The 144,179-nt window shown below is 43.0% G+C and overlaps 1 protein-coding gene and 1 long non-coding RNA gene across 2 annotated transcripts; one reads left to right on the top strand and one right to left on the bottom strand.

Moving 5' to 3' along the window:
* Positions 1-47,206: 47,206 nt before the first annotated feature.
* On the bottom strand, positions 47,207-96,829 carry N4BP1 (NEDD4 binding protein 1). The gene is made up of 7 exons (XM_015084016.3): positions 96,377-96,829; positions 67,710-69,400; positions 60,356-60,486; positions 58,729-58,825; positions 55,706-55,813; positions 53,593-53,700; positions 47,207-51,945 (listed from the first exon to the last, which is right to left on the bottom strand). Exons 1-7 carry the CDS (start codon positions 96,572-96,574, stop codon positions 51,588-51,590), a joined length of 2,691 nt encoding a protein of 896 aa, XP_014939502.2. The 5' UTR covers positions 96,575-96,829; the 3' UTR covers positions 47,207-51,587.
* Positions 96,830-97,824: 995 nt separating this feature from the next.
* Positions 97,825-99,280, top strand: LOC113595261 (uncharacterized). Its single transcript, XR_008293894.1, has 2 exons — positions 97,825-98,239; positions 99,103-99,280. It is a non-coding gene; the product is annotated as an uncharacterized LOC113595261 (long non-coding RNA).
* The last annotated feature ends 44,899 nt before the right edge of the window (positions 99,281-144,179 follow it).

The raw sequence follows: 144,179 nt of genomic DNA, 5'->3' as shown, positions 1-144,179 counted from the left end.
TGCACACGTGGGATCTCTGACCATTTGGAGGAGTCCTGGCAAAAGAGGTCAAGTTGGAAAATAGTATTATAAGAAAGGATTCTGGGGAGGGGCCATACCTCTTGATCTGGGAGTTTGTACTGAGGCCAGGAAACACTACATAAAAAGAGGCATTTTTCCTCAGGACTTGGGAGTCAAATTTGTTCCAGTTTTTTAAGAATACAGCCCAATGGTGAGTCAAAGGAATAGAGGAGGTTTGTCCCATAGTGGGAAAGACCAACTGCCAGTTCCCAAAGGGGCGTCCAACCAAGGGGAATGGAGCTTTGACTAGTGGTCAGAATTTCAGTCAGGTTGTCCGACAGATCTCAAAAAGGCCAGACCTTATGTGGGGTGACTGACTCTACTGGGGTGTCCCACCAAAGAGAAGAGAAAGCCCAACACTGGGTGGTCAAACCAGGTGAGAGAAAGCAGAGGGGAAGACTTACCACTCAGATGTCTGTAGATCAAGGTGGTGGCTGGATCTAGGGGAACAAAGGAACAAAGGCGAGGCCCAAAAGAAGCAAGGTGACTGAGAGTCAGCCAGTGTCAGGAAAGGGTCTCAACTGAGTCCAAAATGTGTACAGCTTCTCCCTGGACTAGCTGCTGCTGCCAACTGCCACATTGGGAACAGAGACCTCAGAGGAGATGGATTGGGAGAGGCGAGGAAAGGAGACCATCACACTCACAGGTATGGACAGTCCAACCTGTTCACCCTCAGACTTTCAGACCACACCTGGAAGCTGCCCTGGCCAGGGACCTTCATTGTGAGGAGTACTAAAGTGAGGCCACCAAGGGCCTAAAAGAGAAAGGAGAGGGAGGGAAGCTCCCTCCAAAGGGCAAGGGGGGAAATCCCCCACCCTTTCAGGCAACTGTCTGGATGAAGCAATGGTGAGGGGCTATAGTTATAGGCTGGAGTGAGGAAGTCTGGGATTGTATGGAATTTCTCCTTTTTTGGGTAACTGCCTGGTTGTAAGTAGCCCATTGGTCAGTTGGGGCCTATGGCCAATTTGAGATGGGTCACTTAATGAGTCTGCTTGCACTCAGCTGGGTGGTCGCTGTGGGCCCTTTTGCCTTGCTCAAGTTTCCATTGCTCAAGCGTGTTACTAAAAGCAGCCTCTACACACAGTCTGTGGTATTTTGTTATAGCAACCCAAACAGACAGACTGTGCACAATGTCAACATGACTTACACCAGCGATGTTACCCTTGATCACTTCAAGCAGTGTCTGTCAGAACTATGTTAAAAGTTACTGTTTTTCTCTTGCAGCACTATATTTTTTGGAAGTGAGTCTCTGAGAACAGCCCACACTCATGGAGAATTAAGCTCCACCCACAGCAGGGGAGACAAGTATCTACTTATCTAATTTGAGATTCTGTTGTATGGATGATTTGTCCCTCAAATGGTTTTGTTTTTAAAATTAATTAATTAATTAATTAGGTTTATTTATTTATTTTGACAGAGTAGGGGAGGGGCAGAGACAGAGGGAGAGAGGGAATCCCAAGCAGGCTCCTCGCTGTCAGCATAGGGACTGATGTGGGGTTCGAACCCACCAACCATGAGACCATGACCTGAGCTGAAACCAAGAGTCGGAAGCTTAACTGACTGAATCACTCAGGTGCCTGCCACCCCCAAACATGTTTTTACTTTTGTTTTTCATAAACCGTGTGTCTACTTGTTCTCATTGCAAGCTAGTTTGTTGTGGCTGGAAACAGAAGTCTGCAGTATTTATTCTTGAAATATCCATGTTCAGAAAAAATTATTAATAGTGATTATCTCTGCCATCTGTGGCAAATGGGATTATATATGGCTATGTGTATGGGGGGGTTCACTTTCTACAGTCCTATATCATTTGCATATTTTCCAATAAGCATGTATTTTATTTTACAGCTGGTAAAAACAATGATGCTTTATCTGTTTTGTAAAAATAACAGAATGAAACAGGGGCCTTCATCTCTGCTCCAGTGATCTATGATTATGTCTCTCAGTGAAGGAAAAAACTGAGTTCACCCTAGATTATTTAGCCTCCCAAATACATCTTTTCCTGTGAACTGCACTGTTTGGATGTTTGAGGCACAAGGAACTGCACTCTGCAGTCAGTATGCGTAATGGGTAAAACCCAAGGGTCTGGAGTTCAAATTCTGATATTGCCCCATACTGGCTGAATGACTTTGATACTCATCTCTCTATTCCTTTGTTTTCTTGTGAGGAAAAGGAGGTAATCCTTATATCTACCTCTAGGGTTGCTATGAGGAATAAATGTGAGAGTGAAAGTATATAACACTTTGCATAGTGCCTCACTCACAAAGTGCTCCATTCCTGTTAACTGTGATTATTAAGGACCCAGTACAGGTTCAGAGGGGAGTCAGCCTTGAGCTTAGTCATTCTGGACACTTCTCTTTACTGTATCTCCCTTTAGAATCCTGCTTATTGTCATGAATCTTTCAGATCTAATTTTCTCTATAATTTAGGTTGCTAAGCAGTAGAGCAATGTTCCATATTGACTAAGCATTATAAAACATGTAAGTAAAATACTGGAGTCAGGAACAGGTCCAGGCCCAGGGGCTTGCTTTTGACTCTTTGTTTTGTAACAGTGGAGCTTTTTCTTTTTTAAATTAAATAAACAAGCCAGCCGGCATTCTTCAGGCCCACCGTGATCTCTCCTAGTCTGGAAACAGGTCTGACCTCCACCCGATCCCGGCCCCGATTTAAGGGCCTGGAGCCGAGCCCAGTACCTGGAGGGTGTCAGGCTGTGGTGACTGAGGATGCTGACGCATCTGAAATCAGCAGGTGCTGGGACAGATGACGCCCCACGTGGCATTAGCACAAGGCATCAGGGGACCAACTGAACACCACATTTGTTGTGGAAAAGCACTGAACACCCTCTGCAACGTGATTAGCTGATTAGTTCACTGGGAGCCTGTTTCGTTCCTATTATGGAGACTAATCATGTGTTGTTTGGATGTGTTAGACGTTCCAGCTCCAATAAAGACATCAGTGGCCGTGAATAAATGAAATGTGTTTGCATTTCCAAGTAGTGGGTTGAAATTTGATAATTTTCGATTTCCTCAGCAGCATCTCATTATCATGAAACATCTTTTTCCCTTTTTGCTGGATTCTAGACCCAGGGTTTTATCCAAACAAACAAGTTTTCAGGCTACAAAATTTAAGGAAAACTGAATGTTGACTGGAAGTCAGGAAGCCTGGGTTTTTTTTCTCTCTGCCTGTGATGACTGTAGACAAATCTGTTGTGTTCTAGGCATTGTGCTAAGAGTTTTATATCCACGACCTCATTTCCTTCCCCTCCAAATCGGCAAGGTCACCATTATTTTGTACCAGTCCTCAGCCTGGCTACTCAGTGATTGTGACATGTATCCAATTATAGACTCCTCCTGAAGGCATGGGTTTGCTTTTTCTCTTGTGACGTTATAGAAAGTAAAAGTAGTAATCAACAACATCTGTCCCTTAAATATGAGGTTTTTAAACCAAAAGATTGCTTGTTGAGCATGAACACACTGCTAGCCCACAGCATGGATCCTGCTCCTCCCCTCCTCTCCCCCCTCCTCTCCTCCCCTTGCTGCAGCGCTCTGTGGTTGGTGAGGCTGTTTTTACTCACAACGACGCTTCTGATGCCAAATGAGCAGTGTCTTGTCCAACATCACTTCTCCACCTGTGTGTCCTACGATTCAGTTCAGCTCTGATACTGTCTACCTGGAGTCAGTGTCAGATCCAACAAGTTAAGGGGTCAGCCCCACGAGAGTGCCCCCACTTCAGATGTCACTTGTAAATCCTAGGTTGTCGCCAGTACTTCTGACTGCTTGGCTATAAATTCAGGGGGTTCCCACACCCTCCTCCCCAGTTTAATAATTCACTAAAACAACTCATGGAACTTAGGAAAGCACTTTACTTATGGTTACCAGTTTGTTATAAACGATTCAACTCAGAAACAGCCAGTTGGAAGAGATGCACAGGGCAAGGTATGGTGCACGGTTAGCTAGGATGCAAGAGAAAGTTATTCAAATAAGAGAGCAGAAAGCTATCTGCACAAGGGAGGAGGGGAAGGGGCAAAAGCAGGGAAGGAATGGGTTTTGTTTTGCAGAACCAACAGTTCCATCCAAGGAGACACTCAACTAGGTGTTTCACCTGATGGTTCCTGACGTGAGCCAGTTTGAGCTGGATTGGAACTAAGGACCTATGCTGAAGCGCCCCTGAGCGGATCTGAAGTTGTCTTTAGCTCATTATAATACTAAGGTCTCCTTTTATGGATGGAGTCTTCTCCTGTTTTTGGAATACACAATGTACACACTAGCATGTTGATATGCTAGGCCTGTGCCATTGAATCAAAAGTGCCTGTGTAACCTCCCTGTGCCTGTCCTCTAATACACTAAATAAAAGATTCCTGTATGCCCCCCACAAGGAGACAGTGCTTTGAGAGATATCTCCCTGTCTCCTTTCTTGTAACAAATAATCAAACGTTTTTTGCTTTTAACACTTCCTTGGGTTGTGTTTATCTGATGCATTCCAAGTGGCAAACCCCTTGAATGTGGTTACGGTGTCACCCTCCCAGCACCTCAGGGTGCTCACCAATCTGGCAGCTTTCCAAACTGATGGAAGTTCCATTACAGAGGCACAATTATTTAAATCATTGACTTTTGGTGATATCCAACCCATCCCCCTTCCCAGAGGACTGGGTTTGGGGCTGAAAATTCCCTACCTCTAATCATGCCTTGGCCTTTCTGGTGACCAGCCCCATGCCCTCAGCCACTAGTCATGTTGTTATCATACAAAAGGCTCTTATCACTCTGGAAATTCCAAGGGTTTTAGGAGCTGAAAGCCAGGAAACGGGGACAGAAATCAAATATGTAGTTTTTATGATATCACGGTTGGGTTCTCCCAGTCAGCCAGAAAGGGTGGCAGAGACTGGGGCTCTGAAGATGAGGAAACCTAGGCAGTTTAGGTCCCTGATTTTATGCTTCTTTATTTGTGCCCATTTTCTAGTTTCTCCAGAAATGTTCCCTGAGTTTTTTTTTTTTTTTAAATAGGCTCCATGCCCAACATTGGGCTTGAACTCATGACTCTGAGATCGCAGAGCCAAGTGTCTCAAGCCCCTGGATACTTACTGGTGGGTCAGTCCAAGTGTGAGGGTGATTGTCCCTTTAACTGCAGCGAGTGTGAAGTGGGTGGTAGCAGATTTTGGTGGAATTCAGACAGCAGGAAGAGCTTCTTTAACTTCGTGAGGCCAGAAGCGGCCACAGGGAGCAGGTGATAAAATGAAAGTTTCAAATAAAAAACACAAGCAGGTCAGGAGAACAACACATTTCTGTCCTTGATCTTTGCTTAAAATATTTCCCCAATATTTCTTTAGACTAAGACCAAGGTCTGTCTTCCTTATGACAAAGGCAGACACACATGTCATTCTGGCGATTTATACTGGCAAGTGTGGACATTAAGGGTTTAAAACAGTTCTTTCAGACTATCAACAATACCTTTGGTTTAACACATTGATCAACACTACATTCCAATCAAAACTACCTGGAAGAGACAGAAGCTTTGGAAATTTTGAGTGTCTAATCAAACAACCTGAACAGATCTGAAGGCTTGTAGGGTGTTCGTATCTTCCCAAAATTCATGTGTTGAAACCTAATTCCAATATGATGGTATTAGGAAGTGAGGCTTTTGGGGGTGATTAGGTCATGAGGGTATAACTCTCATGAACAGGTTAGTGCCCTTAAAAAAGGGACCCCAGAGGACCTGCTCACCCCTGCTATCATATGAGGACACAGGGAGAAGACTACCATCCTTAAAAAACGTGAAGCAGGCCTCACCAGACATTGAATCAGCTGGCACCTTGATCTCAGACTTCTCAGCTTCCAGAACAGGGAGAAATAAATTTCTATTGTTTACAAGCCACCCTGTCTGTGGTATTCTTGTTATAACAACCTAAACTGCTGAAGACATAGGGCAAATAAATACATACATTTGTCATTTTGCTTGCTGAACAACATCTTAATAGAATACTCTCATACTTTGGTTTAATTAATATATCGCATTTTCTCTGGAAAACAACACTGAAAATTCACATAAGCATTGTAACAACCTTATAGCATATACCATCTTAACATTCCCTTTTCAGGACTTAAGAATTTTTACAGATTCAGCTTTTTCAAAAAGGCTGAGACTGTAGATTTTCCTTCTCAACTCCTCATTTATTGGCCACCCTTCCAAGTGGGAGTCTTCTCCACGGCTGGCCTCCTACCCCAGCTCCACAGAGCCTTCAAGTCTTTGACGGCATCTTTGCTTCTTCTCCACTAGGTATCTCAGGCCTTTGCTGCTGTCTTGACTCCCCCAGTCCCCCAGCCCCTTGGCCCCATCAGGGAAGCTCTGGGTCCTTTTTGGGAAAGATGGCAGCAGAAACCTGAACTCGGGGGCATGTGTGTGCCCAATGTGTTATGCTTACTGCTGTCACCGGGTGACCCCAGAGAGACCACTCAGTTTCATTCCATTGACAGTCTAAGAGCCTCACTAAAGCCCATCATACTTTATATAAGAATTTTTCAATTTTTACCTCTTCCTTTTGAGTTACCAGCTTTCTTCTTCTCTTCTTGATACTACATTCTGTATCACACCAAACTACACGTATGTGTTCAGTTTACAAGGCTCACTGATGCTTCTGTAACATCAGCTATTAGACACCAATAACCCATATTATTAGGCCCTTGAGTTAACTTGACTCAACATATTGTAAATGGCTTCCAACCTCATGGAGCAGTAGGATCTAGGACAGTTACAATATGGGCTCTGTGCTGAGCATGGATCCTCTTGGGGCTCTCTTGCTTCCTCTCTGTCAGCCCCTTCCTCTCTCTCTCTCTCTTTCTCTCTCTCTCTCTCTCAAAAATAATAAAATAAAATAAAATAAAAAAGACAAACAAGAAAATGCCCTTGACCTCATATTCTCTTCTCTCTCTCCTTTCTTTGTCCTTCTTTATAGAAATAACTTCAAAAGTGATGCCTGTACTTTATGGAAATGAAGAATTCATGCCCTCCTATTATCTTTGAAACATACCCCAAAATGATGTTTGCCTCCTCCATTCCCCAGGACTGCTGCAAGTGATCTTCCTGTGGCCACATTCAACAACCACTTCTCAGTCACTTGACCGATCAGGGTCATTAGACTGTGGACCTTCCCTTTGTTTTGGAAAACTTTCTTCACTCAGCCTCTAAGACTCCATACCCTTCAAGTTGCCCTCCCACCTCTCTGGCAGCCCCTTCCTTGTCTCCTTTGCTTATTCCTGCTCAGATCACAACTCTTAAATGTTGGGGTGCCCCAGGACTCAGGCCTCGGGATGTTTCTCTTCTTCACACTCACTCTCTTGGTGACATCAGTTTCACGACTTTAATTAAATACTAACCATATGCCAGTTACCCCCAGATTTACATCCCCACTCAGACCTGTCCTTTGACCTCCAGACTTGTGTCTCTGAGCTTCTGATCAAGGATCTTCCCTGGAGTGTTTAACAGACATCTCAGAGTTAACATGCATCCAAAAGAAACTCCTGATCTTCTCCCCAGATGTGCTTCTCATTCAAACTCTCCCCAAATAATAATAGCTATCACATACACAGTACATACTCTGTGATTTGCCCTGTTCTGTTTTATGAGATTAGCTCATTAAGAAAAATAAACAATCCAATTAAATTAAAAATGGGCAGAGGAGCTAAGCAGACATTTTTTCCAAAGAAGGCATACAGGTGGTCAACAGGTACATGAAAGATGCTCAACATCACTAATCACCAGGAACATGTAGATTAAAACTACAATGAGATATCACCTCCTAATCACTGAAATGATTATCAAAAAGGCAAGAAATAAAGTGTTGGCAAGGATGTGGAAAAAGGAAACTCTTGTGCACTGGTGGTGGAAATGTAAATTGGTGCATTATGGAACACAATATGAAGCTTCCTTTAAAAATTAAAAATAACATTACCATATGATTCCAAAATTTCACCTCAGGGAAATTATCCAAAGAAAATGAAAACACTGATTCAAAAAGATAAATGCACTCCTGTGTTTATTGCAGTATTATTTACAATAGCCAAGATATGGAAACAACCTAAGTGTCCATTGATGGATATATATATATATATATAGAGAGAGAGAGAGAGAGAGAGTATTATTCAGCCATAGAAAAGAAGGAAATCTTGTCATTTGCAACAACATGAATGGACCCTGAGAACATTATGTTAAATGAAATAAGTCAGAAGAAGAGAAATATTTTATGATCTCACTTCTACGTGGAATCTAAACCATAAAAACAACAAAACACCCACACTCATCATTGCCAGAGGCAGAGGTGGGAGTGGGCACAATGGGAGAAGGGGGTCAAAAGGTACAAAATTCCAGTTATAAAATAAATAAGCTATAGGGATGTAATGTATGGCATGGTGATGATAGCTACTGCATATTTGAAAGTTGTTAACAGAGCAGATCTTAAAAGTTCTTACCACAAGAAAAAATGTATAACTATGGATGGTGATGATGTTAACTAGACCTATTGTGGTCATTTCACAATGTACACAAATATTGAATCATTGTGTTGGGCACCTGGAACAAATACAATGTTATGTCATGTATACCTCAATAAAAACAAAAACCGGGGCACCTGGGTGGCTCAGTTCGTTGAGCACCAGACTCTTGATTCTGGCTCAGGTCATGATTTTGCAGTTCATGAGTGCAGTTCATGAATTCAATCCCTGCATGGAGCTCTGTGTTGACAGTGTGGAGCCTGCTTAGGAGTCTCTCTCTCTCCCTCCCTCTCAGTGCCCCTCCGCTGCTCATGCTCTGTTTCTCAAAAAAAATAAAAATAAACTTAAAAAAATTAAAACAAAAAAACCCCCAAAAAGCATGATAACTTTATGATAAAGGTATTATTATTATCTCCATTTTACAGATTAGAAAATTGAGGCATAGAGAGGTTCAGTAGCAGGAGGTTAAGGACACAGGCATTATGTGGCATAATGCCTCCGGAACAAAAGCTCCATGAGAGCATAAATGCTTATCAACCTTATTTGTTGCTCTATTCCCAGGTTCTAGAACAGTGGCTGGCACAGAGTAAGTAATCAATAGTTATTGAATGAATGATTGTATTAGATAAATTTTTGTATATTTAAATTTTTGAAAATTTAAAAAATTAACATTTTTTGTATATTTAAATTTTTGTATATTTACCGCAGAATTAGTACAATCAAAAGGCTTTTTTTTTGTATTATGTCTACTCACAACAAGGGGCTTGAACTCATGACCCCAAGATCAAGAGTCACATGCTCTACCAACTGAGCCAGCCAGATGCCCCAACAATGGCAAAGCATTTAATCAGCTGAAACACTTACCCAGGCTGAACCACAGGGACTTTTCAGGACAGGCCATAGATGTACAGCTAGGAGCTAAGGTACAGAGACTGGTTTCTCTTGGTAGTGATCCCTGATATTTGGGGAACTGGGTACACGGTTCCTTCTCACCACCTCTCTCCATCTGTGGGCCCTTAGTGGTCACTCAGGTGCTCAGGCAGTTAATGCCATGTCTGTAGTCCTGCTGTGCTCTCCTCACTCTTTCAGCAAAACAGTAATTACACTGACACTCACACTGAGTGCTTTCTACAGAGAAACTCAGTGCTCTTGTTAACCCTAAGCGGTAAGCCATTTATTCACACCATTTTACAGTCAAGGAAACTAAAGCTGAGGTGTGTTAAATAACTTGTCCAAGATCATATAGCTAGTTGCAGAGTGTAAAGGAATTGGTCTATCCCCAGGCAGTGGCAGATAGGTGAAGACAGACTGTTTCTGGTGAGCTGAGTGTTCAGGAGGGAAGGAAATACCTGGCCACATCTGTAACCACATTCCCAGGCCTTTCAACCTTGGGAACACTGGGCTCAAATGCTCCTGCTCCTCAATTAATCCCAGGCTGAAGTTTGTATTGGCCAAACAGGGACATTACACTTCCTGAGTTGTAGAATTGCTTGGATTCCAAGGGTGGGCAGTCACTTTGGGGCGGAAGTCACCAGGAGGGCAGTGGCAACTATGTGGCATTCTCAAGGCTCGCTGGGTAATACAATTACTGGTGGGTCAAGTTTTCATTATAACCCTCTGTCCCTCCTTCTGTTCAGGGTTCGTTAGCCATTGCCAGAACTGCTTGCTGAATATCACTTTTACCATTTTCACATACCTCAACCTGGTTTGCAACTAGTCACTAAGAAGCTACTGTGGGTTAAACAACAGTCTGCTTTGGATATAGACAGGAATCCAAACCTTTCACACAAAACGCTAGAAAAGCTTGTGATTTTGCTAACTAAAAACATACCAGGGGCACCTGGGTGGTTCAGTGGGTTAAGCGTCTGACTCTTGGTTTCAGCTCAGGTCATGATCTTACAGTTCGTGGGTTCAAGCCCCATGTTGGGCTCTGTGCTGACAGCGAGCATCCTGCTTGGAATTCTCTCTCTCTCTCTCTCTCTCTCTCTCTCTCTGCCCCTCCTACTCTCTCTCTCTCTCTCAAAATAAATAAACTTAAAAAAAACCCCAACATATCAGTGCCTCCTTTCTATTCTCCATTTCTGTGATTTTCATATGCCTGCACACTGGCCAAGGGTGTTGTCAAAAATGATGCAAAACAGCATCACCATTGCTGACTTTTTCTTCTTTGGTGGTTTCACCACTGACTTGCTTGTCTTTCTTTAGTTTCTTTTGTTTTAGAGTAAGAGGCAGCAAGGAAACAAAATAGCAGGTCCCAAAGCAACTCTTATTTTGAAGACACAATGATCAGATTTGGACTACTTGGGTGGCAAATTAAAAAAATATCTTTTTTGGAATCGAAAACAAATGTTCAAACAAAACTTGTACATGAATGTCCGTAGCAGCACCATTCATGGTAGCCAAAAGGTGGAAACAGCCCAAATGTCCATCAAGAGATGGATGGATAAACACAGCATGGTAGATACATACAATGGAATATTATTCAGGAATAAACAGAAATGAAGTGCTGATACTTGTTACAAAATGGGTGAACCTTGAAAACATTATGCTAAGGAAAAAAAAAAAAAAGGCCAGACACAAAAAGCCACATGCTGTGTGATTTTATGAAATATCCAGAATAAGTAAATCTATAGGGACAGAAAGCAGATTACTGGTTGCTAGGGGCTGGGGGTGCAGGGTGGGTGGAGAATAGGAAGTGACCACTTAATGGGTACAGAGTTTCCATTTGGGAAACTGTTGAAAAGTTTGATGAAAATGTTTTATTTCTAGGTAGCAGTGATGGTTGCACAACACTGTGAATGGACTAAATGTCACTAATAGTAAATTTTATGTTACATGTATTCTACCACAATTAAAAAAAGCTTTCTTAGAAAGCAAAAAACAAAAAAAATCTTTTTCAGATATCTTTGGGCATTATCTCAAATAAATATGTACCCTAAATTCCTCAAAGAGAAAGTTAACCAATGAAGATGCTGGTTACATGGGTGTATGCATTTGTCAAAACTCCTTGAATTGTTTTTAACATCTGTAAATTTTACCCTAATAAAAATTAGCCAAGCAAGAGTAACAGAAAATACAACTACACTACATACAAAAATAATCTATGGAAACATGATATTGTACTACCTATAGGATATGTTGAATTACAAAACTCCTGGGAATTCTTAGAGTCATCTGTACTGCGGTGTAGAGCTCTAGGAAGCATAGCATAAAGTTACTTGAATTACCACTGAGGTCTTAGAAGGGATTCATGTGTGGAATTGCAATCAGGGCAGGTGTTCAGCAGCCTGAAGGTCACAGCATGTTGCTGTTACAGATGTTCACAACAGTGGGGAACTTGCTTCTTGGTCATGGGAAGTCTGAATATAATTTCACATTAAAGTTAGTTGGCTGTAGAGCAATCAATAATGACAAATATCCATTGCAGGTAAAAATGTTTAGAATTGTTACATGATTGGCTAATCTATCATTATATCTTTACATCACCATTGCCTGGCATATAAAATTATATGTTATCATGTGTATCTGACAAACACATCAATGAAATATTTTTCTCCTATTTAAATTAAAAGCATCCAGTAAGACTATTCTTTTAAAAAAAAAACTTTATTTAAAAAAATTTTTTTTCAATGCTTATCCATTTTTGAGACAGAGAGAGACAGAGCATGAACGGGGGATGGTCAGAGAGAGAGGGAGACACAGAATCTGTAGCAGGCTCCAGGCTCTGAGCTATCAGCACAGAGCCCGACACGGGGCTAGAACCCACAGACCGTGACATCATGACCTGAGCCAAAGTCGGATGCCCAACTGACTGAGCCACCCAAGCACCCCCAATAAGACTATTCTTAAACAGGTGCAGGTATTTAACAACATTCACCAAATATTTATTGAACATAAGATACATAGGATTGAAATATTGGCACTTAATTCTGCATTCCCAACTTTACATTAATTAGATTCCTCAGTTTTTTAAAAATCAGGTTTTTAAAGTCAGATTTTTAAACATCACCTCTTTAGAAAGGTGATTGTGAAAGTTTCTGGTTCACAAGGAACTTGGTCAGGCTTAGTACTTATCTCTTCCTTGTTCATTCTTTCATACCAGATAGAAATGGGATTATATGAACAACTCTTTAAAATGATCTAAGTTAAATAGTGCGAGGGCAAAAAATGAAATTACAAATTCCAGGAAAAACAAAAAGCTGATAAAGAAAAAAGTAATTAAAAGATGTTTCTTGGCTCTGCAGTAAACATTTTTGTGGTCAAAATATAAATCCTGTTTATTAAATTCCAAATTTTAAAATGTATAGTTAGACAATATACAGATATAACTTTGATTATGCGACAGAAAATAAATGCTATTAACTTTGTCAATGTAAACGTTCAAATTATAGAAGTTGAAAGGTAGAAGGGAGAAAAAGAATTCAAAGTGAGGGGACTTATTTCATCTCATAAAGGGAAAGCCAAAAGGTACTGAGCAATTAATGGAATTAGAAGTGAAAGTATCAGTGTATGGCAGTTACTGGGACAGACATACTTCCTAACTGATATCCACTTTGCTGTATGTCCTAGTGACAGAACCCCAGTTGTGTTCAAGGTATCAATGTGTCTAACCACAAGCAATGGATCATTCATTAAACTAGTGCTTCTCAACACTGGCTGCACATTGGAAGTACCTGGTGAAGATTATGATTTAATTGGTCTAGGGCATAGTTTCTGTCTTGACACTATTCTTTTGGACTGGATAAGTCTTTGTTGTGGGGGGCTGTCCTGTGCATTGTAGGATGTTTGGCAGTTTCCCAGCCTGTACCCAGTGGATGCCAGGAACACCCCACCACATTCACTATAAATAATGTCTCCAGATATTGTCAAATGTCCCATGGGGGAACAGAACTACCCCTGGTTGAGAACCACTAAATTAGGGTAAGACCATGTACACATCAGTACGTTTTAATATCTCCAGAAGATTCTAACATGTTCCCAAGGATGAGAACCACCAGTCTAAGCCGATGATGTCAATCCTATTCTTGTAGGTTTCTCCAGCTCCCTGGTAGTTAGGAGTGGCCATGTGACTTAGTTCTGGCCAATGAGATTTAAGTAGAAGTTTGTTGGTAGAAGTTTAAGAAAGCTATGCTTTTTTTTTTTTTTTGATAAAAGACAACCAACATAGTTCCAGTTTCTTGCCATTACAACATGGATGCACCTTAAAAACACTTTGCTAAGAGAAAAAAGCCAGATAACAAAAGGTCACATATTGTGTGTGATTCAATTTATATGAAATGTCCAGAATGGACAAATCCACAGAAACATAAAGTAGATTAGTTGCCAAGAGTCAGGGAGAGGAGCAATGGAGAATAATGGCTATTGACTATGGGGTTTCCTTTTGGGGTGATGGCAATATTCTTGAAGTAGATAGTGGTGATGGTCACACAACTTTATGAATATACAAAAAACCACTGAGTTGCACTTTAGAAGGATGAATTTTGTTCCATTGAATTATACCTCAATAAAAAGCAAAACAACAACAGAAAACAGCTATGTATCCAGAGTATTAGAGATATAGAAGGATCCACCAAAGGGCAGAGTTGAAAGTGATTCCTTTTTAGGAGCAGCAGTAAGAAAAAGAAATAATTGCTTTTCATTATTAGTCCTTCTGTATCCCTTGATTTTCTTAACATATTTGTATTACTTAAAATGGTGAATTTTTAAAGAAAACTTAAAGTGGAAAAAAAAAGTGACATAAGAATATTTCTTTCTTTGTGGCTTTGGCTAAGCTAGCAGCTCTAGTAAGGAAGAACTTATTCTCTCTCATTTCCAGGCAGGTTGCCAATTTAAATCCCCTTCCTTTCCTGCTGGCCTCTACCAGTGTGGTGTCAGACACTGAGAACTGGCTTCTAAGTAATAAAGACTCTAAGAAAAATAAAAAAGCACATTCTTAACTAAAATCACACATTTATAATTATTTGGGCCCATGACTAGCACAATGTTTTTCATGAGAGAGAAAAAATGAGGAGTATCCTAACTCAAAATAAACCCCCAGTACCTTTAAAAGCTTTTTTTTCTTTTCTTTTTCTTTCTCTTTCTTTATTTCTTTCCTTTTTTTTTTTTTTAGTTTATTTATTTATTTTAAGAGAGAGAGCAGAAGGGGCAGAGTGAGACAGAACCCCAAGCAGACTCTTCACTGTCAGCACCGAGCCCGATGTGGAGCTGGAACTCATGAACTGTGAGATCATGACCTGAGCCAAAACCAAGAGTTGGACGCTTAACCAACTGAAACACCCAGGTGCCCCAAGAGCTTTTCAACAAGAATGTGAAAGGAGCATGTTCAATAGCAATAACCTGTCACATCAATCTAGATCTCAGTTCCAAGCTAGTGGGACCCATGTAGTGGTCATTACAGACAGAACTCTGCACATATCACAGCAGAAGTTTATGGCCCCAGGTAGGCAATCTTTTTCTGGGAAAGGCACTTTCCCCTGCAAAAGACTATAAAAAGACTGTAATTCCAGACTTAACCAACAGATCTTTAATGGACCTACAACTCCAACTTCTTATAAGATGGAACTCTTTCTTGGAAGACCCATTTTCATTAGTCGCCCTATGATTTCAGCACCTGGTTGAATGTCTGATGGCTGAGGGTGAATATGGAGGTGGGTGGGAACCTGTTTCTCTCCAAGTCTGCACTTGGCTTCAATCCCCCTGTGATTGCCACCAGATTCATTAGCAGAATTTAAAACAAATGGAATCAGAAGCACAGTTAACTTCTCCTGGCTACTTTGGGAGTTGACCAGCCCCCCAAAATGTTATTTTTGATGTCCTGTTATATTGCACAAAGACTCCTTTGAATCAATTAGTGCATTTTTCAGTCTTCAGATCTTCTCTCATTCAACCTGCCTTTTATAGACCACCAACTCACATTTTCTGTCTACTTTCTTAAAGTGTCCTGATCCACAGGTACCTTAAACCACCCCACCCACCTACCCACGTAAAATTTGCATATGCTCAAAGAGTTACTGGGATGGACAGAAGCACTTGGATGCTGTCCATTGGTGCCTGATCTTGCCAACCTCACTGGATTTTTAACTCCTACCTCAATGTTATTTTCATCAAGCCCCACAGTAAGTGGGCCCAAATGGGAGGATTGGAATTGATTTTAACCATTAACTCATACAATGCATCCCAAAAGGCATTGCCATGTCGAGTCTGGAAGGCCTACATGGGCCAAAGGAACAATCATTGTGGAATTTCAGATGCCGTGGTTGAGGGGCAGGAGGACTTCAGCTTCCACTTCACACAGCATCCCCCATAATGAGGAAGGGTGCACCCCATCCCACCCCCGAGTTGAGGGTCAGGATGGCTGTCAATAAGCTCACCTCCTGGTAGCTTCACAACATCCCCGGAAGAGAGTTCTCAATAGTTCCAATAAAAGTCTCAGAACTGAATCCCATTGGCCTGGTTCGATTCATATGCTCATCCCCAGAACCGATCACTGTGGCTGGGTAGGAGGATTCTGATTGGCCAGGTCTCTGTCACATGTTCACTCTGCCTGGAATAGGTGGACTGATTGTTGGGGAGGAGGACTGGTGTTGTAGTTATCAAAAGGAAGGAAATGAATATTATAGAGACATGGTCGAGGGCTCAGCACAGACGTTTGTACAGTAAGAGTAGGTAAAAAATGTAAACACATTTGAAAAACTCTTAATATAAATGACCAAACCATCCCCAGGAGGATTTCATCTATGTGCCCCATGCACGGTGCTGTGAGCCCTGCTTCCCTATGCCCTACCCAGAAAACTGTCCTCCCACACAAAAGGGGTCTCTTCCCAGGAGGGCATTTTCAGGGGGCTTCAACCTCCAACTCTGGCTTGGAGGCTGACAATTTGGAAAGGCTGGAAAATGTTTCCCTCGTACCCTTTCATCTCCTTGTGGGAGACCCCACACCTCCTTCTGGTGTCTTTCTCTCTTGCTTCCCTCAGTTGTTGGTTGGGGAAGGTTTAAGGCAAGACCTTACCAAAGCCATCTACATTTTTAATGACCGGGCCTGGGATGGCTGAGCCCACCTGCAGTGGATGAAATCCTATCGTTTGATACCAGGCCAACCTGAGTATGATTCCCAGCTTTGCTGCATGTTGAGTATGTGGCTTTGGGCAAAATACTTCACCTTGCCAAGCTTCCACTTATATTGACCACTAATTTCAAAGAACAACTGTATATCAAATACCCATTAGAAGAATCTGGTTTAAATTAGGCACCAGTAGACATGATATTGCTACTATTATCATTAATAAGGTTTATTTGTTTGCAGTGAAATGCACTGGGATCAGAAACTTGCTTTGCTGGCTGACCTCTTTGCCAAGTCCCTGCCCCTCTGGACAAGGAGGGTTGGATTCGATATTCTACTTGCTCTAAGAGCCTGTGGTTTCCAAGCAGAAGGCATGATGGAAGTCTGATGCCAGAGAGTGGCATGGTGTGTGGGCACACACCTGTGTGTGTGTGTGTGTGTGTCTGTGTGTGTGTGTGTGTGTGTGTGTGTGTTTGGGGGGTGGGGAGCATGAATATGTATACACGTGTCCCTTTGCATTAAATGAAACGGAAATGTTACCCCAGAACCCAAATATCACTGCTGACAGAGAGGCTTCAGCCTCCTGCCACCAGGCCCCTGTGGCAATCACTTAATGTTTGGGAGAACCTGAGAGGCAGGCAGAGAGACCAGTCTGCAAGGAACAAAGGTTGGGTTGCCGATGAGTGCTGGTCACTTCCTCTCTCTCCCCAGCTGCTCAGAAGGCACTAGGAGGCTCAAAGAGCCCAGGGAGTCCTTAGCAACTCTATCTCCGTGGAAAAGGGAATGGCAGGCTCAGAGCCTCCTGAGGGGTGCTGGCTGGTGGCCAGAGCTTTCTTTCAATGCTCCACAGCTAAATTGGATCCAGCTGTTGCTGTGGAATCTGATATTAACAAATGTGTTCCTGGGGCAGCCGGTCCTTCCTACTGCGGGAAGCCTCAGACCCCCATCGCTGCCGAGTCGGAGGTTTTGGAGGGGTCCTAGGCTGATGGGATCCCCAATCGTTTCTTCTGTTGGGGGATAAGGGATGTTCCCTAATAGGGCTAAATTATGGCCAGGCTATCCTATTCATGAAGTGTCTGGTCAAGAGGATGGGCTGGATCTCTTACCAAGGTGCTTGAATCTCGCCTCTCCATCTTGGGAGCCAGCTACATGAATGTTCATGTATTAAATGTGCTTTCATCTGCACGAGGTTCTCTTTTCACCAAGCTTGGGAGGATGAGACTGCTTAGAGCCAGGGAGCCGGGAGAGTCTAGGAACTCAGGGACGGTGCTCCGTTGCCCTCCTCCCTTTTGAGCTCTGCTGGACATCACAATTCTTCCTCTCCCCTGCTCCCTTCCTCCTTCCAGGCATACTGTGTGCCAGGCATTCAAAAACAGTACCTAAGCAGATTCTTATGGTAGCCCTGTAAGGTAGGTTGTATTATCTGCGCAGAGCAACAGTGAAATAAGCTGAGGAAGTCCCAACAGCAGAGGCTAGTGGAGCCACAAGTTGAATCCAGGTCTAGCTGTCTCTGGCTGAGTGTCTTCCCCACATGGTGGACTCACCATGCACTGGGCCAGGCACAGAGGGTAAAGAGATGGACCAGAGTCTCTGCTCCAGAGGAGCTGGCAGTTCAGGGAAGAGGAAATAACCACAAGAAGGGGACAAATCAGGGCCGGAAACGGTGGTGCAGCCGCAAACGCCCTAGCCATCCACAGAGAGGTGATGGCCTGAGGTCGGGGGCCCTTGGAAGAGATACCTCCCTGAAGGAGGGGATAATGGCAAGTAAATGCAGTGTGAGATCCCAGGTTGGCTCTTGGATCAGAAAAAAAAAAAACAATGTTTCAAAGGACATTAACTAGGGCAATTGATGAAATTTGAATATGGACTGTATTTTACATAATAGTAGTAGTGTATCAATGTAAAATTTCCTGAATATTTAAACTAGTCATGTAAGAGAATGTTCTGCTCTTGGGAGATACAGCTGAAATACTTCAGGGCGATGGATCATGATGGCTCCAGCTTCCTATCTGATGGGTCAGCAACTAAAATAGTCAGTATATACACACGGAGATAAAGCAACATGGCAAAATGCTAACAATTGGTGAATTTAGATGAAAGATATGACAGTGTTCATTGCACTGTTCTTGCATTTGTTCTGTAGGCTTGAAATTCTTTCCAGTGAAAGGTTGAAGAAAATACGTGGGAGCAAGGGGAGGAGGCAGCAAAGGAGAAGAGGAGGGGAGAGGGCAGGGTCCTGCCAGCCGAGAGGGGACATGAGTCCAGGAAGAAAGCAGAGACTGCAGGAAGGTGAGGGTGGGCAAGGAAATAGGGGTGGCTGAAGAGCAGTTTAGGGGGCGCTGGGGAGAACACTGCTAGTCTCTGAGGTTAGGGGGTGCAGGAGAGCTGAGGAAGGGAAGGGTGGTGGGAAGTCTTTCAAAGGTTTCTCAGGTGATAAAATGGAGGACAGGTGGACAGGCAGGGAGAGCACAGCAGGGCTGGACAAAGACCTTTTTAGGACAGTGGCCTCAGCCCTTGTCTAGGAAGATGGGGGAGGGCTGATGGGGACAGAGAATTGTGGAAGAGTCAAAGGAATCCATGTCTGTTTTCTTCTGAGCTCTTACAACAGTGTGGAGTTCTTTTACCTTCAGGTGTTCATTATTTGCCTTTCTCCCCACAAGTATAAGCCCCAGGAAGGTTCAGTATTTTTGAATGAATGGATGAAGGAGGATGTATTCATTTGCTAGGGCTGCAAGCAAGAGACTGGGCGACTTACACGACAGAAATGTTTTGTCTCACGGTTCTGGAAGCTGAAAGTCCAAGGTCATGCTGTCAGCAGGACTGGTCCCTTCTAAAGTCTGGGAGAAAGGATCAAGCCTCTCTCCTTGGTTTCCAGATGGCCATGTTCTCCCTCTGTCTTTATACTGTCTTCCCTCTGTGTGCGTCTACTTCTGTGTCCAAATTTCCCCTTTTTGATAAGGACACCAGCCATACTCCAGTATACTCCTAATCCATTAGGACCCACCCTACCGACCTCTCCTTAACTCATTACATCTGTGATCACCCTATTTCCAAACAAGGTCGCATTCTGAGGTAGGGGGGTTAGGACTTCTACATAAGAATCTGGGGATGGGACATAATTCAACCCATCACAGGGGGAACAGGAGGGGAAAGAGGGAGGTTGGGAGGGCAGCTGGGATGAGATGGTAGGGCAAGGGCAGGGCCTGGGGGAAGGGGCTGCAGATGTAGCTGCGGTTGTTTGGGGTGTGGTGGGACACCCAGTTGAACATCAGAAGAAGTGAAGAAAGTCCTTCTGTTCTGTGTGTCCCAGAAAGTTGAACTAGAGCCAAAGGGAGGAGGTTAGGGTTCAGTTGAAGGGAAACTTGAATGTTAAGAGATAGGACCATCCAAAAGCAGAAGTGAGGTGCTCCCGGAGTGGGAAGTGAGTGTCCCAGCTCTGGGAGAAAGGCTAGCACATGTCAGATGGCCACACTGGTAGCCCCCCAGGGCCAGTGCAGATGGCATTTCAGCCCCAGGGATGGGGGCGTTGCTCTGGACTAACTTCTTCATTCCTTCACTATCATGTGAGCAACTGCCTTAGGCCAGGCTCAGAGATACACTGAGGGACGGCTGTGGCCTGAAGCCCTCAGGCTGTCCAGTGGCTGGTGAGTGGCCATCCTGGAAGTCCCTTCTGGTGCCTGTCCTCCTGCTAAGGTCTGGGGGTGGGGAGTTGAGGCACTGGACGCCAACCCAGCAGGGCCCCTTCCCTCTGAAATGCCACCTGGCTGGGCTGCTTGCAAAGTGCTCCTCAGGCTGCACCCCAGGGCCCCAATACCAGCCCTGTCCCCAGGCTGGCCCTGGGCAGATAAGGACACGTGGGTCTGTCAGCAACGATGGGCTGGACCTCTGAGCACCGAGGCACTGCTCCTCTATGACCCTCAGTTTCTTCACCTGTGTAAGGAAGAGCAGGGCCATGCATCAATGCAGGTGGACTGCGGGGTAATAGAGGAACACTAGAACTGAGTCAGGACAGATCTGGGGTTACATCTCTATTTTCTCACTTCTCAACCTTGCGATGGGGCCAGTCACTTAACCTCAGTGAACCTGTTTCCCATCTGTGAAATGGGCACGATATCTCCCCCTCCGCAGACTACTAACAATAACTTGGCACTGGGGCAGCTATTCTAGTGATTCATTTTGTTTTTAATAATAGTCTTTTGTAAACTCTGAAGGGCTGCAGACATGCAAGTCATAGTTTGTTAATAATCAACTTCAGGCTCTTAGCTGGAGTCTTTAGGAAGGAAGTCTGGGGGTGGACATTACGTCGGGGGACTCCCAGTCTGGCTGCATCCTCTTTCTTCATCTTTGCCGGCCTGGGAATCAGTCACAGGCCAGGGGGGCCCGTAAGGATCAGACCAGCCCCTCCTAGATGCCACCTCTTCCAGAGGGGCCCAACCCTACCTCATAACCTCAGTCTAATCATGAGGAAAGCATCAGACAAATCCCAAATGAGGGACATTGTATAAAATATATGACCAGTTTTCAAAACTTTCAAGGTCGTCAAAAACAGGGGAACTGATATAGCCAAGAGGAGCCTAAGTAGACATGACAACCAAATGTAAAGCGATATCCTGGGTGGGGTCCTGGGACAGGAACAGGACATTAGGTAAAACTAAGGAAATCTGAGTGGATATAGGCTGCAGCTAACAATAATGTTTCAGTATTGGTTCATTAGCAGTAACGAATGTATCCTACATACCTAAGATGTTAATAACAGGAGAAATTGCTTGTGGGGGTGTTAGAAACTGAATGTTTGTGTCCCATTCCCAAATTCCTATGTTGAAATGCTAACCCCCCTTTTGAGGCATTAAGAGGTGGGGCCTTTGGGGGGCAAGCAGGTCATGAAGGGAGGGCCCTCCCAAATGGGGTTAGTGCCCTTACAAGAGGAGACAAAGCTCTTACATGCTGCCTTACATCTCTGCCTTCTTACATGTGAGGCTACACGGAGAAGGTGGTCATTTGCAAACCAGGAAGCAGATTGTCAGTGGTCACTGGATCTTCTGACCCCTTGATCTGAGACTTCCCAGCCCCCTACACTGTCAGAAGTAAAAGTCTGTTGTTTATGCCCCCAAGGCTGTGGTATTTTTGTTTATAGCAATCCAAACTGACTAAGACAGGGGAGTGTATGGGGACTCTCTGTACTTCCTTTGTACATATTGTGCAAATGCAAATCTATTCTAAAATAAAGAGTTTGCTTTAAAAAATGCCTGTTTCAAAAGAAGAAAATTGTCACTAAAACAGTAATTATCTCAGGGAGTGTGGGAGTTTAGATGTTTTTATTTTCTTCCTTATTCTTTTGGGTAGTTTTTGGTATTTATTATGATAAAACTTTAAAATATTTTTAAGTTTATTTATTTTGAGAAAGACAGAGACAGCACAAGTGAGGGAGGGGCATAGAGAGAAGGAGAGAGAGAGAGAATCCCAAGCAGACTCCGCACTGTCAGCACAGAGCCTAACATGGGGCTTAAACCCACGAAACCATGAGATCATGACCAGAGCTGAAACCAAGAGTCAGATGCTTAACTGACTAAGCCACCCAGCTGCCCTATGATAAAACTTCTAAATTGAAAGAGAGAAAGAGAGAGAGAGAGAGAGAGAGAGAGGGAGGGAACAAAGGAAGCAGAACAAGGAGAGAGAGACAGAGAGGAAGAACAGAAGAAAGGAAGGAAATGAAAAAAGACAAAGAAGAAAAGGTGAAGAGAAAAGACGGAAGGAAAAAAGTCTAACACACATTGGGCAAACAAACACCCAGCAGGGCCGCCATTGGTTGGTTAAGGGTGGGATGCAGGGAGGCCTGCGGCCCTTCTTGCTAAATGAGTCTTCCGGAGGTCAGGGGTGCGTCAGCCTTCCCCCTGTTGCCTGGGTTCTTCTCAGACCCAGTGCAGGTTTGCCCAAGGGCATGATGAGGGGCCTGAACTCCTATTTGCGGTACCATCCTGCACCTCTATGTCACCTGGGAATGCTACAGCCCCGGTAGCCAGAGGGGGTGGTTTGGCTAGGGGCAGGTGGATGACAGAGGCACTGAAAGGACCAAAAACATCCCGTTGCCTTGGCCCGGGACTTTTCAAGTTTCTCCTGAGCCCTCTCCCAACCAGTGACTCACCTCTAATCTCTCAAAGCTGTGTCACCTACTGTGGGGATGGGGCATCTGGTCTCTGAAGTCCAGACAAGGACAAGTTCTTCCCAAGGTTTGGGCCGATTCCCAGAGACCTCACTTTCTCATGGTTGGTCTTGGCCTTGACTCTTTCTTCCTTGTCTGCTGTTTATTCTGTATTTTGGGGATCCCTGGAGAAGCTCAGCACCTTGGTCAGTTTCTTTCTTTCTTTCTTTTTTAAGATTTTATTTTTTTAAGTAATCTTTGCACCTAATGTGGGGCTTGAACTCACAACCCTGAAGTCAAGAGTCATATGCTTTACCAGCTGAGACTGCCAGACTCCCTGGGTTTTTTTTTTTTTTTTAAGCTATTCTCAGGTTCACAAGTGAGGGCTCATCTGCATCATGAAAAAAGGTCACACTGTGGACTGCACACCAGATTTTTCACCAAGCCTGTAAAATAACCAATGGCCTTCCCAGGTCTCCCAGGCCTCCCTGCTCCTCCCCTGCGCTGCCTCCACATCCCTCCTTTCCTTGCCCTGAAACCTGCCATTTCAGAGCTCCCCACCTGCTCCCTTACTCCGCTGGCCAGAGGGCTCTCCTATTTGCCATCTAAACCTCCTGAAATGCTTCACAGCAAACGGCCCAGCTGCTGGTTCAACCAGAGCCACTTTCTGATGGAGGCACCTGCATTTTATTTAACCATTTGTATTGAATGCGACATACAGAGTGAACAGGGCATATGTCATATGTGTATACTTTGATGAATTTATAATTTATAATGAATGTATAATATGATGAATTTATGTTACTAGCACACTAACCAAAACAATAGAGGTCAGCCAGTACCCAGAAACCCTGCTCCTGACTTCATTCCCCAAGGATAGTCACCATCCCGACTTCTCACGGCATAGATTGAATTTGCCTGGTTCTGTCTTCCCATCAGCGGGCTCACAGCACATGTGCTCCTTTGTGTCTGGCCTCTTCACCTCACTGTGTTGTGCAGCTCATCGTGTTGTGTGCAGCTGCATATCTTTGTTCTTGTTGCTCTGTGGCATTCCATTATATGCCTCTATCCTAGTTTATCCATTCTACTCCTAATGGGCATTGGGGTTGTTCCCAGTTTAGGGCTGTTATTTACATATCATGCATATGTCTTTTGGTCTTTTGGTGGCCACATGCATGGATTTCTACTGGGAGTGGAAGAGCCGGGTCAGGGGATCTGGAATAGAGAACCTCTTTCCAGTCTTCCCAAGTGGTTGCAACCATCTATACTCCTGCCATCAGTTTACAGTGGAGAGTTCCAGTTGCTCCACATCCTCACCAACACTTGGTATTTTCTTTTTCATTTTAGCCCCTCTGTTAGATATAGCTGTGGTGTGTTTGAAAAAAAATGTTTTCCTTTTAGCACCTTTTCACCTTCACTCATGTCACCCACCACCTGCCTTTGGCAACCAATAATCTGTTTTCTGTGCCTATGAGTTTGGTTTTTCTTTTTTTAGATTCCACATATAAGTGATATCATGCAGTATTTCTCCTTCCCTGACTTATTTCACTTAGCATAATGTCCTCAACATCCATCCATGTTGTCATATATATGAGCCACATTTTCTTTATCCATCCATCCATAAGTGGGCACTTAGGTTGTTCCCATGTTTTGGCTTTTATGGAAACGCTGATATCTGGGGCTTTAAGCAGCAAATACAATTTTTGGTTTTAAACAACACAATGACAAGAACCCCAGAGTGAGCACTAATCATGAGCAGGCACTGTGCTTGGCACTTTCCATGCATTAGTGTCTCTATATGGACAAGAAGAGCAAGACTGAACTCACCATAGCCTGCATGCTTTGGCCCTGTCTCACCTCCCATGCTGTCCCAGCTCATCCTTCCTGCTTCTCTTCTACTATTCCCTTCTGCCACCATCCATCCTGTCACAGGCTCTTTCCTTATCCTGGAACAGGCTTCACTTGTCCACATTCTTGAAAATCTGCTCATCCTTCAGACTGATGCTCACACATGGCTTCCTTGGGACTCTTCCATGCCCTGAAGAGATCAAGTCCCTGTATTGTCTACCTTCCTGGCATATTTGTAACTTTTCAATCCTGCACATGCTTTTCTAATTGTCTCTTGTCTCCACCAGACCAGAAGCTTTAGGAGGGCAGAGGCTGCCTCTGGTTTTGCTATTTTATCTAGTCTAGAGCCTGGCACAGAAACAGTTCTTGTATCAACTAGGATTTGGTATAGCAGTGAGTGACAAAAAATAACAATGACTAATCAGCCTTCAACAAGTACAAAAAGATTGAGATCATACCTTGCATATTTTCGTACCACAACACTATGAAATTCTAAATCAACCACAAGAAAAAATTTGGAAAGGCCATGAATACTTGGAGGTTAAAGAACATCCTACTAAAGAATGAATGGGTTAACCCAGAAATTAAAGAGGAAGTTAAAAAGTACATGGAAGCCAATAAAAAGGAAAACATGACATCCCAAAACCTCTGGGATGCAGCAAAGGTGGTCATAAGAGGGAAGGATATAGCAATCCAGGTGTTCCTAAAGAGGGAAGAAAGTCTCACATACACAACTTAACCTTACACCTAAAAGAGCTGGAAAAAGAATAGCAACTAGACTCCAAACCAGTAGAAGAAGAAAATACTAAAGATTAGAGAAGAAATCTAATATCTAAATAAAAAAAAATGGTAAAACACACCAATGAAACCATAAGCTGGTTCTTTGAAAGAATTAACAAAATTGATAAACCACTACCTATATTGATCAAAAAGAAAAAGGAAAGGACCCAAATAAATAAAATCATGAATGAAAGAGGAGAGATCACAACCAACACCACAGAAATAAACAATAATAAGAGAATATTATAAGCAATTATATGCCAACAAATTGGGCAATCTGGAATAAATGGACAAATTCTTAGAAACATATAAACTACCAACACTGAAACAGGAAAAAATAGAAAATATAAACAGACCCATAACCAGTAAAGAAATTAAATCAGTAATCAAAAACTTCCCAACGAACAAGAGTCCAGGGCTGGTTGGCTTTCCAGAGGAATTCTACCAAACATGTAAAGTTAACACGTATTATTTTGAACCTGTTCCCAAAAATGCAAATGGAAGGAAAACTTCCAAACTCATTCTACCAGGGCAGCATTACCTTGATTCCAAACCAGACAAAGACCCCACTTAAAAGGAGAACTACAGACCAGTTTTCCTAATGAACATGGATGCAAAAATTCTCAACAAGATACTAGCAAACTGGATCCAACAATACATTAAAAGAATTATTCATCACAGTCAAGTGGGATTTATTCCTGGGATGCAGGGCTCATTCAATATCTCCAAATCAATCAATGTAATACATCACATTAATAAAAGAAAGGAGAAGAACCACATGATACTTTCAATAGATGCAGAGAAAGCATTTAACAAAACGCAGTCTCCTTTCTTGTTAAAAACACCGAAGAAAGAGATAGAAAGATCATTCCTCAAAATCATAAAGGTCATATATAAAAGACCCACTGCTAATATCATCTTCAATGGAGAAAAACTGAGAGCTTTCCAACTAAGGTCAGGAATGGGACAAAGACATCCATTCTCAGCACTGTTATTCAACATGGTGTTGGAAGTCTTACCTCAGCAATCGGACAAGACAAAGAAATAAAAGGTATCCAAATCAAAGAGGAAGTCAAACTTTCACTCTTCACAGAGTACATGAAACTCTATGTGGAAAACCCAAAAGACTCCACCAAAAAAATGCTAGAACTGACAGGATACAAAATCAATGTAAAGAAATCTCTTGCATTTCTATACACCAATAATGAAGCAGCAGAAAGAGAAATCAAGGGATTGATCCATTTACAATTGCACCAAAACCCATAAAAATACCTAGGAATAAACCTAACCAAAGAGGTTTCAGTTTCTATACACTGAAAACTATAGAAAGCTTATGAAAGAAAATGAAGAAGATACAAAAAATGGAAAAACATTCCCTGCTCATGGATTGAAAGAACAAATATTGTTAACATGTCAATACTACCCAAAGCAATCTACATATTCAATGCAATCCATATCAAAATAACACCAGCATTCTTCACAGAGCTAGAACATACAATTCTAAAGTTTGTATGGAAACATAAAAGACCCCGAATAGCCAAAGCAATCCTGAGAAAGAAAACCAAAGCAGGAGGCATCACAATTCCAGGCTTTAAGCTGTATTACAAAGCTGTAATCATCAAGACAATACGATACTGGCACAAAAACAGACACATAGATCAATGGAACAGAATAGAGGACCCAGAATTGGACCCACAAATGTATGGTCAACTAATCTTTGACAAAGCAGGAAAGAATATTCAATGGAAAAAAGACACTCTCTTCAGCAAATGCTGTTGGGAAAACTGACCGCAACATGTAGAAGAATGAACCTGGACCACTTTCTTAAACTATACATAAATATAAACTCAAAATGGATGAAAGACCTAAATGTAAGACAGAAAGCCATCAAAATCCTGGAGGAGAAAACAGGTAACAACCTCTTTGACCTTGCTCCCAGCAACTTCTTATTTGACATGTCTCCAGAGGCAAGGGAAACAAGCAAAAATGAACTATTGGGACATCAATATAAAAAGCTTCTGCATAGTGAAGGAAACAATCAACACAACTAAAAAGCAACCGACAGAATGGGAGAACATATTTGCAAATGACATATCAGATAAGGGTTAGTATTTAAAATCTATAAAAAACTTAGCAAACTCAACACCCAGAAAACAAATAATCCAGTGAGGAAATGGGAAAAAGACACGAATAGACAATTTTCCAAAGAAGACATCCAGATGGCTAACAGACATATGAAAAAATGCTCCACATCACTCATCATCAGGGAAATACAAATCAAAACCACAATGAGATACCACCTCACACCTGTCAGAATGGCTAACATCAACAACTTAGGTAACAACAGATGTTGGCGAGGATGCAGAGAAAGAGGAACTCTTGCACTGCTGGTGGGAATGCAAACTGGTGCAGCCACTCTGGAAAACAGTATGGAGGTTCCTTGAAAAATTAAAAATAGAACTACCCTATGACCCAGCAATTACACTACTAGGTATTTATCCAAAGGATACAGGAGTGCTGATTCAAAGTGGCACATACACCCTAACATTTATAGCAGCAATATTGACAATAATCAAAGTATAAAAAGAGCCCAAATCTCCACCGACTGATGAATGAATAAAGAGGATGTGGTATATATGGAATATTACTTGGCAATCAAAAAGAATTAAATTTTGCCATTTGTAACAATGTGGATGGAATGAGAGTGTATTTTGCTAAGTGAAGTAAGTCAGTCAGAGAAAGACAAATATCATATGGTTTCACTTCTATGTGGAAATTAAGATACAAAAAGATGAACATAGGGAATGGAAGCAAAGATAATATAAAAACAGAGAGGGAGGCAACCCATAAGAAGCTCTTGAATACAGAGAACAAATTGAGGGTTTCTGGTGGGGTGTTGGGTTGGGGGATGGGCTAAATGGGCAAAGGGCATTCATCCCAACACTTGTTGGGATGAGCAATGGGTGATACGTGTGAGTGATGAATCACTAAATTCTATTCCTGAAATTATTATTACACTATATGTGAACTAACTTGGATTTAAATTAAAATAAATAATAAAATAAATAAAATAAAATAAAATAAAATAAAATAAAATAAAATAAAATAAATAACAATGACTTACAGAGGTACACATTTATGTTTGTCTCATATAAACAAGGTTCAGAGGTAAGGAAAACAATTGGTTACCCCATGATTATGGAATGGGGGCCCCATGATGATCAAGATCCCAGGTGTCTTTTACTTTGTTGCTCTGTATGGTCTAGCTTTGGCTTCAATGTCATGGTCCATGATGAGTATTCTAGCCATCACTGCCAAATTCCACAGAACAAGGGGGAGGGAATGCCCATCCTGCTTCCTCATTGTAAGGATGCTTCCCAGGAGATGCATATACCAGTTTACCTTATATTCCCAAGTCCCATCATCACATATGCAAAGGAAATGGGGGGAATGTACTCTATTCTAGGAGTATTCTATTCTGGGTATTCCTAGAATAAAAGTTGGGGTTCTGTTTCCAGAAAAGGGAGAATGGCTAGCAGTATCTGCCATAACCCTCAATAAATATTTATTGAATGGAGGAAAGGTCCTATTTAATCCTCATGACACCACTCTGAGGTAGGTGTTATTATCCCCATTTTATAGATGGGGCTCAGAGGTGAAAGCCACCTATTAAAGATAGTAAATGAGTGGCCCTGGAGCCCTGGGACATCTGGCCCCAGGTTTATATTACCTATTGGCCTCCTATGGCACCCTGGACATTGTCTCACCCACTCTGGGCCCTTTTTCCCATCTGTACAGTAAGCCTGTAGGTCCTTTCAGCTCTGACCTTCTGGGTTCCCATGGCAAATCTGAGGTCCCATGACTGGGAAGAGCCAGAGCCTTCCAGTTGCCAGCATGGGGCTCCATCCAGGGGATGGTGGAAGTCTAAGGTTAGCTCTGTAAGGGCCTGTCCTCCATCCCTCCCATTGAGGGCTCTGACCACCCAGGGAGGACCTGCTCCTGACATCCCCTGCGAGGATCCCATCCTCACCTCACTTAGAGCCCCAGGAGCTTCCATCATCCTGCTTAGCTTCCTACAGTCTGCTCTCTAGGATTCCGCCCTGCCCCATACTCTGGGTTAGAGGGGCTGTTTCTGCCCCCTGCCCAGAGGCTGTTGCATGAGTCAGGAGCTACCAGAAATGCTGACTGGTTTCTGGGTGTCTGATCCCAACAAGCTGGTCAGGACAAGCTGGGCGTCTGGTCCTCCCACTGGGCCTGCCCACTGTCTTCCTGCTTACTTTTGACATGAGCTGCAGACTGCAGCAAAAGCCTCCTTTCCCTGCCACCCCAGTGCACCCACCAAAAAACATGCCTTTGCATAATCCACAAGGAATTTGGCCTCCAGGTGCAAGATTGTTTTGCTGACAGTCTCCCTGGAAGCCCAGTGATTTCATCCTTCTCGGTCAGTTTTTTCCCACCACGGCTGCCACATATGTGACATGGCTTCCTGCACACATCTAAATCCTCTGCTGGCTGAAAGCCCACTCACCCCTCATCATTCTTTCAGTCATCCACTAAACATTTATTGTGCTCCTACTGTATGCCACATTGTGCTAAATGTAAGGGATAGTTATGAAAATACAGGTTCTTGTGACTTAGAAGGTGGATGAGGAGATGGAAATTATATACAGCATCCCAGTGAATATTGGATTACAGCAGGAACTACACACTAAAGGAAGAAGACATGGTTCCATGCACTCATTTCTGCCATGAACATTTATTGAAGACTTTCTATGTGCCAGGCTCTGTTCCATGACAGTGTTTCAGAAAATCCCAAACTAGATTGGGGGTCAGGTTGCTGGAGGCATTCTGGAGAATGGGTCAGAATTAACCAGGAAAGTTAGGAGGGAGCCCGGGAGAGGTGGTGGGTCCGGAGAATGCTTTAGACTGAGCATGTACACATCCTGGAACCTCCAAGTGGTGCCTCTAACAAGAAGGCAGTAGAGCCAAAGGCCAGGAAGTAGAGAGAAGTGGGGGTAGCCGTGGCTCCCTATGCCACCTGCTAGTCCACTTCCCCAGTCAAATGTAACCTCCTGGTGGATACGCCTCACTTCCTGCCTTTGGGGCCCCAGACAGTCACGTGCGTGTCTGTGCGTGCCTGTCTGTGAATGGGGAGAAATTGCTGGTTAGTGGGCATTGGAAGGCAGGGGAAGGGGCTTCTTGTCTTGGGTCCAGCATGTAAGGAGCTTATAAGTCACCACTCCATCAACAACAAACAAACCGTTGAACAAACTAAAAATCAACTCTTCTTACATCTGTCAGAGAGGTAAGGTCACAAAGCAAATTGCTGCCCCCAAACTGGGGAGACAGGTGGGCTGGATACAGGGGAGAGTGAACTGGAGCAGAAACCCAGAGCAGGAGTCAGTGCCAGGGCACTTGAGGAACCACTGGAGGCCTCATGAGCACAAGTCTGGGAATTAAAAACTCAAGGGGGGCATCACTATGGGGGTTCCCAAGGTTTTTCTGAGTCTTACTTCCAGAAGCTCTACCAGGTTCTCACAGTGACTATCAGGGAAAAAATCCCCTCATGCTCCCGGCAGATGAATGGGAAAAGGAACCATTTTGAAATCTGCCAGAACACTGTGTTCTCAAAAGGCCAGCAGAAACTCTTACCAGAGCCTAAACGATTGGGATTTTATCAGAGCCTAACCAACCGGGGGGAAGAGACAAACTCCAATGCCTCCCACCCATCCTGTCCCACCAAGGAGGGGACAAATGAGAAGCCCTGAGGAAGTTCACAATTCAGTGGTGGAGATGGACGTTAGGGGTGTGGTAGAGAGAGTGTGTAGGCTTTGGGTTCAGACAGGCTTGAGTTGAATCCTGACTGTGTATCCTTGGGTAAAATGCTCCACACCCTGAGCCTGGGTTTTGGCCTTGGTGAAATGGGAAATCTGTGAGACATATGTGGCCATTATCTTATTGATCATGAGACACATGTAGGAGCTTGATAAGTGGGGAGCTGTTATTTGGTTCCAAGACAGAGTCTGAGCCTGCAGGCTCCGGAAAGGCCTCAGAGCCCCACAACCTCACAGCCCAGTCCCAGCCACAGGCAACCATGCTAAGGGGAGTGTGTGACCTTTGTGTGAAAATGGAGTAGGAGCACATATAGGAGAAAGTGGTTGACTAGAAGAGGCTACAGTGATGGACGGGAGGTCAGGAGGAGAGAGACACCTCTGGCTCTAAAGGTAGAGGCCACTCAGAACCTCAGAGCAGGCTCAGGGCCCCACGAATCAGTCCCAGCAACAAGGCTTGGCTGGAAGTCAGGAGCAGAATTCTAACTGGGAAGCCCCTACTCCTGCCACCAAAATTCACCCAGCTTTGGTGAAGTCATATGCTGTCCTGGCTCCCACCATGTCAGAGCCAGGTGACATAGAGCACCTAGGGTGTTAAACTCACCCCCTGCACATTCCAGAGCCAAGCAGACCTAAGGTCTGGGATCCTTAAGGTTTCCAGGGAAGACACCCTCATCTGGTGTCTATCAGGTGATTTGCAGCAGTGACCAGGTAACTGTGAAGAGCATGTTGGGTTTTATTTTAGAGGCACACGTGGGGAGGCAAGAAAAGGTGGACTCTGTGGTCTCCCTGGGCCATGGCTGTCTGCTGTTTTGGGAGTAGCTGGTGGGGCTGTCTGTCAGGCCCTGTCAGGAAGGCCTGGGGAAGAGGGGCTCCCTTGATGCTGATGTGATTGCTGCTGAATTTGGCTCTGTTCACCTGGAATCTTGGAGTAGTGGGGCTGCAGGGGCCCTCAGAGGCAAGTTGGGCTGACCCTTCCCTCCACTGGTGGGGAAACCAGGCCTTGATGCACTATTACCTGAGGACAGCACAGCAGACTTGCTTAAACACGTACCTGGGGTCTGCTTTGCATGGCTGTCAACACTGCAGAACGTCCCAACATGCCCCAGAATGTGCAAGTCAGACTTACACCCAGGAGATCTCCTAGCGGCTTTACTTATGAAGACAGGGGCCCGTGGGCAGGACTTCACTGGATAGCTCAGATGGGAAGAGGATGGGCTATGGGCCTTGAGGAAGAGGGAGTGGCCCAACACAAGAAGCTGGGCTCTGGGAAAATAGCAGTTTTGCACATGGTGGAGACTGAGTGCCAAGAAGTGACTGGTCTTTGAGTACCAGGCGTGTTGGGATGTCCTGGTTTGGCAACACCAACCACACTCCTGTGGCGGCTCTGGGCCTAGGGATATCTGTCTTCAAATGGGTCGCTCCATTGTGAACCAGGATCCCCAGCATAGGACACCCCACCTGAAAAGTGGGCCTTGCCTGCTAGATCCTGGGTAGCTGAGTCCTGGAGTCCTCGGGTGACCCCAGGCAGGGGAAGAAGCCATGAACCACAGCTGGTATTGGATCTTTGCAATCTTGGCAAACAGGGTTTCCAAATGGATTGCATTTTATTTAGAAGGATTGAGACATGCCATTTAGAAGTGCCAAGAAACATGACATTTACCTTGAAGGCTTCAGGAGGATTGGTACCTGTTAGAGACAATTTATAAGGTTCCAGCAGCAGGTCAAAAGACTTCTCAAGGCCAGCTTTTTGCTCACTTTGGCTTGAGTCCCCCTCTGGGACACCTCTCTCTCTTTGCCAGTTCACCCTGCCTTCTCCCACCTTGCCTTTTTCATGCCCCCAGAGGCAATCATCCTCTCTCCTTTGTTCCCAGGCACTTGGCTTCTCAGACCCATCTCTCTTCATTCATCCACTCTTACTCCTTCCAAACCATTCTCCACATGGCAGCACATTAAGTGTTTTAGAATACCCACTTGATCAAGTCACTTTGCCATTTCACAAAGGCTCAAAACTTAAACTCACTCATGGCCTTGGGCCTGCCTACCTTTCCAACCTCACTTTCTAGTCCTGGGAACCCTCATTCTAGGAGCACAGGTTTTCTCTCTGGTGATCAAATATGCACTTCCTTCCCCCCTCAGAGCTGACTCCTGTGCTCTTCTCTCTGCCTGGAATGCTCCTTCCCATAACCTGGCTAAGTCCAGTTCATCCTTCAAGACTTAAATAAATTTTGCTTGCTTCTGGGAGGTAGTCACTATTTTCCAAAGATGGTTGCACCAATATCTATATTCCATCTCCTATGCTTTCGCAAGATGGCATCAATGTTCCTCTTCCGAGAGGTAGAGGCTTATGTTTCCTGTATGTGGACCTGCTCAATCTTTATAACTGCCTCGACCAACAGACAATGGCTGAAGTGACTCTGTGATGTCTGAAGCCTAAAGAAAGCAATATGGTTTCCTCCTTGCTCTTTCCTTCTTGGGTTGCTTGTCATTAGAACTCAGCTACCATGTTGTGAGGAAGCCCAGGCCACACAGAGAGGCCACATGAGACTGTCCTGGAGGACCGTCCCAGCTAGATCCCATGGGAGTCAGTGAGCTTCCAGTTGGTTCCAGCATCCAGCCTTCCACTTTCCCAGCTGAGTTCCCATACATCATGGAACAGAGATTAGTCATCCCCGATGGGTCCTTTCTAAATTTGTGACCCTAAGAAACAGAAAGATGGTAAAATATTATTGTTGCTTATGCCACTATTTTAGGGAGTAATTGGTTATTTTAAAATAGATGCCCTGACCAACACCCCTACTCTTGCCTTCTCCTGTTATGTTCACAACACCCTATACATTTCTTCTTTGCATTTATTGCCATCACCATTATGTCTGTCTGTATGTTTATTTGAGTAATGTCTTATTCACTACTGGTAAGAAAGCTCCATGAGAGCCGGGACCCTGTCTGTTGTGTCCACTGTTTTGTCCCTAGTAGTGACTAGAGTACCTGGCTCTGTGTTCAAAACACAAGCCGTGAATGAACCCAATGAGTGGCAGGCGCCTGCCCTAGCAATTTCAAGGCAGAATTCTGACACTTGCAGGAATATCTCATTTGCTCCTGTTGGGGCAAGTCCTCCTGCTGGTTGTGCAGCTGGGCACTGGCAGGTGACACGGAGGGAGGTGGTGCACCGGGACGGCAGGGGGCAGGGTGGGTGGCAGCTGAGAGCAGATACCGATGGTCACTGGAGCAGGATGAACTTCAGACTCTGGTTCTCTGCCTGACTCTGGGCCACTCAGCAACTCTCTCAGCTAGCTGGAGGATCCTTCAGTTTCTTCCCCTTCCATTGGACACGGCCTGCTAATTGCTGCAGGGGCCTTGGTCCCACCACATCAGGAGTGCTCAGTCCTGCCTCACGCCCCATGATCTATGGTCGCTGCATCCTTTCAGATCCCCTCCCATATGTTTCTCCCCTAGGGAGCCTCCCAGGATGAAGCCCCCTCTATCTTGGGTCACCTTTGTCACCTGTCGCATTAGGACTCAGCCATCTGGTGGCCCCTGGTCAGCACTAGGGTGAGGCAGCATGACATCCTCAAAGCACCTCAAATGAATATACATTGACAAAAGCTTGTGGGGTGCACAACAGAACAAGGAAATAGCCCCTCGCAACTTCTTCCTCTCCAAGACATTTTCATGGTCTGCTCAGCTGGATCTTCCCTCCCCATGGTGGCAGCACCTACTTCTGGTGACAAGCAACAGAGGCACCACAGAGGCACGGGACCTCCTTCTGTCCTGGGAGATTTTCACCCTGTCCCTTGCCGCTGTGATCTGCTCCACTTGTGGGCACAAACTGGTCAGCTGCCTGGCACAGCCCTCCTTCTCTTCACAGACCTAGTTTCCTTTACTTTACTTTTCTAGCTTGCTGAAGACCTTGGCATGTTTATAGGATGCAGGACAAAAAGGAACTGAGATTTACATTTCGCAATTCTTGAAACAGCTTTGATGTCCTTTGGACATTCCACAGTCACAGTCCCCACCCTGCCCTGCCCCCACCCACAGTCCCTGGTGGCTCTGTGCACAGATGAAAGAACGCAGGAGGGGGTGCTGGGGGCTGTGCCAGGGACTGATCTGGGGGTCAGCCAAGGCAGCGTAAAACTCAGCTGTCCTTTAATTTGGGTGCCCAACACACTCCATTGAGCTCCGGTTTCGAAGGATCCCTTTGCACCTTCCCCCATAGAGGCTGCTAGGAAGCCCTGCTGACACGTGCTTGGATCACGAGCCATCCTGTTTGTTTACTTGAAAGTCTTCCTGTCTCCTTGTCCCTGTGTGGCTCTGGCATACATAAATGCCTGTGAATTTCCGCCACCCAGAGGCCCCTTGGCGCCAGTTGTCAGCGGTGACTAAGAGCTGCCTATATCCCTGGAGGCCCTTCTTAAAAAGGGTCGGGCCCTGCACTTCTCAGGTAGCTTTCTGCACCCACCCCACACCTGTCTTTGCAGGGCTGCTTTCCGACCTCCCCAGCTAGGGCTTCAGGGCTTCTGCAGCTGGCTTGGGCTTGTGGCCCTAGCAGCCTGGCAGGAGCTGGTGGAGGCAATGAAAGCATGGGAGGCATCAGGGGGCCACAGGGAACCATGCAGTGTGGGCATGGAAGGGGCTGGGCACTTGTGGGCAGCATAGGACATGGAGGCCCAGAGAGACCAACTTTCAGATGTGTCCATCACTGCACCTGTATGATGTCCCTCCCATAGCCCCTCCAGGAGGTGGTGACAGCTGACCATGCACAGGAGTGGGAACTAATGAGACTTGGGGTGGGCACTGACCCAGGACTGGGCACCCATAAGCTGTTCAGCCGCCTACAAAAGGGCTTGGGGCAAAGGACTCTAATCCATGGGGGTGGCATTAGCTAAACCAGTCAGGTTTGGACCAGACTAGAGAAAACAGAGTGACTGGGCTATCAGGAACAAGAGACCAGAGGGGACAGAGAGGCCACCAGAGATCCTGGAGCTGAGGCTCTCTCCCTGCTACTTTAGGCTGCTCTGACCTCAGGTCATAGTGAATCTCAACTGTTCTCTCTCTCCATCACTGTTCCCACCTACCCCATGGCTCCCATCTTGGTCACTCCTTGTCCAAATAGACCCATACTGAGTGGTGTTTTTTTCTTATAAACTTATAAAGTTTTATGGTTTTACATTTAGACCTATGACAATTTTTTATTAAATTTTTAAGTGTTTATTTGTTTTTGAGAGAGACAGAGACAGAGACAGAGTGTGAGCAGGGGAGGGGCAGAGAGAAAGGGAGACACAGAATCCCAAGCAGGTTCTAGGCTTCCAGCAGTCAGTGCAGAGCCCAACACGGGGCTCGGACTCATGAACCGTGAGATCATGACCTGAGCTGAAGTCATATGCTTAGACTGAGCCACCAAGGCACCCCAAGGCCTATGATCATTTTAAGTTAAATGTTGTGTATGGTGTGTGAGGTATAGGTGGCAGCTCATTTTTGGTTTATGGATTTTATTACTTTTCAATGTTGCATCATAAGTTGCCCCAAACATAGTGGCTTAAAACAACACACATTTTATTATCTTATAGTTTCTGTCAGGAGTCTGGGCACAGCTAAGCTGGGCTATCTTTTTAGGGTCTTCCTGGTCTGCAATCTGGGTGTTTGTTGGGCTGTGTTTTCATCTGAAGGCTCGACTAGAAATAATCTGCTTCCAAGTTCATTCAAGTTGTTGGTAGGATTCAATTCCTTGCAGCTGGAGTACTGAGGGACCTGGCTTTTTGCTGACCACCTTCAGCAAACAGAGGCCACCCACAGATCCTTGTCACATGGATTTTCCAAATACAACTGCTTATTCCATCAAGTCAGCAGGGAGAGTCTCTGGAGCAGGTGGCTAGCAGTGTGGAGTCTTATACAACCTAACAGTCACAGGAGAAACATCCCATCACTTTGCCATATTCTGTTGGTTAGAAGCAGGTCATGTGTCCCACCCACACTCAGGGAGAGAGAGTTATGTGACCAGGAGGTGAGGGTCATGGGGCCTGTCACACAGACATAACATTTCTGAAAAGAATATCCTTTCTTCATTGAATTGTCTTTGCACTTTTGCAAAAAATCAATGGATTATACATATGTGAAGCCTATTTCTGCACACTCTCTTCTATTACATTGATCTGTATTCTGTCCTTTCCCCAGTACTGTAATGTCCTAATTCTGTATTTTTTATACTAAATCTGGAAATCGGGTAGTGTGAGTCCTTTTTTTTTTTTTTAAGTTTATTTATTTTGAGAGAGACAGACAGAGACACAGAGATGTGCACATGCACAGGGTACACGCAGAAGAGAGGAAGGGAGAGAATCCCAAGTGGGCTCCACAATGTCAGCACAGAGCCCAATGTGGGGGTTGAACTCACAAACTGTGAAATCATAACCTAAGCTGAAATCAAGAGTCAGATGCCAGGAGCACCTGGGTGGCTTAGTTGGTTAAGTGTCCGATTTCAGCTCAGATCATGATTTCATGGTCCGTGGATTTGAGCCCCATGGGTTTGAGCCCCACGTCAGCCTCTGTGCTGACAGCTCAGAGCCTGGAGCCTGCTTCGGATTCTGTGTCTCCCTCTCTTTCTGACCCACCCCCACTCAAGCTCTGTCTCTCTCTATCTCAAAAATAAATAAATATTAAAAAAAAAAAAGTCAGACACCTAACTGACTGAGCCATCCAGGCACCCTGGTACTGTGAGTCTTCTAACTTTATTGTTCTTTTTCAAAATTGCTTTTGGATATTCTAGGTCCTTTGCTCCTCTGTATGAATATTATAACCAGGTTGCAAAATTTAAAGCTCCTGCTGGGATTTTGAATTTAAATTGCTTTGAATCTATAGAAGTGATAAAAAAAAATTGAATCAGGATTTAAAAACTGATTTGAGTTTGTATTTTAAAAACTCCAGATTTCTAGGTTTTCTTGAAAAGCAAGATGACAGGGCAACACTAGGCCGATAGTCATGCAGGGAGCAATCACCTGCCCTCCCCACACACGGGCCCTGTGTGCTCAGTGTACCTGAGGTCCCCACCCCACAATGACTTGGGTGCCCAATGCTGTTCCTCTCCACCATTGCTGTTGCTCACCTGGCTTTTCCTAGACACTTGATTTTGTGATTCCTGTGTCAACTTCTCTCTGCTCTGGCTTTTGGGGCAGGAGGTTCCCACTTCTACCCTTCACCTGGTTAATATCTTCTGATCATTCATAGCTCAGTTCTGTACTCAGGCCTTCTTGGACCCAAGTGAGGGAGAACATCAGGCATATGATCTTGACACTCCCTGTGCTTCTCCTTCTCAGACCTCGGCCCAGGGGTGAGGTGCCTGTTGGTGTGATTAATTGTTCAATGTCTGCCAGAGAGCTCCATGAGTGCAGGGACAACATCTCTTGGTCATTCCTGTAACTCCAGGGTCTACCACAGTATCAGGGACATAGTAGATGCTCAGTGAATGCTCAAAGAATAAATGAGCCCTTCTCCCAGTCTGTAACAGATGAACCTGTAACCTGCTTCTCATGTCCTCCCTCCCACCTCTTCTCGACCCCACAATCTCCTCCCTTGATGACAGGCTTGTGCAAGTGGCCAAGTAGAACACTAACAAGACAACGGCCTTGGTGGGAAACCCAGGACCAGCTTCCCCGTATGGCCCTTGGGGCTTTGGCTATTTTTTGTTTTCTTTGTTAGTTTAAATTAACTTTTTAAAATTAAGGTATTATTTACATGCATTAAAAAGATCAGATGCTAATTGTTCAGTCAGTGTTTTGACAACTGTATACCCCTATATAACCAGCACTCAAATAAGATGTAGGACATTTTCATCAACCCAGAAAGTTCCCACAAGCCTCTCCCCTTACCCACTGCTTTCTGATTGCTATTCCCATAGAGCAGTTTTGCTTGTTCTAGACCTTCATAGAAATGGAATCATACAGGGTGTACTCATGTCTGGCTCTTTTCACTCATCTGTCTGTGCTGTTGTGTCTGTCTGCACAGTCGGAATAGTGTGGTTTGAGTATCTGCTGAGTAATCCCATTGTGTGAACGCTCCACATTAGTGTATCCATTCACTCTTGGGCACTTGGGTTGGTTCCAGTTTGCTGTTAGGAATAAAGCTGCTGTAAACATTCTTCTACAAGCCTTTTTGTGGGCATATGTGTTCATCTTCTTTGGTAATTACCCAGGAGTGGAATTGCTGGGTCATAGGGTAGATATGTTTCTCACTTTGTAAGAAACTTCTGCTTTGTTTTCTAAGGAAGACTCAGCTTGTTCTCCCTGCTCTTGGCCTCCTCTGCTCTTGATGAGAAAAAGAGGTTCCAGGAATTCAGGAGAGGTTGGAGCCAGAAGAGTTTTCAGAGGTCAGCTCTCCACCCCTCATCCTGATATGAGGCTCCAGCCTGGGCCCAGGGAGGGTGGGGTTCATGCAAGGAACCTCTATGAGACCTGAAAGAGCCAGAACTGGGCCTGGTGTCTAGACTCTGGCCTAGTGTTTGCAAGGCAGAGGCACCGTGTTTTCCCAAGAGGAAAAAGTTGCCCTATTTACTTGGGATACAACCTGGCCCTGGCCCCGTTGGTTTGAACTGTATTCCCAAATATCATGTGTAGCAGAATACCTTATCAGAGGCTAAACCTGGCTTTATTCCTCCTTTCCCCCATTTAAGACATCAAAGAGACTCTCTTCAGGTGGTGTGAGAGGGATCAGACACGGAGAGATTGATGGTCTCGGGTGTCCGCTCCCACGCAGACTGTGCTATGGGAGGTGAGGGTCTGCCTTCCTGCCCACAGGGCCTCAGCTAGCACCACCATCCCAGGGTCAGAGATCTCTCAGTAAAGACTTCCTACAGACCAAGGGACTCACTCGGCAGCAAAGAAGGAGCAGCAGTGGGCACGTGACCATGGCTGCCACTGTCCTGCCACTTCTGCTCCACCAGAAGCTCCATTGACTTGTAAAAGCACAGGTCAGGTGCCAGCTTGGCAATGTCACCCTGCCAGGATGGGGAGCTGTCCTGTAGGATGTGGTATGCTTCTTAAACCAACAGCTGCTCCACAGGTGGAGGAGACGGGTCTGGGAGCCAAGGAATGGAGGTAGTTACATCCCCGTTTCTTCCAATGAGCCACCTGAGGACTTGGTGCTTCCTGTCCCCACAACTTTCTACTCTTGTACCTGGAGATACTGGCTCCCATGGGAGTGGTGCTGCCATCAGGGACGCAGTAAGAGCCCCACCGACTTCAAGCTAGGGCCTCCATCTGGTCACTTTGGGCTGGGTTACCCCAGCAGATGAGCCACCTAGGCCAGCAGAGGGATGAGATAGTCAGCATGGGTCATGCAAGAGTGAGGTGATGAGAACCAGTTATGGCCTCTGGAGGAGCTGCAGCAGTTTGTCCCACCGACCTCCCTTGTAACACCCACCTCCCCCACTCCGACATCAGGACCGCAGAGTTCTGGAGGTGTTGTGCCCACTGGAGTGAACTCAATGCCAGAGGCAGTGGGTGCTGAGAGCTGCTGGAGCTACATTCAAGGGGATGTGGTGGTGCCACAGCCTCGTTCCTGGGCTGGAGTGTCTACCCGTTGATGCAAGTGCTGGCTGATGACCACAGAGGGGATGCCTGTGTGGATGGCTACACTCCATGACTGACTCTTCATGGTGCATGGCTGTCCTCTTATCTCAAGGTGGGACTAACTACTGCATCTCATGCCCCACGGCTTCCTGTGGAGTCAGGTGAAGCCACCTCTGCTGAGACCGTGTCCTTGCTGAGCTTTGTCCCCTGGCCTATCCCACCTCCCTCCCTCTCCTCCTTCTGAGAACCTCCTTCAATAAACCACTGTCCCAAATATCCCTGTGAAGCTTGCTATTAGGCACCTCCTTGGGTTGTCTTGGCCTCACCTGACTCTTGCTCTGGGAGCACTTAGCTGTCACCCCTTGTCATCTCAGTGTCTCACCTCCCTGGGGCCTTGTCATTGCTTGTGGTGCATCCATCGTGCTCAGAGCAGGGACAGCTCTGGTCTCGTGCGGCCCCAGCCAGGTATGGGACTTGGTTCTGGACTCGGAGCTGGGGTAACCTTTGTAACACAGGAGCGTAGTTACTTTGGTTCAGAGAGTCCACTGGTGCATACTGGGTTTCCCACAGTGCTGGGCACATAGCAGGAGCTCAGGGAAGGTGAGTTGTGATTGTTATAATTCTGTGGTTGCCCCTCCACACCTGGGCCATACACTGGTTGGCGAGGAATGGACTGCTTGATACAAGCTGGCTCCTCAGATTCTACCTCCTGTAGGGAGGAAGTGGTGATTTTACTTAGTCCTGGTGCAGAGTTTGGAAGTGTGAGCGAGGCCTGAGTGGTTTGGCACAGACATTTTTGCTACAAGCACAGAGAAGCAGGGAAGCTGGGTCTGCTGCGGAAAGAGGCAAATAAGCAAACCCACTGGGGGAAGGAGACAGGAGAGAGGGAGGGGGGCATGTGGTCCGCAGTGACAAAAGTCCACCTCCTGGTTCCAGACCCCACTCCTGAGAAATCTGCTTGTTTCAGCAGGTTGAGAGGGCGTCTGTTCTTGCAACCAAGTTTCTGGATAGAAACATATAGGAGAAGCGCAACATTTAGCCCTGCTTACTACCCACGCCCCTCGCCTCCAAGGGAGTAATGGGAGATGCTGGCCAGGAAGGGACCCAGGCTGCCCAGGTGACCAGGGCCACAAGCTCCATGAGGATGGAGACCGTGCTGCCTTGTTCACACTGTGCTCCCTGTGCCCGCCCATGCAAGCCATCCAGGGCTGTTGAGCTGGGGGCAGGGGCTCTCCAGGAGGCTTCTTGGAGGAGTGGGCTGGGAGCTGATGCCTGGACAACCACCTCTCCCAAATCTCAGTATTCATACTTCCATGGGTCTCACGGCCGACCAGTCATCAGCGGTGCAATCACTGACCTTGGTGACCTTGCTGCGGCCACAGCAGAGCTGGGACCAGAACAGGGGTGCCTTTGACTTGAGATGAGTTGGGTTTGGGGTGGCAGGGGCGAGGACTTCCACCTTCGTCCCCAATGACAGGCATCCAGAGAGCAGCTGCACGAATCTGGAAGTCAGTTTCTGCTCAGACAGTTGGATGCAATAACTGGGAGAGCACAGGACGGGAGTGCCCCCCCTGCACAGAGGGGGCGAGGGAAGGCAGGGCACCGAGAAAGACCCCGGAGCCCAGGCCAGCTGGACGGCTAGTCTCACGTGTTCCAACTTCAAAAATATGAAACAGCCTTCCTTTTGCTACCTTTCTCTGGCCCACCAAATGGGCATGTTATCCTGAAAACTGCACACAATTTTTAAAGAAAAGAAAAAAAATTTTCTTGAAAAGCCATGCACAAGTGGTTTTTGTAGATTTGCTTTCCAGGGGTCCCACCTGGGTCCCCTTGTCAGGGGCCAGCTGGTGAAGCCCTGGAGGACATTCTGGAAATGCCAATGGCCATGGGCTCCCTGAATCAGGTATCACCTACAGGGGGCCTGCAACCCGGCCTTTCTGCTCTTTCTCTTTTTACGTCCTGGTCTGCCCTGCACAGGAGGAAGAAGGTGAATGGAACCTTCCTACAGCCTGTTCAAAGTCAAGGCTGTGGTTACCTTGGTGGTGGTGGGGAGGTCTCTGGAGGGCTGAAAAGTTCTGTTTCTCCAGCTAGGTACTGGCGATGTGGTGCACTCGGTTCAGTGAGCTGCCTATTTATGATTTGCATATTGTTCTGTACGTCAGCTAGCCCACACTAATTAACACAGGCCTTACCAGATGGAAGCTGATGACAGGTATTGTCTTACAAAATCCAGTTACGATAGGGGAAACTGAGGCTCAGAAAAGTTAAGGAATTCTCTTGAGTGGAGGTATACATTAAGTCATGATTATGGATAAATCTTTGCTTCCCCAAACCCAACCTGACTTTTCCCCAAAGAGGAACAAATGTGTTTTCCTGATACTGGGGAAGTGCATGGAATTCTGGTCCCAGGTGATAGGACTGATTGGTCCCTTGGGTCCTGGCTCAAGTCCAGACCACCACGTCTACAGAGGCCATCTCTGTGGTGGAGGAGAACCTCTTCCTACCAGCTATCCCCAGTGCCTTCTCAGGGCCAGGAATCTGGGATCAAGGAACCACGTGACTCCAGCAGTCACTCTCCACCATCCCTGCCTCAATGGAACGTTCCTGGGTACATGGTGCTCAGGCCGGTCCTCCATGCCAACGTTCCTGGTCTGGGGCTGCACCTGCACATGTCAGACAACTAGAAAGCACTCTTCCAGGGAGGCAGTAGAGAGAACCAGCGCTGGAATAAGATCTAATACTATCTTGCCTCACCTAATGGCTGATGTTTGTGGGAACCCAGGCCAGCGGCCTCTGTACACACTGTGAATAGTTCTCCCGGGTTGGACAAGTCCTGTCCTTGACAGTGTGTGCTGACCCCTCTGGACTGCCAGGCCCTGTCTGGGCTGTGTTGGACAGTGACTTGGGTATTTGGGGGTATGTGTGATGGGCATCGTGAAGGCACTGTGTGTGGGGTATTTGGGGGTATGTGTGATGGGCATCGTGAAGAAACTTGCATGCTCAGTGGGTGCCAGGTGCACCCCTCTCTTCGTTCTCCTTCAAAAGTGTCCTGGGATGTAATCAGAGCCAGCTTCTGCCAGCAAGTGGACATACAGCTGGGCTGAGGGTGGGGGAAAATCAAGGTCAGACCCAGAAACAGGAGGGTCCTGCCTTTGTGGTGTCTTGGGTTTGAAAAACACCAAAGGTAAGATGAGGCCTTGAGGAGGAAGAATTACGGGACCTGTGTACAGTGTAAGGGGCACTGACAGGCCTTCAGCACATGTTCATAACATTGGAGGGGGTGGTGTCAGGAAAGGGAAGAACTCTCCCAGGGGTCAGGCTGTTACTTAGGATTTCATCCTGGTTGCAACAACTCTCTGGTGAGGTGTTGGTTTGCAACGAGGGCACACGGGGGCACTTGGGGAATTATGGAACTTCTTATCTCGGTAGTCTGGGGTGTGGCCTGGGCACAAGACTTTTAGAAGCTCTCCCTACAGGTGATTCGAATGTGCAGCCAGGGCTGCAAACCGGCTCCAGGCATCATCACTTCTATTCAGGTTGAGTAGCCTTGAGGTTGAGTAGCCTTGTGAAGGTCACACAGTAGGAAGTGCCAGAGCAGGCCCCTCGCCCTCAAGGCCAGGGCTGGATCAGAAAGGGGGCCATGTGGGGGTGCGTGGGTGACTCAGTTGGTTAAGCATCTGACTTTGGCTCAGGTCAGTGAGTTTGAGCCCTGAGTCGGGGTCTGTGCTGACAGCTCAGAGCCTGGAGCCTGCTTTGGATTCTGTGCCTCTCTCTCTGTTCCTCCCCCATTCATGCTCTCTCTCAAAAATAGACATTAAAAAACAAATAAACAAACAAAAAAACAAAAGAAAAGGGGCCATCTGGCCGTTCCCTTCCCCCCAGCACTGTGCCCTGCACACAGCAGCCACTCAAGGACCCCTGGTGAACAGGGCAGATTGAGGAATCACACAGGGGTGGGAAGCAGAAGCAGGCAGAGAAGTATGTGGGTGTCAGGGGCTCCTGCTCCACCCCCACCCCATACTGGCTGGGCCGCCGGTCCCTTAGCCCTAGGAGACCTGCGGGGAGGAAGCATGGCTCCCCGCCCATCCTGGAGAGACAGTGGCATGTGCAGGGTTGGCAAGGGGAGGGGCTGGTTAGTGTGGAGAGACTCTGGTCTGGGGAAGGCATGGGAGCCCAGCAGCATCCACAGCTCCTTGCTGGTGACTGACGGAAGGCTTCTTCCTGCGGCCTGTTTTGGTGGATGAAACCCTAGAAGGACACCACAGCCAGACAGGCCAGCAGACAAACGCATTCTCTTCAGGGCGGCCTCCTCTCTGGGAAGGGACTGGGAAGGGCAGGGCCTGCTCAGGCTGACCCCAGACTGGGTTTCAGGCTGAGGCCCAGCAGGGCTCCCTGGGGCCCTGGTGGGGATGAGAAGGAAAGCCCAGTGGGAGGGGACAGAGTCCAGTGGGAGGGGCCAATTCAAGATGTCCCGAGGCCCCTGGGCCAGCACTGGCTGTGGGCACCTTTGCCCTGATCCTGGAAAACTCTGCTTCCCAATGACCGTCACCCATCTGGAGCCACAGACGTCAGAGGACAGGAACTGGAGCTGTGAAAAATGCTGCTGCTTTCAAAAACTATCACAGGTCCTTTTACTGACCTGCATCCCCTAAATGAAATGGAAGGTGGGTAGGATGCACACATGAGCTCACTCTGGACAGTGCTGGTCAGCTTTTCCTTTTTAAAACTCTGCTCTCAGCACCCTCCCTCAGGACCAGCGCTGGACATGGGCCCACTGCGCAGGAAGGCGGGAGGCAGAAGCTTCCTTCCACAGCCTCTCTGCTAGGCAGACTGACAATCTTGACCCAGGTCACAGCCTGATTCTGTTCACTGGGTGGGGGCAGGGCGTCCATCTCAAGAGCCATTCTGGCTGCCACATCACCTCTGGGGAAGGTGCAATGGCCTGTTGTTCAAATCCTGAATCCCGGACACGCTGACCTGGAGAACTGTGAAATCTCTTGCTAGCCCTGTGCTCCAGCTCCCCCCCTCCCCCAGAGGCCCCAGAGGGTCGTGAGGGCCACAAGACAGAACGAGGCATGGTGAGCGCAGGGTCTGCCTTCTCATGCACTCTGTGGCCAGGCACAGTTCTGCCCACTTCCCTCTCTTCCCTCCTCGTGGGGACAGTGGAAGGGTCCTCCTGGGTGCCTTTTAGCAGCAGTGCCCTCTCTAGGTCACAGCTGGGTGTCCATGGCCCTGTGGAGGCTCCAAGGAAGTCCGGTCCACACTCCTAGTGAGTCGGCAGGGACAGAAGAGCATTCAGAATCTGGAAGATGGGCTCTCTGAGCAACTGGAGACAAGCTCTTGGACCTCTCTTAGGAGATGTGGGACAAACTGTAAGGGTGTGAACACTATGGGTGCCCTAGAGGGGTTGCTGCCCATCAGAGCCACAGTCTTAGCAGTCACTGAATGGGGCCGTGTCAGGCACTGTCCTGGACGCTTCCCGGGTCTGAATACACCTATTCTGCACAATGCCCCTGGAGTAGGAAGCATGATTCCATCACGCCTGTTTTACCCAGGGGACATGGAAGGGTACGGGAGGGCCTAACTCTGGACACGCCTAGTCTCTGCCCAGCTGGGGAACTGAGCAAAGAAATTCATGTCAGGGAATTTTTCAGACAGCCTCAAGAGGAAGTGGGGATGCTGAAGAGGAAAAGCAGCAGCAGGAAACAGCCTGCTTGAAGGTGGGGGGTGGAGCTCTCTTGGAGGTTAAAGGAAGGGAAAGTTTCAAGTAAGTCAGGACCTGTCAGCCTCTTACCATTTTCTGATGGGGGTGAACACTCCCAAAGTTCACTTTGCACCAGTCTTCGGGATCTTTCTAAAGGTATGAGAAGCCTCTCCCATTTAATCTGCTCAGTGTAGGGGCAGTGGTAACTATTTTACTCAAGACTCTGGACTTTTAAGGGCCATAAATTCAACTTGAAATTAAGCAAAGGGAGGTGCATTAGAATAATGGGGCATCTCGACATCTGAGGAAGGGCATGGGTGCCACCAGGCATGGGTTGCCTATGACAACAGGAACCTGGCACTCCTGCCCCAGGAATCTTGGGTCTACGAGAGACAGATTCCCCCATGGCAGGAAGTGGCCTCTAACAGATCTGGGCGTGAAATTCCTTGGATCCACCAGCAGAGGGGAGAAGACCAAGGAGTGGCTTTAACTGGACTCGCTTGGGCCAGGTGTCTGCCCCTGGCCAGGCTGCGGGCAGGAAGTCAGAGCACACTGCTTGGCTCGGCTTGTCCACAGCTCAGCCCTGGACTGCATGGTGTGTTGGGGCCTTGAAGAGAAGGGGAAAGCCAGGCAGACACCCCATTTGCAGTAGACCGCAGCATAGTGGTGGGTTCCCGGGTGCAAACGTGGACAATGTGACTTCTTAAGGTTTTATCGGCTGCCAGACACCACAGTCAAGAAGGCAATGTCGTCCAGTTCAGTTGAGCAGACGTTTATTGAGCACCTATTAAGTGCAAGGCACTGTGCTAGGTGCCATGGGAAATACAAAGAGTGAACATAGACGGTCCCTGCCCGCGAGGAGCTCACAGTCTAGAAAGGGAGGTGAGACACAGTACACAATCAGCTGCAATGATACCGGCCAGTGTGGCAGGTGCCAAAAGCGAGACACAAGCGCTGTGGGTCACAGAGTGCCACAGGGTTGTTTCTGGCCAGAAGCACAGGCAAGGGCACAAAGAGAAGGCAGGAGACTGGGTCATTGAGGGGGAAGCCATTTGGGAGAAAGGGCATCTCTAGCAGAGAAAAAGAGGTGCACACAGAGGCAGGAGCCCACAGGAAACTGAGGAAACGTGTGTGGGCTGCAGTGAGCATCTGGGGAAGGGCTATTCAAAGTGGGCAGTCACACGTGGCCACGAGGACAGCACGGATACTACGCTCAGGGAGGGCTGAGCTTGGTGCTCTGGCGAAGAGGCACTGAAGATGACTGAATAGGACGGTTTGTGACCAGCAATGCATTTCTGGAAGATAAATCTGGGAGCATGCTGGGGTCTGGGAGGGTGGGGTGGGCTGACTGATCAGGGGCTGCCTGAGAGCATGAGAGAATGACTGGTGGGCACTGGCAGGACAAGGACAAGGTGGATGAGGGAACGCTGTGGCAGGGTGGGGTGGGAAGGGACAGCAAGGAACAGAAGCAGGCTGAGGGTCTGGGGAGTGAGTCTGAGGATGTCACAGGGTTTCCAGTCATGCTAGAGACGCATTTCTGAATGCGTGGGATTGGAAGTCACTGCCCAGAGGGGACATGTGGAGGCAGGGAAGTTAGGAAGGGAGGAAGGAAGCTGGAGTTAATGACCATTAAGGGTGAGTACAGTTTCTCACAACGCGGTCCCTGGACAGCCTGCGTGGCAAACACCCAAGGAGCTTGCTGATGTCTCCAATTTCTGGGCTTTACTCCAGGGCCACTGAATAAAGAGCCCTGGGGGTTGTGCCTAGTAATCCGCATTTTTAGCAAGAGCCGCCCTCCCCATCACAAGTCCATGGCTGGTCTGAAGTTTGACTACCTGTCAAGAAAGAAAAGGGTCTCGAGGACTGGCCTTTAGGTAAAAGAAAAGAATGAGGAACATTTGGGAGGGAAATCTCAGAAAAGGAGGAAAGCAAGGGCCACAATGTCAAGTATTCTGGTCACTGAGGGTGGACACGAAGATTAACTACTGAGAAAAGGCCTCTAATTCGGCAATTACTGGTCCCTGATGACTTCTCCTAGACTATTTCAGGCAGTGGGTGGGATGAAGGTCAAGTTTGCAAATAAGGAAGTGAAGAGTGGGAAGGTGAGGGAGAGCAGCAATGCATGGAGAGGATTCTTAGGGGAAATCGGGTGATTTTACCACAGGAGCCAAGCTGTAATAATGGAGAATGATGGGGAGGTAGATAATGAAGAAACAAATGGCAGGAGTCAGTGACTGACCAAACAGACCACAGTGAGGAGAGGAGAGGGACATGGGAAGGAAGGACAGGGGAGGACCTGGGAGTGCTGGTGGACAGCTGGAAGCTGAGGGAGAATGGTGCCAAGGCCCAAATTCAGGGGCCCCTGTGCCTGGGGCATCTCCTGTGGTGGGGGAGGGTGCTAGGAGCAATCACAGAGAGCACAGCTTTCTCTGTGACTCATACTCCACATGTGCCACGACAAACCTAAGCAAGACCCCGTCCCTCCTCTCAGAGACCAAAAGCTGCAACAGGCCTGAGTCCCCAGCAACACCTCCACACCATAGCGGAGTCTGCCAGACAAAGCTGACCTGTCATCCGGGATGGCTGAGACGCCTTCCCACTGTTTTCTAGCCAGCAGCCTACTGGGTCTCAAACACAGGGTACTTGACAGAAAGGTCAAACAAGGCTTTCTTCTCCCAGAGCGGGGAGCCGGGGCCTGGGAAGAATGCAGGCCTGGGAATCATCCCGCATCACCATCTACTTATTCTCTGACCCCGGACAACCTCTCTGAGGACCAGATGCCAGTGTACCAAATAAGGTGCATCCTTGCCAGGCCACCTCCTTCACGGGAATGCCGGGAAATACAGGACGCAGACGCACCACACTCTGTAACCCCCTGAGGAGTTACAAAATGATGATGCATTGCTGACACTGCCAAGGTGGCTCAAAAATCCACTGCTGGGGGCAGACCATCGAGAAACATTTGAGTAGCATCAACACTGAGCTTAATATTAAGAGAAGGCTGAAGGACTTTTTTTAATGGTCTGAAAACTGAGTTTTTAAATACTAAATTTAACTAAAGCTGATGATTTTCAGAAAGAACTGTGACTTATGTTTGATGTTGTAATTTATCAAAGGAAGTAATTAACCCACTTAGTCTCCTGCATCCTTCCTTCCCACGCCCAGAAAGAGGAAAGGGGCAGGTAGAGCCCTCAGAAACAATACTAAGAATACAGAGGCTTACATGATACAAAGCTCAAAGGTCAAGTCACATCTAGAGCCTAGGAAACTCTGGAACCCCAGGCCTAGCCAGCCCCACCCGGCATCAGTGGAGGCTTAGTCCCCTTTCAGGAAGACCTGTGTGGCTAAGTCTCAGCCATCAAGGCTTACCCCCGGGTCCTTTTCTCAACATTAGAGAAATACTGGATTGGCAACACTGTCAGACCAAACCTCAACCCAGAAGGTCAGAGTAACTACGAGACAGCCCTAGCCCTCACACGTCTGCCACACTTTTACAAACCACCAGTTCTGAAGATGAGGCACAAGGGCTGTGACTGAGTCACTTCCTGGCCACCTCAAGTCTCCATCCACAACTGGGTGGGTGACTCTGGCAACCTGCCCCCAAAAGGCAGTGGACAACCAGTTCCTCGTCAGGAAGCATCTTAAAGGCATCGGGGAGAAAACATGATTGAAGTGTAAGTCCAGCCACCTGGAGGACTCTGGATTCATCCCTGGAGGGATACAGAGGTCAAACACACCTGGAGGGAGCCTCCTGGGGAGTCATCAGCTCTGCTCATGGCCAAAAAAGTCCCTTCACTATGAAAAACAAACCAGCACTGAGTCCTCAGCAGCTGTTTCTGGGGGCTGGGAGAGACGTGACCCACAGGGCAGATAAAAAACTGACCGTGAGCAGCCTGGGAAGAGAACAGGTATAAAATACAAAGCCCTTTGAAAGTCCAGAGGACAGTAAAGATGTTAAGAATAATTATCCAGGAAAAGAACTTCACTGACACAGAATTTGAACAACACTGAAAACACAATACTAAGATACCAATTCTGAGATAGACTCACTCACAGGAAGGGCAGCTTAGAAGAACACTAAAAAGACAAACACAGGAAAAATAAATAAGGGGCTCTGAGCCCTCATGGCAGCTACTAATGCTATTTATTGGCTTAGGGTCATTCTTGAGAATAGAAAACCACTTTTGGCAAAGCTGTATAAACTTCACATGGGTTGTATCTCCCATGATGTGGACACAAAATTACTGTAACGATGGGGCTCTTTGTTAAATTTCTTCACATCCCACTATTATTTTCAGAGGCTAAGACATGACTTCTAGAGTCAGGTCAGGTATAGCGAGGCCTCAGCCTGGTGAGCATGTCAGAGCACTGGACAAGGAGTCTGGTCCCTGCCCAGCTGCTCTACGGCTGTGGACCTGGGCATGTGCAGACATGAGCACACTGAGCCTCAGTTCCCTCTTCTTCAGGGTGGGAGGGGAAGTAGGGTGGGATTACATGAGTTCTGAAGTTTCTTCTTGCCCTGACATTCTGGGAGTCTAACTGTGCCCTGGTCATTAACAATGGCTAGGCACAGGTGCCATCTAGTGGCACCACCTGCCCACTCTCACAAATGGCTCCAACAAAAGACCCACAGGAGCAAACCCAACTCCTACGACTCTAATTCCAGGGGTGAGGGCAGAGGAGACCGGGAGGGATGAGCACACTTCATGTTAGTGGACGTTACATAGTCATCTCAAGAAAATATACTTTAAGAGGTCTTGCTTTCCCTAAGAAAGCAACTCTTTTTTTTTTTTTTTATTTAGAAAGGCTACTCATATCCATTTGTCAATATTTTCAGCTTTAAGGAAAATAGTTTAAAAAACATAAAAATGTAAATACACTCAAGAGTAACTGCTATTAAACAGTTCTGAACACGCAGAAAATGTACTTTCCTTTTACAGAAAATGTTATATCTGTAATAGCAGCATAATTTATATATAGAAAAAGCTGGTTTTGAAAACCCAGATTTTTTTATACACAAAACATCTGTTTTCTTTTCTATATACTACAATAGCATTTCCACTGGGAAATCGGTCTCTTCACATTATGTCGCTTCCTGCTGCCACGTGCAGACACTAGCTCGAGTGTGGCCTTCAGTCCAACACCATGGCAGACAGTGCGTTCAGGTCTTTCATGTATGGGTGGGCCACCAATATCTGGTCGATTTTCAGTCTCTGCTCGGAGTCAGGGAAGATCTTCAGAAGTGCTTCCCTCAGCTCGCTGGTTTCTGCAGGAGACCTCTGTGCTGGCATGGGCACGTTCTGCTGCATACTGGGAAGGTTCGACAGAACTGGGAAGCGGGGCTGCTGAGGGAGCCAGTGGCTAGGTGGGGCACCCTGAATCCGGGCTGGAGGCTGGTGGCTGGTGCTGGCTGCCTGGGCCCCAGGGACTCTGAAGCTGGCGTCAAATATGCCCACATTTGGCAAGGCATTGAGCAGGGGCTGCATATCTCTGTGAATGGAATGAGTCTGGTGAGTCAGGCTGTAAGATAAATGAGAGACCTGCTGCTGACCTTGGGGCCGTGCTGCTCCATGACTTCTGAAGGCAAGCTGCCTACAGAGGGGTCCACAGGGATGACAACTACACCATCTCCAGACCAGTCATGATGGGAAATGACAGCTCATCATGAGCTACACCACCCTCCTAGGTTTGCAGCTGCAAGAATGGACCCCAGCCAACTGTTGGCTCTAAGCCAGGATGTGCCAGAATCACCTGAGAGTTTTCAAAAGACACAGACAACAGGGTCTTACTCTTCTGGAGACTAATTCTGTGTGGGGCCCTGGTTGATAGGGATTAGAAAAAGGGACTCCTTTGGGCAGAGGCAGCCACTACGGATACCTGTTGCTCCCCCCCTCCGCCCTCACCAGTCTGGGCGAGGTGTTGGTGCCCACAACCTATACACTCATGGGTATGTGAGTGTGTGTAAAGGGCATCTGTCTTTTTAAAGAAGTTTCCCAGGTGACTTGGGCTTGCAGCTGAGAAATGGGGCTGGCCGAACACTTTTTCCAATTTCAAAAGCTCAACTAACTTCAAAAGTTAGTTCCTTGGTGAGTGGAGTTATTATTAACTCCTCGCTCAATTTGTTAACACATTGTAAAGAGTGATTAAGTGCACGGGCAGGACAGACCCTGCTGCCAGGCTGCTGAGGTGAAGAAGGAGCCAGAGAACTCTCTTTCCCATTAAGCCTGACCCGCAGGCCTTGATGCTTGCACACAGGTGCCAGATCTTAAATGCCCAGTGGAGATGCACTGACACCCAGCAGATGTTAAAATGGCTGCCATTCTCTGAGCGTAGGCAGAGAAGCAGAACCTTTGGGAACTAAGCCCTCATTCTATGTAATAAAACCCAAAGGCTCAGAAGAGAAATGATTCCTAAGACCCAGGGAGCTGAAACTGCACTTGTCTCCTCTGTGGAAGATACCTCTGTGTGAACTACCCCAAATCCAAATCTAGAATCCCCAAGGGATCTGGTTATAAATAAAAAAGATCAGCTGTCTGTCACCAGGTTATACTGTCAGTTAGGCACATATGATACTTTAGTTAACAGTGTCCATTACCCAAGAATTCTGAAAACAGATATAACCACCAGCAACTTATCTTTAAAAACCCAACTAAAACAAAGAAAATGTCAACTATCAAATCAATTTCAGATCAATATGAAATACTGGCTTCTCCATTTAGTGGAGACAGAAAGTTCCCCGGGTAGTGATTCCTGAATAGTAAATAAATTAACAGGAACATCACAAATTTAAAGCAAATAAACCTTGGAAAGTGAATATAAGAGGATATTCACGTATACATAATGAACCTAAGTGGCGTTTGCTCATAAGTGGCAGTCAGCAAAATCTGCTTTGTCTTTTTAGACCTATACAAAGCTTGGCTCTCCACCCTCTCCTAGGATTAAAACCAAAGGACCATAAATGAAGACTTGGTCTTTGGGGTGTGTGCTTGATTACCTTTCAAATATACCAGCAATAAATCTAAGGCTAATACAAAATTTAAAAGTGTTGTCTTTAGTTATTCAGAGACATCACTTACACAAAAGCACAAAGAACTGAAACAAGCTTGTAAACAGAAAACAATGTGAAAAAGCAAATACCTAAGGAAGACTTCTTTCCTAAGAAAGTCTTCTAATCGAGGTCCGCTTCTTCCCAGAGGGTCATCAGGAACCATAAATATATCCCCGACGAAGGTATACTGAAGCAATCTATAACACAGAGAATGATTACAATGCTGGAGAAAACATGAAGCTTTTATTGTTGCAGGAGCTGAGAAGAAAGTAGAAGTGTCCACCTAATTCCAAAGCAAGAGTCACCTATAAAATTGTAAGGCTGCTTACATGCCTAATGGAAAAAACAAACACATCCAAGTTAAGCCATCTGAATTTCTCTTTTGGATACAAATACAGTAAAGTAATAAACTTTTATCATTGGCCCTCACAATTCTTATCGAGACTTTCAGATTTTTATCTGGGCTTTGGAGGCAGCTTCTTCTCCTAACTTTGAAAACAAGATTTAAGACTGACTGCTTAGGACACACTGCTTAGGTGCTCAAAAAAGGTTTTACTTTTGAATAGTTGTGTCTATAGGCAAACCACTGAAGATAACTTCTTAAAAAAACAAAACAGTACAGGGCGCCTGGGTGGCTCAGTTGGTTAAAGCATCTGACTCTTGATTTCAGCTCAGGTCACGATCTCGCAGTTCATGGGACTGAGCCCTGCATTGGGCTCTGCACTGACAGCTCAGGGCCTGCTTGGGATTCTCTCTCCCTCTTTTTCTGCCCCTCCCGCCACTCACTCACTTTCTCTCAAAATAAAAAAACTAAAAAAAAAAAAAAAAAAAAAAAAGAGAAAGAAAAGAAAAGAAAAAAACCCCAAAACAATAGGATATCTGAACAAAGAAAATCTGAGATCTCATCATGATTTATCAAGTCTGGGGAAGATGTGATAAAGAAAAAAGGCCAAGTGCTTGTGTTTGCTGTCCAGACCTCGGTTTCTGCCTTGTTTTGTGAGTTTTGAAAGCAATGGGCTGGTGTACAAACATGGAGTCCTGACTGCATTTAGACCTTCTACACACAGAGGAGTGTCCAATAAATACTGACAATGAGTCTAGGGCAAAGGTCCAACAGAAACATGTCCTAGAAGATTAATGGCTTGTTAAGTGTGCCTAGAAGGTCAAAGACCAATTCTCAGTTCAGCTCTCAACAACAGCTTTCCAACACCATGTGGGTCAAAATACATACAGTAATTAACTCACACCTGGGTATTTATAGCAAAGGATTATTTTCTAAAATCCTCTAACGAGTTAGCAAAATAACAAATATCAGACAAGGGGCAACTATGAAACCCCAACAGAAATAAATATCTAATTGTACCTGTTATGTACTAGTTATAACACAGCCTGAGGTATGCTGATTTATGCTTTTAGATTTGTGGCATATAGGACTCATCCCTGGCACCATCACAGACTACTGCCTTTTACAGAACTCAGTCAGATGATGTTTGTTAACAAGAAGTCCTGGAAGCCAGTGTTCACTGATCTTAAGGCAGGTGGACACATTCAGAACATCATCACAACTAAAAAACTTGTATCAGTGAATGCTCAACTCTTGACTCTGTTATTTTGGATGATATTCACACATGTTTTCAATATAGACGATTAAACTATGATGGTAAATGCTCAAGGAAAGCACCAGATATTGAAAAGCAGAAATACTCTTCCCACTCCTAAGAAGTGAAAACTCATCAGTATGTGGATTTTGGTCTCATCCTCTTACTGGAATCACAGCTGTCATTAAATCCAACCTTCGTATTTCATGGTTGAATCAAGTAGGGACACCCACTGAGTTGCCAAAGTCTCCCTTGGCATCAGGGCAAGGCCAAGTTAGGAGGCCATTTCTGCTCGATTACACTGTTAACAAGAGTTAACTGTGCCATAATCATGTGCCTCTTGCCTTCTGCCAGGGAACACTGATCTCTCAAAGACACTCTGCAGCCACCACAGCATGCCCATTATGTCATCCACTGGTTTTGCTGCTTCGTACTGGGAGCCCCACTTACCTAGAGGGGCCAGCCATGGTCTTGGACAGGGAGCACAGTCTTATGATACTTTGGTTTCCTATACTGCCTTCTGCAGGGCCAAGGTGTACACAAAACCAAACCAAACAATAAACAACAAAAAACACTTAACCAAAGACAAAGAAAATATTATTACCTTTTTGTAATAATTTCTCTCCAAGAGACTGACTCAGTCACAAATTCTCTGAAGTTATCATTTGTTACAATTATGCCACCAGTTTTGTCCGCTAAGTGTAGTAGAAACCTATAGTAATATAAGAGGTTAAAATGGGCAAGCAGGCATTCCTGGCTTATAGAAGCTACGCTATAAGAAAACAAAAGGATTTCCTCTTCATATGAAAATCACCAAAGAATTTAACTATGGCTAGGAAGTAGAAAAGTTAAGCCCTTGTCAGCTGAAGATCAGTCTGAAATATCAAATACCTCTGAAATTATTAGTGTGATTATAAATGAAGGTTTGATTTTCATACATTATTATCTCTTTTTAAAAATGTTCTCAACCAGGGATGCCTGGCTGGCTCAGTCAGAAGAGCATGCAACTCTTTTTTGTTTTGTTTTTTTTAAGTTTATTTATTTTGAGAGAGAGTGAGTGCAAGCGGGGAAGGAGGGGGGGAGGGAGGGAGAGGGAGAAAGAGAGAGAAAGAGAGAGAGAAAGAGAAAGAGAAAGAGAAAGAGAAAGAGAGAGAGAGAGAGAGAGAGAGAGAGAGAGAGAATCCCAAGCAGGTTCTGTGCTGTCTGCGCAGAGACTGATGTGGGGCTCGATCCCATGAACTGTGAGATCATGACCTGCGCCAAAATCAAGAGTTGGACACTTAACCAACTGAGCCATCCAGGTGCCCCAAGGCATGAAACTCTTGATCTCGGTGTGTGGAGATTACTTAAAATCTTAAAAAAAAAAAAAAAAAAAAAGATCAACCACAATTTACACATTTTTCTGGAAAAGTTGTATTATCAGAAGACAGTGGTTATCAGATGATGCACGAGGACTAGAGTTGAGAATGAATTTGAGTTGACAAGCCTGTGAAATCACTAAATCACAATTTAAGTTTTAGTTGCTAGGCTAGAGTGCTCTGGTTCTAAGATTAGCTGCTTGGTACAGTCAGCCTTGCATTTTTAAAAAATAAATCCATAGGTTCACACTTGCTGCTTGGACTTTAGATGTCTAGAAGCACCATTCTGTTTAGTTCAAGTTATAGATTCACTCAGATGCCATTTATAAGTTGAAATTGTGATAACAAAGGGTAAGAAATCAGTATTGAGAATTCTGTTTCACTGCTGGAGATTATTCGTGGTCAAATCTCTTAATGAGAGATTTGTGAGGACACTAATGATGAGTTTTATCCCTTAGTCACGGTGATCACATTTGTTTAAGGCAATGCAGACAAAGACAATGCAACAATAAATTAAGAGAATCACTAGAATTGAAGGTGCAAACAAATGCTTTTATTAATGATAGTGAATACTTAAAAGGAATGAAAAAACAAGTCTTGTTAGTTTCAGAGGCTTAGGACATCTTGGAAAGTAGGACTTAAAATCTTGAATTTATTAATGAATATCTTATCAGTTATTCCTAGTGGGCATGAATGGTAAATAAATGGTGATGTCTGCCCAGAGATATTAGTATCAAGAGTAAGGCTTCGGAGTGCATGTACTAAATATATGCTATATATAGACTCATGTCCACTAAAAACCCAGAATCATACAAATTAAGCAAAGGCTTATCGAGTCTGCATACTTGCATATGCCTTCAAATTCTGCAAGCGTGCAGCTGCAGAATGTGAGAGAGGTGAAGGTTCTTCAGGAGCCCAGCAGCCTACGTGCCCCTCCACCCGAGCACTACAGGGTCTGAGCCCAGTATAACGGAGCCGGAGCAGAACATGGTCCCCCAGCACTTCCTCACCCCTACCCTGCCTCAATAAGCTAGTCTCCTTTCGCTTCCTCTCACGCTGTTCCTTCACATCACCTCTGATTCTCCCCATCTGATCTGGTCTCTCATCCCAGCCTGGAGAAGGGCAAGGGGTTGTCAATGAGAAGGCCCTCTAGACCTTTTCCTGAATGAACACCTGCTGTCTTCTCAAGTCCCCTTCCCCCCTGCCGAGCCCCTCTTTTCATCTCTCACCCATCTGACTGTCATTCACTAGTTGGCGTTACAAGCCAAACACGGTCTTCAATGTGAGGAGCTATTCTGGTAGAATTCTGAGGCAAGACCACCAGGGCATTCTAAGTGCTTCAGGCCAGAAGAAAATAAAGGGGGTGTATGCAGGTGGGGAAAGAACAAGCGGCCACTACTTAGGTTTCCACATACTGGTAGGGTTAATAGTACTGACTTCACTCCACAAGAGGACAGTTTGAAAAACTGTTTTTAATGCCACTGGTCATATTTAGGACCTTCTCTTATTCAACCACAACAAAACTCCCCTCTATTACTTATTTGTGTGCCTTCTCTTTAGATCACAAACTCCTTACAGCAGGAAATGTGTCTGAATCACGTGTGTTCCCAAAGCCCCGCTCTGTGCATTGCACTTGGTTGGTGCTCAGTAAAGCTTTTAGAAAAAAATGTAAAAGGTGCAGATTAAAGCCTGTTGTCTCCAATGCATTAACACCTGCTTTCTGACACACCAACCGAAGAAATGGAACATACTCCTGTCACACTTAGGGTCAGCTGAGACCATCTTTCATTATGTGGAAGAAATGCTGAGGGCTCAGGCATAATGACAAAGTAAGTCACTGGCCAAAATTAACCAGGAGGAGATGGATAATGTTTGAAAAGCATCCTTGGGGTCACCACATAAGACAAGACAAACATTACTTTCAGTATGCACCAAAAAAGAGAACTCAATGTCTGCTCGCTCTTATGATTCTCGGTCGTGTTTTATTTAAGAAACATACAAACAAAAAACATTCTAACCGAACAGATTTTATGTAATGCTCTTAAACCTGTATAGCAGAAAAAACAAACAAAAAAAAACAAAACCAAAAAAACCCCACTGAGTATATAACCTTAATGACCATAAATACTAAAATCTTCAAACCCCTTAATCTAGTGAGTCCTCTAGGTATGTGGATCCAGGGGCACCATGAATGGTTGGTTCAGTGGAGCAGGTGGTGGGCTCCTCACCATCCCACACCCACCTCAGTAAGGAAAACAGCCTTTCGTACCTGTCATCATGAGAAGCAATTCTTTCTCCAAAGACCATCCGGGCAGGAGTTAAAGATAATATTCCAAGCTCCTGGAGCTGGGTTAAGAAGTGCTGTTCTGTTCATGGAATAAGTTGAATACACATTCAGAAAAAGGCTATCTTCCCATATGTTTAAATAAATGAAAGCACCCTCAAATGTTTCACTTGGAGAATTATGGAAAACCTTTTTTCTGCTGACTCAACAAGACTCAATTATACTAACTCATTGGGAACAAAAAAAAATTAAGCAACACACATACTAAGGCAAATACAACATAAAAACTGACCTTAGCTATTTTTTAAATATAAAAAAGTTCAACTCATTTGCTCCTAGAATTGAGTAAACCATAATCCTACCATCAAGAACTTTTTCACAGCCATATCACAAGCAGTAGGACAGGGACTGATGACGTAAGTCCCAGAGAGAGGGTGGGGTAGAGCAGGGAACATTGCTGGAGGCAGAGGCAGGGACACAGGGCTCTGCCCTATCCCAAGGTAGGCCTATGTGGTCCCCCTTCCAAGAGGCTGTCAAAATATCTTTCTAGCTGGCATCTTATCCAACCTCTCTCAGTTATCTGCACATTTACTGATATTTCATGGGAGTGGGTCGCGACACAGAAGAAAAGAGGGTCAAAGCCAAATTACAGAAAATCAGTCAATGGGCAAAGAGCAGCTAAAAGCTCAGGGTCTAAGATTCCCACACCCGCATCCCCTACGATGATTACTCACCACTGGCTTAAACTGCAACATGCACACACCGTGTTTTATTGTCCTAGAAATGCACAGCACAGGAAGGCTTGCAAGACCCTTTCAAGGATCCTATTGCAAAAATTAGTGGCTCTGCCTCATTCCTCAAGCACTCTCTGTTAAGACAAATACGCTCTCCGAATGAGGGAAGTTGGGATACTTGAGAAATGTGTGGTCTTACCATTTCCATCTCAACAGTGACTAAGTTTCACTTCCTGTTTAAATGCTGGGTGAGCTCTGTTCCCCCTCCCTTCTCCCATCCACCTCTTGTGTCTAGGCACACCAGTGGGCTAAGCTGCCTGACACCGTGCCACCACTCCCCTATCATGAACTATAAGAATAGGTTTCTCTAGAATACTGCATGATTCACGGTAAGTTTAAACATCCCGTGTGTGGCCTGCAGTCAGCCATGCAGTATCACACAATTAACAGACATAATTTATATTAAACTATTAAAAACAGACTGTTCAGAAAACATTGTCTTTGAGGGTTTCCAAATTTATCAAGTGACCATTTTAGAAAAGACTATTTAATGAGGCAAAAGTCCAGACTAATGGAAAGACATATTTAAACTACTTTTTAGAAAGTCAGGAAAATTTTTGTGATGTATAAGGAACTCTAATATAACTTTCCACGTAAACAACTATGTTAAAACTTTCCATCCTTCCCCTAAGCACTTCTTATGCTGTAACACTCTCTTCAACTGATGTTTCACAGGGTCCAAAAGATTTACAATTTTGTTTTTCAAGCTGCTGCCACTGTAGCATGTGGCTCTGCTCTAAGGAGTATGAGTTGCCACTGTAAGCAAACTCATTAAACATCTAGAAAAGGAAAAATCTGGAAGGATCAGTTTGCCTCACCTGTGACATTAGGATCACGTCTTGTTCTCCACTGTGGGACAAATACAGTGATGTTTCTGTTGCCAAGCTTCCAAAAATATTCAACCGCAATTGCAATTCCACGACAAGAAAAGAACTTTTTCAGACCGTGGCTATAAGAAAACAAAATTTATTTCAGCTTAACGTATGTGAAATTTCACCATGAAAATGTGAAAAGGTAAACTCTATACATAACAAAAACAATGGCAATGAAATTCTCTTTACATTTTACATTCCCTTTTACATTTTTTGGCATTAAGTTCCATAGTCTGTGACCTTGTAAAGCCAAGAAAGAACCTATTGCATGAAATGTGATTCTTAATAGCTTTATGATTTTTCTTGTATTTTGTTTGGTTCATTTAATTGAATGTGATATTGAGATAGAAGGCAGCTTGAGTTTCATGGTAATACTTGTATATTGCACTTTCTATTTTTTACTTTATTTTATTATTATTTTTAGATAAAGAGCCCATTCTAGAGAGCCCTGCCTGGTCAATGGCCTCTAAGAATATTCTACGAATTTTATTAAGAAATTTGTTGCTAAAGGAGAAGTAGACGTGATGACTCTTCCAGGACATGGTCCTTACAACTTCCAAAGGCTGTGGGTAACCCTGGCTCTGGGGCTCCATACCCTTTCTAGGGAACCGTGGAACCTACTCAGTTTGCAGCTTCTAGGAAATAAGATGAGGGCAGGATTCCAGTGACACTAACTAGGGGCCATGGCAGATGATTTTGCTGAAGGAAGCAGAAAGTACTGGGAGTAGATGCAAACGAACAAGGAACTGTACAGAATGTGAGTCAGTATACAATTTTCTGTAAAGGGCCAGATAAGCTTTGTAGGCCATATGGTCTCTGCTGAACTACTCAACTCTGCCAACTGCAAATGAATGAGGGTGGCTGTGTTCCCTATTTGCAAAAAACAGGTGGTGGCCAGATTTGGCCCACAGGGCACAACCCCACATTATAGTGGATTAAAAAGTGACCCCACCCAAAAATGTGGTAACAAATTTCAAAAGAAACCAGAAAAAATATTTAGTTGTGGCCTGCAGTACCTAAGTAAAAGTGGACATTTTTTTAAGTGTATTTTAAAGTCTGAAATTTTGTAGGTGGTAATCCATTTGTCTAGCCATGAATATTAGAAAAAAAATCAAAACCCCTGTGAAGCTGCAGTTTATGAAATGAGCATAACCTATGTTCACTAATCTTAACGGACACTTATATTCCAGTGACAGGAAATCCAGCATCTTCAGTCCTGGCTTCTCTTCATGTCAAGTGTTTCCACGTCAAAACCACTTGGTGGATTAATTCCTGCCACCTCAGGTACAATGTGTTCCAAGTCAACTCCAGACTCCTAATTCCAATCCCTCCTCAAACTCCATTTAGACCCTGAAATGCAGCCACGAGGTCTTTGATCCTGCTCAGGGTTTTCAATGGCACTATCCCTCCAGAAAAACCCAGAGCATGGCTTCAAGATCCCCTCTATACCTGATCAGTCAGAAGTGATCTAGAAACCATCATGCATCACCACACTCGTTTCTGGCTGGGTAGGCTTGCTATCTCCCTCTTCCTGGGCAGTGAGGTTTTTTTTTGTTTTGTTTTTGTTTTTTGTTTTTTTGCTGCTTTCTTTGTAGACCAACTCTTAGACCTTTGCCCATTCCTTTCCTCCAACGCCCTTGGGACTCAATTCCAGACCCTCTTCTAGGAGGCCATCTCTAGAGATAGGTCCTCAATCATCCCTCTTCTTTCCTGTCTTGCTTTCCTGTACTGTACACTGGAATGACAGAATTAGGAGATAGAACAGAGTTAGATTCCTGTTAGAAAAAAGAATGAAACCCCTGAAAGACAGAGCAACTTCCCCAGGCTGCACTGCCACAGGGTCATTGTGCTGGGACTACTCAGGCTTCCTTACTCCTGGGCCAGTGCCTTCCTACCACCCCACAGTGGTACTGTCTCCAACTAAATCTGTATTCTCACAAAAGCAGGAATAGGCTAGACACACAATAAACTTCTAACACCCAGAAGAGCAGCTCAGAAACTCCTTTTAGAGGCTAACACCCACTCTCTTCTCAGTGAACCATAAATAAGAGACTACAATGACATCAGCTTTACCCAAGAAAACATAAACAAGTAAACAAACCCATTCTTGATGAAATAATTCAGTATAGTTTATCTAAAAGCATTTAAAATATGGCAAGAATGTAGCAACAGGACATCTGTTACTGGAGAAAGGCTGGAGACAATTTTTATAGATGTGATCTTTTAAAAAAAATCTTTAAAAATCACTTGAGGGGGACAAAACATAAGAGACTCTTAAATACAGAGAACAAACTGAAGGCTGCTGGAGAGATTTGGGGTAGGGGGATGGGCTAAATGGGCAAGAGGCATTGTTGAGATGAGCATTGGGTATTATATGTAGGGGATAAATCACTGGATTCCACTCCTGAAATCATTATTGCACTATATGCTAACTAACTTGGATGTGAATTAAAAATTTTTTTTAAATATTAAAAAAAATTCAAAGCCCAAAAATAATTATGCATGACAAAAAAAAGAAAAGACAAAAATCATTCTAATTGCTTAACGGCAAGAACAGATATAGAGTTCATGTCAACCACAGCCTCAATATGAAAATCCGAAATACAACACAGCCTACTGGTTCTTAGAAAAACCAAGGGATATGTACGTTAAGTCCTGAAAAAAACAATCCTCGAGAGAAATGCATTAAAAAAGCTTGTAAAGTTTGGCTTATTCATCAGATACAAACATGTACTAATTTTTTCTCTTCCTGAAAAGCTTTTTAAAAATTTTTTTAATGTTTATTCATTTTTGAGACAAAGCCTGGGGGGAGGGGAGGGGCACAGAGAGAGGGAGACCCAGAATCCAAAGCAGGCTCCAGGCTCTGAGCTGTCAGGACAGAGCCCGATGCAGGGTTCAAACTCACAGAATATGAGATCATGACCTGAGCTGAAGTTGGATGCTTAACTGAGCCATCCAGGCACCCCAAAAGCTTCTTTAGATGACAACAGTAGAAAGCAGGTGGACCCCAGTTCTGTTCCACTGCGTCACTGAGGAAATGAATGAAGGGATATACGAGTAGATGTAATGTTGTGGCTCTGTAGTGGGCCCAAGCTTAGAGAAGAAGAAATGGAATTTCCAGAAACATGAGCTCTATAGTAATTCCCAAAGTGTTATCCTCAGTGATAAGATCAAATCACTTTGGATACCCTGAAAAATCTCCGGAGTAGTTTTAGGAATAAAAACAGCAGTTCGAAATTCTGGTGGAAACAGATAAATTCAGCCAGAAAACAGAACTACAGAAGAAAATTAAGTGGAGTCAAATTAGTGTCTTCAAAATAATATGGAAGATCCCTACCACTTCCCACTTCAACTCCTACAGCCCTAGGCAGAAACCACTGAGTCTCCTCACATCCTGCGGTCAAGCCACAGGTGCTTGCTGACATGTAGACCCAGATCAACTGTCTGTTTTGACTCAAAGGGTTTATATACCATTAACTCCTCCTTTACTTCTGAAAAGGTCAAGCTCTGGGGCTCCCAGCTCCAAATGCAGAATGAGCAGATATTAGGGCCAAGAGGCCAGGGTATGCAAGGGAGATGTAAACTCCTGTTCCTTGTAATTGGAAACAAGTCACATCATCCGGTTGTTTTCCCTGTTATAGGAGGCAGTAAACTGGAAGGAAGAGTGTCTCAAGAAGAGAGGAGATGGGTGACAGACACCTGGTAAAAACTCATGGCAGTGATGGAACCAGACCCAGCAGTGTGGGGGAAATAGTAAAAAAACAAAAAACAAAACAAAACAAAAAATCAAAAAAACCCCAAAACACCCTTTTGGAGTTACCCAGGGAAGAATAATTTCCTTCTATAGTTTCCACTTAATAAAAATAGCCATGAGACCCGGATATAGAAGACTACCACATGAAAAAATGGTTAAAATATATAGCTCTGGCAAGTGAAGGGGCAAACCTCACCTACATGGAAAATTAGCTGCCAAGTTAAGTCAGGTGTCCTAATGCCGAAGTTTCAGACTGACCAAGCCTGAGTGTTATCTAGCCACCACTGTGATGTCTAGCCGTGCACCGCAAACAATTTCCATTTACTCATCACATTCGACTCATTGTGACAAAGGGGAAAAACCAAGTAGAGATACGCATAATTAGCAGCATGAGGTCGGTATTTTGGAATTTCTCACAGAGTGTATGAACTGCAGACAGCACACTGGATAAACTAATAAACAAAGTCTTTGCAGAAACCGAGGGACAGCTAGGCCTGAGCTGCCTCAGAGTGGGGATCACACCAACAAATGCTATTAAGGGCTCAAATTTCTTTTTTAACTACTTCCCCAACTAGGTGGGTCAAATAAGTAAGGTTTAGTCAGCACTGCTTAAAGCAACTCAAGACTTAAGTATCCTATGTTGCCAAGGCCTGAAAATTCCAACCTCACTCTCTATGGGAGAAGACAAGGTACACAATGGCTCTGGGAGCCTATGAGCTCACATCTCCAGTATAATCTTGGACAAAATTTTTAAGCCATTTCATGTTATATAAAGAATAGATCATTTTTACCTCACAAAATTGGTGTGAATATTATGTTTTAAAAGATATAGTACCTAACACAGAACAGGTGTTTCAGCCTGAAGATTCCAAATATTTGTTGAAAAATGTCTCAGTTAAAATTTAATCTAAACTGATCACTATAATAACAATCGAATAACAAGTTATAAAAGGATGGTGAAAAATCATTTAAAAAATTCTAATCTTTCCTAAGTCATTAATTCTTTCATTCAACAAAACATTACTGAGTGCTTTCCATGTACTAGCACCATGGACCTGGGAGTATTTTAGTGAACAGGACATACAAATCACTTCCTTCATGGAACGTACAATCTATAATTCACACTTAATACTGAAGCGACTGATTATAAACAAGGGTTAATTTTTTCCCAACTTTTAGAAAATCCTGAGTTGAATTTCACATAACATTTAAAATAGTCATTTTAAAGTGAACAATTCAGTGGCATTTAGTACATTCACAATGTTGCACAATTACCACTTATACTTTGCTCTAAAACATTTCTGTTATTCCAAAATAAAATCCTGTGCGCATTAAGCAATCTACCCCCAGAATAAGAGTTAATTTTAGTTACTGATATTTTCAGATCAATCTTTATCAAGTTAAGTCTGACTTTTTAAGATAATACATCCTTACAAAAATGTTGCTTTTAAACTAAGACATCTGTGAATTCAAAGAAAACTGGAATCCTCCCCAAATAATCAGCTTTCAAAAGAAAAATTAATGAAAGTCTACTCATGGTTTCCCTTAATGCACTAATTCAGTGGTTTTCAAAAGAGATGGCACTGTACCCAAGGGTGTTAGGAAATATGTGGGAGTGTTTCGGGGTGTCACAATGACGGCGGGGGTGGGGGAGCAGTACTATGGGCAAAGTAGGAGGGACTAGATATGCAAAACACCCTATCATGGATGGACTATACACAACTCCAATAGTGACCCCTCTGAGAAATACACTGGTTACTACTCCAAAAAGGTTTTAAAATAATGTCATTATCACTGCTCATTCTACATTAATTTGCATTTCTTAGGTCTCTGAACACCTATTTGGGAAATCTTTCCACTCATAAAAAATGAAAAAGGATTAATATTATTCACAATCATGACCTAAATTTCATATCATAATTTGGCTCAAGAAATCATCACAATGAGGAGGAACTGGTACTGGGCTTGGACTGTGGGTGACTGAAATTGCACTTTACAATTTTACTTAGATAATGCTATGCAGCTGTGGGCCATTTGCTGGGTTTCCCCCAAAAGAACTGGCAAAAAGCAAAGTGAAATAACAACAAACAGTATTATTTAGAAATGAAGACAAGTATATTATGTATTTTTCCAGCCCATCTTCAAACTTTAACATGTGAAATTCTGGGATTTTTTTTTTCTTCTTTTGACAGCAAAATACATCAACAATTCATTCAAAAAATAAAAAGAATCCTTATTTTAGAAAGATATTAAAGTACTTATAGATAAAATAACATATCTGACATTTACTTCAAAATTACATGGGTGAAAGGTAGTAGATGGGGGTACAGACGAAGGGAGCCTGGCCAAGAGCTGAGAACTACTGAAGGTGGGGGAAGGACACATGGGAATCCCAAACATATCCAAAAAGGGAATCATTCTATTACCTTTTTATGTATTTATTTGAAAATTCTAATAAAAAATTAACAAAACAAAAAATAAATACATAACAAACATAGAACTCCTAGGAAAGAGGCCACACACACATTCACCAAAATTCAGAAGAGTATTTCAACATCTTCATTCCAGTCCAGGTGCCCCTTTTCGTGAATGATAGCTACTTAAAGTGCCAAACCTTTGCAGACTTCTTCAAAATCAATGGAGTGACTGACTTTGAAAACTGCAGAGTCTTTACCTAGCAGTTGTTGAAATGGCATGATAAAGATGACCTCAGGACAGGGCAAAAGGCAATAGACTGCAGCAAGTGAAACTCAGCAGGCAGAAACCTGCACAAGGTCAAGCAGCAGATCCACAGTGGGGCAGAGACTCTTACTCGACCTCCCTCCTCTTCTTAGTCACTGTATCAAACTGCCTCTTAGAGAAGAAGCCCAATCCTGTACCGGACATACATATAAAATCAGACTCTTCAAAGCGTTCCAAAACAGGTGAGATAGAAATGATCATTTAACTCTTTTTACTAAAAACAAATACACAAGCTTTTAGTAAGAACAGAAGACCAAAATGAAGCTCAAACTGATGAACTTCCTTAGAAAGGAAGTTGCCATCACTCTATCAACAAATTATAACAGAAGTACACTGCATCCATTATCACTGCATCTTGGCTAGAGCCCTAGCATACTGTAGTACATAAAGTCAGAAAAATCTTTTTGGATTTAAGCTTCATCCTTGTACTCAAAAACTAATGATATTCATGGTGTTAAGAACCTAATGATTAAAAGAGAGAAAAAAAGACACCTAATGATTTAAAAGTCACTATGTTGTTTATCACTGACTAGGCAATGCAAAGTGAAAAGACAAATTTTCTATCTCCTGTCCTCAGAAATACAGGTTCAGCAGGGTGAAGCAAAGTTTACAACTCTAGAAGATGGAATAACCCAGCCTTCCAAACAGTTGTTTCGTGGTTTTTGGTTTTTTTGTTTTTTTCCAGTAAGACTATAGATCAACTAGAAAGATGCACAGGGTAGTGCCTGTAACTGCATGTAATTGTGAGACACTGCATAGGGCCCTATTTACAACTGTAACAGGACTTGCAGAGAGTGGACTTACGTAATTGCGACATTGCTCCCGTCTATAACAATGTGCTTCAAATCCGTTCTCCCTGGCTCATTTTTTAATTCGAGCTTGTAGGGTATTTTCAGAGTATCTCGAAACCTTTGAACGCCCGTAACTGAGGAATCAATATGATCAGACGGTCCCGCCAACCTTGCATCAGTAACTGAAGGTAGGAGCTGGGGCAGTGGCATTGGTGGAGAAAGGGGTGGACAATTTGACTTAGACTGTGGAGAGCTACAACACCCGGAACGGTTTTCACAGGCAGACTTCACATTACTTGGAAGCAAGGGCTCTGCTTGCTGCTGCAAACCATTTTCAGGAAAAACTGGAATTCTGGGCTGGTGACTTGAAGCGCCTCTGGAAACAAAACTAACAACTTCTTTGGGACTTGAAGGGACAACAGAGGGTGAAAGGCCATCAGTTTCAAGGTCCATGTTACACATATAATTCTGGTTTGAACTCCAGATTTCTTGTTTCTGTTCTATCGGCACTGTTTTGAAAGCGTTAATTTTGCAATTTGAGGTACATGGTTTTGATTCTTTGAATGGTAACTGAGGAAATTTTTCTACCATATTTTGCTGTGTGTGAGTTTGTATTTTCTTTGGAGTAGAATCTGTTGTAAGCTCATTTATGCTGCTACAAACACCTTTATTTTTGGTTCTGTTGGTCTCCAGACACATAGTACCAGGTGAAGATTCTCTGTCTTCTTGGAATCTCTTATTTTCTTTTTCAATTTCTTCTAAGAGCAATAATGGTTCAGTAGATGGCCCATACTCCCTAATGACCTTTTCAACAATTTCTTGGGAATAGCCCATGGTTTTAAAAAAGTTCACAAGGATATTGTATTCCATTTCCTCAGTGGTGTCCTTTACATCTGGACTTAAATTTTCAGGATCCGCCGAAGAATCAGATAGGTCAATGATTACATTTCCAGCTAATGTCTTACCATCATGTAAAAGCTCCCCCTCTTGAACATTTTCCAAAGAAAACTGTTTCTTCGTATGCCTTTCTTCAGAATCAGAAAATCTCCTTTTATGACAAATTCTGTCTTTGCAAAGTGCCTCTTCATCTGGGGTTAGACCATTTATTGGAACAAAAAGTACATCTTGTGAACTAGAAAAGATTGTGTCCATTTGTTTTGTAAGCTCAGAAACAGGAGTGCCAGCTTTATTTCTTGCATCTTCCTGCAAAACAATTTCATCTCTGGAAATATTCAGCCCTGTGGCAGCATTCTGTGTAAACTCTGTTCGTTTAGAATCTCCAATTTCAGTAACATCATCATTTCCTGTTTCAAATAAATTCTCCTCACCTTGTGTAAGTGTCAAAAGCTCTTTTTTCAAGGAAGTGGGCAAAATTAACAAGTCCATTGTATACTTGTCTGCACGAGCTTCAACAAATTGTTTAAATTCCCTTTTTACCTCGGATTCTTTCTGACTGTTGGGTAGGTTCTCATTATTCTCAAAGAGCTTTACGAACTGCTGAATGTGACTCCTAGCCATGACCACAGCTTCAGCACTTCCTCTGATGCCAAGAAGACCAATGTCCAGAATGCAGAGATCAGCACATGTGTCCTGAATCAAGCTCTTCAGAAACAGGCTCTGTGCCCCAACAAAAATACAGTGCATGGCCTTGGGATAACATTCTCTTTCTTCTAGTTCAGGTTCACAGATTCCTTTAATATATTCCTGTAAACAGAAGATGAGATCAATTTACAAAAGCTCTTTATAGCACATATCATGTTACACATGTAATTACAAATGTCAAGCTGTACAAAAATCAAAAGCATGGTAATGATGTGGGGAAAACGCCATGTTCTAAAAAAAGATTTAAGATAACAGATACAAGTTGCTTACTCGTTTTCATTGGACTTGAAAACTTTGCTAGTCTAAAAGGCAGGTATCTGTAACATTCTCAATAATGTATCTTGCAATAGGATCTTTGGGGTCTGCCCAGCTGCACAGTGGACAAGACTGGACTTATTTACATCTATAAGTAACAAACATTTTTGCTTGCTACTAGGCATTTATTGGTACTATGACCTAATTAAGAGATAAGAAAATAAAGTCAAACAATTTACTCTAAAACAAACTTTCACTTTTGCTTTGCTACTACTGCCCCTTAGTTTCCAGATAAATTGATTTTTTTGAAGGCATCAAAAAACAAAAAACAAAAAAACCAACATGTTCCAGACAGCTGGAACAATGCATACCCTACATAATTTTATGCCCCCCCCTTTTTTTTTTATTTTTTAAATAGAAAAGCCAAACTGTTTAGTTTTTCAAAAATAAAGAACCAGGGGCACCTGGGTGGCTCAGTCGGTTAAGCGTCTGATTTTGACTCAGGTCCTGATCTCGCGGTTTGTGAGTTTGAGCCCTGTGTTAGGCTCAGAGCCTGGAGCCTGCTTCGGATTCTGTATCTCCCTCTCTCTGTGTCCCTCCCCTGCTTGCACTCTCTCTCTCTCTCTCAAAAATAAAAACGTTAAAAAAATTAAATAAAAATAAATACATAAATAAAAATAAAGAACCAGAGAATGTTGGACAGTATTGCCACTCTCAGAAAACTAAGTTTTTCTAGAGTTTCTAGTAAAGTTGCTATTAAACAAGGCCTCAATAAAGTAAGAAAGGGACTGGGTTCTCTAGCAATTAGGTTGCTACTGGAGGCCTAAAGAACGAAGTAAACTCGCATGCACATGCACAGGAATGGTGGATACACTTGTTAAGAATGTGGGCACTGGAGCCTGTTTCTGGGCTCAAATCCCAGCCATGAGACTGGGGGTCTTCTCTAGTTACACAGCCCCTCTACCTCATGTCCTCAACTGTAAAAGAGAGAGGATAGTGCAATCCCAGGTGTTTTCAGGAAATCTGATTCGATAATAAAGCTCCGACAACACTGTCTTGCATCTAGTTAGTGCTTACTAAATAGTAACAACACTTTAATTATCAGTGAAAATTTTCTGGAAAGACATTTGTAAGAAATGAGCCTGGCAATACCTGACCCGTACTTTACACTAAAATTACAGTAGTGTTATTGAAATGGTGCTATTGAAAAGCTCAGCCTGAGCCACACTGGAGACAATGAGGCTTTGCAAAATGTACCTACTACATACATGTTTTTCTAGTGACCACGGGGCTTCAGTTAAAATTTATATACCAATGGACACACATTCCTTGTTTACATATTTAGAACTACAACATCCCAGAGGCACCTGGGTGGCTCAGTCAGTTAAGTGTCCAACTTTGGCTCAGGTCATGATCTCATGGTTCATGAGTTCAAGCCCCATGTTGGGCTCTGTGCTGACAGCTCAGAGCCTGGAGCCTGCTTAGGATTCTGCGTCTCCCTCTCTCTCTGCCCCTCCCCTGCTTGTGCTGTCTCTCTCTCAAAAATAAGTAAACATTAAAAAAAAAGAACTATGACATCCATGTGAATAGATGAAACTCCAGAAATATGAGGAAAATGTCACAGGAAAAATCTGACCGAAGCAGTATAATGTTCAATCATGAGACCTATGTCCTCTGTACAAACCTGGACTGTCTGTGGACTTAGTGGTAAAGATTAGAGGTAACTGGTGCTGGATAGAGGAGCGCTGTTTATTAGAGCAGTTTGCTAATTTTGTAACACTGTAATTGCGTTAAAACACAAAGCACAGCAACTGAACATCCTTTCTTCCTAGATATGCGAGCAGAGTGCTAAATATTGAAGTCCGCATCCCTGAACCCCTCCAAATGGACATTTTGCTACCACTTGTTTGAACTTATGCTGCATTTAGGTTGTGGCTCAAGGTTGTTTTTTTTAGTATTTTAATTTGAAATAATTATAGGTTTCCAGGAAGCTGCAAAGATAGGACAGAGTTCTGTGTGCTCTCCCAGTTCTCTCCAATCACTTATACTTTACCTAATTACAGCACAGTATCAAAACCAGGGCACTCACACTGATACAGTGTGTATCTAGTTCTATGCCATTTTATCACATGTATAGACTCAAGAAAATACCACTTCAATCAAGATACAGAATTATTCCATCACCACAAAGATTACCTTCATGCTACCCTTTCGCCATATTTACCCCTACTTCCACCCACACCATCCCTAAGCTGCTGACAACTGCTGTTTTTGTCTCTCACAATGTTGTAACTTCAAGAATGCTATATAAATAGGATTAGACAGTTTGTGCCTCTTGAGATTGACCTTTTTCACTCAACAAGATGCTCTTGAAACCCATCCAAGGTGTGAGTGTATCAATAGTTCATTCCTTTTTATTGCTGAGTACTATTCCATGATATGGACAAACTACACATTTTTAATCACTTATCTACTGAATGACATTTTGGTTGTTCCTATTTGGAGCTATTACAAATGAAGCTATGGACAATTACGTACAGGTTTTCATGTGAACTTGTCATTTCTCTGGGATAAATGCCCAGCAGTGTGCAATGTGGGCCATATGGTAAGTGAACGTTTAGATTTCAAGGAACAGCCCAACTGTGTTCCAGAATAGCTGTACCACTTTACATTCCCACCTGCAACATACGAGATCCAGAAGATCCAGTTTCTCCTCATCCTTGTCAGCACTTGACATTGCTACTATTTTTTATTGGAGCTGTTATATTAAGAGTAGAGTGTGGGGCTCCTGGGTGGCTTAGTCAGTTAAGCTTCCGACTCTTGATTTCGGCTCAGGTCATGATCTTGTGGTTCATGAGATTGAGCCCCCCCATTGGGCTCCACACTGACAGCTCAGAGCCTGCTTGGGATTTCTCTCTGCCCACCCCTCCCCCCCTTAAAAAAAAGAAATAAGAACGTAGTGTATCTCCTCATGGTCTTAGTTTACATTTCCCTAATGGCAAGTGATGTTGAACATCTTTTGCATGTGCTGCTTGCCATCTATACTCCCTCTTGGATGAACTGCTCAATTTTTTGGTCCATTTTCTAACTGGATTGTTTGAGTTTTACTGTTGAGTTTTGGGAGCTCTTGACACATTCTAGATAGAAGTCCATTCTCAGATATGTGGCTTACAAGTATTTTTTCCTATAGTTTTTTTCATTCTTGTCTTTTGTGACAGAAGTTTATAATTTTAAGGTTTATTGGCTTTTTTCTTCATCAAGCCACAGGAACCAGAGACTTCTCCTATGTTATCTTCCAAAAGTTTTATGTCTAAATCTACAACCTATTGTGAGTTGGTTTTTATATAAGATGTGAGATTCAGGTTGAGGTTCATGTTTTTGCTTATGGATATCTAATTGCTCTAACACTGCTTCTTGAAAAGACTGTTTTTTCTCTATTTAATTCCTTTTGCAGATGTCAAAAATCAGTTGGCCATACTTATGTGGGGCTATATTTATGAGTTCCCTATTTTGTTGCATTGATTTAGGTATCCAGCCCTTCACCAATGCCACACAGCCTTAACTACATAATGTCTTATAGTAATTGCTCCTATTAAAAATTGCTCTTAGCCATTCTAGTTCCTTTGCCTTTCCATATAAATTTTAGAATAATTTTGTTTAGCAATCTTGTTGAACTTGCACAGACTTGAAGCGAACAGACATCTGCTGAGTCTTCTGCAAGAACAAATTGTCTAGATTTTTGCTTTTTTTCATGAGTGTTTTATAGTTTTGAGCATACAAATCCTGTACACCCAAATATTCTATTTTTTGAGTGACTGAACAGGGCACTCTATTTAAAATTTTACTTCTATGTGTTCACTGCTAAATAAACAGAAATAAATTGACTTTGATCATGTGTCCTGAAACCCTGCTGAGCCTATTTCCAGTTCCAGGATTTTTTTCTCATAGACTCTTTCGGATTTTCTATGCAGACAAGTATGTCATCTACAAATACCTTTTATGCCTTCTATTTTCTTGCTGTATTGAACTAGCTATAACTCCCAGCACTGTGATGAGCAGTGGTGACAGCTGACACTCTTGCCTTGTTCACAATCACAGGCAGAAAACAGTCTTACCTTTGAATATGATGTTAGATTTTTTAATATACTTTTTTTTATCACATTGAGGAAGTTATCCTGCATTCCATTCATCTAGGAACATGAACAGGTATTAAAACTTGTGAAATGCTTTACTGTATCAACTACTTCTTCAGCCTGTTAATATGGTAGGTTGCACTGACTGATTTTTGAATACTGAACAAGCCTTGTATCCCTGGAATAATTGCCGCTTGCTCGTGATGTATACATCTTTTATAATTGATTAATTAATGTTTTATTAACATTTTGCATCTTTTATAACCATATTCATGAGAGACTTCAGTCTGTAGTTTTCCATTTTTGTACTACCTTTGCCTGGTTTTAGCAAGAAGATAGTAATGAATGAGTGAACAAAGTGTTCTCTTGCATTTCCCTTCAAGAGACGTATAGAACTGTTTTTTTTTTTTTTATTAGAGCACGTGGCAGGGAGTCAGAGGGAGAGAATTTTAAGCAGGCTCCAAGCTCAGTGCAGAGTCCAGTGTGGGGCTCCAAATCCCACAACCCTGGGATCATGACCTGAACCAAAATCAAGAGTCGGACACTCAACCAACTGATCTACCTAGGGGCCCCAGATGTTCTTTTCCTTTTTTTTATTTTTTTAAATGTTTTATTTTTGGGGGAGGGAGAGAGAGAAAGAGAAAGAGAAAGAGAAAGAGAAAGAGAAAGAGAAAGAGAAAGAGAAAGAGAAAGAGAGGGGGAAGGGCAGAAAGAAAGGGAGACACAAAATCTGAAGCAGGCTCCAGGCTCTGAGTTCAGTCAGCACAGAGCCCGATGTGGGACTGGAACTCATGAACGGTGAGATCATGACCTGCGCTAAAGTCAGACGCTTAGCCGACTGAACCACCTAGGTGCCTCAATTCTTTTTAAAACATTTTGTAGACCTTCCCAGTTAAGCAGTCTGGACCTGGAGAGTTCTTCTACAAGAATTTTCAAGTCATTAATTTAATTTCCTTAAGAGCTGTTAGGTCCATACAAATTATCTATTTCATGTTGGGTACATTAGGGTAGTTTGTACTTTTTGAGGAATTGGCCAATTTCATCTAAGTTGTCAAGTTTATATGTGTAAAGCTGTTGGTTTTCCCTATCTTTTTGATGTCTGCAGGGTCTACAGCTGATACCCTGTTTCATTCCTGATATTAGTAATTTATGTCTTCTCTCTTCAGGGTTGATAAGAGGGTAATTTTATTGATTTTTTTTTCAAAGAACAAGCTTGTTATTTCCTTGATTTTTCTCTATCATTCTGTGTTTTCAAATTTGTGGACTTCTACTATGCCTCCTGTTGTTTTGCACTTATTTTGCTCTTCTCTGTCGAGTTCCAAGAGGTGGAAGCCTACTGATTAAGACTTCATTCTTTTCTAAAATAATATGTTATAAATTTCTCTTTCAGGGGGTGCCTGGGTGGCTAGGTTGGTTAAGTGTCCAACTTGGGCTCAGCTCATGATCTCATAGTTTATGGGTTCAAGCCCCACGTCTGGCTCAGCACTCACACTGTGGAGCCTGCTTGGGATTCTCTCTCTGCCACTCCCCTGTTTGCGCTTTCTAATAAACATACTTTAAGAAAAAAAAGTTCTCTTTCAGCTCTACATTAAGCTACATCCCACAAATGCTGATGTGTTGTATATTCACTTTTATTTTTATTTTATTTTTTTTTTAATGTTTATTTATTTTTGAGAGAGAGAGAGTGAGACAGAGCATGAGCAGGGGAGAAGCAGAGAGAGAGGGAGACACAGAATTGGAAGCAGGCTCTAGGCTGAGCTGTCAGCACAGAGCCCGATGTGGGGCTCGAACTCACGAACCGCAATATCATGACTTGAGCTGAAGTCAGACACTTAACCAACAGCCACCCAGGTGCCCCAAGTTTTTATTTTATTTTTGAAATTTCTCTTGAAATTATTCAATATCCAAGAGTGTTGTTTACTTTTCAAATATGTGAAGACTTTCTGGTTATCTTTGTTACTGATCTCTATCTAGTTTGATTCCTTTGTAATCAGAGAACACACTTCAAGTTTTTAAAAAAATGTTTATTTTTGAGAGCAAGTGAGCAAGCGCGTGTGTGCGCGAGAGTGGGGTAGGGGCAGAGTGAGAGGGGGACAGAGGATCCAAAGCGAACACTGTGCTGACAGCAGGGAGCCCGATGCAGGGCTTGAACCCACGAATTGTGAGATCATAATCTGAGCAGAGTTGGACACTTAACTGACTGTGCCACCCATGTGCCCCTGACTTCAATTCTTTTAAATTTGTTGAGATTTGTTTTATGGCCTGGGATATGGTCTATCTTGATAGATGTTCTGTGGACACTTGAACATGTATTCTGCTGCTGTATGGGCAGAGTGTTAAAAAAACATCTATTTGAGCCCAGTTGATGATGCTGTTGAGTTTTTCTATATTCTTGATGGTTCTATCAATTGTTGAGAGAGAATGCTGAAGTTTCCAATTATAACTGTGTCCATTTCTTCTGTCAGTTCTCCCAGGTTTTGCTTCACATATACTGCAGCTCCACTGTTAGGAATATACACATTTAAGCACTCTTATGTCTTCTTGGTGAATGGATCCTCTTATCATTATGTACATATTCCTCTCTGCTCTGAAGGTTTTGTCTGACAGTAATATTACCACTCCAGCTTTGTTCTGATTAGTAACTGCACAGTATGTTTTACCCTCCTTTTTACTTACCTGTATCATTATATATAAAATAACTTTCATGAAGATATTATATAGTTTGGTTATATATTTTTTAAATCCATTCTGACAATCTGTCTTTTAATTGGTGTGTTTACACTATTCACATTTCTGTTGTTGTTGTTAAACGTTTGGGACTTTACCTTTTTTAAGTTTATTTATTTTGAGAGAGAGACAGAGACACAAAGAGAATAGGCTGAACAGGCTCTACACTGTCAGCACAGAGCCTTATGTAGGACTTGATCCCATAAACAGTGATATCATAACTTGAGCCAAAAACCAAGAGTCAGATGCTCAACCACTACCCAGGGGCCCTGCACAATTCACTTTTAATGAAATTATTGTTGCTTGGATTTAAGTCCACCATTTACTTGTTTTCTGTTTGTTCCCTATTTTTAATTCCTTTTCCCCCAATCTGGTCTTCTTTTGCATTATACAAACATTTTTTAGTATTACAATTTACTGATTGAAAATTTTTAATGTTTATTTATTTTGAGAGCAAGCACATGTGAATGGGGGAGGGCCAGAGAGGGAGGGAGAGAAAGAATCCCAACCAGGTTCCTTGCTGTCAGCACAGAGCCTGATGTGGGCCTCGATCTAACAAACTGTGAGATCGTGACCTGAGCCAAAATTAAGAGTCAGATGCTTAATGACTGAGCCACCCAGGCACCCCTATTTATTGAAATTTTTTACTGTATCTCTTTATATAGTTTTTAAAGTAGTTATGCTATCAATTATAACATAACTGATCCACTTCAAAGTCAATATTTTATTATTTCGAGAATGCATAAACCTTACCATCTGCACTATTCATGTTTTTTATTTTTTTATATCTTATAATGTTTTGACATCGTAGGAGGACTTTCAGACCTGAATAGAGACTTAATCTCCCGGCGCTAGCTAATTTCTAGCAGTGGTGGACACTTGCTTGGAGCACGCCTTTCCTTTGCAGACTGCCTGATCCAGTGTTGCGCCCCCATGCCCATCTCCTTATCTAACTTACATACTAAGCCAATATTTCCTCTACCTTGTATCAAGCCTGGGCCAGGAACCAGACAACTAAGAGCAGACCCTATATCTGAAAGCCCACTGAAATTATCCAAACAAGCCAATCTTAAACTGTTTATCCTGTCCTGCCTTGCCTTTCTTTCCCCCTTGCTCCTGTTTCTGTCTCCTGACCAAACTCTGAGTGCTTTACCTGTAGCCCAGTGTGGTGATGTATGCCCCCTTCTCTTGGGAAATGTAAATAATCAAAATCTTCTTTCAGTTGCATTGACTTCTCTGGGCCATCAGTCACTTCCCTAACTTAAAATCCTGAGGGTACAAATTTTAGAATACCACCATCATCCTTTACCCTTGGTCTCTAGTCTCTCTGCCTTCCCTTGTATGTTATAGCTATCTCACAAATTATATGAATATACATTTGAAATCCCATCAGACAATACTATAAATTGTTTTCAGCCTATAAATTGTTTTTAACTCATTTTAAAGAACTCAAGAAGAGAAAGTAATCTATTATATTTACCCAGATAGTTATCATTTCTGTCTGAAGAACTTCCTTTACCAATTCTTTTGGCGAAGGCTACTGGCAATGATTTCACAACTTTAGTTTTTCTTCAACCAAGAATTTTTATTATGTTTTATTTCACTTTCATTCTCGAAGAATAACTTCACTGGATAGGGAATTTTTGGTTCTTTTTTTCACCACTTGAAAAATAAGGTGCCACTTTTCTGGCCTCTATCGTTTTTTATGAGAAACCTATACTCATTCTAATTGCTGCTACCCTACATGTGTTTTTTTCTAGATGCTTTCATAGTTTTTGTCTTCAGTTTCAGCACTGTGGTTATCATGTCTAGGTGTGAAATTCTTTGAGCTTATTCTGTTTGTGTTCACTGAGCTTCTTAAGTTTTACGTTTAAAATAAAATTTTGGAAGTCTTCGGCCATTGTTTCTCCAAATTTTTTTTTAGTGCCACACTCTTTTGTCTCCTCTCATTCAAATTAGATAACTTCTGTCTTCTATCTTCAAGTTCACTGACTCTTCTGTCACCTCCATTTTAAAATCAAGCCTATCCAGTGAAATTTTATTTAGGTTATTGTATTTTTCAGCGCTAACCTTTCCAATTTGGTTCTTCTATTTGTATCTTCTATTTCTCTGCTGAATCTATTTTTTAATTAGTTTTAAAAGTATTTGTGATTGTTGGAGCATTTTTATAATAGATGTTTTAAAGTGTTTGTTAGATAATTCTAACATCTTTGCTATCTTGGCATTGGTGTCTGTGGTCTTTTCTCATGAGAGCTGATATTTTCCTTTCTCGTGACAGTTGATATTTTCCTTGTTCTTCACATGCCAAGTAATTTTGTGCTGTATCCATTTTGAATATTATGAGATTCTGAGTCTTATTTAAATCCTATGATGAATGTTGATACTTCTGTTCTAGCAGGTAACTGACCTAGTTAGATTTAGGCTGCAAGCTGTAACCAGTGCTCAGTAAGTTATGATTGTAGCATCAATTCAGTTTGTAAAGTCTTTGCAGTGTTACCTGTTATCAGTCCACTTGAGTGCTACCAGAGGCCAGTCAGGGGCCTAGATGGTGGTTTTTCTGTTAGTTCAGTTATCAAAAGTCCTTGTTATGCTGATAAAAAGTAGATCCACATGCGCTGTTTAGGGATTAAACCCAGGAGGTCATCAACAAATTTTATGGAGTCACTTATCTGAGCTCCTCCCTCTCTGTTCCCTCTTCCCTCTTTCTAGTGCTTTCTGGTTCCCTGAGGTTCTTTTTTCAATCCTCCAGTCAGAAAGCTGGGACTTTGATTACCCCCCTTTGCCCTGTAGTTTTGCAGCTGTGCCTGGGTCATCTGAAGGACACAGAAAGTAAAAGTATTAAGGCTGGCTCCATCCTCTTAGGACCACAACACCACCAATTGAAGAGGAAAGTTCTCCCTTAGAACTTTGGTTCCTACCAGCTCCCACTGCCACCATCACTGGATTGTTTGGAAGCTGGTGTGCCTTAGAATGAAAAAAATGGCCTTTGCTTTCTATTAGGCGCTCCCTCTTTTGCCCCTGGAGTCCAAGCTAGCCGGCTTCTCCTACTGCTCTCTCTAGGCCCTGGTGCTTATTTCCATTTGCAGACTGGGCTGCACTGAATTCAGGCTGGGGGACAAAAGACAGGAAAAAATGGCAACCTCACCACCGATTCTGTGGTGCTCCGAGTTATGGTTTTCTTCCTTAGTCGTATTTTTTACTTTTCAGCATCCTCATATAGCTACTCCATGCATTCTGTCCAGGTTTTATAACTAATTTAGTAGGAGTGACAGGGTAGAGTACACTTGCTCTATCTTACTCAGAATCAGAACCTCCTTGTTGTCTGTTAATATTTAAGTAATGCTGCTTGTTTAGCATAAGTGAGCACATGGCTAAATTCACATGAGTCAAATACCGTTTAGACTTCTGAGCAGCCACTGGTTGAGAAAATGTTGATCATACCCACTCAGTGGAATGCCAGCAACTATTAGCCAACCTGGAAAGAAGAGGTTTCTCCAGGCTTCTAGAACAAATATCCTCTCAAACAAGGGCTAACTCCTGAATTGATCCAAGGTAAAGCCCACCTATCAACAACAAATCCTGCCCACACACAAGGCCCCCAACTGTTTTTTCAGATTCCATATGAAACAAAAAAACACCCACATCAGGATAAAATCTCAAATATGAAAGAAAACAATAAAGTAGAACATAAAATAGAGGCAAACTGGAGGAAACTAGATAACGCAGGGTAGGAAAGAAAACTTCAACAAAATTTTAATTAGTGGTTTCAAAAAGATATGAGATGATAATGAATTCATGTAACAGGAATCAAGATGCTAAAAAAGGAGACAAATAATCAAAATAAGGGTACTAGTAAATTAAGGATATCATGACCAAATTAAAAGTCAACGGAAGAAGTGAAAGACAAAGTGGAAGAAATCTCTCCAAAAGTACCACAATCAAGGAAGTGAAAACTGTGAGGGAAAAGAAACTTTTAAGGGTCCATCCAGGATATCAGAAATCCAAATAACTGACATTCCAAAAAAATCAGAATGGCACTTAATAAAGAAACAACAAAAAATAACTTCTTGGAGCTAAAATACACAAGACCTTATGTATAATTAGTGAAAAGATTACATCAAATCTTGTTTGGGAACTAAAGCACACAGATCCCACCTTGAAGGGTCCACAGAATATCCAAGCATGATTACTTTTTCTGAACAGTTTATTTATCTATTTAGAGAGATTGGGGGGGGGGGGGCGGGAAGACAGTGGGAGAGGGAGGGAGAGAGAATCCCAAGCAGGTTCCATGTTGTCAGCACAGAGCCCAACACAGGGCTTGACTTCATCAACTGTGAGATCATAACCTGAACCAAAGTTGAGAGTCAGATGCTCAACCAACTGAGCCACCAAGGCTCCTCAAGCATGATTACTTTTTAAAGGCCCATAAGAAAAAAATCCTGGGGGCAGGATGAGAACAGGGCATGTATAAAAGAATGACCATCAAAATGTGAGAAATTCTCAACAGGAAATCTGGATGACTGGGGGGAAAAGGATAGCAGTGCATTCAAATTATAAGGGAAAATGATTTTCAATCTATAATTCTGTACCATCCACATTAAAGACATTTCTAGACATGCTAAAAGCTGAGAAAATTAGTCCCATGCATTGCTTTCTTAAAAAATATTTGAAGATGAAGGCCACCAGAAATAAGGGAGATGACGTAATCAGTAAATTCAATCCAAGACTGGCAAATAGAAGTCCAAAGACTATAGCTGTGCAGCAAACAAACTGAGAAACTAGCTGAGTGGAGGAAGAAAAGTGGCTCAAGCGGCGTTCTCCCAGAAAAGGAGGCTCAATGAATAGCAGATATAAAGGAGTATTTGTATAATATTAGGGATGTATTTATTTCACAAGTAGATGAAAAACAGGGCAGATAAATTACAGGAAAAATTATAAGCTGTATCAGAAGGAAAACATAATGTAATACAGTACTGGGCTTTGCAGTAATATTTACATAAGTCATAATTATATAAACGCCATTTCTTGGTTTAGCTAAAAACAAGATGATTGTATTGGTGTCTTAGTCCATTCAGGCTGCTATAACAAAATACCAGACTGGGTGGCTTAGAAACAACAGAAATTTACTTCTCACAGTTCTGGAGGCTAGGAGTCTAAGATCAGAGTGCCAGTGTGGTCCCGTGAGGGCTCTCTTCTAGGGTGCAGACTCCTTGTATTTTCACGTGGTGTAAGAAGCAAAGGAGTTCTCTTGGGCCTCTTTTACAAGGGCATTAATGTCATCATGAGGGCTCTGCCTTCACGACCTAATCATCTCCCAAAGGCCCCACCTCCTAATACCATTATATTGGGCACTGGGATTTCACTACCCAAATTTTGATAGAACACAAATATTCAGACCATAGCAAATGGGAAAATGGGGGTAGTTTCAGCTCATCTATCTTAAAGAAAGTGAATAGTGTCTAAAATAAGAAATAGCAGTATTTTATAATTATTTACATAACCATCAAAACAAACACTTAAAACAGTAAAAAGTAATTGCTTTTAGGAAGTTGGGAAGGGACAGAAGCAAGGGACTGCTATTCTTTCTAATAAAAACCCTCAGTACTTCTTGATTTTTTGTTTTAATCATGTGCATGTATTATTTTGGTATACTCCTTACTTCCTAATTTTAATAAAAAATTTTAAAGTAGATGCATACCATGCTGTGATGCCATTAGTGAGAGCTTTGGTCCTAATTTTTATTTTTTAAATGTTTATATATTTTTGAGAAAGAGAGAGGGTGTGCATGAGCCATAGAAGGGCAGATAGAGAGGGGGACAGAAGATCCAAAGTGGGCTCTGTGCTGACAGCAGAGAACCTGACGCGGGGCTGGAACTCATGAACTGCAAGATCCTGCATGTCCTGAAGCCAAAGTCTGACGCTTAACAGACAGAGCCCCCCAGGTGCCCTGGCCCTAATTTGTAGCTTGATTCTTTTCTGACATATAAGAATGTTAGCAGTTATGAAATATTATGAGTGATTTATCTTTGAAACAAACATTTTCCATTATTTCTGTTACTTTTCTGGAGTGGTATAATCTGCAAGAAGAGCTATAACTAATTAACTGTATGATATAGGATGTTCTCAAACCTATGCAACTAAAAAATTTAAACTGGATGCTGAGACAGACAGGTAGCTGCAAGACTAGTGATAATCCTGATATCAATTTTTTATTTTTTTTATGAAATTTATTGTCAAATTGGTTTCCATACAACACCCAGTGCTCATCCCAAAAAATGCCCTCTTCAATACCCATCACCCACCCTTCCCTCCCTCCCACCCCCCACTGATTTCAATTTTTTAAAACAGACTTTATTTTTTCAAGCAGTTATAGGTTCACAGCAAAATTGAGAAGGTAGAGATTTCCAATATGTAATTTGTTTAATGATAATCATAAAAGCCCATATGTTTCTATAAACTTAATTTTATACATTTGAACCTACACAAAATAAAATTGTGAACCTGATGTGTTATTTACAAACAAATCAATATACTTACACAATCGTTTCACAGCAAGCGATATACTCAGGGATACATCCAGATATTATTTGGATTACTATTTTTCAGAGAAAAAAAATCAAGGAAAAATTGATCTTCTGAGATCATAGAGGGCCTCAGGAGAGTTCCTGTGGCTTTCAGTTTGTAAGCACCAGGAAGACTGGCAGAGAAATGCCCAATACAAGCAGAGCTGACATTATCCCCCAAATAACTAAAACTACTATTGCAAGACTAACTGCACTGTTTTGGGGGAGAATTGTACTAACAGGCACAAAACCTCACAAGCACAAAACTTTGTGCATGTGTGTACTCCCAAAAGAAATGAATAATTATCCCCTGAGATCCAGACTCATTTTTTCATTAATAATTTACTCTTGTGAATTACTAAGTAGCAACAATTGATTTTTATTTTCAAGTTCAGAAGTGAACAATGAAGTATACAAGTGTACAGTATTACTACATTCTAGATGTCTGGCCATCAGTTGCACTGGTAAGCATCTGTGGACTCAAATACCCATCCTTTGCATTTGGCTGTATTCGGTATTGGAACATTTAAATGTTAATCAAAAACTGTCTCCCCTATCCTGCAATGTTCATATTCTGTTTTACTTTATTCAGGCTTTTCAGGGAAAAAAAGGGTGGGGGAAGCATATGATACATACAATAATAACTTCCCTTTCATATAGCAAAATGCTTTCTATTATTCTACCTTCTACAAACTCAGCTCTTCTCAACTCTACTGTAACATTTCAAGAATCCACACAGAAGCTCCTGGCAACCTGTGCCATTGAGAACGTAGATTAAAAAACAAAAACAAAAGAACACAGAAAAGATCAAAGTGGCTATTCAAGAGTCCACAGGTTTGGGGAAAGGTTTCTCGACACCACAGTTCACCACCTACTATCTCTTATTACAGGCACACATGTAAGGGGCTTTGTCAGCTTGTCTCCTGGTCACATATGGTTTGAAGCAGCTGATTCAAAGTGTAGAAGGAATAACATACCTGCAGAGCACGTAACAGCAAATGACAACTGACAGCACAGGTGCAAAAACAAATTTAAGGAAGACGTAATGGCTAAAAGCCATAGCAACTCAAGATCAGCTAGGATGAGCACGGCTCTAACACATTCTGGCAGCTGCCAGGAGCATAACTGCACCCTGGCACAACATAACAGAAGATACTCAAGTGCACCACAAATCATGGAAGAAAAAGAAACCATACAGGCAAGGAAGCTCTTGATACATTATAGAGAGATTTCCAAAACGGTTCAGACTAGTAGTTCTCATCTCTAGTTGCATACTTCTGGATTCTAAAGATTTCTTATATTTAGGAGACTCTTGAATAAATGGTGCTGTATATCATCTCTAAGAGAAAAGAAAGTAGGAGTAATATGATTTTTAGACAATGATACTTGAGTCCTACAGACTATGTATAAGTTAGAAACACCTTACAAGCCTTAGAAAAAACAAGCTTTCTTTTTAAAGCATTTTAAGTATTTATTTATTTTTGAGAGAGAGAGAGAGAGAGAGAGAGAGAGAGGGAGAGAGAGAGAGAGAGAGAGAGAGAGAGAGAATCTGAAACAGGCTCCAAGCTGTCAGCAGAGCCTGACACGGGGCCCAAACCCACAGACCATAAGATCATGACCTGAGCCAAAGTTGGACGCTTAACCGACTGAGCCACCCAGGCACCCTGAAAAAACAAGCGTTTTTAATATCATTAATCTACAAATCTGTAACAAATCCATTTAGGTCTCTATCTGGCTATCTATAGTAACAATATTGCTATAAAATTATTAATAACCATATTAACCATTTTCCCAATGCACTTCTAACATCTGCTTTTTGTTCCATCTTTCTCTTCAACCTCATTTCTAAAATGTCTACCAAGTTCTTTCCCAGGAGGGGTGCCCTAACAACTCCAAAGGGAAGGACTTTCTGCACACTCACTCTGAGTATACTTCTGGAAACAGGACCAGAGGCCACACTCAGTATCTACCCTAGACTTCATCTCCATTACACCTGTAAATCTCTGAAATTCTACAGCTTCCAAACTTTCAGCATTCCTGATGAATTGATTCTTCATTCTTACCCAAATAATGTCTTCAGGTCCCAAAACTTCATTTCTGTCACTCTTCTTACTCTCAGTAAAAGAAATTATTTCATCAGAGCTCAAAGGCCAACATTTGTGAAGCCCTTCAACTGCTTCTCCTTTTTCACCTAAAAAATTCTACCTTTCATGAATTCATTCTCCTTCCTTCTGTTTCAAACCTATGCCCCTTTCCTAGGTCTTCATTCATCACTCCCTTTTTACTCATCCCTGCCCACCTACAAACCTGTGTTGGTTTCCCTGACCCTACAGAATACTTCCTGTAGCCCCACTGCCTATGCTTGGGACTGCTTCATCTCTGTCTTCATCTTCACACTTTTTTGAAAAAAGTAGCTTAAACTCCATTTCACTGCCAACCCCTTGAAATCTGGATTCTGCTCCCATTCAAACTGAAATCATTTTCTCAAATGCCAACAATAACAATTAATGTCAAATGCAAAGGGCCCTTCTCTGCAATCTCCTACTAGGAATCTCTGTAGCACCATATCATTGACCAGCTTCTCCTTGACAAGTTATTTCCTCTCCAAGCTTTGAAGATACCACTAGCTGTCTACTTCTTATCTTTCACTACTTCCCTAAATCCTTTGCTATCTCCTACTGCACCTTAAATGTATGCCTTCCCCAAGGTTCCATCCTGGTACACTCCCCTCAATTATACTCACACACTCTTTAGGTTCCAACCGTAACTTTTACATCTATGGTGATAATTCCAAATTTCCATCTCTAGCCCTTAATACTGGAAAGGCTGCAGACAATCCATCCCCTCCTGGGCACTTCTACTGGACTATCCCACAAGTGTCTCAAACTTAATTATCTGAATCAGAGCCCACAGCTCTCCTCCACTTGTCTTTGGTCCAAGGTCCCTTGAAATTCAAACACAGTTGCCTAGATTCAAAACGTTCTTTTCTTCTCATCACATGCAATTTTTGACAAATCTTGTCTCATATGAATATTACTGCAACCAACTCTAAACCCTTCTTTCTGTTGCCAGTCTTACTTATCACACTACACCCCTTAGGACACCCTCTATCACATAACACCCCAGTGACGTGTGAAAGCACACCGGTTTCACTTCCTTACTCAAAAACTTTCTAAAGGTCCTCACTGCGTACAACTAATCATTCAAGATCCTCATAACCATATCCAAAGTCCTCTGTGGCTTGGATTTTGGTACATTTTCTAATTTTTGCAGCCTTATTTAACATTTCCTTCCTTACACTCATCCAAAAATCACATTCCAAAAACAGGGTGGGGGAGATGTTAATGTTTCCTACACACAACAGTTATCTCATTATTTGAACTACATCATTTATCACAATTCTACTAGACGGTGCAGGGACTGGCCTTGGTTATTTAACATAGCAGTTCTCAACCAGGGATGATTTTGCTCTTCCTGGGGGCACTGGCAATGTCAGGAGACATTCTGGTTTTTAGAACTGATGGGGTGCTCCTGGCATCTTGGGGGCAGAGGTCAGGGATGCTGCTAAACATCCTACAATGCAGAGTACAACCCCCCACAACACAATATTCTCTGCCCAAAATATCAATAGTGCCACTGTTGAGAAACCCAGAACTAATCAATAAATGTCAAAACAAATACACGTTCAAACAAATCACGAAGTCTGAGAACACAGGTTGACATCCAGCCTAGTATCAACGATGTGGGTAACACTGTAAGAGAAAAGTGGCCAAAATGACCAAAAGCGGGGGTAGGGTTCCATTTTAATAGTCTGCATAATGTTAAGAAAAGTTTTAAATACTTAAAAAAAAAATGCTTATTTACTTATTTTGAGAGAGAGAGAGCACGCACGCCAGCCAGCATGGGAGAGGCAGAGAGAAAATCCCAAGCAGGCTGTGAGCCATCAGTGCAGAGCCTGACGTGGGACTCGCAGAAATCAAGAGTCAGATGCTGAACTGATTGAGCCACCAACCACCTAGTTTAAATACTTCTAAATAAGGCAAAAAGGATGGCCTTTTAATCATAATGGAGCACTCTCTTTGGCCCTCCCCAAAGAGTATTTAATCTTCTGGGAAATTCACCTTTGTCTGGCACATTATTCATTGGGGCCCGAACCGTGATGTTACATGTTAAAATGCAGATTTTTGTGGTCTACCAGAGATGTCAATTACCTTCATTTGGTAGAAAAAATATGATTATACTATTCTGAAACATACAAGCCAATTTGTATCTAATCAAACAATTTTACTCCACTATTCTGTTTTTAGTGTAGATAAATACTCAGATCTTCAAATGCTCTCTGAACCAGTTTTACATTCCTGCTGGTTCCTTCATTCATGAGTTACCTGTCTGAAAGTCACATTTATAGTTGTTTTTTTTTGTTTGTTTGTTTGTTTGTTTTGTTAATTTACACTTTGCCAGCTTATAGGACTCATGGAGATATCCAAGTGGACTCACCTGCTTGGAGCCGTGAGTGGCTCAAAAAGAGGACCACATAAGTTGTGTAAAACCAACCATGTCTCATTTTGGGTTCCAGCATGAATCCCAAGCAGGAAGAGAATTTTACCAGTGGTATTTCTTTGTTCTTTAGTCTTCTGATTTTGTTTTTGCTTTACAGTTCTTGGCCACATGTCCCTTTTTACACCTGCACCGGTGGGTACACACTACCAGGTCAGTTTCAACTATACCCTTAGTATATATGTACCTAGACTACAGGAATCTGATTTTACACTGTGACCATGTGGTGATCTGTCAGTAGATAATAGATCTATTTTCTGTTGGATGAGAGGCTAGAAAAAAATCTGGTTTTAGTCTTCTGTTTTTCTGTTTGTGTAAGTACATGTCTCTGCACCACTGAAAGAACAGCCTTTTTGAAATCTGGACCAGTTTTGTGTTTTTGGATTACTTTTGACCTGTAGCTAAGATTACGGAACATAACTGAAAGCTCTCTGAATGTTTGTATCTAGAAAATGAAAAAAGCCTTTATTTCTCATGGTGTGAGTGTGAAATATATTCCTACCTCCAGGGGTAGATAATTAGATTTTAAAGTTTCTTTTTTTAGTTTATTTATTTTGAGAGAGAGAAAGAGTGCATGTGTGCAAGGGGAGGGGCAGAGAGAGGGGAAGAGAATCCCAAGCAGGCTCTGTGCTGTCAGGGCAGAGCCCTATGCAGAGCTCCAACTCATGAACCATGCGATCATGACCTGAGCCCAGATCAAGCAAGAGTCGGGAGTTTAACCAACCCACCCAGGCGCCCCTAGATGAAAAAGATTCTTAAAGAACCTCTGTTCTAATTATAGAGAATTATAATTATAGAGAGTAACAAACTTTTACATAAATCTGTATTCCTAGAATTCCAAGAATGTAATAAAAATAATCCTTAGGTCAGTTTGATTTGATAATTTTAATGCTAATTTAAAAACAAGTGTCCCTTTCCTATTTCATCAGTGTAGTGTACAATGCATGCATATATGGTTTTTAAAAATAAGATTTTTTTTCTATGAAGAGACACATCTGAACTTCCTAAACTTTGCTGGTCAGATAAGGTAATATTACTCATGATTAGTCATATTTATGATTATGAAAAATACAAGCTTACATATTCAACTTGTAATATCAGAAGTTATATGCTGTTCAGTTGTCAGATTAAGCATAATTTCCAATAGCCTTAGTTAACTTTAAGACCTTGATTGAACTAATAGTAAATGGTTAAGTAAGGGATACTCCTTAGATACATCATTAATTTCCAAATGAGTCAGCCACCAAGTGCAGTTTAAACACATACACATATAGGCTTTCTAATATAACCAAGATGTCATTATGGCACCCAACAAAATGAACAGAAATTCCTTAGTATCACTAATTCTCATCTATGTTTAATGTCCCCTTCCAGTTGTTCTGTTCTAATTATTCTGATTTTTTACCATAATTATAAAAATGTTTTACCTTGTCTAGTATTTCACATGTATAGAATCATACAATATATATACTCTTATGGAAGTCTTCTTTCAGCATATCTTTGAGATTCATCCATGGTAGTACATGTATCAATTATGTGTTCTTTTCTATTGCTGTGCAGTACACCACTCTGAAAGCATTTTTCCCATAAACTATCACTGGGGTTTCCCGAAGATCCCTGGGCAATCAGTCACAAAGATTTGTCTTTTATCTTCTAACAAGAAGGATGCTAAAATTAGCTCACTTCTTTGGGGGTACTATGTATATCTTAAGTAGTTTAACACCATTAAGTTGTGTCAAATCATGATCTCAAGGTTTGTGAGATCCAGCCCCGCATCAGGCTCTGTGCTGACAAGACAATGCAGAGCCTGCTTGGGACTCTCTCTCCCCCTCTCTGCCCCCTCCCGCTTGTGCTTTCTCTCATCTCTCACAATAAATAAACTTAAAAATAAGAAAGTAAACCTTGGAAGTTATTTAAGATTACGAAGGACACAACAAAAATTACAGAAACTCAGGAAATAAGGTAAAAGAATGGCTGCATATTTTTTTCATTGTCATACCAGAGAATTGTTTAGGAGACCCAATCAAGGATTATTTCACATCTAGGGCAGTCCAATATAACTTTTAGACAAAATGAAGAAATGTTCTGTAACTGCACTGTCCATGCTGGTAGACACTAGATATATGTGGCCAACAAGTACCTGAAATGCAACTGAGGAAGTGAATATTTAATTTCATTGAACTTTGACTAATCTAAACAGCCACATGTGGTAGTGGCTACATTCTGGACAATGTAAAACCGGCTTCCAAACTATTTTTGTACAGCCTGTAGGGTGAGAATTGTTTTCATCTTCAAAAAGGTTGTAAAAAAGGCAAAAAAAAAAAAAAAAAAAAAGAGAAGAGTATAAGACAGATTCCCTGTATAGTCCACAAGGTCGAAAATATTTACTATGTATCTCCTTATTCATCAACTAAAGTAAATTACTAATTCTCTCAGCACTAAGACTGAACAAAACACCTTCTCTAAGTTGAACCTCTTAAAATAACAAATACAAATAATTCAGTTTCTTTAAACAAAGAAGTTTCCTTAACATAACTTATTTTTTAAAAAACAGTTCTTTAATCAATTACTGTAAGGATTCCCCTCCCCCATAATTTTGTTTTTCAAATGCAAGACTGCATACTTTATGCAATTATATATTAATTTAGTAAAAAGCCAACACAGAACATGATGTTGTCCTGGATTTAATTAAAACCCTACAATACTACTGGTAGAGAGGGAAGAGGAAACTACGGTCATAAGCAGTCACTTTGACCCCAGTAAAACCAGTGTGAGTATCCCTTATTTCGACATTCTGGTATAACCCCAAAATATTAACCATAAAAAGAAACTGAACAAACCACCATTTCTTAAGATGATTTTCACAACCATAGTGAAAAACACCATTTAAAAAAAAAATCATTCTAGGAAATGCAAAGAGGCCACCAACCTCTCCTTTCTGGTAAAATCAAAACAAAAACTCCAAGTCACTACCCAGTATTATTACATCTACAAATTATTTCCTCCATGAACAAATCTACTGTTCAAGAATTCATTCATGAAACCAGGTACCAATCTCTCTTAACAGAAAAGGAAATGAAACCATACAGTGTCCATTTTAACCCTATGAGTCAATATAGGAAGTAATAGGCCACTTCTACTGGATTTCCATTTTCTTTACCCTTTCTCCTCTCTTATGCTACAAATACATTAAGTTAAAACTCAAAGTTGGATAAAGGATAATCACCAACTTTTCATATGACACTCTTACCCCTTCTTTTTCTCTCCCTCATAAATTAAAATGGGTCAGATGTTAGTCTACCTTAGCATAGTTTCTTGGGTGTACTGTAATTTCAATGTGTAAGATTTATCAGTCCTCCAAATTATTCTTCTTAGAAGTCCATCAGATTGGTGTTCTGGCAAAGGCTTGTGGTGGCCACTAACTGCTATGAGGTAATGCCTGAAATCCCACCAACTGATGGGCGTTGTGGTTAGCAAATTTACCACCCTAAACGTTCATGGAGAAACTGTATAAGTAGCCATGCCATTGTCTCCATTACTCTTCTTTTGTTTATTAACCTCCAGGACAGGCTCCTGAATCAACCAACTAACTTTAGCACTCAAATCCCTGCTATGGACCTTGCTGACCGCATCAATGTATTATCTCCCGATGCTTCACACTTCCATCCCCTTTATCTTCTCACTTTTCCAAGCTGAAGGGAATACTTCTACTTCATACACAGACCACTGAGGCACTTCTCCTTGGTTTCTCGGAATTCCTCCGTATCCAAGATTCTGATCTCTGCAATTCCTCCCTAATGACAACTTTTAAAATTTTCCTATACTCCCTGAACTTGCCCTATTTACATGATTCCATGAGTCTAGGAGAGGACAGGGCCTAAGGTCTTATTCCTTACACTGTTCACACAGTTCATTATGCCCCTTCTACCTTCACCTGCCAGAACCTCTCTGGCTGGCAGTTCACTAAAAGTAGAAGGTAAGTCTTGTATTATGTCTGGATTGTCGTAGCTAATGCTGACCATTCAGAAACATTTCGGGGGTCCTATCCTGCCTTGTTCAATTACACCTTAGATTACTTTAGTGCTTGGTGTGTTGGCTTCACCAACACCCAGAGTGGGGAAATCATCACCTGCTGAAGAATTCCTGCACCAAGTGATACTATAAATTCAGGCCATCTAACTTTCCCTGACTCTTACTTCAGTTCCAATCCTTTTTTGTTCTTCTCCAATGCACTTCCAAAAATTCTGCTGCGTCCACCCTAACATACACCACTGTCTTCAAGCTCTCACCCTCTCTCTCGAGGCAGGAATTGGTATTCTACTTTACTGAGACAATTATTAAAGGCCATTAAGGTGTTCAACTACCCTCTTCCCCAAAATGGGGGGGGGGGGGGGTGGAGTGGAGAAAGCGTATCTTCACTCATCCTGTCTCTTGTATCTAAACGAGAGGTCCTAAAAAGTTGAATTTGGTCCACTGACATGTTTTGTTTAGCACACATGGTTGCCTTTTAGAATATATACTTTTAAAAGAATATATTAATGCAAGATTTTTATTGAGATATAATTCACAGCATGCATGGTTTTTAAAACATAAATTAGTTGCCTCATAAAAAACCAAAACAGATTTCACATTATAAAACCCAGACCCCTGGCTTTTCTTGGATAATGAGCTCAGACATCACTGGGCCCATACTATGTAAGTGGCTAATACTAAGCACTGGCAGTTACCCTCTCCCACAGGGCACAAGCACCTTATTCACCAGTTCCTCCCTACCAACCAGCCACTTCCATGTACAGTCTCCCTGCCTGGACTCAGGGAGCATGGAATTTGTAGCTCCTAGAGCTAAAGGAATGTTCTAATTTCTCACTTTCAGGGCTGAGATCTCTTTGGCCTCCATTGCCTGACTCCAAGGATCTCACCAGGCATTGCATCCTTAATCTGTGAATGAGGCAGCATCTAGTCAGTACTTCCACTATCTCTCTGAAATTCAGTCCTCAGCCTTCTTTGATTCCTAACTTCTGCCACCACTTACCTCAACCCCGTCCTGTTGGGCCCCTACGTACAATGACCTCTACTGGTTTTTGTCTCTTTCAGACAATCTGGCCCTACTGGTAATATCACATTGCTACAAAAGTTGCTAACCACCCCCAATCTGTCCTTGTATCATCACAAACCAGCAACGGACCACACTGAGGAGAACAAACCTGGGGGTATAAACACTCTCAGTGAAGACATTTCTTAGAAATGTAAATCTGATGGCATCACTCATGTTCTCACAACCCTTTCAGGAGTCTCTACTACCCGCCTGCTTGGTAAAATCCATGTTCTTCAACAGTTCCCCAAGTGCCTTGTGACTTGGCCCCTTTCCACCTCTGTCCATCTCCCTCCAATTGCCTCCTACACTTGGGAAATCAGTGATAAACTGGCACTATTTTCATATCCCTGTGATTTTATACATGCTCTTCCCTCTGGAAAACTCTTGTTCATCCTTTACACACAATTTAGCAGAGCAACCCTTTCTCTCCTGTATTACTGTTAACACCTGGCACATACTTCAATAGTTAACATGTATCATACTATACTATTTGTTTCCATATTTGTGTCCCCCACTAGGCTGTGAATTACTTGAGGTCTAGAGGCAACTGTTACTGTACTTCTTGGCACATAAGTTTTCTTCAAATGTTGGCTACCTGGCCTCACCAACAGGTCAAACTTTATCCACCATCCTTCCTAACATCAAGGCTTAAAACCTCTCTCTTAATCCCTACATACACTCAGTTGCCAAATCCCAGGGAAAACTTTTGTCACCCATCCATGTCCAGCTTGAAACAAAGTCTCTTCCACAGGTGGGTCTTCCTGCCTCCAAGTAGAGTTTCAGACAAGTCCTTCTCTCAAAAATCCTCACTGACTCTAAGGCCCAATGCCTTAACCTGGCATTTGGGTCCCTTGAGGCTCTGACACTTCCTACCAAGACACTCCACATGTTTTGGGGCTTCTAGCCTTTACTCACAATTACCTCCATCTGGGAATCTTGATGACGCTTCAAAGCCCAGCTCAGGTGCTGCTTCTGCCAACAAATTTCTCCTCTCACAAAAGTGGCCACTTTTACAGAGGATGTGCCTTTTTTTTTTAACCTCCCAGGATGTTGTCACAGTTTCTACCTGTAGTCCCCTTTCTCTCTAGCCAATAGAACCCTAACTAACTAAACCTCATTTTCTCCCCTACTCTCACATGAGCTAAATGTAGTGATTTAACATTTTAAAATATTTATTTTTGAGAGAGAGAGTGCACATGCAGAAGAGGCAGAGAGAAGGGGGGAGAGAGAATCCCAAACAGGCTCCAGACCCAGCATGGAACCCAATGTGGGGCTCAATCTCACGACCATGAAATTGTGACCTGTGCAGAAACTGAGAGTCGGTCGCTTAACCAACTGAGCCACCCATGAGCCCCATGATTTAACATTTTAAAAGCAGGAAAACAAAGTAACCTGCCTGAAGAGACCCAGAATAGTTGTCCTCATCTTAATCAGAAGCTCTACCAGCTAGTTAAAAAAAAAATTCTTATTTACTCTTAATCTTCCTGGGGTGCCTGGATGACTCAGCCAGTAGAGCCTCCTAGACTTTTGATTTCTGCTCAGGTCATGATCTCAGAGTTGTGGGATCAAGTCCCTTGTCAGGCTCTGCGCTTAGTGTGGAGCCTGCTTAAGATTCTTTCTCCCTCTGCCCCTCTCCCCTGCTTGCACTCTTTCTCTTTAAAAAAAAAAAAAAAAAAAAAAATCTTCCTTCCCCCAAACCTTCTCCTCCACAACTTAAAATATTGTTGATGTTGAAGTCTGCTTTCCTATTCTTAAGTTAATGGTTTCCTCTTACTCAAAAGAATGTAACTGTGGCATTCAACTCTTACCCATGAGTCTCAAGGGAAAAGAAAAAGAATTTCTTACAAGTGGGAGGATTGGATTATGAGTAACACACCTAGCAAACATAAAATGGGTGGGTGACACCCACTACCGAGATACTGTAAGACACACCTTTTCCAAATAGCTTATCCTAAACTGTGTCGCAGGACAGGCAACAGAACTGGAGTTGGGAGGGTCTAGCAGAACATGCCAGGTTTTTCTGTACAGCAAAATAAGTACTTTCTACACTTGGGGTGAGTCTTGAGTAAAGCTGAACTGGGAGCAGGTGAAGCACACAGTAAAAGCAGTGAGACTAGTCAGACAACAGTAGTGGTTTAAGCTTGAGGGTTGCTATGGCGGAGAATTGGGAAAATAAGGTGGGACTGGATTAGTAAATGTTTTGTAAATCTCCAGGAGTTTGGAGTGAATGAGATAGGCAACAGGAGGCCCTAGCAGGTCCCAGGGCAGTAAAAGAATTTTCCCTGGACAGTTCAGTCTAATGCAAGGAGGGAGGTGGGGGAGGAGGGACTGGAGTGAGGGCAATGAAGTAAGGGAGGCGCACATACCTAGAATGAAGGTCTTAATAGCAGCAAAGGCAATGAAGAGGAATGAGTGCATGTAAGAGATTTCACAGAAGCATTAATAAGACTTAGTTATGTCACACCTTTTAGCCCTGGGGAGTGTGAAGAAATTTGGCAGCTGGGAGAAAAACAAGAGGGTACTGAGAAGTTAAAAATTACAAGTTAGGAAAAAAATTAAGCACAGGAAAGCAAACTTGATTCAACATCTAGAATGTAGTAATTTATGCTATGGAGAAAGATCACACAGTTAAGTGTCCCCTCTCCTCCAAAGATATTAAAACAAAAAGCATTTAGGTGCTTTTTTTTTTTTTTTAATCTAAGAGGGAATCAGGAGTCACAGCAGATCCAATTCTGAGAGCACTGTGAAATTCCTGAAGTAGGATGCCAGAAAGAGGATCATTTTGTTCCCAGCCAGAGGGCTCATCATTTGGGAGACAGGTAGCAAGAACAAGGGCCCTAAGTCTGAATCCTGGCTCCCCACCTACTGGACAGAAAGACCTGGAGAAACTTGGATACGTGAGAAGGGGGGCTGCGCTTTGCTAGTTTCCTGGCTCAGGGAGGAAGGGGAGTAGTTGAAGGTGTTGCGTAGGTATAAGTCTGAAGTGCTGATTTTGAGAGAAGGTGAGTCACCACTTGCAGAGTTTCAGTTTCTCCAGCTGTTAATTTAGAGAGAGGAAGATAATAAAATCTACCTCACTGGATTTTTTAAGGGCTGCATTAGGTAATCCTTATGAAGTGTTCAGCTTATGCTCGTCCTACGACCTATAACCATTAAATGTGTTCCTCAATACAAGAAACAATACTTTTTAACACTATTGTTAAATATCCCTATCTCTTCTTGATATTCAGCGTATTTTACTACTATTATAGTTTTGTCAGATTCTCAAAAGGGGCTGAAATCCCAAAAAGTTCAGAACCCCTGTACTGGAGGCCTGGGAAGAGAGAGGTGGCTGAAGTGGTGGACAAGGAGGCTGCGGGCCTAGCTACCAGGCCCTGCGCGCACCATCCCGAGGGCCAGGGGGCGGATAACAACTGGCAACATTCGCAGCGCGCTCACTCTGGGCCAGCCACAACACCTACTCCAAACCTCGCGACAGCCCTCCGAGAGAGGTACTTTCGCCCTCGCCACTTTACAAATGGGGAAACTGAGGCGCTCCGGGATTGAACCGCTAGCCCAAGGTCACATGGATCGAGAGCTGAGAACGCGGGTCCATGGACTCTGGAGACTGCGCTCTTAACCACGGCGCTTCGCTGAGTACCCACACGGAGCAGGGAGAAAAGGGGTGGGGGTGCCCTGGGAGCCCGGCCGAGGCGAGGCCCCAGGGGCTGGGCCGCGGAAGGAGGGCGGGGGCGGCAGCGGGACTCACCTTGGCGCTGTGCACCGCCTCCTGCGCCCCGCGGAGTTGCAGCCAGATGCGCGCGGGCAGCGGTTCCTCGGCCCCGAGCGCGCCGAGCACCGCCAGGCTCACGCCGAACAGGCCCTCGATGCGGCCGCGGCTCCGCTCCAGCAGCGCCGCCTTCTCCGCGGGCGCCGTGAATTCGTCCAGCACCGCCCGGGCCGCCATGGCGGGCGCGGCCTCCCGCGGCGGCGCCGGGGGCCGGCGGCGGCGACGCCCCCTCAGCGTGCTGCCGCTACACCCGAGCCAGTCAGGCGGCGTCGGCCCTTGCGGCCGCCTCGCCCCCGCCCGCGGCCCGCCGCCTGCCCGCAGGCCCAGCTACACCATACCGACTCACCGCCGCAGCTTGGCTACTGCGGGTAGTGAACCCCGCCGCCCCTTCGCCACCGCCGCCGCGGGCAGGGCCCCGCTGCCGCGCATGCGCCCTGCCAACCTCCGTCATTGATGGTCGCCGCCCCCCAGTAGAGGGAGGGAAGGCGGAGGCGACGGAACTCTACGTCACGCGCGGTCGCCATGATTATTGAGGGCAGAGCGACGGCTGCGGAGAAGGGCATGGGCGGCCTTCTTTGGTGAGGCCCAACGCTTTCGGGGACTAGGTGGATAGTGAATCTTTGGTTTCATAGATGGGGAAATTGAGGCTCTGAGCTAGTTGTTGGTATTGAATCAGTGTCACAAGGGATTTGGTTTCTCTTTAGACATCTTGAACCCCAAACTAAGGCTCTAGCAATTGAGTTTTCAAGCTTCTCAGTAATTAATAGGCAGATGGTTTTCCTTCTTTAGCTTCCTTCCTCCCTCTCTCCCTTCCTTCCTTTTTTCTTTTCTTCCTTCCTTCCTTCCATCCTTCCTTCCGTCCTTTCTTCATCCTTCTCCCCATTTGTCCCACCCGCCCTTCTTTCTATCTTAATCTTCGTACCCATCTTCTCTCTTCCTTTACATTGCCTTCCATCTTTTTTTTCCTATTTATTGTTCTTTCAGTAAAAATGGTAACAATAAAAAGTATGGAGAATTGAAGAACAAAGAAATGATTTTAAAATTTCAGGAGAGTGATTTCTTCTGGGAGTGAAGGAGGAGAGTGTGTTATAGTAGAGGGGACTAGGGGTTCATCCATTTTACTGTGGGACTTGAACAAACACACCCTAACCCCTCTCCAGCTCTGTTTTCTCATATCATCAGGGGTTGCGCTCAGTTATCTTCAAAGGCTTTTCCAGATCTTACATTCTCTGAGTCCATAAAAACAGATTGTGTAAGATAAAACTTTGGTTTCCTTGCTCTGGGCTAGATGTCCTGAATATAGTAGATAGATAAGGGTCATGGGAATATTACTTAACTTCTCTGTGTCTTAATTCCTTATCTGTGAACTGTGGACAACAATAGTACCTCGTTGTGAAAATTACTACAGTACATGGACATGGTAAGTGATCACTAAGTATTAGCTATTACTATTGATAAATTAGCAACACATTTAAGGTTCCATTTTCATGGAAAAGCTTTGTATGGATTATACAGCCATGTTGAACCTGTGGGCCTGGGAGCCCCCTCCATCTTTGTAGATTTCCCCTTGAGAAAGAAGGGGATCTAAAGATGTTACAGTTGGAAATGCCAAAGGTGAACGGCCTTGGTAAGAGGGATTACCCAAGGTAAAACCTCTTAGGGATCCAGGCTGCTGGGGTTTTCCGTCTGTCTCAGAAATTTAGGCAGGTGTGGTTCCCTGGTGCCCTGATAAGAGATGACTCAGCACAGGGAAGAGAACCACTAGGCTCACAGACCAACAACTTCCTTCTTTCCTGGGCTTTTCCCTTGGTGTCTACACAACCTGCAGCCTTCCTGCATCAGGTAGGTGACCTGAGATTGGCTGAGGCAAATCAGGTGGTGAGGATGGCCTTGCTGATGGACTGCACCCAAAGCTAGAGTCAACACGTGTTATTTCCTGTCTTTTTGTTGCACTCACCTTAAATGGAATTGCTATTGTTCATTGATTGGACAAGGCTTTCCCCAGGGTTGTTCCTGTTTGCTCCCAGTGACTTCCTGGCCAGTGATTCTTAATTGCTTAATTATAAGTGGTGAGGAGAGGCTGCCTGGAGAAGCACACAAAGCTCCTTTTCCTCCCCCAACAAAAACTCGTCCTACACCAGCAAAAGTAGTGCACACGCACACAACCATAAAAGAAAGCTAGGCCATTATACTGTGTTCGTAAGTCACTGGATTGGTGTATTACCAGAGATACAGCTGTTGGGTTTTTCCCCCTGTTTAAAAGACTTGCCAGTTCATATCTGCTCAGCATTTCCCTTTAGGGAACTCTCAAGGTTTCCTGAGTGTAGGGAACTAGGAGAGAGGGAGAGAGAGAAATCCCCTTTTTAAGAAACTCCCTTGCTTCCTGCAATTTCTGAACCACAACTTTCCTCAGTTGATCAGCCTTGCCTATCTTGGCTAGTCTGACCAGCTCAGGACAATTGATGCCAAGGATGAGACCTTTATGGAGTCTATATTCTGAACACTTTACCTATTGTTTTTCTTTAATATCCATAACAATCCCATGAATCCCTCAATAAGTGATTGAGGGAATCACTTATTTCCCCTTCACCTATTTTCTTGGAGGTGGGGGGGGGGGTGAATTCCTACTCTATTCCCTCCCCAGCAGGGCCAAGCATGTAGGAACACATCCAGCTTCCATCTAATTCTCCCTTACTCTTCCCCAGGGCAGGAGGAGGACTTATCTGATGCCACAGACCAGTGGCTTTCAGAGAGGGTACACGTAATTGTCTGTTGTCTGCCGTCTGCGGTTGCTCACTGTGTCAGTGACTGGGTAAAGTGTTTCCACTTCAGCCACATCCTCCAGTCCAGCTTTGTCAGTAATAAAGATGACATTTTGATCTCTACCTGTCTGACGCCTGCTTTTATTTCTCAGTTCTGAATGCAGGAGGGGCAGAAAGTATTTATTGACCTTCTAAAATGCCACCGGTGGTTGCTATTATTATCACTCCTATTTAAAATTTTTTTTAATGTTTATTTTTGAGACAGAGAGAGACAGAGCATGAACGGGGGAGGGCCAGAGAGAGAGGGAGACACAGAATCTGAAGCAGGCTCCAGGCTCTGAGCTGCCAGCACAGAGCCCGACGCGGGGCTCGAACTCACAGACCATGAGATCATGACCTGAACCGAAGTCGGATGCTTAACCGACTGAGCCACCCAGGCGCCCCTATCACTCCTATTTTAAAAGTGAGGACATAGAAGCAATGTAGAGATCTCAAAATGTTTCACAGAGCTGGTAAGTGAGGTGGTGGGAATAGGAATTTGAATCCAGGCAGTCTGACTCTGTGCTGGGGTGCTCATATGTGCTATGCCATAATGACAACAAGCCTTTATCTGCAACCAACACCCGTTTCTGCCCTCCTGCAAAAGTAAGCAAGGGGAGATGACATGTTCTCATGACCAACCTCCTAATGCTTAGGTCCTACTTGCCTTGGGATGCTTTCAAAAACAGACAGACTTGCATATGTAATGTTGCTTAGCATAGCCAACCAGCCAACTAGCCAACCAAGCTGATGCTCAAAATGCCCTCCAACTGGAGGTCTCTGGGTGGTGAGTCTTCCTGGGTTGGTTGGTTGGTTGGTTATTTATTTGTTTGTTTGTTTGTTTATTTATTTATTTATTTATTTATTTATTTATTTATTTATGGTATAATGACATCTAGGGCTATAGAGTAAGAAACAGGAATACAATTGTGTTTCAGACACACGCATTTTAATATGTTTTCAAACTGAACAGTTTTTCCTCTCCCTCATCAATAGTCCAAACTACTATCATCTCTGCCTTTGACAGCTGTTGGGGTGTCCCCCACATTCTTCCTGACCTCTCTTCAAATTTCAGGAGCTACAACTGCTATAAGGTTGGGAGAAATTATTTACAAATATCGATGCTGCAGCCAGAGTAATATTCTCAAATTGCAAATTTCATCAGTCAATCTCTTAAGATCCCTCAAGAGCTTCCCCTTAGGCTCAGAATAAAATTCAAACTCCATATTATAGGTTTCAGGCTTTGTAAGATCTGTCTCCTGCTTACTCCACCTCTACTCCACTCTCCACTTAGCCTAACAGACACTGCCTCAGGGCATTTGCACAAGGATGTTTTCCCCTCCAGCTTTTCAGTTAGTTAACTCCTGCTCTTCCATCAGATCTCAGCTCAAGATCCACTTGTTCAAGAATTCATTCACTGGCTTTTCTGATGGGTCAAATCCTCTTGTCACAAGCTCTTGAGGGCACTGTGGCCCTTTTGCTCATAACACTGGGATCAGTTTTACATATGCTTGTGTGATTTGTTTTTTTTTTTTTTTTTTGAGAGAGGGCACAAATGAGCGAGGGGGAGAGAAAGAGAGGGAGAGAATCCCACAAGAGGCAGAGAGAGAGAGAGAGAGAGAGAGAGAGAAGCGGGGCCCACCCAGGGCTCATGTTTTACCAAAGTGAGGCTTGAGTTCATCCGATGTGGGACTCGAACTCAGGAACTATCAGATGTTTAATGACTGAGCCACCAAGGGGCCCGTGATATGAATGATTCATGTCTATCTTCAAATGTCATCAGACTGTCAGCTCCATGGGGGCTGTCACCTGAGGCTGGAATGAGCTCAAAGTATTTCAGAAATGGAAAACAGGACAGCACGTGGCCCTTTATGGCTGCAGAATGCTGAGGCAGGTGGGAGGGGAGGGCACCCACAGGTAGAATAAGGCTTTATCCTCCAGAACATGGTGGACCAGTTAGATTTTGTGTTTTAAGTATACTGGGAAGCCTTCCTAGGTTTTTAAGCAGCAAATGCACCATTTAACGTGTGCTCTGAGATCTCCCTCTGTCCCTTGGTGGAGAAAGCCTGGAGGCCTAGAGTGGACCTGGAAAGAGCGCTTAAGAGAGAGATAGTGGTGGATTGGACCAGGGAGGTTGGAGTGGACACAGAGAGGAGGAATCTGAGAGGTATTTTGGTGGTAAATCCTCAACATTAAAGTGCAGGGGGCTTGTTATCCTTAGCTGTGGAAAAGCCCTGGTGCTTCTGCTGCTTCCAGTCTTGTGTTTCTTTCCCTTTATAATCCTTCTGTGTCATTATTACTCACATTACTGGAACTCCTCTGACATTAATTCACACTGCTAAGCTGCTACAGCATTGAGAGTTGTTTATAAAACTCAGTCGTCTCAGGTGGGAACACAGTTTCTGGGCCAAGTGTTACTACATGACTGCGTGCAATCTACCAGCTCCCAGATGCCCTGAATCCACAGTATTTTCCCATCACCCTTTATAGCAGGGTTTCTCAATAATAACACAATTGACATTTGGGGCCAGATAATTCTTTGTTGTGGTGGCCTACCCTATGAATTATAGGATGTTGGACAGCATTCCTGGCCTCCCTCTCTAGATGCCAGTAGCACCCTCCTACCCCAGGTGTGAGAACACCCAAAATTCCCCAGAGAGTGTAATGTCTGGTGGGCGGAGGGAGGTGTAAAATACCCACCTGTATTTAGAACCACTGATCTACACAGCAGTTCGGGGAAAGCCCTATCTCTGGGGCTGAGCTTGTGGGAATTCTGTCTCCTCCTCTCTTCTGCATGAAACACACACACACACACACACACACACACACACACACACACACTCAGAACAAATCTAATGAGAGTTCTCTAGGTTCCCTCTGATATGCTGTCCTGTCTAAATTGAGAATGTAACAACATGGATTAAGAGGGTCCTGGTCAGAGTCAGATGTGTGTCCACCAAGCAAGTGACTGGGTAACTGACCACCTATTACCCATTGCTGCTTCTCATCAGCTTATTTATAGAATATGTTCTTGCCAGGCTGCCTACCTGTATTTAAAGCCTAGCTTAAGTCTCACTTTTTCCAAGAAAATGTACTGGCCTGTTCAACTTCCTGTGACTGGTTAGGGCAATTGAATGACTGGTTGTTTAATTCATTCATTCATTCAACAAATATTTACAGAATACTTACTATGTGCCAGGCAGTGAGTAAGTCCTGAAAACATATCAATGAACAAAGCAAAGTGTCTGCTTTCACGATCTTACTAGAAGGGAAGACACAATGAATGAGTGAATGATATAGGCCAGGGAATGGTGGTGGAAATTTAGAGGCCTCAATATTCTACTCCCACCTGTGGTAGGTAGTCTCCAAAAATGGCCCTCAATAATGCTTTTCCTCCTTGTGTGGACATACTGCTCTTTGCATCAGGAATCTGGACTGCTCTGTGACTGCACACTGATAGCATCTGTAGAAATGATATTCCAGGATTTCTAAGATCAATTCTTAAGAAGACTGTTAGCTTCTACTTCCTTCCTCTTGGAATACTTGCTTGTGCAACAGTCCTACTTGGAACCTAATTCCCGTGCCAAGAGGAAGCCCAAACAACTATGTGGAGGCAGGCCAAGGTCCCCATGTTCCCAGCTGACAGCCCCAGATGAGCTCCCAGCAAGAATACCAAATACCAGTCACGTGAGTGAGGCCATTTGGACTTCCAGCTGGTTCAGCATTCCAGACAACAGACAACCTGTGAAACAAAAGTACCATCTAGTCAACCCACAAATGTATGTGCAATAATAAATTGTTAATTCAACTACTGAGTTTTGGGTGATTTGTGATGCAATACTACATAAAAGAAACACATCTAAATTCATAACTGACAGACCAACATAAGAGCTAGACAGATATGCAAACTTATAACTTATAATGTTGAATGGAGGATATGGCTGGTTATTGCCCTACTCATGAACTGGACAGAGTCCAGTGACTGGCACAGCTGGACACTCTCTGGGCTTCTCTTCTTCCCGTACCTGCTGGGCTGGTGGGGAGGCCCGTTTCTGTGAGACAGAGAGCAGACACAAACGTGCTGTCTCTGCAGATAGGCTGGCTCTCCAAGAGAAGAGAGCTGGGATGCATATGCTCAGTATATCCTCCAAAACTCATCAATCAGACAACTCAATCCTCCCATAGAGAGGAGAAGTGATAGGTAGGGACATAGGCCAAGAAAGGTGGTCTGCCTTGTTTCCTTCACATGGAAATATGAAGAATAGAGAAAAAGGGTACGCCAACAGTGATGAGGATTCTGAAATGGAGAAGATGCATTTGTAATCTTTTAGGTGGGCTGGACAAGGAAAGCCTCTCTGAGGAACTGACATTTGAATGGAGTTGAGGAGCCATGGGGATATGTGGAGAAGAGCGTCTAGGCAGACGGTGGTTAGTGTGTCTGCAGAGCAGCAGGGGGACTGTGTGCCTGGAGCATGGAGAGGAGAAGGGGTTGAGGTTGAGACTTGGCCAGAGCATGGAGCCTTATGGTCCTGGGAAAATGTTAGAACTTATTTTACATGTGATGGGAAGTCATTAGAAGGTGATTAATGCTTCTTGATCAATAGATTCTTCAACTCAGGGCTGCAAGGGCTTCAGCACTCTTGCCATCAAGTTTCTTGTTGGTGAAACCATGTTAGAGTCAGTGTGGAAGGGCTATAGGGTTCCCATACTTGGATGAGGTCACCACCCTGGGCATGAGACTCCAGGTGCTCAGCTGCATGTACTGCAATCAGGTCTAAGACCCGGCTGCTTACCGATGCTTCTAGGGCTATCTGGGCAGTAGAACTTCAGACAAACTTGATATGAGTGCCCATAAGTATGGTACATTCTTATTAATTAATTTGTTAATTTATTTATTTTTAAATGTTCATTTTTGAGAGAGAGAGAGAGACCACATAAGAGTTGGGGGGCGGGGCAGAGAGAGAGGAAGACAGAGGATCTGAAGCAGGCTCCAGGCTCTGCGCTGACAGCAGCAAGCCTGACGTGGGGCTCAAACTCATGAGCCATGAGATCATGACCTGAGCCTAAGTCAGAGGCTCAACCAACTGAGCCACCCAGGTGCCCCTGTGTGGGGAATTCTAAAGTCACTGGTGGTGGTGGGAGGTAGGGGTAACAGTGACTAAGGTAGTATGCTTATTTTCCTGGAAGAGCAGGAGAAGGAAAGTAATGGCTACATAATGACAGACAGAATGCTGTCACCACCACATGGGACAGAAATCAAGTGGTGAGGGGCAGTCAGAAGATGCAGAGACCACAAATGAGGAAGGAATTGGATGGAACTGCTATGGCATGGAACACATGCTATCTAAACATATGTATGTGTGAGTGTGTGTGTGTGTGTGTGTGTGTGTGTGTGTGTATTGCTTTTCCGGATGCCCCTTACATGCTTGACCCAATACAAGGAACTGGGCTATGTACCCAGCATTTAGAACAGTATGTGTTCCTCAAATTATTGATTGGCTGATTCTACACAAATGATCTCATTTGTCCACCCCCACAGACAATTCCGTGAAGTAGGTATTATGCCCATCTTATTTTTAATTTTTTTTAAGTTTATTTATTTGTTTTGAGAGAGAGAGAGAAGGGAAGGGGTAGAGAGAGAGGGAGACAGAATGTCCTAAGCAGGCTCTGCACTGTCAGTGCAGAGCCCGACATGGGGTTTGATCTCACAAACCGTGAGATCATGACCTGAGCCCAAATCAAGAGTCAGATGCTTAACCGACTGGGTTACCCAGGCACCCCTATTATGCTCATTTTAAAGATGAGGAAAATGAGACTTAGGAAGGTCAAGTAACTTTTCTGAAGTCTCTACCACTAGGAAGAGGTAGAGACAGAACTGGCATGACAGATCTGTAGTATTGAAGACTTCTCCAGAAGGGTGGAGACGTGCCCTGGTTCCCCTTGAACTCTCCCACACCCAAACAAGTACCAGACTAGTTCAGTGACTGCCCAGAACCGGTAATTGAGTTTTATTGACCTAAAGATCTCCAGGACAAGAGGGTACAAATGACTTTTGCACATTCCAGGACTGCAGGACACAGACAGCAGGAAGATCTTTCTCTTAACTTGACCAGTCTCTCGCAGACATGGAAGACACTTCTGGATGTCCTGTTATAAAACTTCTGCATGCTCTGGGAGTCAGATTTGGCCAGGAGGCATCTCCTCTTCCCAACAGTCCCAAACTGCAGCCTGGAGTGGCGCTTGGAGCTGGCCCTAACTTAAGGCCCCATCTAATCCACCCTCTTTGTTGTACAGATGAGGAAACCAAGATTCAGAGAGGGGAAGCGAATTATCCATACCAATGACTGTCTTTCCCCACAACTCAATCCAGAGTGGACAAACCTCTTCAACAACAAGGCTCACCCTTGTCTACAGGACGGTCTCCTCTTCCTCCAACCGCATCTGCAGATCACAGTCATCTTTCCGGTGGTCCTTGCCCTTGCCCCACAGCAATATGCTGCCTCCACAGCCAGAGGACCCCTGCCGCCCAGGGTGAGGGAGAGGAGATCAGTCCAGCTACAGGGGGCTGGCTGGAAGACCTCTAAGGACCTCCTCACCCTGAGATGCTATTTTATGCATGCTCAAGAGGCCCAAGGTGGGACAGGCTCACAGGAAGCCAGGTCTCCACCCTTCCCCTCCAGCTTTCCAGAGTAAAAAGAATGTACAGTTTCCGGAAGTTTGTGTGTATTGCAGGAAGGTCATGGAATATGTCAGGGTTCCCTTTGTTCTGCAGTGGAGTCAGCAGTGTGGCTGCCTCTCTCTCTGGCTCTCCATCACCACCTCTTGCTACGTCTCATTCCGCATTCCCGCCAGAGGTAGTACTGGAATCCCAGTTTTTCCTAAAGTGTGGAAAACACACCACTGACAGAATGGCAGATGAGTTTCATTGGTAAACAGCCAGACTTCTAAGAAACTGTAATTGTTACATATTTATTTTTACAGTTCTGTTTTTGGCAAGAAATACTGGACTTGCAGCTGTAGCAATGAAACATTTCTCTTGTAATTATATTTAACTTTAGAAGGTGAGTTGATTTCAAAGAATGTATTAACCAGATTCTCAAGTGTGGTGGTGTGTAGAAATGGTCAGAATCACGAAAGGGGATGTAAGGGACCCACGTGTGGGAAATACTCATGGGAGTTGGTGCTTTAGGACCGTGTATTCTGTCTCTTTATGCAGGGACATGTGCTAAGAGTGGCAACCCTTTCGGAAGACCCACGTCTGAGGGTGTAAGAGCTGGCACTAGGCAGACCAAAAAACCGTCAGGGCAGGAGTTTTGACTCTGCCCTTTTCCGTGGTGCCCGGGCGAGCCTCTCTGCTCTGGGCCGTTTCCCATTTCTGCAATGAGGAGGTTGCAGCCCCGCCAGCTGACATATTCTCATTCCTTCCCCCTCCTACCAGCGTTGGAGCTTAGACCAGCAGACACCGTCAGGGGAAACGATTTCACGTTTTAGGCTCGCACTCGCTCGCTTATCACATATTTACTGCGCCCCTCCGTGCAAGGGACCTCTAACTCCCAGAAAGCTTGTTTGCCACAGGCTCCCGGCCTCGACCACCGAAGCCCGGAGCGCCACCTGCTGTCCTGAGTGCAGCTTCCGAGAATGAAGGAGAAGACTTGAAGTCTCCCTCACCGCGAAGCAATCCCCTGAAGAAATTGGGGAGGCAGCTCTTTTGGGAATAGGTGGCAAGGCCAAATGGGGATGCAAGGTAAATGGATCTGTGTGATTGGCAGAAATGCCTCCCACAGATGGAAAGGCCTCAGAGGGAACCCAAAGAAAGTGGGCAAGCAGCAACAACTGCATTTAGCCATGCTTTTCTCGGGCAGAAAGGCTTACAACCAGCACCTCCAGGCAACAAAAAGGGACTGGGTCTGCTCCCCATTGAGATCCTGGGTGTGGAGAGAGCAGCTGAGGAGCTGCATCAGAGGCGCAATAAAATGGATTGATAAATTAATTTTGGGGGCACTTTTCACTCTGTGTTTGTTTTGAGTGGAGAAGAACGTGTTGCAAGGTGTCTGTGTGCAAAGGGCAACATCCTCCATCCAGTCCCACATGTGGGGAAATTGCTCCCCAAAGCTCTCTTTCTTAGCAGTGTCAGTGATGGGGCTGGAATTCCTCTGTGTCCAGAATGCAACTCTGCATGCGGGTCTGCCTGGGATGCTGCCTCTCCAGCGCTCAGCTCTTCCACAAAGTCTATTTAGGTTTTCAGTTGGAGGCCAGGAGGTGTGGTCCAGGAGCATGGAAGCTTTCCACCTGAGTTGTTCCCTAGCTTTGGTCTATCTGTGGAGGGGTGTTTTAGAATAGGAGTGCTCAGGCCCCACTCTAGCAGACTGTGGTGGGGTGGGTTTGATATGTGGGGTGAGATGTGAGATATATATATATACACACACACACACACACACATATATCACATTTTCTTTATCCATTCATCCATTGGTGGACACTTAGGTTGTTTCCACATCTCAGCTATTGTAAATAATGCTGCATCTCCTTCCTTTCTTTAACTGCTATGGCAGCTCATTGCGCGAGACTGTAATTGCTTCCACCACTTCCCAGCTGGTGGGTGCTGAGCTTGTTTCCAGTCTCTTGAAGACACACTGTGAATTCCCACCGAGGAGCCAGCTCACCTTACCCAGAGAGTAAACTATAACTGCAAAGCAAAATGTGTTATTTAGACTCGTCCCCGAGAATAGACAGGCCCACATTCAAGACTGGCCACCTTTTCTCTGTAAACGCCGTGCTGTTTTTCCTCCAGCATTGGGATGGATCACAGTGCCATATGAAGTGGTAGGTGTGCATTTCAGGGCCCTGTGGTACAAATCAAGTGTCTTCACACATTGCAGTCACCCACGTTGTGGTCAGCTCACACTGTGAGAGGCTTTTGGAACAGAGGGCCCAGCAGGTCTACAGTCCCCCATCTCATGCCCTTTTTGGACTTGTTGGGTGGGATGGTGGGTGGCGTCACTCAAGATATTAAGCTTTTTGTTGACAGGGAGGTGCATACAGGTGAATTAATGTGAGTTGCATGTGGAGGGCTGCCTCCTGCTGTACTACATGGTGATAATTACCCCCCATGGGTGCTCTGATGGCCTTCCCATTAGCGTTTTCTCTCCCTCTCCCTCATTAAACTGTGAGTTGCTTAAAGCCCAAAGCGGGGACTCATTTGTCCCTGCAGTTCTCACAGCCTTGGAAGTCTGACCTGGGTGCAGGCAATGCCTGAGTATTTACCACCTACCAGGTGCCCGTAGAGCACTATATTCAATTACCTCACTTAATCCTCCTAACAACTCCCAGAATGAGGTGCTATCATTATTCCCAGTTTTGAGATGAAGAAAAGGAGGCACAGAGAGGTCGAACCACCCATCAAAGTCACACAGCTCCTAATTGGCAACGCTGAGATTGTGAATCTGGGCAGTTTGGCTCCAGAATCTGCCTTCTTCACTGCTCTGCTATGCTGCTTCAGTGATCTTTTCTCTCTGTCTTGGAAAGTTTGGGAGGAAAGGGGATGGTGTTTACTTTAATTCAACCTAAAACAGTAACATTCGGTTTAGCAAAAGTGTATTGTGAGTCCTGGTTCTGTTACTAATTAGCTGTTACAATTTTGGAACAGTTACTTAATGTTTTTGTTTCTCACCCATAACACAGGGACAATAGTACTGATTGCAAGGGGCTATTGTGAGGCTGAGATGAATAAGTCTACAGAGGGGGCTTACGCTAGTCGGTAGTCAGCATGCAGCATGCTGCTTCCATGTACCAAGGCATGGGCCAGATCCTCCATGTTCATGGTGCGTGGATCAGCAGCGTGGGCATCATCTGAACACTTGTGAGAAATGCAGAATCTCAGGCCTCACCGCAGACCAGCTGAACCAGAATCTGCATTTTAGTGAGGTGCCCAGGTGGTTTATGTATGCTGTAAAGGCCTAGAAAGCCCTGCTCTACAGCAGTGGCTTCCAATCACCTGCTTCCATCAGACTCCCAGGTGCAACTTCTGACCCCCGAGGATGGTGTGTGTGTTGGTGGCAGACAACACACTTTTGCTAGCTCATTTAGCCTCTTCTGAAGGTTGGCGATAAGCCAGGCTTGGAGACCCAGCTATGAGAGGCGGTAGAGATGAATGAATGAAGCCGTTTCTGCACTTTTGATGTGACAGAGAGGACATCTTTTTGGTTGGAGTGCCCAACGTTTGGCATCGTTTTCTGGGTCCCCCTTCCATCCTTGCATTTTAACATTTTGAGAAACAGAGCTTTAGTGACTCAGGAAGGGTGGTCAGAGACAAGAGTGCCACCCTGTGGCAAGATCCTGGCATTACCACTCAGAATACTGTTGGTAAAGTTAAGGACACAGTGACTTCCATCTGCGATAATAGGGACAGTAATAGCTAAATTGTATTGAGCTTTTGTTATGTGCCAGATACCATGCCTGGATTCCCCCCCCCCCCCACGGATTCATTTATGTAAAACTTACGATGAGAGAATGAAGTAGGTACGGTTTTCTCCATATTGCAGGGCCAGGGGAGCAGAGGTTGGGATAAATGTACTGACTTGCTCAGGGGCTCTGGGTACTCAACACTGGAGCTGGGAGGGTACTCAGGGCAGCCTGGCTCCAGAGCCCACCATTGTACATTAGTTTTGATATATTTCCTTGGAGCCAAGAGAAGGAGCCCTTTCTGGCGTAGACCCTTTGGGTTTAGACTATATTTAAGCGTGTGCTATTTTGTTTCCGGGAGCAGGCAGCGAGTGCTGGGCCAGGTGTTGGAGACCTGGTGCTAGCATGAACTCCCCTCCCTCCCAAGAAGTCTCAGGCTCATTGGCGTACTTTTTTCTGAGTTTGTAGGAGAGGGGATAATAATATTTGAGCGGTTTACCTTATAGTGTCTTTGCAACAATGCAAGGAAGCCCCTGGGTAACAGAAAATTGGACTGAAAATTACATGGCAGTGGGAAAGGCAAAGTGGTGTCTGATATTCTCAGGGAATAAAAGGTTAAAAATGTATGATTTTTCCCCCCAGTACTTCAAACCAGCTGCATTAGTCAGAACAGACAATTATGCTGGGTTAATAATAAACCCTAACATCTCAGCAGTTGAAAAGAACAGAGTGTCTCTCTCATCAATGATGTAAGCACACAGGGCTCCACTCCTCTTAGTCCCTCAGGACCCAGGCTGGCAGAGGCTGCATCTCAACAGGCAGCAAAAAGAGCCTGGAGACCACCAACTGCCCCTTCAGATCACATGGCCATGCATGAACTCTAGGGCTCAGAAGACAGGTGAATATTTGTGACCCAGTGATTTCCTTCCTTCCTTCTTTCCTCCTTCCCTTTCTTCCTGCCTTCCCTCCCTTCTTGTTTACTGAGTGCCTGCTACCTGCGGTGTTGTTCTTCACAGGGGGGTTATGGATAAGACAACATTCCATCTCAAGGCCCACGTGGTCTCATGGTGAAGTCAGAAAGCTGACAGGGATAATTATGGGGGGATATGTGAGCACAGAGAAGGGGCAGCTCGGTCAGCCTGAGGAGTAGTTAGGGAAGGCTTCCTGGATGAGGCAGTACAAAAGTTCCAAAGGACGAGCCAGAATAAGTCTGGTGAAAGAGGCAGGGAAGAGCATTTTCAACAGAAGATAGGTAGAAGATATTTGGTGCACAGGAGGGCTCTTTGGGCTCAGTGAGGGGTTCTCTAGGTCTGAGGTATGTCGGAGGTGGATGAGTGGATAAGGAGGCATGGTAGGAGTTGGGACCAGATTATATAGGTCTGTGGACAGTTGCAGAGTTTGCACTTTACGTGACGCAATGGAGCCATAAAAAGGTTTTAAGCATGGCAGTGATGTGGGAAGTCCTCTTCAGGGTGGGTAGGAGGAGGAAGAGTTGGGAGTAGAAAGATGGTTAGGGTGCTATTGTAATACATAGAAGGAGGTGATGGGGAGTCCGGGCAGAGGGAGGATGGGCACATCTGAGAGGTTATACACAGGCATAGTCTACAGGACTTGGTTTAAACTGAAAGTGGGGTAATGCCAAACCTTTAAAAATGCCTGAGTTTCAAATTGCATGAAATGGATACGATTTATTCATTCAAGATATGTATTAATGTCTGTCACAGGCCTGTTCTAGGTGCTTCAGATACCCCGTGGGGAAAAAAAAATCACAATTTCCTGACCCTCATGAGGCTTACAGTCTAATGGAAGAGCAGGCAATAAATATGTTTATAAACTAGACAGTATATTAAAAAGTACGTGCCATGTGAGGAAAGGATAGGGAAAGGGTGGTCAGGAGTGTTGGAAGGGAGAGGGCTCAATATTTTAGATAGAATGGTTAGAGAAGTTCTCACTTAGAGGTGGCATTCTCGAAGGGATGTGGAGGTGAGAGAGGACACATTTCATGTTCTACAGGCTGGACCGAGGGAGGAGGAAAGGTTGGCAGTGCACTCGTTTCTAGTGGAGACATTTTCCTTTAAACAGCCTTCCTGGAAGCCCACAACATATTTCTACTTTCATCTCATTTTCCAGGACTTGTGTTTCTGGAACACACATTCTCTTTGGACAAGGACCATTTGATCTGTTGTTTATGCCTTCCTCATTCCAGGCATTGGACTAACTATTGGGTAGTTTTGACTGCATTTGGAATGTTCTAGGAACTCATCGGTCCTTTGGTATATAAACACTTTTTGGGCATGAATAATGTCTTCACATGTTTGGATCTGTTTTTTGTTTTGTTTGTTTTTGTTGTTGTTTGAACCTTTTTTTAAAATTTGTTGCTGTTTTTTTTTCTTTCTCATTTCATTTTCAAAGTTTAACTTTCGTTTTGAAATCCCCTGCAGTATGACTCCCCCTGCCATCTTCCTCAGATCTAAGTCATGATTCTTACCAGCCTACATAAGCCTTGTTATGGGCTGAATTTTATCCCCCCAAATTCATACATTGAAGCCCTAACTCCCAGTACTTCAAAATGTGACTATATTTGGAAATTGGGCCTTTAAAGAGGTAATAAAAGTTACACCACTTACAATCAGGGACATAAAAATCAAAACCTCACACCTGTCAGAATGGCTAAAATCAACAACACAAGAAACAATGATGATGAGTTCTCATCAACAGTGTTGATGAGAATGTGGAGAAAAAGGAACCCTTGTGCCCTATTGGTAGGAATGCAAACTGGTGCAGCCACTCTAGAAAACAGTGTGGCATTTCCTCAAAAAGTTAAAAATAGGACTACCCTATGATCCAGCAATTGAACTACTAGGTATTTACCCAAAGAATACAAAAACACTAATTCAAAGTGATACGCACATCCCTATGTTTAGAGCAGCTTTATTTACAATAGCCAAGGTGCACCTGGGTGGCTCAATCAGTTAAGTGTCTGACTTCAGCTCAGGTCATGATCTCACAGTTTGTGGATTTGGGTCCTGTGTTGGGTTCTATGCTGACAGCTCAGAGCCTGGAGCCTACTTTGAATTCTGTGTCTCCCTCTCTCGCTGCCCCTTCCTTGCTTATACTCTTGTCTGTCTGTAAAAAATAAATAAACATTAAAAAATTACAATAGCCAAGATATGGTAGCAGTCCAAGTGTCCATCAAGTGATGAATGGATAAAGAAGATGTGGTATATACAATGGAATATTATTTAGCCATAAAAAGAATGAAATCTCACCATTTGCAATGATGTGGATGGAGCTAGACAGTATAATGTTAAGCGAGATAAGTCAGAGAAAAACAAGGACCATGTGATTTCACTCATATGTAGAATTTCAGAAACAAAACAAACAAACAAAGGGAAAAAGTAAGAGAGAGAGAGAAACCAAGAAACAGACTCTTATCTATAGAGAACAAACTGATGGTTACAAGAAAGGAGGTGGGTAGGTAATGGGTTAAATTGGTGATGGGGATTAAGTAGTGCACTTGTGATGAACACCAGGTAATGAATGGAAGTGTTGAGTCACTGTGAAGGAGTTTACACCTGAAACTAATATTACACTATATGTTACCTAACTGGAATTAAAATAAAAACTTCAACAAAAAACTAATAAAGAGGTAATACAAGTTAATTCAGGTCATATGGGTGGGCCCTAATCCAGTATGACTGGTGTCCTTATAACAAGAGATTAGGACACAGACTTGCACAGAGGAGAAACCTTAGGAGGACACAGTAACAAAGAAGATTTACAAATTAAGGAGATGAGGCTGCAGAAGAAACTAACACTGCTGACACCTTGATTTTGGACTTCCAGCCAACAGAACCATGAAGAAATAAGTTCCTATTCTTTAAGCCAACCAGTCTGTGGTACTTGGTTATGGCAGTCCTAGGAAACTAAGATAGCCGCCCCCTCAACCCCCTGCAACCTCAATCTAGACTGAACATACACAGCTGAAACTCTTTTTTATTTTATTTTATTTTATTTTATTTTATTTTATTTTAATTATTTTATTATTTCATTATTTATTTATTTATTTATTTATGCATTTTATTTTTTATTTTAGAGAGGGAGGAAAAGAAGGGGAGAGGGGCAGAGGGAGAGAGAGAGAGAGAGAGAGAGAGAGAGAGAGAGAGAGAGAATCCCAAGCAAGCGTCACGCTCAGCGTGGATCCTGGGATCCTGACCTGAGTGGAAGTCAGAAACTCAACCAACTGAGCCACTCAGGTGCCCCATGAAGCTTTGCTTTATGTATGTATGTATGTATGTATGTATGTACGTATTTATAAATGTTTATTTTTGAGACAGAGGGAGACAGAGTGCGAGTGGGGGAGGGGCATAGAGAGAGGGAGACACAGAATCTGAAACAGGCTCTGGGCTCTGAGGTGTCAGCACAGAGCCCTATGCGGGGCTCGAACCCACGAACCGTGAGATCATGACCTGAGCCAAAGTCCGACGCTTAACCGATTGAGCCACCCAAGCGCCCCTCCATGAAGCTTTATTTTAAAAATGGGGTCTGGGGGCACCTGGGGGATCAGTTGGTGGAGCATCCCACTCTTGATTTTGGTTCAGGTCACGATACCAGGGTTGTGGGATGGGGCCCTGTGTCAGTCTCTGCACTGAGCATGGAGCCCCGCTTGAGGTTCCCTCTCTCTCTCCCTCTACCTCTCTCTCCTGCTTGTATGTGCTATCTCTCTCTCTCTCTCTCTCTCTCTCTCTCTCTCTCTCTCTCTCTCTCTCTCTCAAAATATACAATAGAAAAGGATAAGATAGGATAGGATAGAATAGAATAGAATAGAATAGAATAGAATAGAATAGAATAGAATAGAATGGGTCTCGACTGATGAGTGTTATTGCAATGTTGAGGTGTAGACTTGGATTGCAGTGGTGACTTCAGGAGGTGTTACCCAAAGTGATATGTGGAACCCCGGTAGGATGTGAAAGGTTAAGGGATATATGGGTGAACTATACATATGTATATATATATAGTTTAATTATAAAAATGTATTGTTAGCACTCACACCCATTATTTCACAGTTATCATCATTTAGAATGGGCTAAGTTAAAGAATAACAAACTGATTTGAAGTTGATTTAAAGAAAATTAGTTGGGTGATAATAAATACAGCAACCTATTCTGCCAAAATATATTCAAATGACGGCCACTGGGGAAGTGCTAAGCAGGGGACATTTGTCTGGGAAATGAGGGTGTGCTGAGATGGGTCCCTGGCATGTACCCCCACCTCCCACAGAGTGCTACAGTCCTGTTTATGGGAACGAAATCGAATTTGAAAATAATTTGATACAATGTGGTTGTAGCTGAAGCAAAAAGTTCTTGACATCATACCGGAAAGAGGGAGCAGGCCTGGAAGAAAGGAATGGACTTGAAGAAGGCAAATTGCTACTTAATGAGACAGCGCTTGGGCCCTATCTGGTGTGCAGCACAGATATGGGGAGAGAACTGTCTTGTCAAGATCAGGTGAGGAAATGGGAGAAGGGAGAAAATATAGGAGGGGGACACAGTGTCAATCCTTTACAAGTGCTCTGCCCTTAACAATTAATTGTCAATGGGCTCACATGCCTGTTTTCTTAAGTCAAACCATATCCTGTAAGTTAAGGGCTCCAGTCAAGCTGGATGAAACATCAGAAACACTAAGCACTTTATTTTTCAGAAACCCCCTTCAAAATCCCCTTTGGTGTGGCTCCTGCTTCATCATTCCAGCATGCTGCCCTCTCAAAAGTCACCAGGGCTCTCAATGGTTACCCCAGTTTTGTGGATAAGGAGTCCAAGGGTCACCGATGTGAAGACACTTCCTTGACTAAGGCTGCCTGCCTGGTCAGGGGCAACACTGAGGGGCTTTTATTCCTCAGTCTAGGCCTTGTTACAACATAGATTTCCCTTTCTTTACATATTTTAAAGACTGTTGTACAAAAGTGCCATAATTTTGTGTAGGCAGCTCAAGAAAATAAACCAGGGCCTCACTGGGAGAAGATGCTCACAGAGGGTGGGCTTTGGAGTAGATAGTAGGCAATTTTTAGCTCTATTATCTCATGGAGAAAATTATCCTGACTTCCATATTCTAGCAGTGTCATGCCTTAAGTCACCAGACCTGGGATTAAAAAAATTTTTTTAATGTTTATTAATTTTTGAGAGACAGAGAGAGAGAGAGAACATGAGCAGAGGAGGGGCAGAGAGAGAGAGGGAGACACAGAATCTGAAGCAGACTCCAGGCTCAGAGCTGTCAGCACAGAGCCTGACGTGGGGCTTGAACCCACAAACTGTGAGATCATGACCTGCGCCAAAGTCAGACACTTACCTGAGCCACCCAGGCGCCCCAAGAGATTTTTTTCCAAACAACTTTTTTGAAGTATAATATGCATAGAGTGAAATGCATGTTTCTTTCTTTGCAGGTCCATGAGTGTTGACAAATATTTACACCCAGGTGTACATTGCTACCACATTCAAATATAGACAGACCACTTCCATTCCAGATGTTTCCTTGTGCCCACTGATCTCCTTTCTGCCACTACTGATGAGATCTGCCATTTCCAAAGCTTCCTGCAAGTAGAATCATGCACTAAGTGTTCTTTTATGTCTGGCTTTTCTCTCTTAGCGTAATGTTTTTGAGATTTGTCCAGGTCACGTGTATTAATTTCTCTTTCCTGACTAGTTTCCATTGTATGTATATACTCCAACTTGCTTATTCATTTATCTGTTGGTGGACATTTGGGTTGTTTGGCTAAGGTGAGTAAAGCTGTCATGAACATTTCTTATGGCAGATTTTGTGTGGATCTATACCTTCATTTCTCTTAGCTAGAAACCTAAGAGTGTGACTGCTGAGTCATATTATAATAAGTAACCTTTAAAGAAAAGGCCAAATAATTTTTCAAAGTAGTTTTGCCATTTTACATCCCCATTAGCAATTTTTGAGAGTTCCAGTTCCTCCTCATCCATACCAATGCTTGATATTGTCAGTCTTCTTAATATGAGCTATGCTATTGGGTCTGCAATGATACCTCCTCATTTTGATTTCAATTCACACTTTCCTAATGACTGGTGATGATGGCTATCTTTTCATGTACTTATTGTCCATTTTATAAATCTTCTGTGGAGTGTCCACACTTTTTTTTTTTTGCTCATTATTAGATTGTGCATTGTCTGAGTTGTAAGAGTTTTTTTTCTTTAAAAAAATCTATCCATACACAACTTCTTTTTCAAATATATTATTGTAAATATTTTCTCCCATCTTGTGACTTGCCCTTTCATTTTCTTAATTATATTTTTAGAAGAATAGGAGTTTAATTTTCTTTTCTTTGCTAAGTGAAAGTTTAAGATTTTATTTTCACATGTTCTTTTGGTGATGAGAAGTTTATATAACATGCCCTAGACCCCAATCTTCCTCTGACCAAATCCTTTTTACTGTAAGTATTTTGCCACACTGTGTGGGAGGGATCCATCTGTCCCCCTGTCTCAGTTAGTGATGGAAGCTAGGAGATGCCTTGGCCCCAAGTTCCAGCCGGGGGTGCTGCCAGAGAGAGGGTGCAGAGCTGAATCATAGGTGGGTAAGCAGGGTAGGCTTGTGTCCCTCCTGGGGCTCTGTGTTGGCTACATCTGATACTGTGAATCTAAATTAGAAACATCCTTTTTTTTTTTTTTCTCTGTGGCACTTATGATGCTGGTTTGTAATTTTATCTCGGGTTTATATATGGCTTTCCACCTGCCTGTCTCTGAGGGCAGGACCATGTCTGTTTTAATGTTTGGGTATTTGCTGAATTTGACTTTCAGAGCCTTACTTGTCCAGCACTGTGGGAAGAGGGCAGACAGTTCCTAATCCCAGGGTCCACAAGGAGTCCTGACTCTTGGCAGAGAAGACTCCCTCATGGTGCTCACTCCCTGGACCAGAGCAAGCCCAGTAGTTCTCTTCTGGCATGAGGTAGGGAGAGCACTACCTCTTGGCCATGGGCCTGGGGTCCTGGCCTTAGAAAACACTAGTTTTTGTCTTTATCCTCTTCCCTCTTTGGATCCCCTACTGATCTGTCAGGTGATGCCACGAGGGGCTGCATGGTACCCATTTGCCCCTCTCTCCTGTCCTCTGTCCCCTTTCTTTTGTCCATCTTTCCCGTGCTCTGTCTCCTTCCTGCTTTCTTCTTTCTAGCTATAAGATGTGGGACAAGACTTCAAAGACTCTCCAGGAGACAAGTTCAGCTGTTAGGACAATAAATATAAGCCTGGAGACCTACACATATTCCAAAAGAAATCTTCATTCTTTTCAAAGCAATCCCATTAAATAGTAGTTCTTATAGTACATTATACGCTTCCTTAGAATGTACTGCTGTGTATTGTAGCATGTGTGTCAGCCTCAAGTTTCACCTTAAGTGACTGGGGCTGATGCTGAGGCTTTCTGGGCTGGTTAACCTCAAGTAACTCAAAAGAGCTTAAGGTGTGGGACTGGAAGGCACATCTAGTTTTTACAGACTCTTGAAGAGTTTTTAAAATTTTGATAAGGTTCAATTTATCAATTTTTTTCTTTTATGATTTTTACTTTTGTGTCCTATTAAAAACATTTTTGGCCCACTCCAAAATCTTGTTTTCTTTTAGAGCTAACTTTTACATTTAGACCTATGATCCATTTCTTAATTTTTGTGAATGGCATAAGATTGCCTTTTTTATTTATTATTATTATTTTTTGCCTTTATTTTGATTGTTTCCTTTGCTTCTTAGTTTGATATAATCCCACTTGCTTGGTTTTGCTTGGGTTGGCTGTGTTTTTGGTGCCGTATGTAAGAAATCAGTGCCAGAATCAACAACAAGGGGATTTTCTCTTATGTTTTCTTCTAGGAGTTTTATTGTCGCAGGTTTTACATTTAAATATTTAATTCATTTTGAGTTAACTTTTGTGTATGGTGTAATACAAAGGTCGAATTTCCTTCTTTTGCATGTGGATATGCAGTTTCCCCAGCACCACTTATTGAAGAGACTATCCTTCCCTCATTGTATATTCTTGGTGTCCTTGTCAAAGGTGATGACCGTATATGCATGGCCTTATTTCTGGACTCCTCATTCTGTTCCATTAGTCTATGTGCTTGCTTTCATGACAGTACCATACCGTTTTGACTAGAATAGTTTTGCAATATAGTTTGAAATCAGAAAGTGTGATGCCTCTAGCTTTGTTCTTCTTTCTCAACATTGCTCTGGCTATTCAGGGTCTTTTCTGATTCAGTAGAAATCTTAGAATTGTTTTTTCCATTTCTGTGAAAAATGCTGTTGGAATTTTGATAGGGATTGCACTGAATCTGTCAGTGGCTTTGGGTGCTTATTATTTCTTTTCTTATGCTTACTTTGTTTTTTAAATTAAATAAAATAATAATAATAATAATAATAATAATAATAATTATTATTATTATTATGAGAGGGGAGAGGGAGAGGGAGAGAATCATAAGCAGGCTTCACACTCAGTGTGGAGCCCAACACAGGGCTTGATCCCACAACCATGGGATCATGATCTGAGCCTAAATCAAGAGTCAGATGCTCAACCAACTGAGCCACCCAGGTGTCCCCTCATATGCTTACTTTGAATTTACTTCGTTCTTCTTTTTTTAGGTTCCTAAGGCAGAAACTTAGATTATTGATTTTAGATCTTTCTCCTTTTCTAGTACACACATTCATTGCTGCAAATTTTCCTCTAATCACTGCTTTTACTTCATTCCACGAATATAGATAAGTGTGTTTTCATTTTCATTTAATTCAAAATGTTTGAAAATGTCTCTTGAGTTTCTTCTTTAGCTATGAATTATTTTACAAATGTTTTGTTTAATCTCCATGTACTTTGGGGTTTTCTAGTTATCCTTCTTTTTTAGATTTCTAATTTAATTCCATTGTGGCCTGAGAGTAGATAGGCATTGTATGATTTGAATTCTTTTACATTTCTTAAGGTATGTTTCACAGTCCAGAAGGTGGTCTACCTTGGTGAATGTTCCATGTGAGCTTAGGAGAAACATATTTTCTGCTGTTGTTGGATGAAATAGTTTATAGATGTAAATTATAGTAGTTGATTGATGATGTTGTTGAGTTCAACTATGTCCTTACTGAATCTCTGCCTTTTGGATCTGTCCATTCCTGATAGAGGGGTGTTGAAGTCTCAAACTATGATAGTGGATTATCTGTTTCTCCTTGTAGTTCTCAGGTTTTGCCTCAGGTAGTTTGATGGTCTGTTATTAGGTGCATACACAGTAAGGATTGCTTGCCTTCTTGGAAAATTGATGCCCTTATTGTTTCATAATGACCATCTTTATCCCTGATAACTTCCCTTGCTCTCAAGTCTGCTCTATCTGAAATTAATATAGCTACTTCTGCTTTCTTTTGATTAATGTTGGCATGGTATATTTTTCTCCATCCATTTAGTTTTTCATCTATAAGTGTCTTTATATTTAAAGTAGGTTTCTTCAGCAGAATACATATTCTTTTCAAGTGCATATGGAACATTCTCCAGAACAGATCAGTTATTAGGTCACAAATCAGGCCTCAAAAAATACAAAAAGATTGAGACCATGCCATGCATCTTTTTTGGCCACAACACTATGAAACTTGAAGTCAACCACACACACACACACACACACACACACACACACACACACACACACAGTTGAAAAAACCACAAAGACATGGAAGTTAAACAACATGCTACTAAACAATGAATGGGTCAACCAGGAAGTCAAAGAAGATGTAAAAAAGATACATGGAAACAAGTGAAAGTGAAAACACAGTGGTCCAAAACCTTTGAGATACAGCAAAAGCAGTCCTAAGAGAGAAGTGTACAGCAATACAGGCCTTCCTTAAGAAGCAGGAAAACCTCAAATAAACAACCTAATCTTACATCTAAAGGAGCTAGAAAAAAAACAACAAACAAAATCTAAAACCAGCAGAAGGAAGGAAATAATAAAGATTAGAGCAGAAATAAATGATACAGAAACAAAAAAAAAAAAAAAAAAAAAAAGAACAGATTAGTGAAACCATGGGCTGGTTTAATAAAATTGATAATACCTTAGCCAGATTTATCACAAAGAACAGAGAAAGAACCCAAATAAAAAAATCACAAATGAGAGAGGAGAAATAACAACCAACACCACAGAAATACAAACAATTATAAGAGAATATTATGAAACATGATATTCCAACAAATTGGACAACCTAGAAGAAGTGGATAAATTCTTAGAAACACATAAACTATTAAAACTGAGGTATGAAGAAATAGAAAAGTTCACCAGACTGATAACCAGCAAAATAATTGAATTAATAATTTAAAAAATCTTCAAATAAACAACAGTCCAGGTATCCCAGGGATAGATGGCTTCATAGGCAAATTCTACCAAACATTTAAAGATGAGTTAATACCTATTATTCTCAAACTTTTACCAAAAATAGAGAAGGAAGGAAAACTTCCAAATTCACTATGGGGCCAACATTACCCTGATACCAAAACCAGATAAAGATCCACTAAAAAAAAGAGAACTACAGGCCAATATCCCTGATGAACATGGATGTAAAAATTCTCAATAAAATACTAGCAAACTGGATCCAACAATACATTAAAAGAATCATTCACCATGATCAAGTAGTATTTAATTGCACCCTGGGTTGCCAGGGACATTCAATATTTGCAAATCAATTGGGGTGCCTGGGTGGCTCAGTGGGTTAAGCGTCAGACTTCAGCTCAGGTCATGATCTCACGGTTTGGGAGTTCGAGCCCTGTGTTGGGCTCTGTGTTGACAGCTTAGAGCCTGGAGTCTGCTTTGGATTCTGTGTCTCCCCCTCTCTCTGCCCTTTACATGCTCATGCTCTGTCTCCCTCTGTCTCTCAATAATAAATAAGCATTAAAAACACTTAAAAAATATTTGCAAATCAATGTGATACACCACATTAATAAAAGGAAGGGGGAGAACCATATGATCACTTCAATAGATGCAGAAAAAGCATTAGACAAAGTACAACATCCATTCATGATAAAACCCTCAACAAAGTAGGTTTAGAGGGAACATACCTCAACACCATATACAAAAACCCATAGCTAATATCATGCTCAATGGGGAAAAATTGAGAGCTTTTCCTCTAAGGTCAGGAACAAGACAAGGATGTCCACTCTCACCACTGTTATTTAACATAGTACTGGAATTGCTAGCCACAGCAACAGGACAAAAAGAAATAAAAGACATCCAAATTGGCAACGAAGAAGTAAGACTTTCACTATTTGCAGATGACATGATGCTCTATATAGAAAACCTGAAATACTCCACCAAGAAACTTCCAGAACTGAAACATGAGTTTAATAAAATCATGGGATACAAAATCAATGTACAGAAATCTGTTGCATTTCTATACACCAATAATGAAGCAGCAGAAAGAGAAATTAAGGAATCAATTCCATTTATAATTTCATCAAAAACCATAAGATACCTAGGAATAAACCTACTCAAAGAGGTGAAAGACCTGTACTCTGAAAACTATAAAAACTGATGAAAGAAATTGAAGAGGACACAAAGAATGGAACGACATTCCATGCTCATAGATTGAAAGAACAAATATTGTTAAAATGTCTATACTACCCAAAGAAATCCCTATCAAAATTTAATTAAATCTGTATCAAATACCAATAGCATTTTTCATAGAGTTAGAACAAACAATCCTAAAATGTTATGAACCGCAAAAGACCCTGAGTAGCCAAAGCAACCTTGAAAAAGAAAAGTAGAACTGGTGGCATCACAATTCTGGTCTTCAAGTTATGTTACAAAGTTGTACTGATCAAAACAATATGGTCCTGGTACAAAAACAGACACATAGATCAATGGAACAGAATATAAAACCCAGAAATTAACCAACAACTATATGGTCAATTAATCTTCGACAAAGCAGGAAAGCATATCCAATGGGAAAAAGACAGTCTCTTCAAATGATGCTGGGAAAACTGGACAGCAACATGCAAAAGATCACTTTCTTACACCATACATGAAAATCAATTCAAAATGGATTAAAGACCTAAATGTGATACACAAAACCATTCAAATCCTAGAGGAGAACACAGGCAGTAATCTTTTTGACACTGGTCATAGCAACTTCTTACTAGGTATATCTCCTGATGCAAGGGAAATGAGCAAAAATAAGCTATTTGGATGTCATCAAAATAAAAAGCTTCTGGGGCACCTGGGTGGCTCAGTTGGTTAGGCGTCTGACTGTGGCTCAGGTCATGATCTTGTGGTCTGTGGGTTCAAGCCCTGTGCTGGGCTCTGTGCTAACAGCTCAGAGCCTGGAGCCTGCTTCAGATTCTGTGTCTCCCTCGTTCTCTGCTCCTCCCTGGCTCACACTCTGTCTGTCTGTCTCTCTTCCTCAAAAATAAATAAACACCAAAAAAAAAAAAAAAAAAAGCTTCTGCACAGTGAAGGAAACAACCAACACAACTAAAAGGCAACCCATAGAATTGGAGAAGATACTTGCAAATAACATATTTGGTAAAGTGTTAGTATTCAAAATATATAAAGAACTTATAAAACTCAACACTCAAAAAAATGAGAAGACAAGAATAGACATTTTTCCAAGGAAGACATATAGATAGACAACCAAGAAAAGATGCTCAACCTCACTCATCATCAGAGAAATACAAATCAAAACTACAATGAGATATCACCTCACAACTGTCAGAATGGCTAAAATCAACAACACAAGAAGCAACAGGTGTTGGCAAGGATGTGGAGAAAGGGAAACACTCCTGCCCTACTGATGGGAGTGCAAACTGGTGCAGCCACTCTGGGAAACAATATTAAGGTGCCTCAAAAAAGTTAAAAATAGGGGGGCCTGGGTGGCATACAACTCTTGATTTTGGCTCAGGTCATGATCTCATGGTTTGTGAGATGGAGCCCTGGACTGAGGGCTGACAGCATGTAGCCTGATTGGGATTCTCTCTCTCTGTCTCTCTCTCTTTCTCTCAAAATAAATAAATAAATAAACATTAAGAAAAGTTAAAAGTATTAAAAGTAGAACTACACTATGATTTATCAATTGCACTACTAGGTATTTACCCAAAGAATACAAATATTCAAAGGAATACATGCACACCAATGTTTATAGCAGCATTATCTACAATAATCTAACTATGGAAACAGCCCAAGTGTCCATCAACTGATGAATGGATGAAAAAGAGGTGGTATATATATACAATGGAATATTAATCAACCATAAAAAGAACGATATCTTGCCATTTGCAATGACATGGATAGAACTGGAGAGTGAAATAAATCAGTCAGAGAATGTAAATATCATATGATTTCACTCATATGTGGACTTTAACAAATAAAACAATGATCATAGGGGAAAAAAGAGAGGCAAACCAAGAAACAGACTCTTCCTATAGAGAATGAACTGATGGTTATCAGAGGATAGGTGACGTGCCTGTCTGGGCTACTTGCACACTGCCAGGCTTGTGGTGCTGGGGTTCTGGCATATTAGCTGGGGTGCTCAATCTTCTTAAACTTAAAAGAGTTGTTTTGTGGCCTAACATATGATCCAGCCAGGAGAATATTCCATGTGCACTTGAGAAGAATATGTATGCTGTTGGATGGAATGTTCTGCACATGTCTGGTAGGTCTGTCTGGTTGAACATGTCATTTATTTTATTTTTTATTTTCTTTATTTATACTTCATTAATGAGCATATCATTTAAATACATTCTTTTCTTCTTGACTTTCTGTGTGGATGATCAATCCGTTGGTGAAAGTGGGGTGTTAAAGTTCCCTACTCTTATTGTATTGCTGTCTATTTCTCCCCTTAGGTCTGTTAATATTTGCTATATATATTCATTTGTTCTTAGGTTGGGTGCACAAATATTTTCAAATGTAATATCTTCTTGTTGGATTGGCCCTTTTATCGTTATATAATAATATTTGTCTCTTATTACAGTCTTTGTCTTAAATTTTTTGATATAAGTATAGTTACCCCAGTTTTATTGTTTGTTTCCATTTGCATGGAACATCTTTTTCCATCCCCTCACTTTGAGTTTATGTGTGTCTTTATATATGAAGTACATCTCTTGTAGGCAGCATATAGGTGGGTCTTGTGTGTGTGTGTTTGTGTATGTGTGTGTGTGTTCCCATTCAGCCACTGAGTCTTTTGATATGAGAATAGTCCATTTACATTTAAAGTAATTATTGATAGGTGTGTACTTGTCACCATTTTATTGTTTTCTGTATGTTTTGTAATTCCTCTGTTTCATCTTCCCTTGTTCTCTTCCTTTTATGATTTGATGATTTTTTTGTAGTGATATGCTTACATTCCTTTATCTATATTTTTTGTGTATCTTTGATCGATTTTTGCTTTACCATGAGGCCTACATAAAATAATTTATATTTTTAGCAGTCTATTATAGGTTGATAACATATGAAGCTTGAATGCATTTGAAAACTACATTTTTACTCCCTGCCCCTATGTTTTGTTTTTTATGTCGTAGTTTACAACTTTTTATCTGGTGTATACCGTAACAAATCATTGTAGTTATAGTGATATTGACTACTTTTTTTTTCTTTATTTCTGAGAGGCAGAGAGAGACAGAGTGAAAGTGGGGGAGGGAAAGAGAGAGAGGGAGACACAGAATCTGAAGCAGGCTCCAGGCTCTGAGCTGTCCGCACAGAGCACAATGCAGGGCCCGAACTCACAAACAGTGAGATCATGACCTGAGTCGAAGTTGGACGCTCAACTGACTGAGCCACCCAGGCACCCCTGACTACTTTTGTTTTTTTAGCCTTAATGCTAGCTTTATATGTGATTAACCCACAACCTTTATATTAGATTATTATAAATATATATTTTTATAGTTTTACCTTTACCATTGAGATTTACTGTTTAATATATTTTCTTGCTACTAATTAGCACTTTCATTTCAGCTTAAAGAAGTCCCTTTAACATTTCTTGTAAGGATAGTCTAGTGGTGATAAACTTAGCTTTGTTTGTCTGGGAAACTATCTCTCCATTAATTCTGAAGAACAACTTTGCCAGTGAAGTATTCTTGGTTGGAAGGTGTTTTTTCTTTCAGCACTTTGATTATGTCATGTCACTTCTTTCTGGTCTGTAAAGTTTCTACTGAAAAATTTGCTGATAGTCTTACGGGGGTTGTCTTGTATGTGGCAAATTTTCTGTTGCTGCTTTTAAGATTCTCTTCTTATCTTTAAAATTTGTCACTTTAATTATAATATGTCTTAGTGTTGGTCTCTTTGGGTTAATCTTATTTGGAACTTTCTGGGCATCTTGGGTCTGGATGTCTGTTTCCTTTTCTAGGTGAGGGAAGTTTTCAACCATTATTTCTTCAAATAATTTTCTGCCCTTGTTCTCTCTCTCTCATCTTGTTCTGAGATCCCTATAATATGAATGTTGGTCTGCTTGATGTTGTGATACATGTACCTTAAAGTAGTTTACCTCTTTTCCATTCTTTTTTCTTTTTGCTGATGATTGGATGAATTCCATTGTCCTGTATTCAAGTTCACTGATGCCTTCTTCTGCTTCATGTAATCTGGTATTGAACTTCTCTTTGTATTTCTTAGTTCAGTTACTGTATTCTTCATCTCTGTGACTTTATCTGGTACTTTAAAATATTTTCCTATCTCTTTGTTGAAATTCTCACTTTGTTCATCCATTCTTCTTGTGAGCTTGGTGAGAATCTTTATGACTTATTTTGAAATCTTTATCAGGTAAATCACTTATTTTTGTTTCATTGAGGTATTTTTCTAATGTTTTATCTTGTCCTCTAGTTTAGAACATATTCCTCTGTTTCTTAATTTTCCTAGACTCTTGGTTTCCATGCATTACATAAAACAGCCACTTCTTCCACTCTTGATGGAGTGGCCTTATATGGGAGAAGAGCCTTATCATTCAACTCTGCCATAGCTCTTGGTTGTCTCTCAATCCTCTGTGATTGCCTAAGTAGCTTACTTTAATTTTTGTGGTTCCCTATAGTTGAGGGTGCACCAAAACCTGTCAGTGTTCCAAAGGGGAGGATTTCAGTCAGCACCTGTTTAAAGCTGATTGGAGGCCAAACCCTCAGGTAACAGCTTTTAAAATATGTTAAATATGCCTCTTTGAGTAAAATACTGGGAAATGGGTTTTTCTGTTATTCCCTATGTGCTGAGCTCTGCAGTGATAGCCAGTTGAGAACTTTTTTTATTTTTATATTTCTACTATCCCATTAAGCTCACGAACACAAATGCCACTGGCCACCATAGCCAGGTGATCAAGGGACATTCCCTGGTTGGCAGTAACAAAAACCAAGGCACTGGACATAAAAACCAGGCACCAGGTACATGTACAAGCCTCCCTCTGGGATATACAAGCACTCTGGAGTGTGGTAGAAAGGAGTGCAAAGATAGTGTTGGTCCTCTGAGGTCTCAGGGAAAAAATCACAGTTGGCTCTTAGATCTGTGTTTAGTTAGATGTCTGTCCCTCAGGCCAAAGCTCCAGGACAAACAAATAGGCTACTTTCCTAGAAAGACTGAGGGAGTGTTTCAGTCTGCTGTCTGTGCTGTATCTTGTGTCATGAACTGTCTTTACATTTGTTTCAGTTCCTTGGCACCCATGAACACAAAATCCACTGGCCACCAGAGCCAGGAAATCAAGGGGTTCTGGGCCACAGGTACAAGAACTGGGCATCAGATGTAAAAACTGGGGTACCAGATGCATGTACAAGCTCCTGTTTGGGATATACTAGTGTCCTATAGTATTCAGGGGAAGGGTGTAAAGATAGTGCCCACCTTCTGAGGTCTCTGGAGAGGATTATAGTCATCACTTAGATGTGTTTTTTTAAATGTGTATTTATTTTTGAGAGAGAGAGAGAGAGAGAGAGAGAGAGACACTATGAGCATGAGGGGCAGAAAGAGGGAGACACAGAAGCTGAAGCAGGCTCCAGGCTCTGAGCTGTCAGCACAGAGCCTGATGTGGGGCTCAAACTCACAAACTATGAGTTATGACCTGAGCTGAAGTCAGATGCTTAACTGACTGAACAAGCCAGGTGCCCCTTAGATGTATGTTTAATGAGAAGACTGCTCCTCAGGCTGCAGTTATGAAGATAAGGCAATAGGCCTCACTCAGAGAAAGACTGGCACTTCAGTCTCTTGTCTCTCTGCTGTGTCCTGGGGATGGTAGTTGGTTATGAACTCTCTTTTACAGTTTTGCATGCTCCACAAACAAAAACCTATTGGCTATCATAGCTAGGAAATCTAGAGTTGTCCTTTAAGCAGGAGCCACAAAAATTGTACTTTAGGCAGAAGCCACAAAATCCAGACAAGTGTACAAGTACTTTCTGGAGATACCAGTGAGCTGGAGTGAGGCAGAGGGAGAGCACAAAGATGGCACCTGCCAGCCTACATTTATGAGAATATTTTAGGATGCCTCTAGATATGTGTTAAATTGGATGCCTGCCTCTTAGGCTGGTGCTTTTAGGTAAGGAAATAATTCTCTTTCCCCAAAAGTCTGGGAACTTTTCAGTCAACCTATGTGCTGGGCCCTGAGGTAGATGAGTGTGCATGCATGAACCCTTTAAGAACTGTTTTTCAGTCCTCTGTAGTCTTGTAGGTCTCATGGACACAAGCCCCATTGGCATTTATTTATTTATTTATTTATTTATTTATTTATTTATTTATTTATTTTTAAATATGAAATTTATTGTCAAATTGGTTTCCATACAACACCCAGTGCTCATCCCAACAGGTGCCCTTCTCAATACCCATCACCCACCTTCCCCTCCCTCGCACCCCCATCAACCCTCAGTTTGTTCTCAGTTCTTAGGAGTCTCTTATGTTTTGGCTCCCTCCCTCTCTAACCTCTTTTTTTTTCCTTCCCCTCCCCCCTGGTCTTCTGTTAAGTTTCTCAGGATCCACATAAGAGTGAAAACATATGGTATCTGTCTTTCTCTGTATGACTTATTTCACTTAGCATAACACTCTCCATTTCCATCCACATTGCTACAAAAGGCTATATTTCGTTCTTTCTCATTGCCATGTAGTATTCCATTGTGTATATAAACCACACTTTCTTTATCCATTCATCAGTTGATGGACATTTAGGCTCTTTCCATTATTTGGCTATTGTTGAACGTGCTGCTATAAACATTGGGGTACAAGTGCCCCTATGCATCAGCACTCCTGTATCCCTTGGGTAAATTCCTAGCAGTGCTATTGCTGGGCCCATTGGCCTTTAAAGTTAAATGTTTTGGGGCACCTGGGTGTCTCAGTTGGTTAAGAGGCCGACTTCGGCTCAGGTCATGATCTCGCGGTCTGTGAGTTCAAGCCCCACGTCAGGCTCTGTGCTGACAGCTCAGAGCCTGGAGCCTGCTTCAGATTCTGTGTCTCCCTCTCTCTCTGCCCCTCCCCCGTTCATGCTCTGTCTCTCTCTGTCTCAAAAATAAATACATGTTTAAAAAAATTTTAAAGTTAAATGTTTTGCAGGCTCATCTCACAGGTGCAGGTTTTAGAAGTTGATGTATCAGATGTAGAGTTCAAGCCCTTCACCTCTCAGGGAGAAGACGGTCAGGTTTATGAGTTCCCTCCTGATAGTGGGTCACCACACTGAGGGTGGCAAAATTATGTCTCAGCCTTTTCTATCCACTTCAATGTGTTTTTTCCTCATTTGCCCAATGTGTAGGAATTTCTGAGATAGTTTTGGGTTTTATTAAGAAGAAGTTGTTCCATATATACCTGTAGATTCAGTGTGTCCATGAGAGGAGGTGGGTTCAGGATTCTCCTATATTACTATCTTGAACGAGAAACTGCTAGGCCTTTTTACTGACTAATTTTTCTTCCTGTCATGGATCAGGTTTTCATGCATCTACATAGGCTACTAATTTTTTATTGAATGCCTGAAATTGTAAATTTTGCATCATTGTGTGTTGCAATGCTGTTATCTGTTAAAGAGTGTTGGACTTTGTTCTGGAAGGCAATTAAGTTACTTGCAAGCCAGCTTGATTCTTTTAAGGCTTGTTTTTAAACTTTTTAAGGGTGACTCTAAATTAGCCTTTCCTCTAGGATTAGTTTAGAGCCACTACTAAGACCCTATCCTTTTGGCCTTCTTCTAAAGACCCTGTGAATTTGGTGAGGACTCTCTACTTTCAGTGGTGGGAACTTGGATGATGACAGGTCCAGGGTGAACTCTGGGAATTATTGAGTTTACAGATTTTCAGTAATTGTTTTCTTTTTCCCCAGAGTTTTTCCTTTGCCCAACTTTATAAACTTCCACCATGCACAGTTTAGTATCTAGCCTAAGGAATTCCCTGCATAGGGAATGCCTGTGCAGATTTAGAGCTTATTTTATAATTCTTCCTTTTTGATATCTGACCCACAAATTTTAGCTATTTCAGTTCCCCCAAACTCTGATCTCTATCTTCTCGATTTAGCAGTACTGTGATCTAGTCAGGTTTCCTTTTCCTGTACCACAATCCAGAAATTGCCTCCAGGCAGAAAACTGGGATAATCATGGAATTCACTTTGCTTATTTCCCTTCTCTCAGGGATCACAATCTTTTGTTTCTGTTGTAAAATATTTGAAAATATATTTTGTACACTTTTTCAATTGTTTATGGTGGAAAGGCAAGTCTAAACACTTTTGCTCTCTCATGGTTGGAAGTGGAAATGGGGCGAGTACTTTTGACCCCTCCCTTCTTTGTTGTGTACTACTATCCCTCAGGTTAAGACCTTCATCACTCTCCTCTTAACTATTCTAAAAGTTGCCTTCTTTTCCCCATCAACCCATCTTCCCAGTGCTCTATGTTCATTTTTATCTTGTTTCTCCCTTGTTTCACTACATTTCATCTTGTTACTCCCTTACTCAAAAATATTTAGTGACGTCTGGAGTAATTTATGTTGTTTCTCCTGTTCTTCTCTCCTTTGGAAACTATCCTTCCCTCATTTTATTGTAGTAGTAATGCCGATCTCTACCCCCTGACCTAATTTTACACACTCAACCCAGTCTACCTAATCTTGGCACTTTGTTTCATAACAATACTGATTGTTCCAGGGGTATATAGTGCCAATCATAGACTTCTCTGGAACTGATATATAGACACTGAGAAAAAGGGATGCTCTTCTGGTTGAGTGTGTAGGGCTGGGAGAATGTGAATTTGGGACTGTCAAAGACCATATTCCTCTTCTTCGTGGAAAAAGATTTTCCTGCTATAGGAGAGAATGATGTCATCACACTGAGTGAAGAAGGGCAAATATATATATATATATATATATATATATATATATACACACACACACACACACACACACACACACATATATAGCAGCTTTTAAAGGTGTTAAATATATATGTTTATAAATATATATATTTATGTAAATATATATTTGAGAGAGGGGGATGGAGAGAGAGAGATATGAAAGGAAATGAAAGGTAATACTCTTAGCTCCCTGGATCCATATGTGCATGAAGCCAGCAAATCCCCCATACATCTCAGTTCTTTGAACCAATTAATTTCCTTTTTGATTAATCTAGTTTGGGTTGAGATTCTTACTTGCTTCTGAATAAAATTGAGTTAAAAGAGATTTCTCTGTTTATGGAATAAGATGTAGCTGTAGGAAAGCTACTCACTAACACCAAAAGATTTCCCTACTTTTGGTGATTTGTGCTGGCATTCCTATCAGGCGTGCCACTCTAATGCTTATCATAATGCTAGTCCCAGCAGCTCTGTGGTACTGTGGAAGGACCTCAAGTTTCAGAGTCAGAGAGACCTGGTTTGGAACTTTTTTGCTGCCTATTAGCTGTGTGATCTGAAAGGTCAGTGCATATATTTTACTTCCTTCCCCAGTAAAGAGTGGAGGAAGTAGGAAGTCCCATGATACTAGTAAGAATTGGATTTAACCACATACAACTGAAAACCCAAGGTAAGAAAATACTTTGAACGTATAGAAACTTCTTTCTCATATAAATTAAGTCTGGAAGTAAACACTCAGGCTTCACAAAGTCATCAGGCAGCCACTTTTTCTACATTTTTGCTCTATCATCCTAACATATGGCTCAATTCAAAGGGTATTTCTCTTTGTTGAAGTCAACAGGACCTACAATACATAATTAATATGTTCTTTCCACCCAGGTACATGAAGAGTTAATTAGGAGACCTGGATGGTCATTTTTCTGTGTTGGAAATTTTGTCTTCAGACAAATTTTGTCTTTATTTTCTCCTATTGTTCACTGTAGTTAGTAGAATCTGCCTAAACAGAGTTGGATACTCTCTGAGTTTCCAATAAACAGGAAGAGATATGATTAAAAACTATGTGACAGTAGCAGCTGTGATGAGTTGCAAATTTCTTATCAGCTAGTAAAGATGGTGCTTTACTTAAAATAATTAGGCTTAGTTAGGGTTGTGGGGATGACAAGGAAAGGACAGATACAGAAAAGCTAAATGATTTGGGGACTCTAGAAATATGGGCAAATATAAGGTCAAGGTTCTCATAGATGCCTGTAGTCTCCAGGGTCCCCCCTCCCACCATCTACCATGATTCTCAGTATGAATCTAGCATCATTTTGTGGCCTCTCCTTTTCTCTATCTTTATCCTTTCTAGCCTCTGAATTGTTGTCTACCTTTCTAGTCCCTATATCCTCCAATATATCTTCATATCAGAACAAGAAGGATCTTCCAAATATGTGGTTTTCATAGCATTGCTTTTCTGTTTTGGTAGCCTACAGGGTTGTATACTTAATTACTTTTGCAATATAGCTGCTGTGTTTTGATTATTAGGACCTGTCTATTTAGGAGCTATGACACTTAGGATCCTGAAATAATGTAATATAAGAGGTTAAATCAGAGATTAAGTAGCTAGATTCTCATGAAATTTTATTGATATTCAACATACAGCATGTCTTTAGAACTAAGCCATTTCGTAGCTAGAACACAGAGTCAAGATGGTCTGGGTCATGCTTAACATGACTTAACATGACGTAACATCAGGATGCTTAACAAAGCATCCTGAAATCTAGGTGGCTCAACAAAACAAAAGTATTTCTGTTGTTTGTTTGTTTGTTGCTTATTTTAAGTGGGCAACTTGGGTGTGCATACAGACACTCGGGGAACCAGTCATCCCCATTTTGCAGCTGCACCAAATGGACCATGTGGTCTTCTCAATCTCTAAGGCAAAACAGGCCACTACTTAGGAGCTAGATCTGCTCCCCTAATCAGAGTGTAAGTTCCCTGAGGACGGGGACTGTGTATTGTATTTATCTATTTGTTCATTTTGTCAGAAATTTGTGTGAAGATGGTATTGAAGTGAAGTTTGGCCAAGAACACAGAAAGACCCAAATTCTGCTTGTTGTTTCTTACCAGAACCCTGAGGGCAATGAGGAATGGCAAATGGGAAACTGGTGCTTACATCTAAGTGCAGAGAACTCTGGCAAGCTGGACTGGGCAACATGGACCAACTTTTTCACTTAGACTACCATGAAAAGGTAGTACAGTATGGGTCCTGCTCTGCCTATGTGGTCCTTCACTGTCAAGACTCAAGGCTCTATTCTTATTATCAAGAGGAAAGGCTGGTCCATTACACTCCTCCCAGAGCCAGAAAATTCTAATCAGGGACTGAGGTTATATAAAGCTCTGATCTCCAGGGCCTGGTACTGGGCTGACCCAGGCCTGTTTCACGGCTGGTGCCATGTGGGACAGGAAGCAAGAGATGAGAAGGGGTGGCTCAGCCTTGGTCTCCTTACCTCCTCACCCCATGTGCACAAATCTGATGATATAAGGTGTCTCCATTCTTCAACCCAATCCATGTTCACAAATCTTTTTTTTAATATGAAATTTATTGTCAAGTTGGTTTCCATACAACACCCAGTGCTCATCCCAACAGGTGCCCTCCTCAATACCCATCACCCACTTTCCCCTCACTCCCACCCCCCATCAACCCTCAGTTTATTCTCAGTTCTTAAGAGTCTCTTATGGTTTGGTTCCTTCCTTCTCTAACTTTTTTTTCCCCTTCCCCTCCCCCCTGGTCTTCTGTTAAGTTTCTCAGGATCCACATAAGAGTGAAAACATATGGTATCTGTCTTTCTCTGTATGACTTATTTCACTTAGCATAACACTCTCCAGTTCCATCCATGTTGCTATAAAAGGCCATATTTCATTCTTTCTCATTGCCAAGTAGTATTCCATTGAATTAATTAACATTCAAGACTCCTTTCCTCCTTTCCAAGAAGTCTTGAATGTTAATTAATTCAAGGCAACATATTAATTACATTAAAAAATTGTTATTGCACATTTCCTATGGGCCAAACATGCCCATATCAGGACTGGGGGCAAATAGTATATATCTAATGATATAACAGGGAGTAATTTTTATTTTCCTAATAAAATCAGCATATTTGCAAAATTAAATCTGCTTGGATGCCACCTAGTAGAGTTTGCAGAAGACAACAATGATGATGATGACTAGGACAGCAGTAGGTATTGTTTATTCAGTGTATGTACCAAGTCTCAGTATTAAACGCAATGCACCACTCAATTCTCACAACAAACCAGAAGATGTGGATGTTATTATGCTCTATTTTGTAGGTAAGTTGACTGGAGTTCAGAGAAGCAAATAGGCTGATCTAAAGACACACAGCAAGTGACAGCCAGGGCCAGATTTGAATTAAATTCTTCCTGGGATAACAGTTTCAGTTTTTTCTCTTGCCCCCTTGAGAAAAATATTATTATTATTATTATTATTATTATTATTATTATTTTTTAGTGAGAAAGAAAGACAGAGTGTGAGTGGGGGAGGAACAAAGAGAGGGGGAGACACAGAACTGAAGCAGGCTCCAGGCTCTGGGTTGTCACCACAGAGCCCAACACAGGGCATGAACCCATCAACCGCAAGATTATGACCTGAGCCGAAGTTGGATGCTTAACTGACTGAGCCACCCAGTCGCCCGTGAAAAACATTATTTTGAGGAATAACAGTAAGAGTTCAAATTTATGTAAAAGAGGGTAGCATTTTAAGTTTCAATAATAAAATTTTAATAATCATTATCCCAATCATACTAATTCCACTACTAATAAAATATATACTTGTCATGTGTCAGGTGCTGTCCTGGGCACTTTACATGTTCCTTTCATTGAATCTCTATAACAGCACTCTAAGGCAGGCACCATTACTATCCTGATTCTTCAGATGAGGTAACTGTAGCTTGAAGTTTTATATCTAGTAACTGGATCCTGGTTTGAATTGTACAGGCTGTCTGGATAATAATAATGGCATACTCACAATTATAGCACTTAACGTGCATAAATAAATAAAATGGTGTGTGTGTGTGTGTGTGTGTGTGTGTGTGTGTATGTGTTTAATAATCATATACATACCCTGAAGTGCTGAAGCTGCAGAATAATGGGCACACTTCATAATGGGCTTCTAGGATTCACCTTATACCTGTGGTTTTCCTCCCATGAATACACACATGAAGGGAAGCTCTGTGAGGCAGGCATCTTTCTTTTATTCCCTGCTGTTTCTGAGCTGCCAGCAAGGTGCTTTTCACATGGAGGGTACTCAGTGGCTCAGAGCCTCCCCCACAGTTCTTCTGTGTATACAATATACAGTGTAGTAGTAGTTATATGATGACAAGGGGAAGAGCACTGGGCTGGGAAGGAGAACTGGATGTGGTAAGTCTGACTTGACTTACCTTGCTAGTTGGGTGAACTTGGCCATTTCCTTTCATCTCTACTGCCCCTCCCTCTCTGGTGCCTTATTTGCACTTTAGAGTTACTTGCATTATTTGTATTGTTACAAGCCCTGGCTCCTTTGGTTGCTTTATTTGTAAGAAACAGAACCTTGTAAAGATTACTGCAGCAGTGAGGTTTTTCTAAGAGGATACATAAGCCAAACAGGGAGATGAAACTCAGACTTGCCCCAGGAGCTATCAGAAAGTCAGAATGATGTGTAGTTCAGGGACTAGAAGAGTTTCAAGATCTTTCTACTGATTGGGCTATTTTGGTCCTTACGCTGGAATTTCCAGATATGCCATCTTAGGTAATATAACATTTCCTCATATTTGCCTTTACCATTCCTGCTATTACTGATATTCTTCCTCTGTCTGTTTCCTGAGTGCCACTACCCACCTTCATGTCTTTCTTGTACTGATGGCTCCTGCTTCTGAAAACTTCAACTCATTGATAGTCCCTGCTACATCAGGGAACCCCTCTGTGTGTATGCTTAGGACTTAGGCTTTGGCCACAAAAGATACCAGATCAAATTTCTGAGGGTTAGAATCTGACAGGATTCTTTATCTTTATTTTCTCTCTCTCTCTCTCTCTCTCTTTCTCTCTCCCTCCCTCCCCACCTCTCTTTTTTAGCAGAGCATTTCCCCTCAGGATACCTCATGGGTCAGTGTCTATCCATGGTCCAATCACCTGTACATAGCTAAGGGATGGTGCTGTGGCTTCATTGAACTCTGTCTTGGACCACTCATGCTTGGAAAAGCCAGCCACCATGTTGTGAGGACACTCAAGCAGCCTTGTGGAGAGGTCCATGTGATGAGGAACAGAGGCCTCCTGCCAACAGCCAGCACTAATTTGCCAGCCATGAGGGTGCACCTTCTTAGAAGAAGATCTGCCAGTGCATAGCCAAGACTTCAGTTGATTTACCCTTAGTTAACATCTTGACTGTGATTTCATAAGAATTGCTCAGTTAAGCTGCTCCTGAATTTCCGACTCACAGAAACTGTGAGACGTGATAAGTTTATTATTTCCTTAGGCCAGTAAGTTTCATAGAAATTTACTGTGCTGCAATAGTTAGCTAATACTGAGTGAGTCTTGAGGAAAATAGGCACACCCTTGCAGCACAGCAGGTGAAATTATTGCAAGGTCTTCAAGCAAGGAATATTAGTCTTCTAGATACAGGAGGAGGTGCTGGCCCTTAAATGAAAAAGAGCTTCAGAAACACCTTAGGCTTAGTATCCTCTGCTTCATCTAGATCCACCCATATAGCCCTATTTTAACTCCATGGTCCCACTCCTTCCCAATAAGTGCCTTAACTTTTATGTGAGACTTGGTGAAACTGAGAATTAAACCTAAGTTGTAATTCTGCAATTCACATAGTTAAGTTTTGGGTTTGTTTTTTTGTTGAGGTGGGACCTGCAGTACAAGAAATAAGAATTAATTTTAGGGCTACCATCAAAGCACTCTGGTTCTCTGACCACGACTTAAGGTCAGCATTTAAAGCCCTTAGTTTGTCATTTTCTTTCTTAACCTCTTCAGGGCAATTAGAAGCAACCATCTCACAATATGATCTTTGAAGTGATTGTCACTTCTCTAAGAGGCAAGTGCAGCAACCACTTGGTCCCCAAGGCACTTGCTTCAGTAGGCACCCCATCGCAATTAATTACAGGTTATAATTTGATTCATCATGATGTCACTGCCTACTATAGATTACTATTACTAACATCTCATTTCTCAATGAGACCTCAGGATGGCATTTAAGTCCAAGGACATGACAACCAATCCCAGAATCCCATTGCTGAGTATCAGTTTCCTAGGATCAGTCCTGATATCAAATATTGGATCAGTCGAAGTCAAGTCAGGGAAAAAAGCTCACTAATTTTCTTTACATTAAATTATCTCTTTAAAAGGACTTACAAGACAAAAGGGGAACACTGAGGTGTCAAAAGGTAGTAACTGCAGAAAGCATAGATTACTCTTAGGGCTTCAGAAACAAAGTGAAGATGATGGGGTCATTGAAACCTAGATTCTTGGAGGAGGGGCCCTCTAGGACTGGGACTCTGAGAGGGGTGTGCTGCTAGCTGGTGCTGGTACATCTGGAAGATGCAGTGCGGTTATTTCTGGGAGTGCTGGGAGAAGCAGGAAGATGGGACCAACTGTTGCCGTTGGGATGAGGGCCATGGCTGGGGTGATGCCAACAGGAAACAGCTAAACAGCAAGGAGTCAGTTTCTTTTCCCTTTTCCAGCTTTTCAGTCCCTCTCTCATGCCCTGTCTCAGCAGCACCAAGCAGGAAGCCACCTGGCAAAGGAGAGGTTAGGTTGGAGAGTCCTAGCCCCACATCACAGAGTATAGAAGGGTGGGTATGTGGTTGAGAATAATAGTGTAATAACCTGAATACTGGCTCCTAGAGACTGTGGCATCTGTGAGACCTGATTGGGATGCTGAAGTCCTAGGATAACCCCCCAACTAGGGGAATTTTACTTAAGACTAGGGATCCCCAGAACAGTGCCTGGAACCCAAAGACAAGAGTATAGGAGAGATTCCATACTATTTTGTCTCCTTCCTCCTGCTCCCAACTCTGCCCCTGCAGACAGTGTGAGCTCAGTTAAGGGCGGGGGGACTCATTTGTGGTTACCCCAACCACTGTGCCCCCTAATTAGAGCTCTGAAGAGTGTACTGCAGGGGAACATTTTTGTGCTTTTGAGTAGCGTAAGCAGGCTTCCTTTCTTTTTTTAGCACGTAAACTTTCTTTTCTCATTAGCACAGTCTTCTGGAGGGAGAGGAAGGGGCAGAAGAGCTAATTAGTGAACCTGGGTGACGGCCTCATACCTCCAGCCTTTCCCAAACATCTGCCCCCTACCCCTCCCCGCTAGAGGAAGCCAGAACCTGCTGCTAGCCGACTTTCTCTTTTGAGAAACTATCAAAAAACATTTGCAAATAACTATGATTGCCTTAAAATGGAGGAAAGAAGCACATTTTCCAATTACAGCCTGGGTGATTGCTCCGGCTTGTTTAATTAATGGAGTGTGCATCTGTTTGCTGAGGCCCTTTTGAATGTGTTTTCTGGAGTTCCTTAATTAGTTACAAAAAGCTGCAGGTGTACTGGCAGGGGAGAACAGTAGATCTGGGATGTCTTCCAGAAGAGAGAATCTTTTTTAATGTAAATATTTAGTCGTATGATGATGAGGTTCATTTTAAAGTTCTCTTCCCTATTTGGTCTGCGTGCACTGGTGTTGGAAGATATATTCGGGCTCCATTTGGATTGTTGACAAAATAAATTGAAATGGAAGACACCAATTTTCATTATGACAGACACTTATATGCAGTTAGACCATTACCAGGATGACAAGTTATTCTCGTGCTGTCACTATGAGGCTGCCGCCTGGTTTTTCAGGCAAAGATGCTTGCAAGGGGAGATGAGATGTTGCATACTAATTCTGTGGATTGAGTTGTAATGTTATATATGTTATATATGGGGGGACAGGAGGGACCTTTGTCTTCTTCGTAACTAAGGATTGTCTTGGCAATGTAAACATGGCTTTCTGCCTGCTATTGTTCATAAAAAACTGGGGACGTTGCCTCCTACCCTGGATCTGACAGATGATGTTACTGTTTGAAAGGTGTTCAAGGCTGAGTTTAAAGAGTCTGTGATGATAGAATGTGTGTGTGTTGGAGGTTGCACTCTGATCAACTATAGCAGTGGTCTGCAAACTATGGCTCATATGCCAAACTTTGCCCAGTGTTTTTTAAAGTGTTTATGTATTTATTTTGAGAGAGAGGGAGAGAAAGGGTGAGTGGGGGAGGAGCAGAGAGAGAGAGAGAGAGAGAGAGAGAGAGAGAATCCAAAGCATCTGTCAGTGCAGAGTCTGGCACAGGGCTCGATCGATCTCATGAACTGAACCGTGAGATCATGAACTGAGCTGAAATGAAGGGTTGGACACTTAACTGACTGAGTCACTCAGGTGCCCCAGGCCTACTCTTTTTTAAATAAAGTTTTTATTGGAACACATCCATTCCCATGTGTTCACATTTGTGGCTGTTTTTGTCACATTGGCAGAGTTGAATAGTTGTGACTGTATGGCCTGCACAGCCTAAAATATTTACCCTCTGGCCCTTTATAGAAAAAGTTTGCTGACCTCTGAATCATTGGGACATTGTGGTCTACTGGATAAAGCTCAGGGAGAGGGACTGTGCCTTCTGTAGTCTTCTTTTCAGGCCTCTGTTTCCAGATGTCTAAATTGGGGCCAAAGTTCCTACCCTTTGTGTCTTAGATGCTGTGTGAGATAAATAGTTCAAAAATTTCCCAATGAATTTTTGTATTTTATCACTGAGAAGCACGTACTCAGTAATGGAGAACATGGAAGATACCTTTTTATTCTTTCCTTGATGTTCTCTATTCTGTGAACCAAGATTAAGACAAGTGAGACACTGAAACAAAACATTACTTGCATCAGCCCCTCTGTTTGCCATTACTGCTCCTCTCCCACATCTTTTGTAGCATTTACAGGACAAAGAGACTCTTCTTAGGAGAAAAGATGCACACACACGACTGTCCCGAGGGCAGTCGTTCATTGCTTCTTCCAGGTACCTCCAATTCTACCTTCAGGGTCCTTATTGTTATATTACAGGAAATACAAGTGGAGGCATCTTTATACTGTAAGTCTTAATTTTTAATTTTTTTAATGTAGGCTTCATGCCCAGCACAGAACCCAACGTGAGGCTTGAACTCATGACCTTGAGATCAAGACCTGAGTTGAGATCAAGAGTTGGATGTTCAACTGACTGAGCCAGCCAGGCACCCCTGTAAATCTTAATTTTTTAATGTTCAAAACATCTCACAACATTGTTCTTAAGACTTCATAAATCAGAGTTCTGCTTCTGGGCCAGGATTAAAGTTTGAAGGCAAATTGATTTTAGCAAAGCATTTTCTGAGCGTTTAGGCACAGTGTGGTGAGCAGAATTGATGCCCTTCTTTGTTTAACTCCAGCCACATCACGGTGCCCACATAAATAATTCAATTAAGCAGCTGAGATAGAGAGGCTTATAGAAACTGCTCTTAACTAGCTAGGTGACCTTCAACAACTCACCTGCCTCCTCTGGATTTTGCCTGCCAAATGAAGGGCTTGGGATAGATGCTAACATGCCTGTCTGTTTAAAAAATTCACTATATGGGGGCGCCTGGGTGGCTCAGTCAGTTAAGCGTTCGACTTCAGCTCAGGTCACGATCTTGTGGTCCGTGAGTTCGAGCCCCGCATCGGGCTCTGGGCTGATGGCTCAGAGCCTGGAGCCTGCTTCCGATTATGTGTCTCCCTCTCTCTCTGACCCTCCCCCGTTCATGCTCTGTCTCTCTCTGTCTCAAAAATAAATAAACTTAAAAAAAATTAAAAAAAATTCACTATATGGACACTGATTCTTATTATCTGGGTAGTCTCTTCCAACATGTTTTTTCCTTTCTAATTCTGCATATCCTTGTAAGTCTGGCCTTTGCCAGTGGCCCTTATGTGACAAAGCAAGGTGGGATAAGCTGGCAAGAAGGGGTGTGTGGTCAGGGCTCTGCTGGACAGACACAGATGTGCAAACAACAGAAACTGACTCCTTCAAACTTAAGCAGAAAAATGACACTTTGAGAGGTAAGGAGCCCACAGCATTGACAAGAAGGCTGGAGAACAGGGACAGAGAGAGACTGGGTAGCTGAGGATACAGCCAGCATCATGCCCTGGAATAGATGGCTGGTGCCCCTACCTGAATCCCCACTAAGGACAACCGCTATTAATTTGTGTGGATTAGAAAAAGGGTGCTTTGCCAATGCATGCTTGGAGGATCACCTTGGTGAGTAGAGTGGACTGGACTCAGCCCTCCACATGTTCTTACCCAGGCACCTTAGAGCAGTGGTCAGTGGCGCCCTGTCCTGCCCCAACACTCCCTGACCCTCAACCCCACTACTGCTGTTTCTGATGATCTCCACTTAGCCTGCATTTTCATGTCACTGTATTTAGATATAGAGTTCTGGGCGAGAGCACTGGTTTGGTTTACTTTGACTAAGCCTTGTCCACATCCAAGCTGTGGGGAAGGGGAAATACGCATCTCCTTTGGCGACCATCGTGAGAATTGGGGTCTGTCTTCCTGTAGTTTGGGTTCCCCTCAAATTGGGGGGATATTTCCACATCAGGTAGCCAAACAAAAGGCAGTATGTGACTACAAACTGTTCAAAGGCAGGTGTGCAGGTTGTTCACTGCAGCACTCTAGGGGGCGCCATTCACACGGTGTTTAAGTGAAGGGTGCCCACCAGGGTTCTGCAGTGCACAGCAGCTTTGTGCAATAATCAAAACCAGCTCACACATTCACCTTCTCTTTTCAGCATTCTGTGAATGCTGACCCAGCAGCCCCTGGTTCTCTTTGTCTTCAGAGAACATCACATCAAATTCGGAATTACACGAACATTTTGAATACATTGAACAGGAGCAGGATTTAATTGCTGGCTCCTTGATGTGACTTGGGTGGAAAATATGCCCATCGTCATTCAAATGTTTTCACAAATACAAAATGACAAATTGATCATTTGCCGTCTTCAGAGAGTTTGCTTCACGGAGGTGATCTTTCTCAGACCTTTACAAAATTCAGTTTCTTTTGTTCAAAAGAATTTGCTCTGGAAACACCATATGGATATTATGAAAGAAGTTAATATTTAAACTTGCAGCAGACGTGCTTATATTTAATGTTCAATTTTGAATGCCAAAGGAGGGAAAGAGATTTCTAATGATTTTATCAGCAAATGTGCCTTCAACAGTTTTTAAGGGTTTGAAAATAGAGTTTAAAAGGAGATTGTTTTTCCTCTGACCGCCCTAAAAAATCATATACTTTGCTCTCCTTGGTTGAGCTGTTTATGTTCATTTTCCTGAGTTTAATAACAGAAAATTCTCTTTCCATTATTTAATGCAGAAGCCTATATATTTTGACATAAAACCAAGAAGCATTTCCACTTCTTACATTTTACTTCCCCCACTTCTGAAAGCAAAAATAGTTCAATTAAATATCATCTGAGGGCTCCTTCGAGGCAGAGACCTTTGGAAATTGCTCTAACCCTTTAACATTTAGAAAAGCATATTTATAGAAGCAGAATGTCTTTGCAGTATGTGCTCGCTGTTCAGAGAGGGAAAAACTGCCTGACTCTACTCTGAAGAATGAAGTAATTCCATCTCAAGGCTAGCCATTAGTAGTAATGGAGAGGCTGCCCAGATGGAGCCTCGAGTGACACAGGCCCATCAAACCAGATTCATGTTTAGGTTTTAAATTAACTACAAGAAGAGTGCCCACTTCTGTTTCCACTGGATTGGGGAGGGGAGCATTAGGGTGGAGATTTGGGGGGGGGGTCTTTGAAATCACAAGAAATTTCCTCCATGCTAAGAGGGAGGGAGTACCACATCCATCCTTTCATTTACTCAGTTGGATGATCCGTCCATTGGTCCATTGATCCATCCACTCTTCCAGCCTTCGTAGCATTTATTCAACATATATTTATTGAGTGCTTACTATGAACCAGATGCCATATGTGAATGGTACACAGAGTAGTGAAACAGGATGCTAGAGAGCTAGATTCAGGAGTAGAAAGGGATAAAGGTAAATAAGGGAAGGCAGAATGGCAGAGTGGGACTAGGGAGGTTGGGTCAGTAGCAAGAGGAAGAAGGCCAAATTTATTTTTACATTAGCATTTTAAGATTTTTCAGATTCACTGTCTAATTGCTTCATGTGGATTCTCTAATGGGTAGAATTTCCATGACCAAGTGCATTCTCATTGGATGAATTCATTTATTCATTTAACAAACATATATTGATAAAGGGACTGTTCCAGGTCTTGGGTATACAGCAGTAGACAAAAAAAAAAAAAAAAAAAAAAAAAAAAGACATGCTGTCTGGGCTTATGGAATCTGCAGTCTAGTGGGAAACAAATATACATACATAAATACTATTTATATTGTAAAACAAGCCACAAAGGAAAAGGAAAAAGTACGATGATGATTTATTGAACACTTATTAAAGCCAGGCACGATTTCAGGTGCTTACATGTGTTATATCTCATTTGCTCCTCAAGACAAGCCCATGTTAATAACTATTTATTGAGAAATAATTGACACACATTACTGTAAAAGTTTGAGACATGAAGCATGATGGTTTGACTTACATGTGTTGTGAAATGCTTACCACAACAGGTTCAGCCAATGTCCATCTTCTCATATAGATACAATAAAAAGAAAATAAATTTTTTAGAAAAGGGAAAACATTTCCTATAATGAGAAGTCTTAGGACCTACTCCCTTAATAACATTTCTATATACCACACAGCAGTGGTAGCTATTGTCTTCATGTAAAACAACCTTATTTTTATTTCCATTTTTTACAAATGAGGAACCAAATGCGAAACAATAAGTATGGTGTCACATTATTTTGATTAGGGGTCAGAGAAGGCATTCTGAGGGATGGATGAATGTGTAGGAGTTAGCTGGGTAAGAATATACTGGACAGAGGTAACAAATAGCTAGTGTGGAGGTCCTGGGGCAAGAAAGAGCTTGGGGCAGTAGAGTAAGTCAAAGTTGACTGGTGCTGGTGGTACATGGAGAGGACTAGATATTGAGGACAGCAGTAGGGTGGGGAATGCAGGGCCTTGTCATCTGCAGTGGGAAGAAAAATAGGGTAGCAATGAGGAGTTTCAGAAGGGGCTGCTATGAGAGCACAGCTCCAGGAGGAAGCCCTAATATTAACAGACCACAGATACAACCTAGCATGATATTTCTGTTCTTTGTGGCTGATGACTGTCTCAGTGGTGTCATAGCTAACCACAGGGTGACCGTTTCA

This window comes from Acinonyx jubatus, chromosome E2 (assembly GCF_027475565.1).
Source record: "Acinonyx jubatus isolate Ajub_Pintada_27869175 chromosome E2, VMU_Ajub_asm_v1.0, whole genome shotgun sequence".
NCBI lineage: Eukaryota > Metazoa > Chordata > Mammalia > Carnivora > Felidae > Acinonyx > Acinonyx jubatus.
Note: the sequence above shows the minus strand (reverse complement) of the source record. Positions and strands in the feature narration are given on the sequence as shown.

Excerpts from the sequence above, each read along its gene's own strand:
- N4BP1 (XM_015084016.3), bottom strand. The coding sequence starts at position 96,574 with ATGGCGGCCCGGGCGGTGCTGGACGAATTCACGGCGCCCGCGGAGAAG. Across the intron at positions 58,826-60,355 it reads ACGTGATCCTAATGTCACAG|AACAGCACTTCTTAACCCAG; the intron begins GTGAGGCAAACT and ends TTCCATGAACAG. Across the intron at positions 55,814-58,728 it reads ATTGCTTCTCATGATGACAG|GTTTCTACTACACTTAGCGG; the intron begins GTACGAAAGGCT and ends ATATTACTATAG.